The sequence below is a fragment of the Contarinia nasturtii genome, unplaced genomic scaffold (genome assembly GCF_009176525.2).
Source record: "Contarinia nasturtii isolate CC-2019 unplaced genomic scaffold, AAFC_CNas_1.1 Cnas_scaffold_78, whole genome shotgun sequence".
Classification (NCBI taxonomy): domain Eukaryota; kingdom Metazoa; phylum Arthropoda; class Insecta; order Diptera; family Cecidomyiidae; genus Contarinia; species Contarinia nasturtii.
Window position 1 is genome coordinate 4,946 of NW_022197436.1, and position 142,384 is coordinate 147,329.

At 33.4% G+C, this 142,384-nt stretch overlaps 18 protein-coding genes across 38 annotated transcripts in view; 10 read left to right on the top strand and 8 right to left on the bottom strand.

Moving 5' to 3' along the window:
- The first annotated feature begins 3,715 nt into the window (after positions 1-3,715).
- On the top strand, positions 3,716-5,222 carry LOC116337533 (probable cytochrome P450 313a4). The gene has a single exon (XM_031762182.1). The coding sequence runs from the start codon at positions 3,716-3,718 to the stop codon at positions 5,216-5,218; it is 1,503 nt and encodes a 500-aa protein (XP_031618042.1). The 3' UTR covers positions 5,219-5,222.
- Positions 5,223-6,091: 869 nt separating this feature from the next.
- Positions 6,092-7,066, top strand: LOC116337169 (DNA repair protein XRCC2-like). Its single transcript, XM_031761542.1, has one exon. It carries the CDS (start codon positions 6,142-6,144, stop codon positions 6,988-6,990), a length of 849 nt encoding a protein of 282 aa, XP_031617402.1. The 5' UTR covers positions 6,092-6,141; the 3' UTR covers positions 6,991-7,066.
- Positions 7,067-7,131: 65 nt separating this feature from the next.
- On the bottom strand, positions 7,132-10,107 carry LOC116352287 (Hermansky-Pudlak syndrome 1 protein). Of its 2 annotated transcripts, XR_004202280.1 has the most exons (11): positions 9,891-10,107; positions 9,686-9,829; positions 9,497-9,609; positions 9,356-9,434; positions 9,134-9,300; positions 8,523-9,072; positions 8,249-8,385; positions 8,031-8,148; positions 7,759-7,970; positions 7,232-7,494; positions 7,132-7,175 (listed from the first exon to the last, which is right to left on the bottom strand). XR_004202280.1 is itself a non-coding variant. In XM_031784775.1 (10 exons), the coding sequence occupies exons 1-10, from the start codon at positions 10,008-10,010 to the stop codon at positions 7,326-7,328; spliced, it is 1,809 nt and encodes a 602-aa protein (XP_031640635.1). In that variant the 5' UTR covers positions 10,011-10,107; the 3' UTR covers positions 7,142-7,325. The 2 variants fall into 2 exon arrangements, 1 of the variants encoding a protein (XP_031640635.1); XM_031784775.1 differs by having other exon boundaries at positions 7,142-7,494.
- Positions 10,108-11,176: 1,069 nt separating this feature from the next.
- LOC116337755 (pendrin-like) lies at positions 11,177-19,123 on the top strand. 16 transcript variants are annotated; one of them, XR_004200816.1, is made up of 11 exons: positions 11,747-12,041; positions 15,829-16,113; positions 16,188-16,483; positions 16,552-16,719; positions 16,791-17,037; positions 17,280-17,446; positions 17,524-17,688; positions 17,745-18,017; positions 18,456-18,747; positions 18,829-19,028; positions 19,101-19,123. XR_004200816.1 is itself a non-coding variant. In XM_031762682.1 (11 exons), exons 2-11 carry the CDS (start codon positions 13,204-13,206, stop codon positions 18,969-18,971), a joined length of 2,055 nt encoding a protein of 684 aa, XP_031618542.1. In that variant the 5' UTR covers positions 12,839-12,956; positions 13,130-13,203; the 3' UTR covers positions 18,972-19,073. The 16 variants fall into 16 exon arrangements, 15 of the variants coding, with proteins under 15 accessions (XP_031618584.1, XP_031618603.1, XP_031618574.1 ...); XM_031762682.1 differs by lacking the exons at positions 11,747-12,041; positions 19,101-19,123 and adding exons at positions 12,839-12,956; positions 13,130-13,222 and having other exon boundaries at positions 18,829-19,073; XM_031762630.1 differs by lacking the exons at positions 11,747-12,041; positions 19,101-19,123 and adding exons at positions 12,968-13,222; positions 15,362-15,516 and having other exon boundaries at positions 18,829-19,073.
- A 2,941-nt stretch (positions 19,124-22,064) lies between these two features.
- Positions 22,065-23,378, top strand: LOC116336801 (unsaturated rhamnogalacturonyl hydrolase YteR-like). The gene has a single exon (XM_031760946.1). It carries the CDS (start codon positions 22,136-22,138, stop codon positions 23,321-23,323), a length of 1,188 nt encoding a protein of 395 aa, XP_031616806.1. The 5' UTR covers positions 22,065-22,135; the 3' UTR covers positions 23,324-23,378.
- Positions 23,379-24,774: 1,396 nt separating this feature from the next.
- LOC116352546 (probable cytochrome P450 313a4) lies at positions 24,775-26,760 on the top strand. Its single transcript, XM_031785236.1, has 2 exons — positions 24,775-26,623; positions 26,714-26,760. Exon 1 carries the CDS (start codon positions 25,007-25,009, stop codon positions 26,507-26,509), a length of 1,503 nt encoding a protein of 500 aa, XP_031641096.1. The 5' UTR covers positions 24,775-25,006; the 3' UTR covers positions 26,510-26,623; positions 26,714-26,760.
- A 3,086-nt stretch (positions 26,761-29,846) lies between these two features.
- On the top strand, positions 29,847-31,416 carry LOC116337537 (probable cytochrome P450 313a4). The gene has a single exon (XM_031762196.1). The coding sequence runs from the start codon at positions 29,847-29,849 to the stop codon at positions 31,347-31,349; it is 1,503 nt and encodes a 500-aa protein (XP_031618056.1). The 3' UTR covers positions 31,350-31,416.
- An 803-nt stretch (positions 31,417-32,219) lies between these two features.
- LOC116337548 lies at positions 32,220-36,261 on the top strand. The gene is made up of 2 exons (XM_031762208.1): positions 32,220-33,784; positions 34,590-36,261. Exons 1-2 carry the CDS (start codon positions 32,285-32,287, stop codon positions 36,102-36,104), a joined length of 3,015 nt encoding a protein of 1,004 aa, XP_031618068.1. The 5' UTR covers positions 32,220-32,284; the 3' UTR covers positions 36,105-36,261.
- A 2,289-nt stretch (positions 36,262-38,550) lies between these two features.
- LOC116352489 (fatty acid synthase-like) lies at positions 38,551-47,274 on the top strand. The gene is made up of 17 exons (XM_031785140.1): positions 38,551-38,857; positions 38,929-39,248; positions 39,404-39,430; positions 39,494-39,829; positions 39,896-40,017; positions 40,094-40,993; positions 41,058-41,101; positions 41,220-41,355; positions 41,427-41,895; positions 41,966-42,198; positions 42,262-44,070; positions 44,132-44,401; positions 44,483-45,104; positions 45,165-45,555; positions 45,624-45,888; positions 46,002-46,429; positions 46,490-47,274. Exons 1-17 carry the CDS (start codon positions 38,660-38,662, stop codon positions 47,117-47,119), a joined length of 7,200 nt encoding a protein of 2,399 aa, XP_031641000.1. The 5' UTR covers positions 38,551-38,659; the 3' UTR covers positions 47,120-47,274.
- On the bottom strand, positions 47,262-51,216 carry LOC116352499 (esterase B1-like). Its single transcript, XM_031785150.1, has 12 exons — positions 50,844-51,216; positions 50,104-50,215; positions 50,011-50,040; positions 49,851-49,946; positions 49,558-49,758; positions 49,169-49,453; positions 49,007-49,107; positions 48,798-48,920; positions 48,561-48,742; positions 48,417-48,497; positions 48,234-48,359; positions 47,262-48,167 (listed from the first exon to the last, which is right to left on the bottom strand). Exons 1-12 carry the CDS (start codon positions 51,039-51,041, stop codon positions 47,915-47,917), a joined length of 1,788 nt encoding a protein of 595 aa, XP_031641010.1. The 5' UTR covers positions 51,042-51,216; the 3' UTR covers positions 47,262-47,914.
- Positions 51,217-53,657: 2,441 nt separating this feature from the next.
- Positions 53,658-55,299, bottom strand: LOC116337112. 3 transcript variants are annotated; one of them, XM_031761453.1, is made up of 4 exons: positions 54,773-55,134; positions 54,579-54,711; positions 53,994-54,512; positions 53,658-53,923 (listed from the first exon to the last, which is right to left on the bottom strand). In XM_031761453.1, exons 1-4 carry the CDS (start codon positions 54,966-54,968, stop codon positions 53,908-53,910), a joined length of 864 nt encoding a protein of 287 aa, XP_031617313.1. In that variant the 5' UTR covers positions 54,969-55,134; the 3' UTR covers positions 53,658-53,907. The 3 variants fall into 3 exon arrangements, with proteins under 3 accessions (XP_031617313.1, XP_031617303.1, XP_031617322.1); XM_031761462.1 differs by adding an exon at positions 55,155-55,299 and having other exon boundaries at positions 53,659-54,512; positions 54,773-54,961; XM_031761443.1 differs by having other exon boundaries at positions 53,658-54,512.
- A 535-nt stretch (positions 55,300-55,834) lies between these two features.
- LOC116336997 (interferon-inducible double-stranded RNA-dependent protein kinase activator A homolog A-like) lies at positions 55,835-57,330 on the bottom strand. Its single transcript, XM_031761271.1, has 3 exons — positions 56,910-57,330; positions 56,713-56,845; positions 55,835-56,646 (listed from the first exon to the last, which is right to left on the bottom strand). Exons 1-3 carry the CDS (start codon positions 57,142-57,144, stop codon positions 56,085-56,087), a joined length of 930 nt encoding a protein of 309 aa, XP_031617131.1. The 5' UTR covers positions 57,145-57,330; the 3' UTR covers positions 55,835-56,084.
- Positions 57,331-57,795: 465 nt separating this feature from the next.
- Positions 57,796-61,374, bottom strand: LOC116351484 (integrator complex subunit 4). Its single transcript, XM_031783621.1, has 8 exons — positions 61,207-61,374; positions 60,877-61,122; positions 60,318-60,814; positions 59,667-60,240; positions 59,323-59,581; positions 58,459-59,234; positions 58,136-58,376; positions 57,796-58,055 (listed from the first exon to the last, which is right to left on the bottom strand). The coding sequence occupies exons 1-8, from the start codon at positions 61,255-61,257 to the stop codon at positions 57,886-57,888; spliced, it is 2,814 nt and encodes a 937-aa protein (XP_031639481.1). The 5' UTR covers positions 61,258-61,374; the 3' UTR covers positions 57,796-57,885.
- A 629-nt stretch (positions 61,375-62,003) lies between these two features.
- Positions 62,004-69,157, bottom strand: LOC116352045 (putative fatty acyl-CoA reductase CG8306). Of its 2 annotated transcripts, none has more exons than XM_031784291.1 (6): positions 68,859-69,157; positions 64,018-64,214; positions 63,790-63,870; positions 63,209-63,716; positions 62,823-63,135; positions 62,004-62,731 (listed from the first exon to the last, which is right to left on the bottom strand). In XM_031784291.1, exons 2-6 carry the CDS (start codon positions 64,126-64,128, stop codon positions 62,215-62,217), a joined length of 1,530 nt encoding a protein of 509 aa, XP_031640151.1. In that variant the 5' UTR covers positions 64,129-64,214; positions 68,859-69,157; the 3' UTR covers positions 62,004-62,214. The 2 variants fall into 2 exon arrangements, with proteins under 2 accessions (XP_031640151.1, XP_031640160.1); XM_031784300.1 differs by lacking the exon at positions 68,859-69,157 and adding an exon at positions 66,067-66,211.
- A 1,633-nt stretch (positions 69,158-70,790) lies between these two features.
- LOC116352043 lies at positions 70,791-73,279 on the bottom strand. The gene is made up of 7 exons (XM_031784276.1): positions 72,719-73,279; positions 72,573-72,650; positions 72,439-72,507; positions 71,649-72,104; positions 71,520-71,573; positions 71,378-71,449; positions 70,791-71,320 (listed from the first exon to the last, which is right to left on the bottom strand). Exons 1-7 carry the CDS (start codon positions 73,132-73,134, stop codon positions 70,927-70,929), a joined length of 1,539 nt encoding a protein of 512 aa, XP_031640136.1. The 5' UTR covers positions 73,135-73,279; the 3' UTR covers positions 70,791-70,926.
- A 1,935-nt stretch (positions 73,280-75,214) lies between these two features.
- On the top strand, positions 75,215-76,907 carry LOC116338069. The gene is made up of 2 exons (XM_031763127.1): positions 75,215-75,344; positions 75,439-76,907. Exons 1-2 carry the CDS (start codon positions 75,231-75,233, stop codon positions 76,495-76,497), a joined length of 1,173 nt encoding a protein of 390 aa, XP_031618987.1. The 5' UTR covers positions 75,215-75,230; the 3' UTR covers positions 76,498-76,907.
- A 1,076-nt stretch (positions 76,908-77,983) lies between these two features.
- On the top strand, positions 77,984-80,989 carry LOC116336965 (dimethylaniline monooxygenase [N-oxide-forming] 3-like). 2 transcript variants are annotated; one of them, XM_031761221.1, is made up of 7 exons: positions 77,984-78,085; positions 78,162-78,465; positions 78,767-79,128; positions 79,253-79,378; positions 80,093-80,221; positions 80,281-80,444; positions 80,624-80,989. In XM_031761221.1, exons 2-7 carry the CDS (start codon positions 78,197-78,199, stop codon positions 80,909-80,911), a joined length of 1,338 nt encoding a protein of 445 aa, XP_031617081.1. In that variant the 5' UTR covers positions 77,984-78,085; positions 78,162-78,196; the 3' UTR covers positions 80,912-80,989. The 2 variants fall into 2 exon arrangements, with proteins under 2 accessions (XP_031617081.1, XP_031617072.1); XM_031761212.1 differs by having other exon boundaries at positions 78,027-78,089.
- A 14,923-nt stretch (positions 80,990-95,912) lies between these two features.
- Positions 95,913-142,384, bottom strand: part of LOC116338380 — a 64,190-nt gene continuing 17,718 nt past the window's right edge. The window contains exon 9 of the mRNA XM_031763589.1: positions 95,913-96,222. Coding sequence (XP_031619449.1) covers positions 96,107-96,222 — 116 coding nt within the window. The 3' untranslated portion in view covers positions 95,913-96,106. The remainder of the gene's footprint in view (positions 96,223-142,384) is intronic.

Genomic DNA, 142,384 nt, shown 5'->3' on the forward strand with positions numbered 1-142,384 from the left:
GCTCGCATATTCACAATAACAAAAATCCATTTAAAAAGTCTAAAAAGTACAGAAAATAATTTAAAAAAGTAACAATAAATAAATTTTAAAACGTTTTTTAATGGAAATTATTTTTCTTTGTAATTTTGTGAGATTTACTGTTCTCAATATTGAAAAATATTTAATTAGACAAATAAAATGGTTAACATAACCCTAGACATAACCTCACTTTTTTGTCACAATGATAACAAGTTGATTGCTCAAAAAATCTACAAAACACCAGAAAATATTTACAAAATAAATGTTAATATATTTTTAAATGTTAATTTAAGTGAACATTAATAACATTTTCATTTTTGTGGGATTTGAATTCAAAATATTCGAAAATAACTAAATCAAAAAGTGTGCATCATAGCCTTACTTTATTTATTTTTATTTATTTATTTCACCGTCTGACAAAAGTCAATTTCATATACTTATAGTTAACCGTAGTTAACTATGATCACAATTGAAATTTCTCAACTCAAGTTACATGAAGACGCATATAGTCACTTATAGTTAACTTTATCTGGCTGAAATATCAGCCATTTTTGTCCCAAATTAGTCAATAATTTATGGCTATGAAGTCGAAATATTTCCACATTGAAATATATCACATTGTCCAATTTTACAATATCATTTCTAAAAATTTGTCTCGATGCCGATTCTAAGAATGTTTCTCTTACTAAATTAAAAATTTTACAAGCTACGTAGAAAGGTTGATTATATGCATACTCCGATGAAAATGTTCTAACTAAAATTTACGTGACCAATTAAATCAAATCAAATAACTTACTTGATTTGAATAATTACTTCAAATTAAATGATTTGATTTTTTATTTTGATTTAAAATTCACTTTTGAGAACTGTGATTAGTCAACGTCTCATTACGGCAAGACTATGAAACAAGTTTTATCATATCGATCTGATGAAAATAAGAAAAAAATAAATCAAAATTATATTATTGAATATGGAGAATTTAAAGGGACGTATACAATGTTATTCCGTTAAGTTTTCTCTTCAAATGACACCAGAGTCACTTTTTTGATAAACAATTTCAAACTTCATTTGATAAGCTTTCCAATAAAATGATAATTCATAAGTACAAATTCATATGTGAGAAATGTGTGAAAAAGTACGATCCACTACAATATTAAAATAATATAAATTACCATTGATGAAAGGACGTGAATGCCGTGTAAACATTGAATTGTTTCTGATGTGTTTTCTGCATTCAAAGTGAACAATTTCCATTTATATAATAGGAAAATGTCAACAGTGTCTGAGATTTATTGCCTTTCAATTATCATATAAAATAAAATAAGCTAAAATTAAGATAAAAATAAATACGATTGTATATGGTACACAGAATATCATAGCCAAACCAAATATGATCATCAGTAAACCACTTTTAATGAACATCGAAACGTTATTTAAATAGATAAAATCCCGAAAGTTTTTGAACTTTCATTGTAGTTTTCTCTTTAGTTGTTAGTTCAGAGTCGTTGTTTACCGTTTGACATGTGTCTTTGGGCAGTTGAAAGGAAAAATTATTTGGATGTTCTGGTATCAACTTGTTGATGATTTCTTCGAAGACATCGAATGAACATGCTGCAGGCACATGCACACACATGCCTATTGTAATGTGGGGCCTACTCAGATCAAGTCTACATACATAAATTGAAATCCTTTTTTATTTTCATTCTTGAAATGATTCCTGCTTAAAAATCTAGGCTCGCACATTACTGTTTTGGAATGTATATTATTTTGGTTAAATGGATATAAATAGTTTTTTATGAAACTATCCAGGCAGAAGCGTAGGGTAAGTGAGAGGTAATGAATGCAAAAATGTTTTCCATACGAATTAATGTGGTGCATCGACCATTTCATACAGAGCACAAAATTATTGCGTTAAATTCACCAAAACAAAGAGGTTTTATTATTACATGATTTTTTAACTTAACGCATCTTTCGAATGAACCATATCCGGAAAGATGACATTATTTATTTTACAAAGTCAATAAAGCTTCGATGCAATTTCCTCTTCGAGATCATAGAATAAACGTCCGAAGCAATATTGTGTTTTATATCCAAACATTGTGAAAATGAACCAAAATCATGTGTCACGAGTAATTAAACCATCTTGAATCGCCTTCAATTCAATTAAACACTTTTTGCCATCAACTGAATCAGTTTCTTGTTTCGACAATTTGGAATAACTTTGAAGAAAAAGATGGTATTTAATTTGTTCGAGGTCTATGAAAAAACTCTGTCTACTTTCACATCGCACATTATTTAAAAATAACAGAAATAAACCCAAAGAAATCCGATGAAGTTTAGACATTTCATTTTAAAATCACTCGATAAGCAACTCTTTCTATACGAGACTATTACTAGAATCATGTGCATAGATGATGACGTAAAATTTTTTAGGGGGGGGGTGATGGCAAAATTCTGTAGGGGGTTTCTGGAAAAATCCATGGGGGGTCCCTGACGATGTCAACAATTTGTACGAAATAACACAAAAATCGTTTTTTTTTTTTTTTTTTTTGGAAGTCACTTTTTTGGTGAAAATCCCTAGCAAATCGAAAGAATTTTTCAACTCCAAATTCTCTAGCAAATGACGATAAAATCGTTTTTTTTTTTTTGGAAGTCACTTTTTGAGGTGAAAATCCCTAGCAAATCGAAAGAATTTCTCGACCAAAAAAAGTGAAGAGCAAAAAAAAAAAAAAGGTCCTCATTTCCAAAATTGTTGAGGGTTCCTAAAAATATTTTAGGGGGGGGGGGGGGGGCCACATCCGACACCTAGGAACCCTCGTCATCACCTATGATCATGTGATCAATTAAAAGTTTTCTAATCTAAATCATAAAAAGCGATTTTGGAAATTAATAAGGATCATCAAATGATACGGAATGATTTCATCTACTATGATTAAGAAGTGTTGTTACTAAGTGTCAAGTGATTGATTAAAATATAAAAAAACTGTTAATGGCATTAGGTTTATTAAATCATAAACATAACTCTATGTATTCTATCTTTTATACAGGACCATTCTACACCGAACGGAACAACATTTTTTTTTTTAAATTTCGTGAATTGGCTAAAATTCTGCTGATACTGAAAAAAATGGTATTGCATAGTTTCTGTGCATTTCCGGATTGAAGCAGAGGTCCTAATTATATTGGGCCAATTTTTCTGCAAAAAAGGGAAAAACTCAGTATTTCAAACCAATTTCGATCTCCAAACATGCAAACTAACATGCATGAATTCGCTTTGAAGACATTCGCGAAAACCTCAACGAATTACCGTCCGTATTTTTAAATGAATAGTTCAAAGGTAAGAAACTTGTTTTTTCGTCAAACAGGTATATGATTTGATTCATTGTTGTGGTTGAAAGTAATTAAACTACTGACCTTTAAGCGTTTTGTTATAGCGCAATCAAGCATTAGCAACCGCACGAGGGATTTTGACACCACAAAGTATTGGAGTTAAGTCTCGTATATATTTTGCAAATTTGTCATACAAAAATGTATTCTGAGGATATGAATAAGTATGTATAATAAAATCTCCGTGGTTTAAATTAGTTTTATACTTGTACCGACATCAAACCATTACAGTTTCAGTTGTTCATTCACCGTTGGATAGTTTGGATGAACATTTCAAATTTAAAATACAGCTTTTAAGATATTTATTAAAATGAGTACAGTGTTAGCAACGATTTGTATCATTTTGATCACTTTCATACTATACGGGGAAATACGAAAATGGTTTCTCAAACGAAAGATGCGAAATTTTGAATCGCCGAAACAACTGCCCATTTTGGGTGTAGCTGCTCGTATGATCGGAAAGCCAAATGAAGAATTTATAGGCATGGTGCTTGATGCATTTGATGAAGTGAAATCGACACCGATTCAAGTGTGGTTGGGTCCATTTTTAGTGATTTTAATATCGGAACCGCAAGACATTCAAACGATTTTAACGAGTGATGATTGCCTGAATAAACCATATTTTTACGAACATTTCAAGTGTAAGACATCGATCATCGCAAGCAATCGTGAAGTATGGAAGCCACATCGTCGTGCTTTGAATGCAGCATTCAATTTTAAAATGCTACAAAGCTATGTGCCGTTGTTCAATCGAAAAGCACGCATTCTAATCAAACAAATGGAGCCATTCCATCAAGAGCCGGGCAATTTATATCGGACACTATTTATTGGCATGATGGATATGATTGCAGTTACACTCATGGGAATTGAAATGAATTTACAGCTGAACGGACGTGGTGCATTTTTCTACGACATTGCCAAATTAATCATGAATAATATTCAGTATCGAATTACACGATTATGGTTGAGATGGGATTTTATGTGGAATATTTCAAAGGTTGGCCGTGACGAAGAAATTCCGTTAAAAACCGGTTACGCACTCTTTGACAAAGCTTACGATGAAAAAGTAAACGAATTACGCTTGTTGAAATCGCAAGGGATTGACTATTTAGAGGAAGCTAAAGAGAAAAATGCAACAAATTTTCTCGACAAATGTCTGATTTTGGAACGAGAAGGAGTTTTCAGTCATAAAAACCTTTTAGAACAAATATATATGGTTACGCTGGCTGGCATCGATACATCATCAATCAATGTATTTGGTACTCTATTGATGTTGGCCATCAATCAAAAGCATCAGAATTTGGTGGTGGAGGAATTGCGATCGATTTTTGATTCAGCCGATTCGGATGTGACACAAGACGATGTATCTCGAATGCAGTACTTGGAACGTGTAATTAAAGAGTCACTTCGATTACTATCACCAGTACCATTCATCGCTCGAAAACCATCCGCCGATATAGAGTTGGCCAAAGGAACTATTCCGAAAGGTGCATTTGTTGTAATTAATATCATGCATTTACATCGGAATCCAAAGATTTGGGGTGAAAACGCGCTTGAATTTGATCCAGATCGATTTTTAACCGAAAACATTGCAAAACGACCACCATTTAGTTACATCCCATTTTCAGGCGGAGCCAGAAATTGTATTGGAATGAAATACGCAATGATTTCGGCCAGAATCACTCTTGCCCATTTGCTGCGAAGATACAAATTTACTACAGATTTGAAATTTGAAGATATTCGTGTTAACACCCACCTTGTACTCGAAGTAATCAACGACAAACCACTTCGAATTGAGGAACGGAACTTTTAAAGAATTTGGCACAAAAATTCAATAAAACTCCAACATAAACAGTATATAATCAGCGATCAAACTGGCATCAAATAACTTAATAGTTCTTGGTAATGTGGTTTCATAAAAACATACAAAAAAGTATTGCTGTTCTAGTTTGGCACAAAGTCATTGAGATAGTTTGGATGTTGTAATAAAAATTGAATTTGCCAAAAGTATTTTTGTTTGAAAAAAATAATACCTCAAATACTTATATTTCAAAAAGATTTTTTATATTTCAAAAAGAAAATTCAAAAAAAAAAGTTTTTTTCATTTGAAACTATTGCTTCATTGTTTATTCATACACTGTAACATTTCTGGGTAATAAATTAAATTATGAAAGAAAATAACAGTATTTCTGCGTAATTAGCGAATTGTTTTATCTAATAATGTCGCAGTAATCGATTATTTGTTGCTGTTTTCAATTTGTCTGAGCTTTGTTGCTGTTTATCAATTGGAGCATTTAGCATTTGAGTTTTTGAGTAAAAAATTGATTTAATGTTTCTCGTCAAAAAAAAAAAAATGAAGTCAAACTTGCTATTTTCATATTTCTCATTCCACAAATGACGAATTCCAATTAAATCACAACAATTGACAATTAAATAGTTCCGATAAATCACCAAATATGAGCATTCAAAGTTAAAAATGGATGAATTAATGAAAAAACAATCAAATAAGGTGAGTTAATGGTAAACCTTTCAAACGAGACAGACGGTCAATAAGTTTAATGCCATGTCTGCCTATTTTTTATGTGATGTGTGCGTTTGAAAGGTTTGAAATTGACACAACATCAATTGTTTTGACATTTTCCGCATTCTTCAAAAATTGAAATAGTAACAACGACATACAACTAAGGTGATTCCGTTTTTTTCTTCTTCTCAATTTGTTACATTCAAACTGAAACAATGTTTGACGGTAGCGATCAGAGTAAATCAAAAGTTGACACGGAATGTGGAATAAAATTGCTGACACGTATACTATCAAAAAAGCGTCCGACACTGGTGAATCTATCGCCGGAAATATTTCCGATCGACAGTCCCAAGCCGGGTGAAATATTCGAAATAAGTGGTGATTCGGGGAGTGGAAAAACGACAAATTTAATGGAATTAATTGCGCGAACGGTCATCCCACTTGAATTTGGTGGTAAGGGTGCGTCTGTCATTGTAATTGATACAAATTCAAATTTTCATGTATCATTGCTATTGCCGGTAATAATTGAAAAGCATGTGATTTACAATCGAACATCGTCATGCCAATCGACTGATACTGAAGTTTTGGTAGATGCCACCAGTAACGTTAGTGCCATTGTTCTCGACGCTATGAAAAAAATCGTATTTTTTAAATGTTATTCGAGCACAGAATATGAACTCACATTGTTATACTGTTCAAATTACTTGTTAACCAATACAAACGTCAGTCTGATTGTGGTCGATTCAATTGCGACATTTTATTGGAGCGATTTTTCTGAACAGCAACTCATTCGAATGGACACCTATCTCAGGAGACGCGTTCAAGAATTACGCAAATTGACCGACGAATTCAAGGTGGTCATTGCATATACACGACCAATGGAATTTGGCAGCAATTCAACAGCGATGAGCTATCAACAGGCCAACTACAAAATTCAATTGAAACCAGCCAAAGCAAATGACGAGTGGCGAGAAGCACGCAATTATTATTCAAATCAACAAATCTCACGACGATTTTCAATCAACGATTTCGGCATTAAATGGATGTCATCGATTCATCAATGAATAATAAAAGAACAATATTTTGATTCGTTTTAGCTGTAGATCTCAGTACAATGTGATTCGATTGAAATGTAGAAGTATAAAAAAATAAAAAATTAAACTTCATTTCAAATGTGTATATGGAGTATAAATTTTAATCAGAAAAATTGTGTGTTTTCGAATATATTTATTTTGGTAAATTTTTTGGTTTGGGAGCTCTTCTCTGATCTTTGAAAATGCAAAAATAATAAACTTAATCAATGACTAGTTTGTGTTGTGGAAAAAAGTCTTTTTTTTCTTGTAAAATTCCATTTGCTTTGCGATTTGGAATGTATTTATATATTTGGAGTGTTTTTCGATTATCCATCAAATCCATTGAAGCCGGTCAAATTATCGCGTAGAATGGCCACCAAACGCCTATTGAAATCTAGTAAGGTATGAGCCGATGTAAGTCCCACATACATGCTGTATAATTCATAGCACTTAATTTTGCCGTTATTTTTTGGAAAACATGTCTCAATCAACCACCTGAAAGAAGAAAAAGCAATTAATGTTCTCTAGTTTTGACGCATTCGATTCATTTTATTAAATCAATAAAAAAAATATTCGAAAAAAAGGTTGCTTTGTACAGAAACCTCGAAAACTTTCAATACAACAATAGTGACACCCTCCAGTTCACATACAATATGCATTTGGCTTTCTATTTTTCAATTATAGAGAGGCAATCAGTAAAAGTTCCCAATAAAAAAATAAAATGATAAAATTGAAGTTTCCAAATTTTAATTGACTCACTGATAAAATTCTCCCGAGATAACGCCGGGTACGACGTGCGGTTTTATGGCATTGGCAGACGTTGAACTCGGAATTTCTTTCGGCTTGAGTTGTGTCCCATGAGTGTCTTCAAACCATAGGAAGTACGAATAAAAGAAGACATCGTCTTGCCAAATCAATGATAAATGACCCTTTTGCAAATATGACCGCGACATTTTTACCATATTCCATACCTATGAATATATATTTTAATGAGTTCAATTTCAGAATTAATAATTTAAAATGTTTCTTACCTGTTTTTGAATCAGCGGCGCCCGCTTATTATCCGGATCAATAATCGGCACAACAATCCGGCCGGTCGAACGATTTATATGGATGAAATGTACCAAACCATTGATATCTTTGAATACCGTATTTTAAAGTGGTTAAGAAAATTTAATAAAATTAAAAAGAATATATATTTAAAAATATGGTGTATATAAAATAAAGTTGTCTATTTGAAAAAGGATATGATCCAAGAACGATATTTTGCAGGGCTTTGACTCGAAGGAATTCCGAGATTTCGACTAATTTTTCTTCAATTTTCGTTGCAATTTCAGCCACACGTTGTACACCATATAGAAGTGTATTACACTCAATACAAATCATCTAATATTTAGAAAATTAGTGTTGAAAAATGAGAATGTTAAAAAAAATGTCAAAAGGAAAATTTTCAATTTTTAAAAATAAATTCATGTTTTGTTTCCGTATTCTGCACCAAAAAATTGTCAAAAAATGTTTCCTACCCTGAATAGATCTTTGAGTGCTTCGACGAGACTAGGAATGTTGGATTCAATGGCAAGAATTAAATCCCGGTCGCTATTTTTGAATAATTCCAGATACTTTTTCCGTAGCAATTCCCATTTGCTGGAATACTTTTTAACGGCGCCTTCAATATCGGCATTATTGTATTTAGCTTTTTTGATTGCGTCCAAACTCTGTTTAATATAATGATCTAAATTTTCATAAGCCGGTCTCAGATTGTCCATATCGTTTTGCATTTGTAGAATACGAATTTTATGCACGGCAAAAAAGACGTCAAACAATCCACTAGATACGGTCAAACTGCCGTACTCGAGTAAAATAATGAGAGTTACATCGTTTTCCATGTGACAAATGTGTAAAATGTGTGGAATACAACCAGCATGAGAGCCATTAACATTTCCCTGCAAAAACACCAGATGTGTATCAACTTTTCGCTCGGAGTCGACCTGTGTTTCGTCGATTGAAACCGATTTTCGGCAGTAAATCTGCAGAAAAATCAAATCACCGGTTGATAATTCTTGTGCTGAACGACTGAAAGATACAATTTTTTTATGAATTTACCGAAAGAACCGGAAAATTAAAAAAAAAATACCTTGAGCACATGGAAAGTAGTTTATTTTTAACGAATAAAATCGAATGACTGCGTTGTGAGTATGGATCACGTTTTAGGTTTTCTGATGCAGTTTCAAGTGCCTTCTGGGCGACTCGCTTCAAATCCAAATTGATCAGCAGATTTTCAACGCCTTCAATTAACACCGACTGTTTTAAAGGAAGTAAATCAGTGCAAATATTTACAATGGATTTTCTTATTTACCTCATCATTTCGATAAAGATATTTCCAATTTTCCAATAATTTGCCAAGTGTGGTCGCCTTCACTGGCATAGTTTTCAGTCTGAAAATTGATAGTGTCGATAAACACAGGAAGCGTTGTATTCGTACGGTTTGTTTACTCACAGATAAATGTCAGGGCCACATAGATGTTTTATGAATGCAATGCAAATGCCTACGTATCGCTGTTGATAATCCACACTCTCTGTGGCGATGCTCACGAATAAGAAGCCCAGAAACTTATAAAAACATTGAAACGTATTTAAATTGACTCAAAACGGACATTGAACCAAAAAAACAGACGCAATTTTTTACCTCTTCAAAAACGAAATTCAAGTTGTCCTCCAGCTGAATCGATGTATAGGAATTATCAAACTGACAAAACATTATGCGTTGTGACGCAATGATTGGACTAAAAAGTTGAACAACAACATTCGTATCAATTTCACCACTTTCGATCTGCAAGAAACAAAAACAATTCATCAATTTGAACATTTTTTGAATCACAACTTTTTTATACCACATCATTTGGTATTAGCTCCTGTTTTTTTGCTAATTCATACAATTTCCGGTTGATTTCGTCATTTAATTGTGTAAAAATTATATCATTTTGCTGATCAAATACAAATAAACCGTCCATTTTATTCACAATTCAAATAAAAACAATTTTATCGCAAATTGTTTAAATCCACTAAAGGTTTCACTTTATCAGATGGTTTGACAGCTCAGTTGTGTATACAAATTGAAAGTGTGAATAACATATTTAACAGCACATGTACGGATGCGCACTAACACACACACACAGAGAGAGAGATATGCAATGGAGGCGCCCAATCTTATTTCGAAGTTACACTTTTCACGATGAAAAGTTGTTTGTAGATTTGAATCTATTTAAAAAAAACTAAAAAAATTCAAAAAAAAAAAAATCCCATGGAATTTCCAACAGTTTATCTATGAATTTAACAAATTGTTTTTCCAAGTAAAATAATAATTTAAAAAAAAAACCAAGTTCCATTATTATTTGTCATTCATACAGAAATATTCTATAATTTTTTTTATGAAATCAATCTTTGCTCATGACATTGATAGTAATAATTTTTTTTTTTAGTTATTTTCTGACTCTATCTGAATCAAATATAATGTCGTGTTAATATATTATTTTAAGAATTATTTATTTTTTACTATTTACTATTCTTTGTTGTACAAAAACGTTCTTTTTTGTTTTCGCTTGGAACTTTGTCAGAAATCTCATCTCTATGAATGTGTAAGGAGAGTTAGAGAGCGGGGAGAATGTGCAAAAGCTAAAGCTATGTGGAAAAAAGTAAAAAGTAAAATGTCAAGTCAATTATCCATCAGACCTAAGAGCGACACCAGAACGAATATTTAAAAAAAAAACCGGTTGAAGATCAAAAAAATTCAAAATGAATTTTACCAAAAAAAATGATATGGAGCTCATTTTTCTACGTTGGACCCCGGACATTCGATTTCAGTTCTATATATATTGTATTGCAACAAACTTTGCAGGGGGTCGAACTATATAAAAATAAATCGAATATAAATGACCGTCTAATCGAAACATTGTGACATTGTAATAGTTTTCCTGAAATGCATTTCTTTGTAACGGCATTTAAAATGCAATTTCATTGTGTCAACCGATGCACAATTATATATGTTCGTTTTAAAGAAAATTCGCTTGAATTGCACGATTAGATTGATTGATTATTGCACATAGTTTCGAAAAAAAAGCAATCGTCATCTAAGAATTGCTTAAAAAAACATTTTCGTTTCAAATGATTGCGGGTCGCATTCGGCTGATTTGAACAGTTCCTTTTTTTCTCGAAGTAATATTATAAACAACTTATTTTTCAGAGTCATAAAAGCAGATCATTTCAATGGAATAAGTAAGTATTTTTTCGACTCAACTTTTTCACAGCGTTAGTAAATATTTTGATAATTTTTTTCGAAATGCGTTTCTTTCTTCTATTCAATATAATTCCGGTTAGTTTGCTGCATTTAGTTCGTTAATGTTTTTGATATGAAAGTGACTTGCACATTCAATTGTGTCGGTTCGTCATCAAATTTCAAAAGTACTTATTTTAAAACATTTGCGATAACAAAATCAATTTAAAATTAAATCGTCATTCGGTTATAATCGCACAGCAATAACATTCTTCTCAATCGTATGCAGTTTTATTGATTGTTTCAAAGTCGATGCCATTCTTTGTTTGATATTTTGCGAGAAAAAAAAAATTCCATCCGCGATTAAAATTCGTTGTTCGCTATTCAGTTGATATGAAAGATTTATCATCCACTGTTTTGGTTTTCGGATTAAAGCAAAAGTATTTGAGTGAAAAATGCCGTGAACTTGTGTAATATTTGAATTGATGCAAATGAGGTTGACGATTTAATTTCGCGTGCTGACCATGTTTCCAATTCGAGTTCAAATTAACGCTTTGTACGTACCAGCATAATAAACACGTATCTGTTATGTGTTTTGCAAAAAAAACGAAGAATTAATAATGCAAAAAAATGTATTTGACGCATTCAACGCAATATCGAAACGTGTTTTTCATTAAGGCAACGATTTTACGATATGTATCGATCGTACGCCCCCTCTCCCCGACGACCACAAATCACATGATCGACATAACTAGACGATTAAGTTGTAACGGTACGTTCAAGGTATATGTGGTTTTGTAAAGTATATGGGTTTTTTTTGTGATTCAATTTTGTTCTTCTTTTCTTTTGCCGTTTCATTTGTTTTTGTTGTGTTCGGTGCTATTCGATCGAGAAGCGTGAGACTAATCTGTTAGTCCCCGATAAATGCGACTGAAATATTCTGTTCAAATTTCATATACAATCAGAGTGTGCGCGTTACCAGTATGATGATTTTACGTTTGGGCGATGAAAAAAAACTTCCTCTAGTCGGTTGCTGTTGCTAAATTTTGTTGTAATCACATCATGACACGAATCACATGATCAGTGTGTCATTTAAATGCTTTTTATGTTGTTATGTTGAACGAATGAATGAGAATGAGTGACTCAGAAGACTGGCCCGTCATTTTTTCGTTTCGCGAAACTAAACACGCGAAAAAAAGAGAAGAAACAAACACCAGTTGGATGCAACAATGATACCAAATCAGACCGTCTAAAACAACATCGAACCCATTTCAATTAAGTAGTAATTCGATGAGTGTGCCTGTGTATGTGTCAAATTAATCATTGAAGAAAAATTCAAAACAAAAAATAATCGTTAAGAAAATATATGAAAGTTCATATTGTTTTCAAGTGTTTTAATTTTTATTAAGAAAAATTCCGTCCAATTTTTCTCTTTCTCTCATCCACTCGCCGCGATCGAGTCTCTCGATACATCGCAACCGCTTGGTGCAAATAAATGTGATTAAAAGTGCCTGGAAACAGCGAAAATATTCCCTTGATCAAATAAAAAATGGAGATGTTGCCAGGTGGCAACTATCGTTGATGAAAAATTAACGCGCATAAACAGTTGTTACCGAGTGCAAATATCGAACACAGACGACGACGATCGTATTTAATTCGAAAGCAAATGTTTTTCAAATTAAATTATGTATGTACGGATAAACGAAAACATTTTGTGTGAACGGTGTGAATAATACTATGTGTTTTTTTTTTGTTGCTGGGTTTGTTTTGTTCGTTCCATTTTGTACCATTGTATACATCCACCGTCAATGTGTTTAATCTAACCATCATCGTCGGCGTGCACAATTGCAAACCACTCAGCAACTGATTGCAGAAAAATCATATCTGCGCCGCATAGCCGATTCTATTCATATACACTTGACCATAAGCACCCTATGACCAACCGTATTCACCGTAATGTTTTTTCTTGTACCAATTAAAAATAAAATACACGATAAAATGATAACGATGCTAATGCACTGATTACAAAACAAAAAAGCCCCAACGCTACATCATATAGCCTACATGTAAATAGACGAAATTCGTAACAAAAATTAACGTAAACAAAATTAGATAACGATGCGAATAAGACAATAGAATCTTCATTATAAATAACTGCTGGAATCGATTCATTATTTCAGACCAACGTTGATAGGCCAATCGATGCGATAGCACATTTTGATTAATTACGAGTTTCTCGTTGAAAAAATAAATAAATCGATTTGTTAAGATTTATTGTGATTTAGCAATTTTCTATCGGAAACCGATCAAAGAATAGTGTTTTCAGACTAAAGTATCTTAATAGTTTAATAAGCAAGAAAAGTTCTCAACTCAATTTTGTTTAAATCGAAAATAAAGAGAATTCGGTAAGTTTTTTCTTCTTCAACATCGAAAAATTGGCAATAAACAGTGTTCTTTTTATATGAGTTGAATTTTTAACGAAACGAAAGTATCGCTTAGAACGAGAGATCTCACGCTCCCTCCCGCAAAAATCTCCATAAGCTGGAGCTAAGAAATCATTTTTATTCTTGGCGGTACAGATATTCAAACATTGTGAGTCCGGAAGCATACAGATTAGCTGAATTATTGATTGAAATTGATCAAATCGAAGCGTTCGAATGAAAACAAAGTCAGGAAATATCAAAGAATGCAGTTCTGTAACATGATAGATGTGCATTGGAAACCATCCGTAGTGTGCGAACTAAAAATTTTTTGCGACTTTTTCAGTTTCAACTCAATAAAATATTGCGAAATATAATCTACAGTGATGAATTATTCAAGATTTTTTTTCTTCGCGTATGCGTTGGGTGTAAAAACCAGATAGAAAAGAACAAACAACAAAAAAAAACCTGATAAGAATTTCATCTATTTCGAACGTAGCTCAAGTCGATTTCAATCTGAAATCATAATTTTTCATCATCTATTTCACGACGCCAAATAATTGGTGACATTTCAGTCACTTGAAAAAGTCCGCTCAGTAAGTGTTTGGCCGAAAAAAAAAAATCGTAGTTTGAATTTGGAATGTGCACTGTGTTCTTGTTAATTTTATAATAGCACCGCCTTTTGCTATAGATGCTTGGTTTTATGAATAAAGCTAAAATGGGTAATTCATTCGATTTTAATGCAAAACACATCATTGATCGATTATTGGGAAAAATAAAGGAGAGCATTGAACTCAAAAATGAAATATTAATCTGGATCTTCTTTATTTTTCTCTTAAAACATCTAAATTAGCCTAGAATAATTAATACGTTCAAGGAACGTGCAAAAAATCGAAACAAAATAGAAACTAAAAAAAATAGACACAAAGTTCAAAGCTGAATAAACGAACGATGTGATGTAATAAAAAAGTGAGTCGTTACCGATTCCCCGTTCATCTCGGTATGAAAGCAAAATATAGAATAATAATACGCCAGTGTTACAATTTAACATAATCACGACTTCAAGGGCGGCAATGTGTGTTCTCATTAAGCTTGAAATCGACTTGAATCGCATGCTTTCAACGATTCACACGTTCAATGAACCAATTTTTGGAAACCAAAACTCACGATTTACTTGTTATCAATTTTTGTTTTGGTTTTGTTACACGTTCATTCACAAAAGATTAAAATCGGTGAATTTGCGTGCCAAAAAAAATGTTCATTGTTATTGTTGAGTAGAATTATCACTTTTACAAAACGCACAAGCGTATGTTTTACCAAAAGCCGAACATTTATTTTTGGATACACCGTTTTGCTGAACGTCGTATGAATGTTATGAGTATTTTACGCAGTGCTATACATCTGTAGCGTAGTACGCGTGTAAACAGCGTGAAATTTCAAATGAAAAAATGATTAAAGATAAGAAAAAAGAAGGTGCACATAGTTTTGAATTGAGAGAACGAGTGGAGCGATTGTGATAAGTTTCATAGCATCCAAATTTACTACTGTTTGGTATCTCTATCTCTAATCCATATAGTTTAAGTAAAAAAAAACACATCCTCGAGCACATTTTCATCTAAAAGTGTGACTACTGCTCAAAATCTGATTATTATATCACGATGATTATCTCTAGATTTAAATCGGTATATGCTTGATAAATGCTTGCTCGGGAGCGTACCAGCAATATGGATATTTTGGAGCTAATTGAGCATGAGCAACATCAATCGCAGGAACAACCGTCTACAAATCACCACGTTCGATTCCTGCCCACAACACAACAAATCCTAGGTGCGCTCCCGCCTTACCTTTAAGTTTGTATGTGTGTGCGTGTGTGAGTTTTGTTTTCGTTTTTGTAAAATGTTTACCATTTGGATATAAATTACAGTGCACACTGCACAGTTATCACTCTAGATCAAGAAATAATAATAATAATTTCGTTATTGTATTCGACGTTATTGTAAACCGCGTCGTACACGCTCTCACACTTCATTGATGATTTTTTCACAAATCGGTTGTCAATGATCGTTCACAATTTTCTCTTTAACAAGTTTAAAAGAGAAAACATTCAAATTATAAATTTGGTTTTTTTTTCATTTCCAGAGATGACGATACAAACGAAGCGCATGACTTTGGATCCAAGGGATGTGCTAAAAGTTGAACGACCATTCTATGAACAACAACAAATCAACAATGAATTAAACTACTCGAAGCCCGATAATGATGAACGAAAAGGCTACACACAATGGTTATGCAATATTAAACCGATCAATATTTGCCTCAGCATTTTTCCAATATTCGCATGGTTGTCAACGTATAACATAAAAAATGATTTAATTGGTGATATTATAAGCGGTTGCACAGTTGCAATAATGCACATACCACAAGGTACTTTTGAGTTTTTTCATTCCCATTTTTTATTCGTTGAATTTCACAAATTATTTCGTTGGACATATATATAGGAATGGGCTATGCAATGTTGGCAAATGTACCCGCAATCAATGGAATTTATACAGCATTTTTCCCCGTTTTAGTCTATTTCATTTTTGGCACATCAAAACATAATTCAATGGGCACTTTTGCGGTGGTATCAATTATGGTTGGCAAAACAGTTTTAAAGTATTCACACGAAGTGCCCACATTTTATCCGGCCGACAATGGCACCATCACCCATACAGATGAAATGTATATGGTCGAAAACTCGTATAAACCAATGCAAGTGGTTACATCATTATGTCTGGTCATTGGTTGTATTCAAGTGAGTAATTTTCATGTACTTTTTTTGTGGAACAAGTGTAATTTCGTCCTGGTTTTTTTTTGTTGCAGATTGCAATGTATGTTTTAAGATTGGGCATAATATCAACTTTATTGTCCGAAACCCTGGTATCGGGCTTCACAACGGGCGCCGCAATTCATGTGTTCACATCACAAGTGAAAGATCTTCTTGGCATTACATTAAAAGGTGGCGGCGATGGAAACTTTAAAATAATTTTGGTATGAATTTTTGTTTTGGTAAACGTTTTAAAGAATTATCTTTATAATCTCTTGCTCTTTTCATCAAACAGAATTACATTGAAATATCGGAAAATTGGTCAAATATAAATTGGACGGCTGTGAAAATATCTGTGGTGACGATAACAATATTATATTTGAATAATGAATTGCTCAAACCGAAATTGAGTAAAATTTGCATTTTGCCGGTGCCAATCGAATTGATAGCCGTTGTGGCTGGTACACTACTATCAAATTACATGGACTTATCAACAAACTATCAAATTAAAACCATCGGTGAAATTCCGACAGGATTTCCAGGTTTTACATTTTTCATTTCTAATTTCATTCGAGAACCAAAAAGCCAGAAATTTGCTGTTCACTTAATATCCACTTAATTAACATAGAACACTTAACAAGGTGCCCACACCATATTGAATGTGCCCACACCATTCATTTCGCTTCGAATTATCAGTGGCTGCTAAGTTTTCAGCACATTCTTTGTAGCATTGAAACGAAATTATACGTATTTTCGGGGCTTAAAAATTACATTTTCTTTTCAGATTTTGAATTGCCAGACTTGAGCCTATCGAAGCAATTGCTTGTAGATGGTTTCATCATATCGATGGTGTCATACACTGTGTCCGTATCGATGGCACTGATTTTTGCACAGAAGTTAAACTATGAAATCGATTTTAATCAGGAGTTATTGGCTATGGGCGCTTCAAATGTATGAAACATTTATTTTGAATTGTAAAAACTAATCTTATTTTCAATTAATTTCAAACGACATGTTTCTTTTGAAAGGTATGTGGTTCATTTTTCTCGTGTTTACCATTTTCTGCGTCATTATCCAGATCGGTTATCCAACAATCGACGGGCGGACGAACACAAATTGCATCGATCATTTCATGTGGACTACTAACAATTGTGCTAATGTGGATCGGACCATTCTTTGAACTACTTCCAAGAGTATGTTAACCAAAAAAGCTTTTTTTTACATTTTATCAAGTTTTTTTTTATTACAGTGTGTATTGGCCAGTATTATAGTTATTGCTCTTAAAGGGATGCTTATGCAAATCAAACAATTTGTCGAATTTTGGAAAATGTCTCATTTGGATGCAGCCGTTTGGATGGTGACATTTTTAACTGTAGTCATTGTTGCTATTGATATCGGCCTTTTGGTTGGCATCATTCTTAGTTTGGCTTGTATTTTTATTCGCTCCATGAAACCATATACCTGCCTTTTAGGACACATACCAAAAACTGATCTGTATCTCGATATCACAAGATATAAGGCTGTGAGTATTGAGTATTAGCCTTGACAGAGTTTTTGAAGCGCTGTGTTGAAGCCTATCACCAAAACAATTTTTGGATTGATGCCAAAATTGATCTAATTTTAAAACTTAAAAGGTTACCTTCAATTACCATGCGATCATTTTTAGTTTTTTAATGCTCGATCGAAACCTGGATGGTTTATTGTCGAAAACTACCGAAACCGAATCGAGAAAATGTTTTGGCTCGAACTCGGATCGGGCAAGGTCATTTAGACGAGCTTCGTGCCAATTTTCTCGCCGCTTTGCGACCTCTGACATCTTTCGGGTTTGCAAACACAACTGTCTAAATTTTGGTTTATCATCAAATTGAACTCCCCAAAGCTCAGTGCTTCAGAAACTCTCTTTGTATATTGAAAAAAAAAGAACCTTTCAAATGCTAAATAACGATATTTATTTTAACAGGCAGAAGAGATCAGTGGCTTGAAAATTTTCCACTATTGTGGCAGCTTAAACTTTGCCTCACGAGCTTCATTCAAATCGGAATTGTGTACATTGATACGACTTGACCTTGCAGCGGAAATGCGAAATCATTCAACGAGCGCCCAACAACGATACGAATCAATTTATTTGAAATGCTTAATCATTGATTTCAGTGCACTAAGCTATATCGATCCATCGGGCGTTTCATCGCTGAAACAGCTTATTAATGATTTTAATAAAATTTCAATCAATGTTTATATTTCAAATGCCTCATGTAAGTTAATTGCAACGATTTTGTTTGCTTGCTATTTAGAAGAATCGGAAATGAATAAGTTTTGAACAATATTGCACACAGGTCCAGCATACGATACGATGAAGAGATGTGGCTTACACGAAAAATCAGATGGTTCATTTAATTTCTTTCCAACGATCCATGATGCTGTGCATCAGGCTATGGAAAATATGGCACCAATTAGCGTCATTACCGATACAGCTTAAGAATGAAACCTGTATATCTATTGGGCATTTGTTTCATTTTCAATACGCTTTTTAATTGTACGGATACATATATATATATATCAAATAAACAACACAAAACAATCTGACTTGATTTTTTTTTTTTTGAAGAAATGTAAGCCGCTCACAATAATTGTGCGCACATGACCTTTCGGGAGGATGTTTACGTTTCTATTGTATTCAATACTGACGCACAACAGTGACAGACAATTCATCTCAAAAAAATATCTCTTGTTTCATTAACTATGTGACAAGTATAGATAAGGGAAATAAACGTTTTGTTTGGTGTGTCTCATGTTTTGCGATGTGAATGCTTTGCGTCTCATAATTAGTAATAATAATAAGCTCATCAATGAATGTGTCAGTGTTGCCTAAATTATTACATTTCGTGCTGATGTCGGCTGTAGATTCTGAGTTTGCACTGTACAAAGTAATATCGTTTCTTCATTCATTTTGTAAAAGAAAAAAAGAGAGTGGAATTTGAGGCGAACTGCCCGAATTTTCAGCTGGAGTTTATCTCTAAACATTTTACTTTTCCGCACACACCGAGTGTGTAAGGTGTTGGAATCGGTCGAAAAATTAAGACCTCCTAAAAACATGTTTTGAGCTACTTTGGTTGATAGAGTAAAGTGTCATGCCTGAAGTGAGAAAAAGTCTATGAGAAAAATTCCATTTTTCTTCCAAAAGTCATACTTTATATCTACTTGAACATTCAAAAATATGTTTTGGGGGGGTTTTTTGGCACGAGTAAACCGAATATGACATTAGTTTTGCGATACAAATAAATTTGGACACAATTTTCATACAAAAATTTCAAGAAAATTAGATTTTTGTATGGAAGGCATGCCTGTATGATATCGTAATGATCTGAAACTTGGCACAGGTTATTCTTTTCACACAAAAATAACATTCCGAGAGTTTGACGAAATTCCAATGCATATTAAGGGTACCTCCCCCTTAAACGAACATTTTGTATGGAATTACAAAAAATCACATTTTTTTAGTAATTTTTGTATGAAAAGTAAGTCAGAAATTATTTGTATCGCAAAACTAATGTCAGATTCAGTTTTCTTGTGCATTTAAATTTACTGTAAAAGATATGTAATAAATGTATGTTGTGGATCACAGTGAGGAAAAGTTCATCTTACGAATGTAAGACATTTTATTTTTCTTCATTCTAATTAATTCCGTCTTTATTTTTCTGGCTATTCAAAATTATCGCTAGACTTTGATGATCTTTTTTCTTCGGAAAATTATATTTATTACTAAAAACAATCCGATATTGTATGCAAACATGATATTAAAGCAATGACGGAACTACACGATGATTTGTTGTAGATGCCTTCAAGATAATATTCATATGAACTGACGTACGTAAGTCGAAAATCACGAAATTTAAAACTTTTTCAAAGATAAGATACGAAATGGGTAATTGGAACAGATTTTCAACGTTTTATTCGAGCAACATTTTATGGTCGCTTATTCTACTTAATATCGAAATCTCCCCGAAAATACTTATTCTTGGTACTTTTCAAAATAAGAATACGCTAGTATTGTATGGCAACCATATCACCGTAACCACTCCGATAGAATAGAATCAATTCCGAAAGATTTGTTGATATGGTCATTTAGATTTATATACCATAGAAATGCCTGTATATTTTTAATTTATGACCTTTTATTGGGTAAAATTGTGTCGAGTTCGCCAAAACTGTATATACAAGACTACAATGTAACGTGAACCAAAGAAATTTGAAAAATACAGAACTAATTTAAGTATGAATATTCACGTCGGACTATGCACACAATCAGCCATTTTACGTAGCGTGTAGGAATTTCAATTTAATACGAGAACAATTTTTTGAATCGGCATCGAGACAAATTTTTAGAAGCAATATTGTAAAATTAGACAATTTTTTGATTTAATAATCGGTAGATCAAGTGGTTATTTAGAAATATACTAGCCGGCCTCCGCTCGCTCGGCTAGGCATGTTATTATCATTCCTATCTCTATAGATTTTGACTTTCATAAATTTTGTTCATTCAATATTAATTTCAATTTTAAGTCATGGACCATGATTTCTGACCTCATTTACCGCGTGAAATCGTGTTAGGCCATTATGAACCATCTTATCCGACCTCAATAACCATGTTAAATGATGTTAGACCATTATAACCGTGATAAAACGACGGCCGTTAAACCAACTTCAAAAGTACCTCTCCCCCTAATTTCGGGCCGAGGAATCCGAATTTGACAAATTTTAACAAATTCTGACATCCCCCATACAAATATTTAAAAAATAAAAAACGAACGTGATGGAGTTGTCCAATTTGGTCCAAAACCTCATGGTGACCTAGATCTCGGTCCAAAGTATAAGTGTGCAAAGTTTGGTTAAGATCGGTTGAAAATTGTGGGAGGAGTTAAGGACAAAAGAATGGCATTTCGTTTTTATAATATAGACAATGAACATGTTTCATTGAAAGTGTTATTATAAAATTTGTGTGCTATATTCAGTCTGTGAACAGACGGTGAAATAAATAAATAAAATAATATCTTATTATCTTATCGTTTGCTTATTCCCTGCAAACAAAGTGTTTAGATGTTTCACAGTTTTTACTTCAAATAATGACTAAACAGAAACAAATATTCGAGTACGGTTACTCGCACTTGCGGTGTTAGTAGAGCATTTACCCCTCAAAATGAGTTACGCACTCTATTTTACTCTATTTTTGGTGTTAATTTCATCCAAGTGAACACATCGTAGTGAAAGAAGAGATACATGTTTCATTGCCGCATGCGTTCAACGTACATATGACTACACATGTATCTCTATGTATCTTTCACTACGATGCGTTCACTTGGATGAAATTAACACAAAAAATTGAGTAAAATAGAGTGCGTAACTCATTTTGAGGGGTAGACTCTTTGCTAACACCGCAAATGCGAGTAACCGTACTCGAATATTTATTTCTTTGTATGCATCGATCATATATCTGAAAGGTGAAAGTAAACTTCTACTAGAGATGTTTGCGTCACCCGATTTTTTTGGAAATTTCTCGCAAATTATTAAACTGAAACGTGTAAGAACATTTCAGTTACATTTCGTCAAGCGTAATCGCTCGATATTATATTAATTGTAAAAAGAATGACAATGAAGGTGTTAATATTTGCATTTTTGTGTGTGCTTTTAGCGAAAGGGGAGATTTCTTTTCAATTACCATGGTCGCAAAGAATGATGTTGTCGGAGATTGAGCGTTTCCCTGAAGCATGGATGCTCGACTACAACAAGAAAATAAAATGGAGTTATCCAAGCGGTTTGGTGTTAAAAGGTGCAAAAGAGATCTATGAACGAACGAAAAACATAGTATTCTACGATTATATCAGCGATTTTGGTCAAACAATGGTCAATGAGGACGGCACTATTAAAACCTACGATTTGAAAAAATATAACCTTGATATGCTCAACAATGGAAATGTTTTGTTATATTTATATCCGATCGAAAAGAAGGAAAAATATCTGAAGGCTATACAGCTACTTCGATCTCAAATCCGCGAACATCCGCGAACAAGTGAAGGTGGCTTCTGGCATAAAGAAATGTATCCGAAACAAATGTGGCTGGATGGTCTGTATATGGCAGAGCCTTTTTATGCACATTATACCGAAATGTACAGCAATCGAACGGAGGCTAAAAACGCTTACAACGACATCATTCTACAATTTGATTTGGTTCAAAAACATTTGTTGGATGAAAAAACTGGCCTATTGTATCACGGATGGGAAGAAAGCAGACAAGAGGCCTGGTCTGACAACGAAACCGGACACTCACCGCATTTCTGGGGAAGAGCAATGGGCTGGTACGGAATGGCAATCGTGGATGTTCTGGATTATTTGCCATTTTATCATATCGGAAGGCAGAAATTAATATCATACTTGAACTCTTACGCCCGCGCATTGGTCAAAGTGCAAGACAAGAACACTGGACTTTGGTATCAGATTTTGGACAAAATTGGAGAAAGTGGTAACTACCTCGAAGCTACCGCCTCATCAATGTTTGTGTACACGTTTGCAAAAGCTGTACGAAAAGGTTATTTAACTGCATTCTATAAATATTATGCGAGAAAAGGATACAACGGACTTGTTAAAAATTTAATTAGCGTCGAACCCAATGGACTTGTTAATTTGAATCAGTGTTGTGCTGTGGCTGGTTTGGGCGGAAAACCGTATCGAAACGCTTCTTATGAATATTATGTGAATGAAAAAGTACGTTCCAATGACCCGAAAGGCACCGGCCCCTTTATTCTCGCCAGTTTGGAATTCGAACACGAAAACTGAAACTTTTTTGAAATGAACACCCGTTTGTTAATAAAATCAATAAGCTTTTTCTATATTTGTAATTGATTTTTGTATTTACAATTAAAATGGTTTTCATTTGTACTCTTTTTACCTGTGAAAATTGAATAAAAGACAATAAACAATTTTTTGTGAGCACATTTGATTTGGGTTTGAGAACTTCGATAAATTTGGGCTGACATTTTTTCAATAACCGTTTAACTTGATTTTTCCGAAGAAATACAAATTCCATCCAAATTTCTTTCAATCTACAAATGTGATTAGATATTCAAAAAATGTAACCATTGTTTATATAAAATGATTAATGGCTTATGAAGCGTAGAGACAATGCTTTGCACTGCAGAAATTAATGAATAATTTGCTCGTTGATTGTGTTATTGTCAATATTGCCTATTGAATAATTTCTGATAAAAGGCATTGTTAAAGCAGGTTATATCAATATATTCATGGTCACTGCTCATGGCACATTTCAATCGAATTACACGTTATCAAGTCGTGATGGAATTTACTGTAGATATTATATCCATTTAACAATTCAATTTCACTCTAATTAAAGCAACTTTTTGCATTTTTATTCAATAAAAACAAATGAACTGCCCGAGTATGACATTTGTTTACACACAATATCATTTAATTCACGCTAATGATAGGCTTGAAATTTTTTACATGACCAAAATTTCAAATAGTACACTGTCTATTGAATCATTACATTTGTATAAATTTCTTCAAAATAAATTCTTCTTTGAGAAAATTGGCGATTCACCTGAATGTTTGATTTCAGTAAGATCGACACCACTGATGCTGATTTACACATCTTCTATAAATAGTTTTTTTTTGCAGAATAATCTTTAATATGACGCACTTATGGCTGACGTAAGTTTGGCTTTTATATTTTATAAGAAGAAATAACAGTTCCAATCGGAGGCTATTGTTTTCATTCAATCCTGCAAAGTAATGAGCACAGTTTAACATATGAAACACAATATTATCTGTCTCAACTTTTTGGAAATTTATTTGACTTATCTTCGTATTGTAAACTATGAATTTTTCATTTGTGACCTACAAATACTGAAAATTTGGACAAAAATTAGTAAAACGGCTTCTGATGGAATAGAATCTCTAACTATAACACCACACGTTAAATCAAATATTGACTCGATGTCTGCGATAATTGGTACCGTACAATCCGCAATGTGGTGGTTTTCCAGTATTTCGCCGCTCATTCCAAATATACGCCATTGCTAAGTTTACTTTTAATTCTAATTTTGTACAGATTAATCTTAGTCATTAAGACTTAATGTAATGACAACAACGTGACATAATTATATGTAATTGACGTACGAAATCTTTGCGTATTACATAAAAAAGATACAATAGTTCTAATCAAGTGCTATTATTTCCTTTCAATTGTGTAAAGCAATAGCCTCAGATCAAACACAATGTGAATTCTCTCTTTGTCTGTCACGCATCAATCTTGGATTTGAGTTATCTTATGGTTAGCTGAAAGTGATAAAAGCAAATCAGTCTGACAATCACCAATCTATAGTACGGAGTGGATCGATTCCGAATCGTTTACAATTTTAATTCTGTCGCAGCAACATTATTATTTATTTATTTGTTTAAACCTTTTCATTTTAGTAAATTCATATAAAATTTGTGGAAACAATGTTTCACGTTTTAATCTCGATATTTATAATATTGTCAAGTTTCATTATTTACGGGGAAATACGAAAATGGTTTCTCAAAAGGAAGATGCGAAATATTAAATCGCCGAAGCAATTGCCCATTTTGGGTGTAGCTGGCCGGTTCATCGGAAAGTCAAATGAAGACTTTATAAATATAGTGTTTGATATATTTGACGAAGTGAAATCGACGCCGATTCAAGTGTGGTTGGGTCCATTTTTAGTAATTGGAATATCCGAGCCACAAGATATTCAAACCATATTAACGAGTCCTGACTGCCTGAACAAGCCGTATTTTTATGATCATTTGAAGTGTAAAACGTCGATCGTCGCAACCAATCGTGAAGTATGGAAGCCACATCGTCGTGCACTGAACCCAGCATTTAATTTAAAAATGTTACAAAGTTTTGTGCCTTTGTTGAACCAAAAAACACACGTTCTAATCAAACAGATGGAACCGTTTCTTCAAGAGCCTGGAAATGTATATCGAACGATCTTCATTGGTATGATTGACATGGTTACCAAAACAACAATGGGAACAGAAATGAATTTACAGCTGGACGGACGTGGTGCATTTTTCTACGACACTGTCAAATCAATCATGAATAATATTCAGTATCGACTAACAAGATTTTGGTTTCGATGGGATTTCATGTGGAATATATCGAAAGTAGGGCGTGACGAAAAGATTTCTTTAAAAAACGGTTACGACTTTATCGAAAAATTATATGAAAATAAAGTGAAGGAATTACAGTCGTTGAAATCGCAAGGAATTGACTATTTGGAGGAGGTCAAAGAGAAAAATGAAACAAATATTCTCGAAAAATGCCTGATTTTGGAACAAGAAGGAGTATTCAGTCATGAAAATGTTAGGGATCAAATGCTTGTGATTTTTTTTGCTGGCATTGATACATCATCAATCGCTGTGTTTGCAACTTTACTATTGTTAGCCATGAATCAAAAGCATCAGGATTTGGTGGTGGAGGAACTGCGATCGATTTTCGATTCAGCCGATTCGGATGTGACACAAGACGATTTATCTCGAATGCAGTACTTGGAACGTGTGATTAAAGAAACGCTTCGATTGTTACCACCAGGGCCAATCATTGGCCGAAAATCATCCACTGATATAAAATTATCAAATGGAATTATTCCGCAAGGTGCATTGATTGTAATTAATATCTTCCATTTACATCGGAATCCAAAAGTTTGGGGTGAAAACGCGCTTGAATTTGATCCAGATCGATTTTTACCCGAAAACGTCGCGAAACGACCACCATTTAGTTACATCCCATTTTCAGGAGGAGCCAGAAATTGTATTGGAATGAAATACGCAATGATATCGGCCAAAATCATTCTCGCCCATTTGCTACGAAGATACAAATTCAACACGGATTTGAAGTTTGAGGATATTCGTGTGATCACTCACCTTATACTCGAAATTTCCAATGATAAACCACTTCGAATGGAAGTACGGAACTTTTAACAAAAGTTACATTTTAGAAGATATATCAATTCAAACTTAATCTTAATGCGGCTTAAAATTCAACATTTTATTCAATTTACAATATCAATGCAAATTTTTTGAACTTTTTTCATAGTAAGTAAACTCATTTTTCTTAAATTAAGCTCGTTTTCTTGCAATATTACACAAGCATTTATTTTTAACTTTTTTATTTTTTGTTCATAGTGGAAAGCATCTGTAATCTGTGACCCATCTATAGCAATAGTCGACGCAGTAACTGCACAGAAAGAAAAAAATGTGGTATTTTTAATTCAAGTTTGGTAGATTGAATATAAAATCAATCAACAACGAATTAAATTTACCATTTTTGACATCTGTGAGGCATATTTTTCAAATGTGACTATTTGTTGAATAAGTTTTACCAATTGCTTTTTTGAAATCAATCACATTTGAAAAATATGCCTCAGAGATGTCATAGTCCCAATGTTCATCAACGGAAATTAGATTTATACTTCAATTTGAATTGTGAACTTAACTTGAATAGTAAAAATGTGAAGAAAAAAAAAATATTTTACGTTTTAATTCTCTTTCATTTTACTTGCTTATGATTTAGATGAATCTTTTTTATTGCTGTATTTGATGAGATCAATAAATTCGGACATAAAATGTAGTTTTACGTTTTTAGACAGATTACGGATAAATCAATTTCTTTCACGCAAGCATTGACGTCATCTAATAAAACGAGAAATATCAATTGCAATTAGCGCAATAAAAATCATGAATTGTCTTCGAAATTCAAAGCCGAATGCTTTAAATTGATCCAAATCGCTACCAATGATTAATGCATAAGTGTATAATCTACATATATCGGTGATTATTATGCCGTTGCAACATTGTATTTTTTTCGATATTAACACGTTTTCGATTTAAATTTTTTCTTCGATTATTTGCATCAAACCACATTCATACAATCAGTACGCAACAAAAAATTTTAGTTTCAGTTTATCATTTACTATAGCAGTTAAAAATGAGCGAGAATAAGCATAGCGGACATCGGATGAAAATGGTCAATTAGAAAATAGCGTGTGTTTCGATAGCAAGTTCATCTCTTGCATGGACGCGATCATTGACGACAAATTTCAGTTCAAAAATAACGAAGAAAAGAAATGATCGGTGAACTGTTGGTAGTTAGTTGAATCTTACGGATCTTTACATTTTTAAGGTCTCTACCTTAAGTCTACCTCAAGAATATATCATCGCTTGTGTAGCGTTTTCCTCAGTTTAGATATTCATAATATATATCACTTTAAGGTGAACGATTAATTTAAAGCTACACATAAAAAATGGATAAAATTAGAAAAGAGCAAGGTAAAAATATATTATTCTAAAGGTAGACTTTAGGTAGACTTGATTAGGACTATAAAAACGTGGAGACTAAAAATAGTTTCCGTGTTAGTGAAGCCTAGCGGCAAGTTGAATATACCGAAATATTGATCCATGAATAATTTTTTTCAGGTACACTTTTTTTGTTTTTTTGGTATCAGTGATGGTTTTGCGTTAGCCAGCGTTGTCTTAGCCTCGGTGTATACCAACATTTGGTGTACACCAATCGTTAGCCAGCTAACTGTCTACACTGTCTGTGTGACTGTGTATGATAGTATGCGTGTGAAAACGTCCAATTCTCCTGACGTGTGTTAGTGCTGGCTTACGCATTCGTTAGCCGGTGTACACAGTGATGGCAAATTAGCCAGCTAATGTGCTCATCACTGTTTGGTATACTTAAGGAGACTTTAGGTAGAGTTGAATGAGATGATTGAAAAAAAAATAATTCGACCTCGCTAGCATTTTGAATATACATCCCTAGATTTTTGTGTATATTTAATTGCAGGCATCACATATTCGCTTTATTCCATCAAATTGCAAAACAGTTCAAGGATGGTGCCACTGTAGGCAGCTGTGTGTGTTCGTCTTTTGAGTTTTGATAGTTTGTGTACATTTTCTATATTCAGTATTTCAGCGCTCAAGCCAAAACATACAAACAACGCTACCACTTATTCTGTTCTCGACGCAGCGTACCGCTGTTCCGAATGTGCACAGTTTTTGGCCAGAAAAGCCAATCTGAAGGAACACTGTTTGAGAAAGCATAAAAGAATTAACCGAGACTGAAGTTAATACAATGATTGTAAACGCCACAAAAACATTACGACCACCGAAATCTGGTTCATTCACATGCAATATTTGTGGTGACGTTCTTGCTCGCAAATCAAATCTCAATCATCATATGGCTACAAAACATGGAAACCAATCGAAGGTAAGATTTGAGTGTTTTCTTTTTGGTCAGATGCTGAAACAGAAATAACATTGATAAATTGATGTTGGCCATGAAACGTAACACAAATTTAATATTTAAAATCCATTGATTTCTTCACCGTCTGCGTCAGCATAAATTTTGTCAATGTTTGCAACGATGGCATATTCGGCCATGTCATTGACAAATTCAGTTTGGTGTAGATCAGTACATGGAAGTTCCGGTGAATGCGAAAATATGCTTGGGGGCAAATCGATACAGTTTGCTGAAGAAAATTAATCGCGAAATATTTCAGAAATTCAAACAACAAGCACCTGAACTGACGCAGGAATAGCCAGCTTTTTCTATTTTTAATGTCAAAGTTGTCGATAAATCAATGTCATTCATGTATTGCAATAAAACAATAACCTTAAAAATGGAATAAAAAATCACCGATAAAGCTGTGAATTTGTAATTTATTACTATTTGGTACTTCAATACATCATTCAACAAAAGCTACTTTTGAAATAGAGAACTTTTATCACACAATACTAAACATATTCGTTTTATTCCATCAAATTAATCTGCATTTACGTAAATCACATCTGACTCTCGATATGATCAATGCACAATAATTTCAACTTGAAGAACAAACGATTTTTACGTGAATATCTCGAAGGTTTGTTGGGTTAAATAATTATAATTGGCATTAACATTCGTCAAATAAAAATGTAATTTAGATAATTTTGTTCGATCAATTTACGAGTCTTGTCGTGCAAACAATCTTTAATAGCTCAATCAACCGTTGGCAAATACACGGAAGTTGGATTAGTAGTGGATAATGCACGAATATCTGCAAATAGTTTGATACTCTTACGTTTGTTGTTTAATTTGTACAGTTGTCATGCAACAATGTAGTTTGTCGATTTCAGAGAACCTATACGATAAAATGATTTCAATTTGTTTTCATTCAATTGTTCATTTGCTGTAGGAAAGTTGGGATGAAAATCAAGTTTTTAAATAAGAAGCTTTTCTAATCTTGAATAAACATTTGTTTGGTTTCAAGTGAAAATGAGTGCAGTGCTAGCAACGATTTTGATTATTTCGATTATTTTCATACTATATGGGGAATTACGAAAATGGTTTGTCAAAAGAAAAATACGGAATTTTGAATCACCGAGACAATTGCCCATGTTGGGTGTAGCTGCCCGGTTCATCGGAAAGCCAAATGAAGACATTATAGATATAGTATTTGATATATTTGATGAAGTAAAATCGACGCCGATCCAAGTGTGGTTGGGTCCGTTTTTAATGATTGGCATATCTGAACCGCCAGACATTGAAACCATTTTAACAAGCGATGATTGCCTGAATAAGCCGTATTTTTACGAACACGCGAAATGTAAAACTTCGCTCATCGCAACCAATCGGGAAATTTGGAAGCCACATCGTCGTGCGCTGAACACAGCATTTAATTTGAAAATGTTGCAAAGTTATGTGCCATTATTAAATCACAAATCACGCATTCTAATCGAACAAATGGAGCCGTTTCTTCAAGAGCCAGGTGATATATATCGAATGATCTACATTGGAATGATTGATATGGTTACTAAAACAACAATGGGAACAGAAATGAATTTACAGCTGAACGGACGCGGTGCATATTTATACAACATTGCAAAATTAATCATGAATAATATTCAGTACCGAATCACAAGATTTTGGTTTCGATGGGATTTCATGTGGAATATATCGAAAGTTGGCCACGACGAAAAGATTCCGTTGAAAAATGGCTACGGTTTCATTGATGAATTATATGAAAAAAGAGTGAATGAGTTGCAATCGTTGAAATTGCAAGGAATTGACTATTTAGAGGAAGTCAAAGAGAAGAATGCAACAAATTTTCTCGACAAATGCCTGATTTTGGAACAAGAAGGAGTATTCAGTCATGAAAATGTTTTGGATCAAATGCGTTTGATCGTTTTAGCTGGCATGGATACATCAGCAATAGCTGTATTTGGCACTTTACTATTGTTAGCCATGAATCAAAAGCATCAGGATTTGGTGGTGGAGGAACTGCGATCGATTTTCGATTCAGCCGATTCGGATGTGACACAAGACGATTTATCTCGAATGCAGTACTTGGAACGTGTGATTAAAGAATCACTTCGATTACTCTCACCAACACCATTCATTGTTCGTAAACCATCCGCCAATATTGAATTGGCTAAAGGAATTATTCCTCGAGGTGCATTTGTTGTAATTAATATCTTGCATTTACATCGAAATCCAAAGATTTGGGGTGAAAACGCGCTTGAATTTGATCCAGATCGATTTTTACCCGGAAACATTGCAAAACGACCACCATTTAGTTACATCCCATTTTCAGGCGGAGCCAGAAATTGTATCGCATTAAAATACGCAATGATATCGGCCAAAATCACTATCGCCCATTTGCTGCGGAGATACAAATTCATCACGAATTTGAAGTTTGAGGATATTCGTGTGAAGGCACACCTCGTGTTGGAAGTAATCAATGAAAAACCGCTTCGAATGGAAGAACGTAATTTTTAGAAGGGACACAAATTTATTGTAGTTCGTTTTCATATTCGAAGTTGTATTGCGTCTTATAAAATATATAAAAAACCCAACCAGTCATATTTAAGGTTAATATAGAATTTATAATTTATTTATAATATAAAGATGGTATGGACAAGGGCCAAATAATAAGGAATAAATCTACGTGTTCATTTCCAATCAATTTTATTGTGATTTATTTATAGTGAATTTGGATTAAAAAGAAAATCAAAAAAGCCACACCCTGATTTAAAGCCACACAGAAATTTGAGGAAAAAAACAATATTGATTATGTGTTTGATTTATTGGTCGGACAATATTTTGATGAATTTAAATTTTCTTAAATTTACTCTCTCATATTGCTTCAACTCGATTCAAAATATGTGACATTTAGATGGCTTCAGCCGCTCAAAGAAGCCGTTAAAAGTGGAGTCACCATCGTGATGGAAGAAAAGAGTGATGATTCGGGAATTCTTGGATTGATTAATTGCATCCGATATTCAGCCATCAATTTCCGTGATATGATACTAGAAGATTACCACTTGAAGTACACAACGCAAATAGATTGCAACAACAGTGCGTACTTGGATTAGAATATTCCGAAAATGCAGTTTTTTAATTAACATTTTTGGGTACCTTTACTTGTCACTTCGACTAATTTATGTGGCGAAAGTGTGTCAAGACTTTGCTTACTTTGTTGCATTTTCGAACTATTTTTGAAATGAGGTTTGGATTCTCTTTGGTATAATTGTATTGCAACAATGTATTCTGTTGATATGAAATTGTATTCAAGTTTATTTAATTTTTATTGGTATGGGCCTTAATTTGCATCAATCCATTTTCATTTATATAATCAGTATACAAGAATTCGTGTGGTTTCAGTTGTCCATTTCATCGCTCAACAAATCGGTCGTCTTCAACTTCAAGTAAAAATGAGTGCAGTGCTGGCAACGATTTTGATCATTTCGGTCATTTTTATAATCTACGGAGAAATACGAAAATGGTTTATCAAAAGAAAAATGCGGAATTTTGAATCGCCGAAACAATTGCCCATTTTGGGTGTAGCTGGCCGGGTAATCGGAAAATCAAATGAAGAATTTATAAATATAGTGTTTGATATATTTGACGAAGTGAAATCGACGCCGATTCAAGTGTGGTTTGGTCCATTTTTAGCGATTTTTATATCAGAACCACCAGACATTGAAACCATTTTAACAAGCGATGATTGCCTGAATAAGCCGTATCTTTACGAACACATGAAATGTAAAACGTCGATCATCGCAACCAATCGTGAAGTATGGAAGCCACATCGTCGTGCGCTGAACACAGCATTCAATTTGAAAATTTTACAAAGCTTTGTGTCAATATTTAATCACAAATCGTGCATTATAATCAAACAAATGGAACCGTTTCTTCAAGAACCTGGCGACTTGTATCGAACAATTTTCATTGGAATGATTGATATGATAACCAAAACAACAATGGGAACAGAAATGAACTTACAGTTGAACGGACGTGGTGTAGTTTTGTACGACATTGTAAAATCAGTCATGAATAATATTCAATACCGAATTACAAGATGTTGGCTGCGATGGGATTTCATGTGGAATATATCGAAAGTTGGCCGCGACGAAAAGATTCCATTAAAAAACGGCAACCGTTCCATTGATGAGATATATGAGAAAAAAGTGAATGAATTAAGGTTGTTAAAATCGCAGGGAATTGACTATTTAGAGGAAGCCAAAGAGAAAAATGCAACAAATATTCTCGAAAAATGCCTGATTTTGGAACAAGAAGGAGTATTCAGCCATGAAAATGTTTTGGATCAAATGCGTGTGATCATTCTAGCTGGCATTGATACATCATCAATCACTGTATTTGGCACTCTATTGATGTTGGCCATCAATGAAAAGCATCAGGATTTGGTGGTGGAGGAACTGCGATCGATTTTTGATTCAGCCGATTCGGATGTGACACAAGAAAATTTATCTCGAATGCAGTACTTGGAACGTGTGATTAAAGAAACACTTCGATTGCTGTCACCAGTACCATTTATCATTCGAAAGCCATCCGCCGATATTGAATCGGCCAAAGGAATTATTCCTCGAGGTGCATTTGTTGTAATTAATATTTTGCATTTACATCGGAATCCAAAGATTTGGGGTGAAAACGCGCTTGAATTTGATCCAGATCGATTCTTACCCGAAAACATTGCAAAACGACCACTATTTAGTTACATCCCATTTTCAGGAGGAGCCAGAAATTGTATTGGAATGAAATACGCTATGATGTCGACCAAAATAACTCTCGCCCATATGCTGCGGAGATACAAATTCATCACGAATTTGAAGTTCGAAGATATTCGTTTGAAGACACACCTTGTACTCGAAGTAATCAATGAAAAACCACTTCGAATGGAAGTTCGTAATTTTTAGAAGACACACACACACAAAAAAATTTGCGGTAAAATTTTATGCAAATGCGGTTAATGAGTAGTGTGTGGTTAAATTTAAAGGTAATGCGGTAAAATTTCATCATTTGTCTGTATTAGAATTCACCGCAATTTACCGCATTCATACAAAAATGACCGCACACGCATAAGACTGAGTGTTTGATTTTGAGTCTTATACGTGTGCGGTCATTTTCGTATGAATGCGGTAAATTGCAGTAAATTCTAATACAGAAGTATCCAAATGTCTAAATTTTAACCGCATTTGCATTAAATTTTACCGCAAATTTTTTTGTGTGGCATACTTATTATATATAGCTCATTTTCGTTTCGGTAGTTGCCTTATACAATATAAAAATTCAACCGGTTGCTTTGACACGTTTGTGTATAATTGAATGTGTATTTATGGATCCATTGCATTATTCGTTATTAATAAGGCATGAATGCATTGGTTTATTGTAGATCAAGTGTAATTTAAAAAAAAAAACAATGTGAATTTGGATTAATGTCAAATGAATAAATAATGAATTCCAACAAATATTTCTCTTCAAGTTCATTAATTCAAATACTCTATTAATGAAGAATTCGGATTACTCAACAAAACTTAAGTTAAGTTAAGTTAATTTCGCTTTATTATACTTTGTACTGTTCCATTGAATATTAGAATAATGTCAACTGTTTCCATGAAACAGTGCGGTATATTTCATATAGTGGTTTTCAATTTTTGTCATATCTTGTCTGTGCAGTCAGTAACAACAGAGCTGTGATAATCGGTGCATGTAATTTTCATTACAATCAAAATGGGCGTCGTGATAGCAATAATTTTGATAATTTCCATCATTTTTATTATTTACGGAGAAATTCGAAAATGGTTTACCAAACTAAAACTACGAAATTTCAAATCACCGAAACAATTACCCGTTTTAGGTGTAGCTGCCCGATTCATCGGAAAATCTAGTGACGAATACATAGACATTATATTTAAAGCCATTGATGAGGTAAAACAAACATCTATGAGCCTATGGTTTGGACCAATTTTGATCATTTTAGTTTGTGAACCGCAAGATATTCAAATTCTTCTATCAAGTGATGATTGCCTGAATAAGCCATATTTTTACGACCACGCAAAATGTAAAACCTCGATCATCGCAACCAATCGGGAAATTTGGAAGCCACATCGTCGTGCGCTGAACACAGCATTTAATTTGAAAATGTTGCAAAGTTATGTGCCATTATTAAATCACAAATCGCGCATTCTAGTCAAACAAATGAAACCGTTTCTTCAAGAGCCTGGCAATTTTTATCGAACGATCTTCATTGGAATGATTGATATGATTATTCGAACAACGATGGGAACGGACATGCATTTACAATCGAACGGACGCGGTGCATTTTTATATGACGTTGCTAAGTTAATTATGAATAATATTCAATACCGAATTACAAGATTTTGGCTGCGATGGGATTTCATGTGGAATATATCGAAAGTTGGCCGCGATGAAAAGATTCCATTGAAATACGGTAATCAATTCATTGATGATATATACGAAAAGAAAGTGAAGGAATTACAGTCGTTGAAACCCCAAGTTATTAATTATTTAGAGGAAGCCAAAGAGAAAAATGTAACAAATATTCTCGAAAAATGCCTGATTTTGGAACAAGAAGGAGTATTCAGCCATGAAAATGTTTTGGATCAAATGCGTGTGATCATTCTAGCTGGCATTGATACATCATCCATCACTGTATTTGGTACTCTATTGATGTTGGCCATCAATCAAAAGCACCAAGATTTGGTGGTGGAGGAACTGCGATCGATTTTTGATTCAGCCGATTCGGATGTGACACAAGAAAATTTATCTCGAATGCAGTACTTGGAACGTGTGATTAAAGAATCACTTCGTTTGTTGTCACCAGTACCATTCATTGTTCGTAAACCATCCGCCAATATAGAATTGGCTAAAGGAATTATTCCTCGAGGTGCATTTGTTGTAATTAATATTTTGCATTTACATCGGAATCCAAAGATTTGGGGTGAAAACGCACTTGAATTTGATCCAGATCGATTTTTACCCGAAAACATTGCAAAACGACCACCATTTAGTTACATCCCATTTTCAGGAGGAGCCAGAAATTGTATTGGAATGAAATACGCTATGATATCGGCCAAAATAACTCTCGCCCATTTGCTGCGGAGATACAAATTCATCACGAATTTGAAGTTTGAAGATATTCGTTTGAAGACACACCTTGTACTCGAAGTAATCAATGAAAAACCACTTCGAATGGAAGTTCGTAACTTTTAGAAGGGACATATAGCAATGTTCACAGTGGTCAATTTTCAGAGGGTGGTAAATTATTTTGCAGCAGAGGAACTAAAGTGCAGTTAAATGAATAAATATATTTAAAAATGTATAGTAAAAATGACATGAGAAGTTTTTTTTTTAATTGACAAATTTCATCTTCCCAAATAATAGAACAAATTCGTTTAAAAGTTCAATAAACCAAGCAGAAATTCAAAGATGGCAATAAAAATGATTAATTTTCGAAATTGTCAATCTAAATTTACTCTCTGTTACAAATAGCTCACTTCTGTTCGATAAATTCAGTTTAATTGAAACTGACAATTCCATTGTAACACTTGCTCCGTTAAATATTGACTAAATAAATATAAAATATAAATGTAAAAAATATAAATATAATAATCTGCCATGAATGTGAACCATCTTCCATGACTATATTGATAAACAAGATATATAGACGTATATTATGCGCTCAGTAATATTTTTCATTTCATGGCTTTCTTTTTCATAAATTTTTTCACCGATTTGACGTTTATAGCGAAAATCAACCCAATTTAATTCAAATTGAATATTTCAAATATTCTTCAAACCAACTATGTCGACTACAGTGGACATGACGATTATTTACTACTGTCACCAGTACCATTCCTCGGTAGAAAGCCATCCGCCGATATTGAATTGGTTAAGGGAAAATAAAAAACGATCCCATTTTTGGGCGGAGCCAGAAATTGTACCGCATTTAAATACGCAATGATATCGATCAAAATCACTATCGTCCATTTGTTGCGGAGTTACAAATTCATCACGGATTTGAAGTTTGAGGATATTCGTGTGAAAATACACCTTATGCTCGAAGTAATCAATGAAAAATCACTTCGAGTGTAAGAACGAAATAAAAGTCCATTCGGTCATATCTAAAGCTAATATAGAGTTGATAATTTATTTATTATATAAAGATGGTATGACCAAGGAAGGAATAAATCTACGTGTTCGTTTCCAATCAAATTCATTATAATTTATTCATTTATAATGAATTTGGATTATGTAGAATCCGGACTTGATGTCAGATTTGCAATTTTGTTTCAATTTTTAAACAAATACTTTTTTTGTGTGTGGCAGCTATGTTTCTTTGATATCCGTGAAAGGCCAGAAAGTTGTAAGTTGGTCAAAATTAAAATCAGAAGAGCCACACCCAGATCTAAACACACAAATTTGAGAAGAAAAAATAGATTTTCTTAAATTTAAATTTTCCAATTATTGAATATAAAAGAAAATCTTTACTTATTATTCTGTTGTGTTTACAGAAACAATCGTAACACAACTAATGGTATGACACTAATGGTGTCGTTTCATTTGAAATACTGAACGGGCACATGTATAATTAATCTTTATGTGCGGTTAAAATTAATGTATCCATTTGACATCTAATGTTTAATTGATTTCGTTAAATTATTATTCAAAAGTAAATTCTTAATATACATTGAATGGTGCATTTTAAAACGTATCGTAAAAAGGTAGGTGTAAGGTTGACGAACTTTTCTTTTATTTAAAATTCACATTTTGTCTTTTCTTATTCTATTTTATTTAAGATCGGATCCGCTATATGCAGGTTCAACTGCTTGCAAATATGGTTTCCATTATTTGTGAATATGTTGAAACAATTGGAAGGTTTTACTATATTACCTTAGGGGATAGACACCAATTTCTAGTATATTTAGTTTCATTTAATATGTATTGAGTTTCTTTTAGTTTCTTTTAGTATATAAACAAAAACGCAAATATTCTGCTAGTATTTCTAGTATTGAGCCAAATGAATCGCATTGCCAGTGTGAAGACATTTATACGGAGAACAATAGAAACCATTGTTCTCACTGAACGCAAATATTTTGTTTACAAAAATGTACCGTTAATCTCATCATAAGATGAAAAGTATTGGCATTGTATTTTGTATGGATCGGTCGAAGAATCAATATGAACATTTGTTCTCAAGTAGATTCTAGTATACTTTTAGTTTTCTATAGTAAAAATTTGTGTCTACCCCCTAGGTATTACTTGTAAGTTATGCAATACAATATCGATGTATCGATCACAGTATGCACCTTTTGTTTCATTTGCTTATTTCCTATACGGAACTGCATTTATAATTGTTTGAATATTATTCACTGTTATTTACAAAACAATGATAAATTAATCGAAATAATCATCAAATTGGACGATTCGAATTTATTCAAATCAAAACTTCCAATTATTAATAATTATTCGTTGACACGGTCGTATTTTGCAAAATTGTTTGTTTATCTACAATTATTTAATTATTAAAATTAAGTTTTTGTCTTTTCACATGAGTTCAAGCATTTCGCAATATGCCTACCATGATAGTCAATCGATTTGTTTTTTATTTCGGTATAAATAGAGCAAAGTTATTCTTGAAAAGCAGCTAGTCCATAACGAGCTTCAATCGTATCCGGATTTTGCAATTTTTCGTTGAACAGTTTTGGTGAATTTTTGTTGTTGTTTCAATTCGATAGTGAAAATTGAATAAGTCGGTGCTTGAAAATATGTCGTCGAACATAGATTTATCGTCAATTTCACAAAATGGCAACAATTTATACGAAAAGAATAATGTGCCGAATGGCATCAAATTGGGCCGTATATTTCCATCTTGCCCCGGAGAGGAAATTGTTATAAGTGGCGTTGCTGGACGTTATCCGAATTGTGATAATGTTGAAGAATATCGTCATCATGTGTACAACAAGGTTTTTTATTCAATGTTTGTGTTCAATAATAAACGAAACATGGTTTTGTACACAATTTACTAAACTTTTAGATTGATATGACAACCGAAGATGAATCGCGTTGGAGTAACAGCCTGAGTCATGAATTGCCAAAGCGAAAAGGCGTTTTGAAGGATATTCATAAATTTGACGCCGCATTCTTTGGTATCCACAGTAAGCTAGCCAATAATATGGATCCACAGGGTCGTATAATTATTGAAACTGCTTACGAAGCAATTCTTGATGCTGGCATACATCCAAAATCATTGCGTGACACGAAAACAGGCGTCTTTGTTGCCGTTTGTTTTTCAGAAGCCGAAAAAAATATGATATTCGATCAAATTAGTGGTGATAGCGGTTTGGCTTTGTCTGGGTAAGAATTGTAAAAGTGAAATGTAACGAACTTTCTTTTAAAATAAAATGAAAACACTACTTACGTACTTTGACGTTCACTTTTCTCTCCATTATACATGGAAACAAGAAAAAAAAAATCATTTTTCAATATTCTCTTTTTGTTTTGAAATACAGTTGTAGCCGAGCAATGATTGCAAATCGGTGAGTGTTAATCAGATGGTGAAAAATGCATGGAAATAATAATATATTTGAATATATTTTTAGGATTTCTTATTGCTTGAATCTAACTGGACCATCGTTCACCATCGATACAGCCTGTAGCAGCTCAATGTTTGCACTTGATCAGGCTTTTACGGCACTCAGAAATGGTACATGTGATAATGCCTTGGTTTGTGGCACCAATCTATTATTACACCCGTATACTACGATCAATTTCAACCGATTGGGTGTAATTTCAAAAGATGGTTTCTGCCGACCATTCGATGAAAATGGAGCGGGTTACACACGTTCCGAAGCAGTTTGTTCATTATTTTTACAAAAGTCTCGCGATGCAAAACGTATTTATGCAAAAGTCATCTATTCGGATACAAATTGTGATGGGTAAGCATAATTTCAGCCACTTAACGATTAACGCTTAACCAATTATCTTTTTACTTGTAAACACAGTTTTAAGAACGAAGGTATTCTTCATCCATCGAGTAAAATGCAATACGAATTGATCAATGACTTTTATCAACATTTAAAAATTGAACCGCAAAGGGTATGCTATATCGAGGCTCATGGAACTGGTGAATACTGTGATTTAATATTTATCTATTTGACCAATTACGAATGAGATATATTGTTTTATTTCCATTTATAAAGGAACGAAGGTCGGTGATCCACAAGAGTGCGGAACTATTGATAAAGTCTTTTGTAAAAACCGCAAAGAGCCATTGCTCATTGGTTCGGTCAAATCAAATATGGGTCACACAGAGGGTAGCTCGGGTATTTGTTCCATAACAAAGGTTATTTTAGCTTTTGAATCTGGAATTGTTGCTCCAAATTTGAATTTCGTTAGTGTGAGGAAAGATATTCCCGCCCTTGTGGAAGGTCGTTTGAAAGTGTGCTCGGAATTAACACCACTCTCCGGAAGTTTGGTGGCAGTTTCTTCATTTGGTTTTGGTGGTGCAAATGCGCACGTACTTCTGGAACGATTCGAAAAGGAAAAGGTCAACTTTGGAATGCCAAGTGATTCAGTACCACGATTAGTATTATGGGCAGCGCGGACCAAAGAAGGAGTAGAGAAACTGTTTAATAATCTTGAGACAAAACCACTGGATGCTGAATTTATATCGCTTTTACATAATATTCAAAAGTATGAACAGACTGGATTTCTATATCGAGGATATAGTATTTTAGAAATGAATGATACCAATAACAACGACACAACTGTTCGCAAAAGTTATATGATTGACCGTTACGATGCAACAAAACGACCGATTGTGTGGATGTTTACTGGCATGGGATCACAATGGACTGGAATGGCCACTTCAATGATGCAAATCGACTTGTATCGTGAAACCATTCACAGATGCCATGAAATTTTGAAACCGTACGGTTTGGATTTAATATCAATCGTCACTTCCACCGATGAATCCACATTTGACAACATCATAAATTCATTTGTTGGCATTTCCTCAATTCAAATAGCAATTGTAAACATTCTAAAAGCGCTGCAGATACCACTCGATTACTGTATTGGACACTCTGTTGGCGAACTCGGTGCGTACATAACACATGAAATTGAGTGTACAATGTTATTTATATTTTTTTATTTATAATGAAGGATGTGCCTATGCTGACGGCACCATAACTGCTGAACAAATGCTGGTATCTAATCCTTGTTTTTATTTATTTTTTTTTAAATAAAATTGAATTAAAGTTTAACCGCAAATTCTGGCACTTATAAATAAAAATAATAATTTTTTACTAAAATTAATTTTAATAGCTTTCTTCGTACGCACGTGGATTAGCTAGTGTCGAAACGAAAGTTACTTGTGGATCGATGGCCGCTGTTGGACTGAGCTACGAAGAAGTCAAAGACATGCTACCGGAAGGCATTGAAGTTGCATGTCACAACAGCTGTAATTGATTAATTTTTTTGTCAAATTTAAGACCAAAGCATTTTATCAATTTAATTTTTCAATAATTGAAGGTAATTCGGCGACGTTGTCGGGACCAAAGGAAGATGTTTCTCAGTTTGTTGCAAAACTAACTGCAGACGGTGTATTCGCCAGAGAAGTGGCCTGTTCCAATATTCCATATCATTCAAAGTACATTGCCGAAATGGGACCAAAATTGTTGGCTCATCTAAAAGAAATCATTCCGTTGCCAAAACGACGTTCGGATAAGTGGATTAGTTCGAGCGTTCCCAAAGATGAGTGGAATCAAGAGAAAAATCAATTCAGCTCCGCCGAATATCATACAAATAACTTGTTGAATCCAGTGCTATTCGAAGAGGCAGCTAAAAATTTGCCAGAAGATGCAATCACCATCGAAATTTCACCACACGGCTTACTCCAGGCCATTATCAAAAAATGTTTGCCGAATGGCGTTCATGTTCCATTAACAAATCGAGCAAATAAGGATAATCAATGCATTTTCTTTTTATCCTCGTTAGGAAAGTAAGTGCAAATAATTTGTGTTCAATATAATGAGATTACATTTCATGTATTTGCAAATTTCAACAAATAGACTCTTTATGAATGGTGTTTCAATGCATGTGGAGCATTTATATCCAGCCATAAGCTATCCGGTTTCGCGCGGAACACAAATGATATCGCCGATGATTCTATGGGATCACAGTCAAGATTGGTTTACCAGCGAATTCAATGAAAAGGCAATGAAAACATCATGTGAACGTAAAATAATTTTGAATTTAGATGATGATGATGATGTCAAATATATGACTGGCCATATTATCGATGGTAGGTTCTATCTACCACATAATGAAATATTTGCTTATGCAATGTAGTGTCATTTAATTTTAGGACGATGCCTTCTACCTGCCACTTCTTATTTACACTTTGTTCGAGAGAGTATAGTGTCAATGATGACAAGTAAAACCTTTAATAATTTGGATATTGAATTCGAGAATGTTAGGTTCCTTCGAGCTACATCGCTTGTACCAAGTACTTTAGTACACCTAACGGTTATGGTGCAGGCAGGAACCGGAAATTTTGAAATAAGCGAAGGTGATACCGCTGTTATTAGCGGTAAAGTAAAAGCCCTAACAAATGGCGAACCAATAAAGGACCTCTCTCAATTAATAAAATCAGATCATTCGATTGTTTTGGATAGCAAAGATTTCTATAAGGAGCTTCGTCTGCGTGGTTACCATTATGCCGGTATATTTAAATCTGTCACTGAAATTCGAGGCGATGGAACTCTTGGAATGATTAAGTGGAATGATAATTGGCCAGCATTCATGGATTGCATGTTGCAAGTCGGCATCCTTGCAATCGACTCACGATCGCTTTATTTACCGACGAGCATTCGTAAGATTTGTATTAACACCGCCAAGCACTTAAAAGCCGTTGAACAATTGGATCCCGAAAATCCCGTAATGGAGGTGAGAATGTGCAAGGAGCTTGGCATTGTTACATGTGGTGGAATCGAAATCGAAGGTCTTGTTTGTAGTTCAGTTAGCCGTCGTAAAGCACCGGGCACTGAAGTTTTGGAGTCATATCAATTCATCCCATTCAATAATGACTCAATTCAATACTCTACCGATGAAGCGGCCTCAATTGCAATGCAAATCGCTTTGGAAAATTTAATGCAATATAAAATTAAGATCGTTGAAGTCGATGCAAATGAACCGGAACGACAGACATTGATTCAAGCATTTGACGAAGCAATCGTTAACATTCCATTGTTGGTGGCCGATTTAACGCTATTGCGTAAAGACAAACTTGAAATTGATCATGTTAAAGTGGAAGACGGAGAACTTAAAAATGAAACCAATTGCCAATTAATTATCGGGTCAAAGTGGCTAAATAACAATGAGATGATTGCACAAGCAGAGGCCAGTTTGACTGACAAAGGGTTCTTACTTTTGCGCGAAGAAAGTACGATTCGATGGAACGAGGTTGAACGACCCGAAGGCTTCAATATGATCTCACTTATCAGAATTCCAGACGAGACTCTCATACTGCTTCAACGCAATCAACCGGAAACCAGCAAAACCATTATTAATATCGATTCAAAAGATGTGGCATTCAAATGGCTTCAACCGCTCAAAGAAGCCGTTAAAAGTGGGGTCACCATCGCGTTGGAAGAAAAGAGTGATGATTCGGGAATTCTTGGATTGATTAATTGCATTCGACGCGAACCAGGAGGGAATATGGTTCGATGTGTGTTGATCGATGACAAATCAGCACCACAATTCGATCTCAACGATCCATTGTATGGCGACCAAATGAAACTTGACTTGGCCGTCAATGTGTATAGAAATGGTCAATGGGGTGCATATCGACATCTCACACTCAAAAAAGACATCGAAGAAAAGGAACGAAATGAACACTTTTATGCCAATTTGACACGAATTGGTGACTTATCAACATTTGAATGGATGACTGGTTGGATCGATGCAAACAAATCAAAAAATCTCATTAATATCCAATATTCAGCCATCAATTTCCGTGATGTAATGCTTGCAACTGGAAGATTACCACTCGAAGTTCACAGCACAAATAGATTGCATCAACAGTGCGTACTTGGATTAGAATATTCAGGAACTAATAAGGCTGGAGAGAGGCTAATGGGTATGGTTGCAATCGGAGCTATGGCCACACAAACTGGTATGGTGTTAAAAAAAAATACGCTCTTGTGACATGTTTTGACAGAATATTATTTTTACAGAATATTTTGAAAATTTAACTTGGAAGGTTCCAGCAAAGATGTCACTGCGTGACGCGGCCACAATTCCAGTAGTATATGCAACGATTTATTATGCATTCTTCTTTTATAAACCGATCTCAGGTGGAAAGTCCATTCTCATTCATGCCGGCAGTGGTGGCATTGGCCTGGCAGCTATTCGAATTGCATTGGCATATGGAATGGAGGTGTACACCACTTGCTCGACAGAGCAAAAGAAACAATTTATACTGGATCAGTATCCACAGATTAAAGGTAAAACATTGATAGTTTCATTATTCATTTAAAATTGAATTTAGAAACACTTAGTTACAATTTTATACATAAAATTTACAGAAGAGAACATTGGAAATTCGAGAGATTGTTCATTTGAGCAGATGATAATGATTCGTACAAAGGGCAAGGGAGTTGATTACGTGTTAAACTCATTGGCTGAAGATAAGCTAGCAGCGTCGGTTCGGTGTTTGGGCAGGGCCGGAGTATTTCTGGAAATTGGAAAGTTCGACATTATGAACAACAGCAATTTAGCAATGGGAACATTTGCCAAAGAAATTCAATTTCGTGCCGTTTTCGCCGATAATTTGATCCATTACCCTAAAGAACGCGAAATTTTATTCAAAATGATTGAGAAAGATCTGGAAAGTGGTTTGATTCAACCGCTTCATTCTACCGTGTTCCAGGCGAACGAAGTTGAAAAAGCGTTCCGTTATCTCAGCACTGGCAAACATGTTGGCAAGGTTTTAATTCAAATTCGAGAAAATGAAAACTCGAAATTGTCAAGCCCAATGAGAGTATTTTCAAGAGCATACTGTGATCCTCAAATGGTTTATATAATCGCCGGTGGTTTGGGCGGTTTCGGTTTGGAATTGGCCGATTGGCTCATTTTAAGAGGTTGTAGGAAACTCGTGCTCAGCTCACGTACTGGCGTAAAAAATGGATACCAAGCTTATCGAATCAAGTATGTGTTTAATCATATTTTTTCAATTAAAAAAACAGGTCGAATGTAATTTTATTTCAGAACATGGGAGTCATACGGGTGTAAAATTATAATTAGTACGGCTGATATAACGACACATCAAGGATGTAAAAATCTCATTGTTGAATCACTCGTTCACGGTGCAGTTGGTGGTATTTTTAATTTGGCAGTGATCTTGCGTGACAGCATTTTTGAAAATCAAAGCGGTGACACGTTCTTTGAATCGTTTGGGCCAAAGGTGTTTGCCACACGATATCTGGATGAGCTATCACGAGTTTTGTGTCAACAACTGCACTACTTTGTTTTATTTTCGAGTGCATCGTGTGGGCGCGGCAATGCCGGCCAAACGAATTACGGTATGGCAAATTCGATTATGGAACGAATTATTGAGAAACGTGTTAGAGACAATTTACCTGGAAAGGCTATTCAATGGGTAATCAAAAATAAAAATGTTTTAAAATCATGAATATAAAATGAATGAATGCATCTTATAAATTTCAGGGTGCCGTTGGTGAAGTTGGGCTCGTTGCCCAGATGGCCGAGGACAAAATCGATCTTGAAATTGCCGGAACTGTACAACAACGCATCGCTGCCTGTCTCAATGTAATGGACAGACTTTTATCATCAAAGAAGCCGGTGGTTTCAAGCATGGTCGTGGCTCAAAAGCATGCTATCAGCAAAATGAACCTGATTCAAAGTGTACTACACATTATGGGAATTCAGGATATAAAGTCCGTATCAATGAATTCTACATTGGCTGAGCTTGGTAAGATACTTTTCAGCAACTCCATCATAGGTGTTGCCTCTAAAGATTTTGTAAGGGGTAAAGGATTTTCTTAAATACCAAGTTTTGAATTTTCCAAATTATTTATTTCAAAGGTATGGATAGTTTAATGGCAGTTGAAATCAAACAAGTGCTGGAACGTGAATTTGATGTTATTTTAACAGCCCAAGATTTACGAACTCTAACATTTGCAAAACTTCAAGAGTTCACTGATTCTGGAAAGAGGGGCGAACTATCAAGCATAAATAATGTGTCCACAAAAGAAACGAACATAGAAAAAAATATTTTGCTACGCAGCTTGGGCAATGAACAAACGGCCGATAAAATCATATTGCCATTGTATGAGACCGATACAACGAAGGAGAACGATGTCTATGCGCTTTTTATTCCTGGAATCGAAGGTGTTATCAGTCCAGTTTTACAATCATTATGCAAGAGCATCAAAGTACCTATTTATGCACTTCAATTGCATGCCCACTGCAAAGAGGAATCATTTTCAAATCTGATTGCGTCCATTTCAAAGGCAAGTTACGCAAATTGGAGTCTGTTTTGATTTAATTTTGAAATATTGTTTCATACACAGGATGTGCTGAATTTATTCAATGGCAAAAAGAGATTCATCCTTATCGGTCATTCGTTTGGTGGATTGGTTGCACTTTCATTGGCACGAATACTTGAACAAAGTGGATTAACTGGTGATGTCATCGTTGCAGATGGTTCGGTGTCTCTATTTAAACGATTCCTCAAGGCATTGCTACCGAACATGGATCCAAGTATCGAAATTGTTGAGAACTTTTTACAGACCCAATTGGTGTACGAAATTCTACCTGAAATCAATTCAGACGAAATTCAAAAAATAATACATGGAGAGAAAACATTTGATGGTCGAATGGATAAGTTCTTGAGCCAAATGAAAAAACACGAATATTCGACTGAATACCTCAAGAATATAGCATATGGACTTAAAAATCGCATTCGAATGGTATTGCAAGAGAATGAGGAATACGTCGGCGATAAAATCAAATCGAATATCACATTGATTTGTCCCACGGCTAAATTAGTTGTTGATATTGACAACGATTATCAACTCACTCAATACACAAACGGTCGCATGTTTGTTCATACGATCGAAGGCAGCCATTTAACTATGTTGGATAATGTGCAACTATATGAAATCATCAATGATATCTGCATGAACGAAAAACATTGTTAATTCAATCACACATAATCATAAATTTGCTAGATTTTCAATCGCGGTTATATTTGTTCTTATTAAATGGAGAGGTAAATGTAAAATTAAGTACGTGGATTTTGGTTGTAGGAATGGAAGTTATTTCTAAATAAAATCACATAAATAAATAGTCAAAATGCAGTTTTTTAATTAAGAATTTTGGGTACCTTCACTTGACACGTTGATTTGTGTAATAAAATTTGAATTTCGATAATTGTACGGGTGGGGCAATCAATTTTAATGAAATGTTCAGACAAATCTATTTGGTTTTGCGAAATTCCCAGCCATCTCTCCGATCATATATATCAGATGAGATACCCTCTATATTTTCCCCAATATTCAATCCAAATATTATTTAAACTTGTATAATTTTGTACATAGAACAAGATCTTAAGAAAAAAGAAGAAAACCTTTCAAATATTTAATAAAACAAAAATACTTTGCTATATTCATTCAACGCTTCAACACTTAAACAAAAACAAAGGAATGTTATTTACCACAAAATACCTTTTAGTTTATCTAAACAACAAAAGATCATTAAACGATAATTTTCCGATTACAATATTACTGAACGTAAAATAGAATTGGAAAATATTCAATTTGAATCATATCCATTCATTTTGATTTAAGAGTGCTGATAATTGACTTAACTTAAGAATGAACAATTGATTTGACTTAAGTGGATTCTAGCACTTTGGCTGAAATTTTAATTCATTTCTTCTTGCACATGAAACAAATATAACTATCGAATACTACGGATAGAAGCATCGATAAACTCTACCATTTACCAAGCTTGACTGCTTCGCATATCTGCTGAAGTTGTGTATCTTCTGGTGTTTCTCCATGTTCTGCAACCAAATGCTTTACTTCTTCAACAATGTTACCCAGAAACTCGGCACGATTTGCATTTGGTCCTATTCCTGCTGCTAAACCATCATTTTTCACATCCATAAAATTAAATTGGTCCGCTTTACTTGAGCGTTCAATCGGTTTAAATTGCTCAATCGGTTCACCATTATGTATAGGATTTCTGGATTTTTTCAAAACGTGAATTATACATGTAATGGAATGAAGTTCAAATTATATTTTTTATTACCCGTATTTGACAAAATTATAAAACAGTGTTTGCATATTTTTCAATGCTTTAAAGGCAATCGAAGCATTCTCGTCACTGTCTTTATTCGCATTTATTTGTTGGTAGTATTCGTTAAATTGACGACACCTTAAAAATATTTAGTTATTAGAATCAGAATGCAATAACAATACACTTCAAACTCACCGGAATAAGTAGCAATATTCGTCAGCATGAGCACCTGCCTGCAAAAGTTTATGTGGATTCAGTTTGGTGGAAAGTGAAAATCTAAATAAAACAAATACATTTCAGTCAATTTAAATTCACTTAAGTTTACAAAATGAAACTAACCGAGAGTAAAATGTATCTTTAGTAGAGACGGAAACGAGTTGCTCCATCCACTTTTCAACGAAATACACATATTTTACATCTGAGTCCAAGTGAAGTCGTTGTATGAACCGGTCATGATCATTGGTCGCATTGTCAAAATAAAATTTACGGATTTTTCTCCATACATTGTCAAGATAGTCAGGCTGAAATCGAAGAGGTATCATTAGTAGACTAATATCGTAATATTCATCAAAATACCTTTTTTAAAAGTGTTTCATTGTATCCGAAAATTGGCAAATTGGTGTAAAAGTCTTTCAAAAATGCGTCTATAACTTCTGGATTTGAATAACCATTTGTGCGATCGGTAAACCTCAGTTGTTCCTAATTAGAGTGGAAGAGAGACAGAGATAGCAAAAGATAATTGATTATGTTAGCTATGATTTAAATGTAAACCAAGTGCAACTTACATATTGAGCGGAGGTAAAATATGAGGATTTGTTGACTTCTTTTGTTTTCATCAATTTTGTTAGTGGATCTTCAAGGAGAAATGGCTGTTTCGCAGTTGATTCTAAATACCAAGGATTAGATAGTAATTAAAGTTTAGATATTAAATTGTATTATTTACTTACTTTCAATGACTGGATTCCAAGCAGTAATTACTCCATCAGGACCACCAACAGCTTCTTGATTGAAATCAAGAATGTCATTAACATCTGCATTTTCGAGGAACTCAATCAATTGCTCATCACTTGGACGGCTTGAGTTATTGTGCTTTTCGTAAAAATATTCAATCAGACATCTATGATCACCATCCAAAGTATTGATATTGTTTGCTGTTGCACTTATAGTTATTTGTTGATTGAAATATTTTGACGAATTTTCGTTGAGTAAATGCAAACCAAGAGCCTTTCCACCTTTAATTCGGAAACAGAAAATTCAACTCCTTTCAGTAATTTTGCCAAAAAAAGTAATGATCAATTAATATATTTTTCTATGAGAAATCACCCAATGAAAATACCTGATATAAAACCGATAATAGTAATCTTGTTATTGTCACCGCCGAAAGCACCAATATTTTCATGAATCCATTTCATGGCCATTTGTTGATCTTTCATTCCCATATTTCCCGACTGTTCGGGTAAGCCCAACGACATAAAACCAAATATTCCAACTCGATAGTTCAGCGTTACCAGGATTATTTCATTTTCGATGACAAAATCTGACCAAATATATGTGAGCGATACGAAAACATGAATCGTGAAAAAACATTGAAATTTGAATGGTGAAATAAAAAATTCACTATTTAAATACCTGGACCATAAAGCGCATCATCACCAGATCCGCCTGCAAATAGGCCACCGGGAAGAACGAGTAGGACTGGCAACCTTTTTGTTTCATTTGCGTTGGCTAGAATGATTAAGGAGAAGTTTTTGTTATTAGCTTATATTTTATTTATGAAAACGAATCTCACCTGGAACAAATACGTTCAAATTGAGGCAATCTGTAAAAAAGAAAAAAAAATGACGATTACATTACTTACATGAGTCTAAACAAACACTCTTACCTTCCGTTACTGCAGAAAATTGGAAACCACCTTTGTTCAATCTTTGGGCACATTTATTACCATATTCAAATGCGTCAATCTGTTTTGGCCACGATGCCACTGATTGGGGTGCCTATAAAATTAATTTTATAAATATCATACATCGTTTCTAGTGTGTTAGCTTAGATAAAACAGTTTCATAATGGGCATACAAAAAAGTCGATTCATTTTACAGTCCAAGCCGTATTGTCGTTAATTTTTGATGAATTTAAATTTTGTTGAAAGAAAAAATCTACATTCTTTCTAGTTAGTTGAATAGAAAATTTGGCATTTTAAATATCGTGTTCGAAGGATTGTCGTTCTGAGCAATAAAAAAACGAAGATCAAACTGAATTTTGATTACATCATATTTTTGTTTGAGTATATGAAGTCAAACCGCATTTGAATTCCATGAAAACCATTCCTTTTCAATATGTACTTCATAGGTCATACTCAAAATATCTGTAAAACTCACTGCACGGCTCAGCACAATTTCGCTTTTAATTAGGGCATATAGAAATGTGTCTTTTGGATTAAGCAAACACATTTTATTACAAGCACGTGATAACAAATAAGTAAAGCATTCAAATCAGTTTGGGAATGGCAAATATTTGATCTTAAAAGCACTATGGTATCTAATTACCTAGACTTATCTCGATATGTTAACAAAGACGAAATTAAAATACTAAACGATCAAACCAAATAAAATACTCAATTCATACCTTGAAGCGAAGTTTACCAATTGGTGCTTGGGCGTATGGTATTCCCTTAAAGGAATAAAATGGTGTTTCTAGCCAAATGGTTTTCTCCAGTTGACCTCTAATTAGGGTTGTTTGGGTTTTTATCGTTTTGTACGAATTTTGGCCATTCACTATTGACACAGTTATGGCAAACCAGAGAAAAATGCTTAATGGCAGCATTCTCAATGAACAAATTGATATTTATTGGCCAATGAAATGAACTATATATTTCCACCTCAATCTTTTCACTTCCACTGATGGATTTGCAGATCAAATTAACACTTTTATCTAATGAATACTGGTTTGTATTATTTTTCATTTCATTTGTCTCTAAGAAAGTTTAATATTATCTCTTCGCAATCTAGTCAATCGTCTAATTATTATGACAATCTGTGTGTCGTTCGTTATCTGTGCTGCTGTTCACATAAACTAATCTCGTAAAACAAATAAACGACATAGAAAAAATAATTTAACCTTCTAGAAGTTTCTGTAGGAATCCAGTTTCGATCAACACCACCCAAATTATTTAAATGATAAATTCAATCATAGTAGTTATTAACAAGTTTTGGTTGAAAGTTATCCAAAGTCAATCGGGTGAAACGTTTGCATTTTTGGCACTGGGTCTCCTTTCACGACGTGCAGCTGAAATCGATACAACACAAATAATTGGTTTTCGAGATAACATCGAAGAAAAAAACCGTTTCTGAGAGCAATATATTTACATAGGAACTGGAGGTGAACTGAGATTCAAAACTCCTCCTTAAAGAGAAGCAAAATATTAACAGTGAGAATAAAAACGGTTTTAATATTTTGCTTTACACTGAGGAAGAGCTCTTCTTACATCAATTGCTCTGAGAAACAGTCTATGGCCACTATCGAAAAATGTGTGGTTGTTATACGCATTCTCGTATAAGAATGTCGTTGATAGCGATCGCATTAAGTTACATACATTATTATTCAGGAAGCGGCACCTATAGACAAAATCGAATGAAACAAATTCAAATTCTTGCAAAGAAAAATTTACAATCCAAAATGAATTTCGATTTATCATTTTCAAAGTGAACGCATTGAAGACCAAAACAAATTATAATATGCGATGAATTTTAATTTTTTGGCATAAAAGATTTATAGAAGAAAAAAACTAAACTCCTTTGAAATAAAAATTTTATAAATTGTTAATTTTCCCCTTACAACAATATATTTATATAAAAACGCACGCATTTTTGTTGATGTTTTTTTGACAATTTGGTTGATTTATTCAATATTAATTGACGAAATGTGTTTTCCATGGAAATTTATTCTTCCAATCACTTGCTATCATCGGCTTTGGCATGTTTACCTCTTGGGGTGTTCATCTTGATACAAGGTGGATCTGAAATTAAAACAAACGATTTCAAGAACAAAAGAAAAGAAAATACGAAAGATTGGTTTTAAGAGAATATTCAATTAAAGATAAACTAGAATAATAATGTTAATTTACACAAATCTCGGGTTTCGGTTACACCATATTTCGTACGGATAATTCATGGTGTAACATCCATAACTGTGACATGTTTGTTTTAGCAACATAGTAATGTCATCATATTTAGAGCCACAATTGGAGCATTGATAGTATGCGTGCCAACGATCGTCCGACATAGTTTTCCTTTCTTTAATTTTCTTTGAATTGGGCTGAGCAAAAATTTATCTTGAATGCTATGAATAATGACTAATTTCGTACTGCATGAGATTTTATACACAACGATTGTGCTCAAAACTGCAAGCGTACTTATTTTGAAAAGAAATTACTTAGTGCATTTTGTCGCGAAATTTTATTTAAACGAAATATAAACAACTGGTTGAGACTGTGCCAAGTGGTATAATTGACAATTCAACAAAATTAATCTAAATAAAGATTTGCGATTGCATTCTTCTTGCCAAAAAAAGATCCATTATAAATATCTGATTTCCACTTTCGACCAATTTGCGTTCGTTTTAATCCAATTCTACGAATTTGCGCACTACAACAATTATTCTACAGTATTTGGATGGAAGAGGTAAATAGAAAAATGTGGATAAAATGAGCTGCTTATCAAATTGGTGGTTATTTGAGTAGAGCAATGATTATTATGTTAAAATGTATTGTGATTTATCATTTTAAAATTGATTGCATCTCATTTTCTGAAGACGATGACAAAATTTTTGAGCAAGCCAAGAATCAGCGATATCTTACAATCTGTCAAAGATTTGTTTGAATAAATTTCCGTCGAACAAACGTTAAACAACACACGCACTGATTATAAACATTTTAAATGACTCATTTCGTAGAATAACTGAGAAATATAAAAATTGATTTCAGAATATTCCGTAGTCACAAAAAATAAAAAATAAAAATATAGCTTTTCTTACATCACGCACTGGATAGTTGATCGTTCCACATCCAATGCATGCAACTGGCTTATTTGGTTGGCGATTCATTGGCTTGTATTTATTGCCACAACGGCATTCGTAGAATGCGTGCCAACGTTCTTTTACCACTTTTGGCATTCTTTATTTTTATTGCTGAAATTAATTGAAAAAAAATTTGAACGCTTTATATTCGACGATCGGAATGTATTGAGATTAAATAAAGTTGTTATATTGTATCGTATGCTTGTAACACCGCGTCAAATGTCTAGAGCTAAGTGATTTCCACAGAACAAACGTCAAAATCGTACAGCGTCCGTCGCTCAATCAATGTTTGAAATGTATTATGTTTATAACTAAAATAAATATTCGATGAGAATAAAAATGCTTTTGCATTCATTTTATTTTCTTTTTTCCAGAACTGTAAACATTTATAAACGATGTGTATGAAGTAACGGTGTTGACTCTATTATATATTTTCCTTGTTTAATTGTTTATTTTCTCCGTGAAGCTAAAAATGAGTTTGATATTACTGAAGTACAACTACAACAATCCATGATAGAACAAATTTTATATAAAAGAAAATATGGAGTTAACGAAGAATGAATCTAAATTGCATTTAAACTGTATTTCAATCATATTCTTCAGAGCAATATTTGCGTTACCTAAAATTTTCCCTAAAAATGTTTAAAAAAATGTTTTTAAAGATTCAGTATTGTTTTAAAATGGTCAATAATTTTATCATATAATTCATCTTCTTTGGCTGCAATAACACAGTCGTGATTGCCAAACAAGTGAAAAACCATGAAATTTTCTGGATGGTCCGGAATGCTTTTGATGCCGTATTTAAGTTTGAGTGCAGTACAGACCAATTCAACCTTCTTCATGCTTGTGATATCAGTGGAGCCCTGCAAAATCTTTTTGGCTTCATCACGATCGACTTTGGGCAATTGCAGAAAGTATTTGTGTCTATTGAAGATGTGTGGAGCCCAATACTGGAGTTTTCCATCCTTCGATTTTACGAGATCTAGAAATTTGGGCGTGGTGTCAGCATCAGAACTAGTGGCACCACCTAAAGTGCTGGCGATTTCTTTTTGTTCCTCGTTTTGTTCAAAAGTTTGAATGAGCTCGATCATTGCAACAGCGGCCTTTTGTTTTGCTTCCACTTTGCTTGAATATGTTCCAGTGCGCTTTATTGTTGACAATTGACAAATGTAAGTAAAAGACGGCGTATTTGTTGCACCACATGATTGAAACTCCTTAAATCTAAAAGAACCGATGACACAAATATGAATAACCGAATTTGATTTGGGCATTTTAAAAATCCCGTACGTTGGAAGTGGCAATTGGCGCTGCACACAAATGTCGCGCAAATGCATGACAGCATCTCTGGTGGTTACTGGTTTCTTTGCTTCTGGTATTGCTTGAACTTCGTCTTTAAATTGTTCTTTTGTTTTTAGCTTATCTGTAATCGAATGAAAATTGCCCGTATCATTCGATTTTGAAAAAAATAACGAAATACTTACCGAGTAGATTGGCGCAGGCTTCTTGCCTCGCTAATTTTTTTGACCGAGCAGAGCCTCGGGAAGTTAAATTAAATGCAGTGCAAATGCAAGAGAACATTTTTGGATCGCTTTCGTGTGGAACCATATCAAAATAAGGAGTATGAACTCCGTGCTGCGAACACAATTTATGTAATAGATCTGCCGGAGTGCCTGACATAATTTTTGATTATCTTAATGATAGTTTTTTAATTGAATTTTTTAATACTTCGAACGATTGAATAAAGTGTTCTACAATAATGCGATGACATGAAATTTTTAGCAAATTCAATGCGGAATAACAGTTTATAACCAAAAAATACGATGTATAAGCAAATTTGCAACACGTTTTACCAATGTTACTCACCGACAGAGAAACGTCAACACGAACTAATTTCAAAAACAAAACATCGGCTTTCATTATTTAAATTCACATATTCTCGCTGTATGGATGGCGACGATCAAAAACTGAGATGATAATTTAACATGTTGCAGACATCTGCAATCAAATTCTACGATATTATTGTGCGATGTCATAAGAAAATATTTTTTTTCTTTTATATTCAAGCAGTTTGGTTTTATTTTACGAACATACTTACATAAAGATGTACGGATCTGTGTGAAAATATACGAAAACAGTACACAACACAAAAGTTAACCTTTAGCTGTATGCGCGCAATGGTTTTCGTCTGTATTAACACAGTTCTGCACGACCCTGTCCATATCTACATAAGTCCGAATTTCAACCATTTTTGGGAAGACTGACTATTAAAATAAAAACAACTAATAAAATTGTAACATAAATATGGGACGCATTGGAGATATTTATAAAACAAGACTGTTTTTGCTTAGAAAAAAGAAAATTAGAGCAGCTGATTGCAGTGACATGCTTTTTATGTCCCAATGTGAATCATTTTTATTGGTTCAATTATATTTCTTTGCAAAAGTAAAAGAAATGCTTACGCTTCAATATGCAATTCCATTGTTTACTTCGGATACAAAACGCCTTTGTTCAAAAACGTCAAATAAAAAAAAAACTATGCGTAGTTCAATTTTTGATCTAGTAGCCTTTATTTCACATCATGTGGACCACATTAGCAGTTTGGTGTTTTAATATGACAGGAAATTTGTTTGAGAAACAAAATTGCATACGGCAAAAATATATAGGAAATTCTTAATATTCAAAATTTCAATAACTCTTAACGCATTTTGAAGGTGATATCCAAATATACAGAAGTTATTTCAATCACATTTGTCTAAGACAAAATTTTTTTTTTTTTTTTTTTTTTTTTCAAAATTAAAACTCGTGAAGGTTCAGCATCGTTTTGAAGTGATCAATGACTTTATTGTACAAGTCTTCTTCTTTGGCTGCAATCACACAGTCATGATCGTTAAGCAAATGAAAAGACTTGAACTGTTGTTGATGATTCGGAATGCTTGAGATGGCGTATTTGAGTTTGAGTGCAGCACATGCCAAGTCAACCCGATCTTTGGTGGTGCCATGGATAACCGTTGAATCGTCCATCAAAATTTCTTTGGCTTCATTGCGATCCTCTTCAGGCAACCGAAGAAAGAAATTGTGTCGATCGCTAATTCGTATGGCCCGTGATTGTACCGGTACTTTTTTCGCCTCGTGATAGTCACGGAATATCTTTTCGGGTGGTTCTGAAACGACGGTCTCAATTTGATTCTGTTCTTTGTTCAGATCCAGATTTTGAATGACTTCGAGCATTTCACGAGCAGCGATTTGTCTTGCACCGCTTTTTGTCGAATATATACCGATGCGTTGAATTTTTGACACTCGACAAACACAAGTGAATATCGGAGAATGAGATTCACCCGTTTTTTTTACGTCAAATCTGAAAAATAAATGAGAGTACTATGAGCATCTATTTCAAGTTTGAATTAATGTTAGTAATTCATACGTGGCAACCGGCCAATTACGCTGCACACAAGTATCAAGCAAAATTGATATTGCATCATAATCGAATACTGGACGTGGTGTTTCCGGCACCTTTTGAAGAGTCTGTCTGAATCGATCCTTACCTATTAGTTGAGCTGCATTACAAACATACGATATAATGTACCAAATATCTATTAAAAACATTTCGAAAGTTCATACCAATAAGATTTGCGCTTGCATCGTGTTTTGCTTCTTGTTTTGATTGACCTGAACCTCTGGCAACCACATCAAATGCGCTGACAAGGCAAGAGAACATTTTTCGATCGGTTTCGGCTGGAAGACATTCGTAAGTTACCACTTCATTTTCCATGGTGCACAATTCTTGCAATTGAGCCACCGGTGTTTTTTCCATTATTTCCCGTTTTCTTTTCAGCGATGCATCTATGGATGACATATTTTTTGTCTGGGAATTTCACGACAGTAATAAATTGCTTCAATAAAACTTTTGTATTCTTTGTCAATTAAATGTCGACGAACAATCCAACGTTCTTTTTCGTTGGGAGTCAACTGAATTTCACAACAAGTTGTTTATATTGTGAAATAGATACTGACTAATATTGTATATCGTATACTGTCAATGCAAAGCGAACTGTCAATGTCAGTAGTTTCTGCTGAACGTAAACCACAATCAATCACACACATTGATGCAATAACTACTTAGCAAATACATGTGAACGTTGCAACGTTTTGTATTCTTTCTTTGAATAAACAAAGAAAATTATATACGTCTTAGTTTCATGCATGTTTTTAGAATGTATTCTTACTCTTGTGTGACTGTCTAATGTGCCTCCATCCGTAATTTGAGTTTTTGTAGAGAAAATCCAAAAAATAAAGTATTGGAGCACAACAAAAAAACAAAACTGGATTGATTAATTGGGCAAGAGAGTTTTTTAATTTTAAAAACAAAAGTATTTTGAATTCTAATTATTTGAATTACACACATTTTCTTTTATCAATCATAACTTTTCCATTTTCTGTAAAAAATAGTATTTTTATTTCAAAAACAAACAAAAATATGTCGCAAAGAAAATAAATATTTACACAATTACAAAAAAAATAGAAATACCATTTATTATTTCTACAAAGTCTAAACAAGTAATTTGTGAGACATTTCAATTAATACTACAAAATAAATTTAAATTCCGCGTTTAACTGGCCGTGGTTGCAAAAGAACCTTAACAGGCTTGCAGAGTTCCAGTTCGTGTCCGGGTCTTACTGATAAACATAGCGACACATCGACTTGACATTGTTCCGTCCACACAACGTGTGACAATAGTAGGTTCGTTCGAAGGCGCCAATTATTTGCTAAATTGAAAAACAAAATCGATAAATACCAAAAGTTAATTATAATATCGAAATATTTGAAGTTTTAATTTTCTACTCACTGTTTTCGCCATTCTCAGAAATGATGCGTTTTAAATCTCGCATTCGGGGCATCATCAAGTGAACATTTTGATCTGGATATTTAACTCTCATGCGCAAATTCAAACGTTGACTATCTCGCAAATTATCAATTTCACCCAAAAATGGTACGGCTGCAATGAGGCCGGCCGACACTTTGGTGGCGGGAAGTTCACTTACGTCGGTCGATGATGGATCCAAAATACGAGCGGTACAAATTTGTATCTGTAAGAAAAAAATCCAAATCAAATCAAAATATTTCTGAAGATGAAAATTGTTGTTTATCGGTGCCACAGCGGTATCTTACATTAATATTAATTTCGGGTGATGCAACTGGAGAAGCGGTTTGAACGATTGGTAAAATTTCACGAAATACCCGGCCCGGTTTGGGATCGTTCATGCTTGATATTTGATTTAATATAGATGTGGTGAATGCATCGGCTCGCATGTTTGGATTTTCCGTTAAAAATTGATTTGTATCGGATGCAATTTGTAAAAGTAGTTGACATGGTGCCAATGCACTCTGCGATCGATCTTTCACAATCAATACCAGATGCAATGCACTGGCCCGCAAGCTAATCTGTTTCACCATTAGCAAATCGTTTGGTGTCAGCGATGAGAAAAGATTTTGTAATTTAAGGCATTTTTTCATCAATTGATTGAGAGATTCTTTGGATGGTGGTCGACTTGTTGGCATTGTCAAACACGATTGCAATTGTTCAATCAATAGTTGAGCGCCCAAAAATGTGGCCGTATAGTTTGCTGTGCCCGATAACTCTGGATCAATTGTAGCCAATCGATCTAAATTGTCTTGAGCGGCGGTGAGCAGTGCTTGACGTGCCCGCGGTGCTGAATACGATGCTCGAATATTATTCAATATAGTTTCGAGAAATTGACGAGATCCAGTCGATCCTTCGGTGAGCTTCAATTCGGTTGATGTTCCACCGATTGGCAATGCAGGCACTAAATTTGGCATCGTATCACGTAAATAGGAATAATGCTTTATTGTTATTTCTGGCAAAAGACCGAGAGCTGGCGGTAGCTTTTGTGCAGCATTAAAAATCATTATCAAAATGCACACATCTGTAAAGAAAAATGAACGAAATTCATTTGAAATTTAATTGCAGTTGCATATTAAATGTATATAAAGTCAAGAAAACAAATCACATACACGCTGGATCTTCAACATCCTTTTCGGCGCTATCGAAAAATGGATGATCTTGCAACAGTTGTGTTACCAATGACATACAAATTTCTGGATGCTTTGCACCAATTCGCTGCATACATCCAAATGCCGAAAATTTATCTTGCGGATATTTTGATAGCACGTCCAATACTTTTTGGACAACCATTAATAAACAATTTTGCGTTGATACTCGGCATACACCCAACATTACATGTAAACTTTCACGTACTTCAACTGAATAATCCTAAAAAAGGCAATTCGAAATTTTTGTTTTGAACATTAATGTTTGTTTTTGTCCGATTTTCGTTTGAATTTTCATGAAAACTTACTTCGAGTGAGCTCAACATGGTTTCCAATTGATCTTCGCGTAATGTAATGTGCTTTGAAATGGCCGTTAAACTATCGATGGCTTTAAGTCGAACACCTTCTATTTCATCATTGAACATATCAACCAAAAAGTCCAAACTCATTACGGCAAATTTTGGATTTGATAATGCCAATTTGCACAGCGAATCGACGGCCGCCGTACGCACCTCAAGAAATTCATCTTCCAAGCCATGCACAAGTGCACCACATGCTCCAGATGCCATAAGTGATACGGTTGATGCATTTATTTGCTCTTTCGGTGCATCGTCTGCCCATTTTTTACCCGACGACCACTCACCACTTTGAAATAATTCGGTATATCGTTCATGCAAACTCTTTTTGCGCCGTAAATTACTCATTAATTTTTTATCAAGTGTTTGATGCAAAAATTCATGACTAACAGCGGTCATGCCGCCAAGCAAACCGGCAGCCTGCGTCCGAACTTGCATCGATAAATCACAAATGGCTGAACAAATATGTCCAAAGGCTGCATCAGCCAAACGTAGCTTTGAATCCGAGTCGGGCACATCAACCATACTATAAATATACAAATCAATTAGTAATTTATTTTGTTTTGTCCGAGGCTCACACTCAAAAGAAAACAAATAGCTTACAATTCAGTGTGTTTGATACCAAGCTCATATACCAATCGTAATGCTTCCTTTCTCACACATTCATAGTCGTCTTTCAGCGATTCGACGGCACGAAAATAGAGACGTGGCGGTAGATATGCGCCTCGTTGTCCAAGTGTTAGAATTGAATCAAATGCCTGGGCTCGAACGCGTGAATCTTGCGAATCGGTGTATCGGCTTATCAAATCAAGTGATTCTTTTTCAGCTTCGCGCAATTGCAAAAATGCTCCAAGCAATGTTAAGGCATGCCGTTGCACATTGTGACTGGCATTTGTCAATTGTAATTTTGCAAATAAAACGATTCGAATCAGTGTCGTTAATGGCAATTGCTGTGTATCACCAATTTTGAAAAGACTATGTAAACCCTGTGAAATTACTTTGGGCGATGTTTCGCCTTTTAACAACAGAATCACTTCATCGACTAAACTTGTGCCATCGTGTAACGCTTCCGATGCCAACTCACCGAATAGAGACAATACCTGTAATTTTTTCAACACATTTCATTTTACGTCCCATTCAGTGTTTAACGAAATTTATTTACCTTCACTCGGACTGCCGACTCTTTTTCCCGTTTAAAGTGTTCGCATAGCTTTTTCAGCGATTCAACAATATCATCAGCCGTATTATTGGTCAAAGTATCCGACATTTGCGTTAGAATTTGTAATGCATCATTGCTGTTTGTCGTTTTTTCCAATAGATTTGATAGAATTTGTATTGATGGACCGGCACTACTGGTCGAACGCTTTGCAGTTATGCGTAGTTTCTTATGCGGTCGATGCTGATTCGACTGTGGATAATGGTAATCAAACGTATATCGTTTATTTAGTAGAAAATCAAAATGGTTGCAATGAAATTGTGAAATTAAACTTACCTCTACTGTTGTTATAGTCTCCGTAATTTTTCGCTTTTGTACATGCGGCATTTTTATGTTTATTTTTATTTAACAATTCAAATGATTTAATGAAATTTTGTATGTTATTCATGCATTTTACAACATGTATTTGTCAGCATTTGACACAAACATTAACTGAGCAAACCCAACCGAACGAAACGTCATTGTTGCGGTTATCATATAAATACTACTTATGACAACTTTGGCATCCCTATTGGTAAAAATGTCGTCGACTACACCTTTTGAACGTATTTTTGATTCATTTGATAAACTTTTAGATCGATGGATATTATTATTGGAATTGAAAGAATGATGAATTAAAATTGAAGTTTTTTTTTAAAATGGCAATCAATTTTTGAATTTCAAAGAAAATTTAATCTTTAAGAAATATCAGTGGATCGCTCTGAATGAATTTTATGCGGTCATGATAGCGAAAAAATGTGAAAAAATACCAAACTACACATAATTTTCTTCGGTTTCAAAAGGTCAAATAAAAATTCAGTCACAAATGTGACCAAATGTGAAAAATTCAGACCAAAATCATATACATTTACGTAGGAAATTGATTTGCATCGAAAGTTTTCTGATTGGCGCCGCAGAAGTCAAAAGAAAAAGAAAAACTGTACTTCCGTGATGCCTAAAACAGAAATTTTTGTTTCGATTTCTATTGTTTTTTCTAGTAAAAAATAAAACCAAATTTATTTATTTATTTTTTTATTGAACATTTTGATAATAGTTTTTTTTTGTTAAACAATGGTGAAATTAGTGAGATTGTAATTTATCGATTAAATTTCCTTCAGCCCAATGTTTTATTTCTTACCAAATGGAATATATTAAATTAACTCAAATGTCAATATTCACTGTTGTTTCTCTAACTTGTGTTTAAATAGAATTATTGTAACAAATATTTTTTTTTGTTCGCTAGAATATATTGTTTCATAGTCCCTTGCAATAAATTCTTTGCAATAGTAATTTAGAATTTTTTTTTTACAAGAAACTGAAGAGTATGTAGTAAAGTGGTACGACAAGTGCAACTTGGGCGGTTGTGCATCCAATTATTTTGGCGGTCAACCACCAAAGCAAACCGTACAATGACAATTGCAAGATAACATGCAATGCCAAGAGTATTTTATCTTTGCGACGTGCGGCTTCCATTGTTTTTGGATCTTCCTTGCTCAGATAACGACGAACACCATTGATCAAATTGATGAAGTACACTTCCCATTCGAGCGTTGTTAAATCGATGTTGTATAATTTTTTGTCCATTAATGATTGTGTCTTGATCACCGCTTTCGTATTACTATTATGGAATTTCCATTCGGTGAAAATGAATTTTTCAAGTAATTTCAATGAGCTCCAGACATTTTTGTGCAATCGCACAAGGATTGGACGGCCACCAGCCACCCGTGTAACACCGTCAAGTACATAGGCTGGCGCAAAATGGAAGAGAATGGCCGATATTTTGAATAAAAACAAACTTGACATAAACTTCAAGTTGGGATACCTGCGAAAAAAATCAAATCAATTAATGATAGAAAATTACAACAAATTCAATAAATTATTAACATTTTCTTTAAATATATCACATTTCTTACCAAACTGCACTTTTCAATGGGTATTTATGCAAGTAACCATTGATTTTATCTTGAACACCCTCCCATTTGAACGGCTGTGTTGTACTCGATGTACAATGGAAAATTTGCACTTCATTTTCTCGCTTTGCATTTACGTAGTAACCAGTGACGAGCACTTGATTAACAACAACATCAACCGGAATGTAATCATAAATGAGGCCGGATCCAATGGGCAAACGACGAATGACTCCCTTTGATGCGCCCATTAGAAAACCTTGAGGTCCATTCTTTGAAATCGTCCAGCCGGGAACCGGTTCCTTCCAAGCGCCAGTAACTAGAAAAAAATTAACCAATGTTAACGAAACTCTAGAGAAAAACCGAATTTGGAATTAATATGTGATACTCACTCATGCTTGGTCGAACGATACCACATGGGAATTTATCGACACATTGTGCCACTTCGTGTTCAGCTAAATGTTTTGTAAATGTATAGGTGTTTGGATGTTCACCCAAAATACTATCTTGTTTTGATTTCAATTCATCCTCACTGAGTGTATTGATCATTTCGATGATTGTTTCGGCTTTGGCCGGTGCTGGATACAAATTCTCTTCACACTCAACCAAATATGAGTTAACATACGCACTTGAAACATGCACAAATGCAGCCAAATTTCGGATTTCTTTCGCCAATTGTGTGACACGACGTGTTCCAAGCAAATTAATGTTGACTGTTGGCTTCAATGGCTCATGAAAATCCAATGTGGCCGCTGAATGGATGATTACATTCACATTGTTGACGAGTACTTGACGATCGGCAGCCGAAATGCCCAAATTTTCCAATCCAACATCACCCTGCACCGGAACCAACTTCTTGAAAATATCCTTCGATTGCTCTTTCAGCAAAACTTCAAACACCTTAATTCGCAATAAAAGAAGAGAAATCACGAAATTAGCCAAGTTTTTTATGATTTTAGAATAATTGATTTACCTCATTTTTTATTAGATCTTGCAAACGTTGCTCCACTGTCTTTCCACGCTTTTCTCTCATCAACAAATAAATTTTTGTAACCTAAAAACAAAATAAACAAATAAATACTTTTTTTGATCGATTTTGCGGCGAGTATTGTCTGAGGTCGAACTACATGCCAATTGAATGAAGAAAAAAAAAATGTTCAAAAATAGAACATGCCATTTGGGAAAAAAAATAGTTAATTACCTCGGGTGTGGTTCGCAATAATTTTTCAATCAATGCAATCCCCAAAAATCCAGTACCACCGGTGATGAATATGCTTTTGTTTTTATAAAATTCTGCCGTCTCTGACGCCATAATCGTTGTTGAATTTTTTTTTATTTATTGCGGTGAATTGGAAATTAAATGTTGAACAGAAGACTCAAATTCCAAAAGTCTCTAGCCTAAAAATAGAACGAAAACATATTCATTTTGAGTTAAAAACATACTTCGAGTTAAGAGTTAAGACAAAGAATGAAAGAAATTAACAAAGAAAAAAAAACAATTGAGGAACTCTCATTAAGTGATTTTGATTCTTGCGAAATATGTTCACAATTTGAACAATGACGATATTAGTTGATCTTTATCAAATGGATTGACGTACTGTTTGCTATACCAATCATTACTGTATGTGAAGCATTTTAATACTCGAATCGCTCATGCTCACTTTTTTGTCATCAGATTGTTAATCGCATTACAAGAAATTTAATTAGCCGCTAATCATCCTTTGGGTGAAAGGGCTCAACTTTAATTTTCAAAGACGCAAAAAAGTGGTGAAACATTGCATCATTTTCTGTATTTGTCCAATTGCTGCGCTTTCGCAAATCGTTTTTTCTCATTTTATTGGGACAGGGTACGCATCACACACCAATATGGTAATATTGCATGCAAACCATGATAATAAAAAACAGAAGAATATGATTGTGAATATCAACAACGCATTACACTAGCGTAAAGTTGATTTGCGATCAACGTTTTCTAATTTATGGGCGAGTCATTCAAAAACTCTCTATACACTGATGATTTTGCTCAGCTTTGAATTGATTTGCAATATACAAGTAGCCAAAGTTTAAATGATCACAAGAAGAAAAAGAAGCGGATGAACACACAAAAAATTGGTTTTGATTTGTATACTAACTAGTATGCGAAGTTATTTTAATCACTTCAACTTTTGATTACTTCACGAACTGCAGCAAAACAAAAAGAAAAAGGAACCGAAACAATTTATGAGCTTGTTTCATTTTTTGTTATTATGCAAATTTACAAACGAGATATGAACCAAAAATAGAAAATGAGATTGGTAAAATATCAAGGGTATATAAAAATCATCACAAGCTTAGGTCTTTTGTTTTATTTTGTTTTTTATTCTAGTTACATTAAACGGAGGTGCAAAGATTACAATGTTAAAATTGCTCAATGATTCAATAATAATAATAATAATAGTATTTTTGTTGATTTGTTCACAATCACAGTTGCACGGCGCTCAGGTGATCTGACTACTCACATCTCTTTTCATCATTATCTTCTTAATGATGATATTTCAAGCCGTATATTTGATTGCGCTATAGATATACATATTGGAATATTTGTTTTGCCTTTCCAATGAATAAAAATATAAAACTTGCTATATAATTGATGTAATAGTACTACTGGTCAACATACGTCAATATATTGCAGCTGAATCGATGTTGAAAGTATGTGTGCGTGTATGTGTGTGTATTTTTTTAACATAAATTTGATATGAAATTGCAGTACGTTATGCGTGATATGTGTTATATCAGTGTACACTTATACAAGGTAATTCTTTTTTTGTTTTTATTCGCATAACATTGCGCACGCAACTCACAGCATGAGAAGAAATTCTTTGCAAAAACAAACAACCAACCGAATCGCAGCACAAAACTATGCTAAAATGTGCTTACATTTATGATATAGCAAACAATGAACTGTTGACATTATTTGTGACGTGTCCGTTGTTTAGTAGTGCGTAGTTACTTATCTACCTGCGCTCATGTGTATTGTCTGATTTACATGTTTCTCTCATTCAACAAATGCAATTACAGAGATGAAATCTCCACACACTTACTGTACAAAGTTACTGAAAAAGGTCTATTTCGTCTCTATAAATGATAAATCTCTCGAATTTACTTGACTATTTCGATATATTATCATCGCACGATGACGACAAACATTTTTTTTTTTTGAACAACAAACAATGCTACTGAATTAAATAAAATAAGAAACAAAAAATATTACCAATGACTTGGTTTTTTTTAAATATTCGTCTTTTGTAGCTTTTCTTTTGAATGATTACGCAATATTTTCACCGAGATCAAAATAGTGCTCGATTATTAATTGAAGGAATATAATGACGTGAAAAAGTAGGAATAAAATGCAAAACACAAAAACACCACCAAAGCACATCATCGACGTGAAGCGACTGATCGCTGAACGCAAAAACTTAGCCAGATACAACTATGGATATGTTAGAATTTCAACTCAACTTTGCATGTTTTCAGACAACGACTGGCCGGTGACAAAATATGAAAAATCAGGTGACGCATTTTATGGTAAAAAAGAAAACAATTAAGCAGTGGATTTGGAAAATGAATTACACTTCTGTGGCATTGATATTTAATTTGTCTGCTGTCACTGTGACTGGCGATTGTCAAAAGGAAGTCTTACAGCAATAACCATAAGAATACCTAATTAACGAGACTTATATCTTGTACAAGTTACCTTTTAATTTGCAACAGTCCTAATCTATATAATAAATTTTGGAAGTGCAACATTGAAATCATTAAGAACTGAATGCAGTCGTCTGCAATGCGAATAACGACTTTTTCTCTAATGTCAATTGGAACATAGTTTTTTTTAACCAATTAACTGATATTCGATTCTAATTCATATAATTCCATATTTCGATTGGATTGGGAACAATTTTGTGCTTGTGTGTGTGTCTTTTTCGATATTGGGCTACGTGATCAAAATTCAAGTGACAATCACTTTCTTAAGACATTGGCTGTTTTTTGTTTCTTTATTTAATTCATTCACGGTAGCATATGTGCTGCCCATAATTTCCATATAACCATGTGTGCGTGGTTCAAAGTTTGTTCATTTTCGGGCAAAAGAAATGAGAGTGATGTAAATCATAGTAGCAATAAAATGACTCTGGTCGCGATTAGAAAGTTGTTAACGACTATAAAAAAATATACGAAAATTTCTATATATATACATTCAAAGAAGGGGACGTTTCAAAATTAACGCTTAGATGTGAATGAGATGAAAGTGTGGCCAAAAATGTCGATTTTTTTTGTTGTTGTTTTTTCTTTCGTCGCTACATAAATAAAGCATATGCTAAATATATTTGGTCATTTGAAAGAGCGAAGAAGAAAGGGTTACGCATGTATTTGTGACAGTTTGTGAGAGAAAAAATCGATAAAGAGTGCTAACAGCTAAAATTTCGTTATAATAGTGCGCGCAAATGATTAACATGCTTAGAAGTGTAATTACTGAACAAAATCGATTGGCAAAAAGATCAGAAACCTAAAAATAAATGTAATAGTAAAATGACCTTTGGTCATGATCAATTCTGATCATGTCATTTTATTCTTTGGCCAAAGAAGGCAACAACTACAAAAACAACACGAAAGATGTCCGTGCACATAATGGACAAGATGTTGTCATGCCAGCTATGTCCGACTACGTTTTTTTTCTGAATTGGATTAACAATACTGGAATTCTACGTGTGTTGCTGTTGTTTCAAGAACATGTTAAACACACTAATACATAGTCGTTGCTTTTTTGCGTGTATCAAAAACGATCGCATTTATCGACATTCAGGAATTAAGATCTACGTAGATAAGACGATCGACAATGCTTGAATTGATCTAACGAACTACTATGGTGAGTTGTGACATCTTATTCCAATAACGAATTTAAGCGCTAATTGTACAAAATTACATACGGCGTATTACAATCATGAGAAATTCAAACGATGCTTTTTTGTGTTTCAATGAAAAATAAACATCTCAAAGCAATAAAGAACCTTTTCAAATATTGTTTGTGATTTGAATGTTTACTTTGATTATGCTGCAGTTTATATTTATTTACGCAATAAATAGAAATTTTCTCTTCTCATTGCTATAAATGACATGCGCATTTGGCAAACCAAATAAAGATTGAAAATTGAATGGAAATACTTTACAAACCAAATTACTGTTTGCATGTCAAGAATTTTGTTGCAAGAAAATGGAACGGAGTGAAGAAAGGGAGAGAGCGGGAATAATGAGAGAAACGACTCAATAGTTATGACAAACAATGACTTAATTTGCGTACATGCATTCAAATCAATTCAACAACAGGAGCGACGCAAATTGCATTTCGGCGTTAAAATGTTGTGGCGACAAAATTTATGACTCATGTGAAATTGCGTATGATGTTTTTTCGCATCATTTTTTTCGCAAATAATGAGAATTACGTGATATAAAATATATAAGCCGTTTTATCAACAAAAAAAAAACTCGCTCCGACAATTGTCCATTCACTAGTTCTTCATGCAACGCCTGATATTACCTAATTGTGAATGCATTTCACCTGTTATTTCACTTCGTTTGTGATGCGAACGGTTATCCAAGTATTAAACAATTAAACTTGAAAAATACCACGAGGTTGTGAAGTTGTTGTTTTTTTTTTATTTCTTTGTACTGTTAATTATTGGCTTGATGAATTTCATTTCGTTGTATGCCAAATCCGGTTCCATCTTTCGGCATTCGAAAATCGTTTTGAACCAATCTGCCAGAACTACTTTCACGCTGTACGATAATTTGCAACTTCTTCTTCTCAAATAAATGCTACTCTAGCACATTGAATGAGCAAAGATTTTATCATGTGTCACGTCAGCACAACATTTTTCGCTCGTGATCAATGAAAAACAAGAAAAACTCTTATCATGTAAAACAAAAGATCTTCAAAAATCAAAAAATATCGTCAAATATAGAAATTGGCGGATGATAAACAACAATTTGTTAAAAAAAAAAAATACAAACCTGTGGGATCGAAACCGAATTCGAATGAATGAAATTAAATCCAAATTATGTGACAAACAATAAAGGTGTGTACAAACACGAACTGGATAAATAATATTTAAAAACAAATTGCACAATGGTTTTTTATATTTTCTTTCGAAAATGATAAATACAGTGTATTTTCCGTCGTCTCAAAATGAATCTGTAAGCAGATAGATCACGCCTCAAACCGAATGACGAAAAAAAAATGTAAAAAAAATTGTTTGTATGATTTTTGTGTTGTTGTCGCAAGACCGATTTCACACGACTGACAGACAATTTCAAATGTACCACGGTGATTGTGTTGTTGAAACGATGTTTTATTCAAACATCGATGTCGCTTTGGCGTACAAAGAAACGAAAGAGAAAGATATACAAAAACAGTATACGAATCGTGCTGGTAAACTTTTGTTCATTTTCAAGCATACACACGCACAACTACACACTGGCAGCCGCATACACGTCATCTTCCAAACGTTGATTTTGTGTTGTGTTCACTGGTTGAACACGTTGTGTGAGCGCCGTTTACATGGCTAACGAGTTGTATTCGTGTGGATGTGCGCGTATGTATTAATTTGGTCCAATGATTTAGTATGGAATTGGGTGATTATTTCTGTGTATTAAATCTATGTACGTATGTATCGTCATCTCGTGTATTTGACACACGCATTTTAAAATTGTTTAAATTTTTGCCATTGCATCTCATGATAGAAATGTGTAAATGTTGATTTTATTTCCCTTTTCGCCACAATCTTCTACTTTCACTTTTAAACACACATATTATTGACCTAGTATGACGAATTTTTTGCTATTTACACAAACTAAAACTACTGACGACATTCGAATAAAACAAATATCATCATCGTCGTTCATTTGCGACACCGTCCAACTCTAAAGCCCAGAAAACGATATAGTCCAATGAACGAACATTATACGTTATAATTAAACGACGATTGATTATGATTATGCTTAAGATCAAGGTACTGCAAATTACGTTCATATTTTTTGCCTCTCATTCGATATTTTAGTTTTTCGTTCCTTTAATTAAAAAAAAAGAAAAAAAAAATAATAATAATGCATCCGAAGCAAGACTAATTTTTAAACTTGATCAAAATTAAGGCCGTAGCAATGACATTATGGACATATAGCAAAAGATCTGCACATCTCGACCATGCACCAAGAAGTGTTATTTATTTTATATTTCAATCAATTTATGAAACAATCAATTGTATGGAAAATGATTGTAATTGAAATATAGTTCATGGAACGTTTACCAAATAGATAGAGTTTATGTACAATGTACAAAGTGCTACAACAGGTTGTACGGAAAATTTTCTTCAAATCGAATTTACAAACAAGTAGTAGTAGTTTTATTCCCAAAAAATACCGCACGCTCTCGCACTTTCGAGAATCGACGCCAACGTGAGTGGTAAATGTTTTGACTAAAAGTTTTAATTTGCGTCATAATCCAAATTAATTAGACTTTAAGTGATTGCAATCAACCCAGAGGCATGCATATAAATAAAGTTGTGCACTCACCTGTTAAGAAAATTAACTAATCAACACATCGGCACGTACAACTTGGGAACTTTTCTATGGAAACTACCGCCAAATTTCGTGTAATTTTTTTTAAATAGAATAATAAAACAGGTTTATAACCGCACTTTAACATCGAGCTGATTCATTCGCGGTTTTTTTAGCTCTTCGTTATTGACAGACATTGAAATAAATGCATCAAAATGCTTCCGTTTAATTTATTGTTCGCAAATGAAGATCAAAATGATTTTTACACGTCAATCTTTCACATTGTATGATACAAATTGTATCTGGTGTACATTTAATCTCCCATTAAAATTGAAGTGCATAAAAAGTTGATCAATTTCGGGATTTTTCATCAAATTACAAACAAAATTATTATGATTTCCGTTGATTGGTGAATTTTATTTCAAATAAAATTGACAATTTCCAAAAATGTGAATTATACATTCTTGACTCCTATGGAGAAACAATATTGCACGGGCTTTTGATATATTTTTTTAAAATATTATTATCAAAAGTCCCACTGCCAGTTTTGATCCCAAAATAATGGTTCCTTGAGATCCTCACGATCGCTTTGACTTTGACTCGCCGATACTTTGGCTAAATTTTTGGTATTGGATTCGTCCGCAATCAAATCTATTTTGGCACCATCTAAAGCATTGAAAAGAATCGATTCGCTTGGATTGAAAGCGGTTATTACTCGTTTATTGGTTGGTCCAATTAATTTAGTGATGAATTTTGTGTCTGGCAATAAATCTTTTGCTTCATTTTCCGCATTGTACAATCCAATTAATTCGGGCGTGACACGATTTCTCTCCATCTCAATGGTATCCGATTGCAATTCTTTGATAGCTTCGGCCAATTGATCTTCAACGTTGCTGATTTGCTCTTTGGTTGCGCTTGATCTATGAACAGTTTTTATGCGAATTAAGAGTGACATGGCATAAATTGAATGGGTTTACCTCTTTTTTTGTTTCAACAATCGCGTATAATGGAACACCTTTCGAGTGCCATCTCGAACCTTGAGCTCATAGCTGTTTTGAATATAATTATGTTATCAATTCCCGAAATAAGCCAAAAATAAAAAATAAAAAATTTGCTTACAATTTGAAAACATAGTAAATGATGATTTGTTGAATTTCTTCATTGGTTGAGTACCTATACAGAGTACGGAAGAGATGATGACGATTTTGTCTATAATTATCACCGGAAAATTGTGAAAAAAAAAATTACGTGTGCTGTTGTAAAACATTGCTATTGAATTGGTCGGTGGTTGATGATTTTTTAATTTGAATATCAGTGTCTGGATGATTGTATTCCATAATTAAATTTGCACCATTCACCGTTTCAGCATCATTGCCATCTCGGCTATTGATATATTCTTTTGGCAATGGTATAAACTCTTTTCGGTCTGTATCGTTCATCGGCTGACGGCTCATGCGAAGTTCTTTTGTTTTTTCAACGTAATGCATGCGACATTTTAGCTTTGGCGTGAATAGTTGTTGGATAATTGTCTCCAAATTATGGATATCATACCACAGTTTGGGCACACGTTTTGGTTGTGCGAAGAATGATGAGAACGTTTGCATGTATGGATTCAATGTCGTTGTAATTTGTTCACGATACCGTTCGGCCCGGCTACACACTTGATGCATTTTATTTTGTGCGGCTTCAATCGCTGTTTTTTTCCTAATCGCCGAATAAAAATAGACTTTTTTGTTTAAATAGAATTGGCAGACATTTGCATAAACATCGAATTGTTTGGCCATCGAAATTATATGGAAAAAAACGAAATAAACAAACAAACACAGACATTTTACCAAATTTAAATATATTTTGCAAGCACATGTTGCTCAAGATAAATTTCAAATCAATATATACTACAGAAAATGAAATTTCTACACACAAAATGAAATTTCTACACACAAAATGTCTGTATTTACGTTGATGGACTTTATGAGAGAACAAAAACATCGATAAATTGGAATTCAAACTAAGAATATTGTAACTGATGTGTACTTACTCTTGCGATTGCTGAATGATTTCTTGTTTTCTTTTATCTGTATACGAAAGATACTGAATCTCTTGATTCCTATGAAAATACAAATTATTTGATTTGCAAAAGGAAACAAACAATGTATATGCTTTGAAACCCACTTTTCATAGTTATAATTGTTGAAATCTCGAATGGCATGGTAGCAATCAAGAATTTTACTTTCGCAATAATCTTCGAATCTTGAATTAAACATGAAATTATCCATAAAAAAAAAAACCAACATTGAAATTAAACAATTCACAATTACCTTTGTAAATCTAAAATTGCTGAATCAGGTAATCGATGAACAATATGAATTGGAACGGTGAATGATGCTTTTGCATGAGGACGGTCAACGCTTCGTGAATTTTCTTCAAACGTTTTTGAGCTCGGTATCATTGGTGGCGTTGGACGTTCGATCACAGACGGTGGATATGGCATTGCACAGTCAAAATCATATGGCACCAGTGCGGTTGTCTCTTCATACATTTTTTTATTGTTCCCATCGATAATTTGCACATCATCTTGGTGTTGAATCTCAATGGCCGGTGTTGATGATGAACTTATAGACGTCGATTCAGTTGATGCATCAAAACTGTTCAAGTGATTGGAAATTGGAGGATGGTCTGATTTCGGATTGAACATGAAAAGCATCATTGCTTTTAGAACACTAGCTAACTCCATTCTTTAGAATGCGATAATTTCAAATTTTCATTAAACTAAAATAAAACAATGAGATAAAATGTTGTTGTTTTTTGCTACGACTCTACGACTTTGGAATGCACTGTGCTTAGGAATAAATCAACTTGATAAATGAAATAAATTCGTGGCCACATTCAGTATATTGAAACCTATACTTATCGATGAACAAATGAATAACATTAAATGTAAACACTCATCAACCGAAAACATCTGTTGAATAAACCAACGAATGAATGCTTCAATTTACAGAATGCGAAAACGACGATAATTGAGAATATGTATAATTTTGTTTTGTTTTGCCAAACAAGAAGAGTACAAAAATTGAACGCACTGCACAAAATATTGCGTATCAAACACACGTTTTCATTTGTCAAATGAAGAAAACCAAAATTATATAGGAAGAAAGAAAACGAATGAAAAAATTGTAGGCTGCGAGGGCATGGATCAATCACAATGGATCTTTTGTTAAAGAAAACTAGTTGCTCACGTGAAATCGCTTCAATATGAATGAATTTCATTACTTATTTCAATTATTACATGTTTGCAATAAAGTTCGACAAGATTCGATTTTACAAAATGAATAATCATTATTCCAGAGAAACGCTACAACGTTTGCAATTTTGTTCCATTTGAACGACATTCAACCATATTTTTCCGACCCTTTCATTATATCATGGTTATTGTTGCGATTTTATGAGTCTTCTGCCAAATGATTTTGAAATTTATATTTTTAAGCTTTGACATATTATCTCCTAGATGTCGCTAAGAAGGTCAAACGGTATTTAAAACTTTTTAAGTCAAGTCTACTAGAAATACATGATGTTCGATATTGTTAGAAAATCTATAGGAACCGGTATGATCATTAAAAAATGTTGAAAAATGTTAGAACTTTTGGATTTTTGCATATCTTACATTTTTTTTAATTGACCAACAGCGGCTTCTGACCACGGGATCTGCTGAAGACTTTTTAGGAAAACTTGAAAATTCCATCAATTTGCTATAAAGAAGAAGAAGAAGAAGAAAGAATAGAAGTCATTACCCCTCCCTTTTCGCTTAAAGAACTCCGGAGTCTAGAGTCATGATATAATGTTTTTTATTGTTTCTAACCGCTGACGAATTTTGAAATTGTGACGTATTTACGCAATCATCTTTCAAATATTTATACATGTAAATAATTTGGAAAACAACTCGAAAACTTCGACTTTGGACTGGAGGTGTCAACGCACACACACGATCATGCGAATAACGGCATTTTTATACAAATATTTGCAAAGTTGTTTTTCCAAAAAATGTCCACATTGGATGAAAAAAACTAACATTTTTTTGACGGACAGAAAAAATATTTTTAAGACAAAAATTAAACTATAGAATATAGTAAGAATTGGATCATATAAAATCTTCATACAAAACGGTTAATGTTACTTAGAATAAGTTACAAAAAAACCCCACAATTTCCAGAATTTTTATTTTTACAATGTTGATGATCTTTTCATCTCTTGTTCGTTAAATGATCGAAAACAATTAAAGAGCGGCAATTTCGATGATATTTCAAAAATGTCGATGGTATATCTCATTTTAAGCAATATCATTTAAATACCACCGTTCCCCCTCTATACACCGACATGAGTGTGTATGTATGTGTATGTATTATATGTTAATAATTTGATCCCATGCATCTCGCTTCCGCATTCGTTCCCTTCATGCGCAAACATAATAGAACCGGCAATTCATTCTTTTCTAATTCATAGCGCATACACATACACATGCACACATCGACAATAGAAAACCATGTATGTGTTAACACTACTATACGCTGTATCTTGATGTCTATTGATTCATCCATCGGTTTTTGTTTACAAGAGTTTTTGTTTTTGTTTATCTTCAGTGACAGGAATATTTTTTCGGATTGATTCGGATAGAAAAAAGTTAATTTACCATACAATTCATTAATGAATATTTTAGTGATTATTTCAGGAATAATCCATTAAAATTGATATTCGATTATTTGATATTATATTTAGAACGTTGTGTATACATTTTGTTCATCAGGGAGGTCATTGACATCGGTTATTTTTAAAATGAGTCTTTTCGTTTGGAACGACAAATCATGGATGTTTGTGGAAAACCCTTTAGAATACGATATGAGAAACTTTGTTATCGTTCGAAAACTCTTCATTAAATGGAAAAAATCGGTAGGTAAATTTAATATGAACACCCATTTGGCTTTACGAATTAAGTTCGTATTAGAAAATGTAAAATAAGAAAATTGTACGTGTTTATTCACAGAATGACAAACCGTTCTCGACCGACGAAATCAAACGTGGTTTGCGATTGTTTGGGCCAATTGAATCGATTCAAATATTAAATGAATTGAAGACCAGTCTTGAAGTCTATGTGCTGTATGAAAAATGTCAAAGTGCATTTGAAGCATTTTATGCAAATCGAAGTGGTATTTTGTCAACACCAAATTTACTCCAAATTGTACCAGCCGACACATGGCACCAACCAGACTCACATTCGATATGGAACACAATCGATCCAGAGAAATGCTCCATTTTGAATTTAAATGACGACTGTTTGCTGCACATCTGTACATTTCTCGATTTCGATACGTTGATTAAAATGGCGTATGTTTGTACGAGATTTAAGAATCTATTGGATGAATTCTATTTTCCAAAGAGAAAAATTCACAGCATTCTCGTTTTTCATGCATCATTAAACTCAATACGTTTAGCGATGAAATGTATTGGACCACACTTGGAACATTTGACTCTGCGATACAGTAACCATTGCGTCAAAACAAAAAATTACCTGCAATCAGAGCACGAAGAACGAGCAACGTACAAAATATTACAGTACTGTGGTGAAAATTTGAAAAAATTATCGATTCACAAGCCGGAAGGACGAAAACCATTGGATAAACTGTGCGACTTATTGATGCCTGCACTACGAAAAATTGTATGCTTAGAGTGGAACACCGATTTTGATTGTAGTACTATTGAAAAACTACACGAACTTTCACCACATTTGGAAACGCTCATTTTGAAAAAACGAACGTTCAGCTGTGAATGTAAGCACATCACGTCACACTTACATTGGCCAACGTTGAAGAGTCTTTCAACTTTTCAACATATGTTCGCTTTAAATACACCTTGTCAACAATATTTCGAACGGTTCATCTACTTGAATCCCCAATTAAAGCGACTTAAACTCACCAATGTCAATGGGGAACTGTTTAATGTGATTACTGAACATTGCGAAAATCTCGAATATTTGGAAATGCTACAAAATTCCGATCAATGTAACATTCACTCTGAAACAACAATACATTTACTGAAAAAATAAAAAAAACTTAAAACATTTGTGTTGCGGATCAAAAGGACCGAATTTCTGTCGGATGTTGAAAATCAAATAAAATCATTAAGTCAAGTAAAACAACTCGAATTGATTGTTTTGTTGCGAAACTATTCACTTCCAGTGTGGCCGCCGGAACATTTTCCATACACACATCATTCTTCAAAAATTTCGATAGATAATAACAGATTAAGTCTACAAATTTGCGAAAATTCAACATGCATCGAGTATCCGAAGGGAAAAACCACTTTGGTCAATATTATCAATTCAAATAATCCGAACGAATCGTCAAATTCAAGACTGGAACAAGATATTCAACTTACACTCGATTCATCAAAACAATATTTTCCAGAATGTCAAGAAATTATGAAATTCAAAACTGTCCATTGCTATCAATACATTCGGGCTAGCAACAGTTTATGAATGTTCGAATGTCAACAAAATGCTATCAATAAATATAATGAAAATAAAAAAATCAGTTCTTTATTTTATATCTTCGAATATCTTCGGCAATATATAGCGATACTTTTTATATTGTGAAAAACTTAAAAAAAAAATACTTTACATTTCATACACATCAGATATGCGCGCTGGGGTTTGACCCCCACCTGAGGCAAATTTTTCAAAATTCAAAGGTTTGACCCCTCTCTGAGAATTTTTTTCTTAGATTTGCAATATAATTGTATAGACAATAGCAAAAATACACTGATTTTGAAGTCAAACTTGCAAAATTTCGGCTCGCTTCCCTCGCCAACAACCATTTTTACTTGTTTCTCTTATGCAAAGTTGCTATTTTAGTTTTCTATATAAATACCCCCTCCCCCTCGAGACCAAAGTCAATTTGACTCCCCCTGATAAAAAAAACCGTGCGCATGTGTGATACACATTCACCAAATTCAATTGTATTAGCGCCTTTTTCGTGGGTAAATGAACTTGAATGGTCAATTTTGATGCAATGCCATTTTTGGAGAAAAAAATGGGCGCTTAATAATCCATCATCGGTAAACATGTCGATTCCATTGGTGTCGATAGTTATTCGAAATTTCAAAGTAGCACCATTGAATAATCTGTGTGATTACCGGAAGTTTTTTTCTATCGTCCGGAATCATATCAAAATTGCCTTTCGGTGATCAACCGCCATCGTTTCAAATAAAATACATTGTTTTTTTAAGAAGTCTTCCTGCCGTTTACTCGAAAATACAATTCAAATGCGTCATTGTTTTTAGTTTTTTATGACTTTATTGTAATAGATCGAATATTCACACTAATTCAGACGAGAGGATTTGTATGCATATATAGCTATAGCTTATTTGGAATTTTTTTGTGTTTTTTGCTGTTGTGTTTGCGTCAATTATTTGGTATTTATTTTTTGATGAATGTTTCTGGGTTAAGAATTTTTATTCAGCCTAGACTTACGTCAATACGTCTACTAGTAGTAACTTATTACTCGATTTCATATGTTTTTACATTCAAGTAAAATATTCTCTACTACCTTTAAACACGTGTCAGTCAAAATTTGTTTAAATTCACTCTAGGTATAAAAGCAATTAACGTAAGATCGTGTTGTTCTGTTGTCGAGGCAGGTACCAAATTTTTCAATCTCATTTCAATATTGAACTTTGCCACAAGAATAAAGTTTTCTTTGTCATTTTTAGGAGTTTTTATCCGCGAAGAAGTGAAACTAATCAGAATGAAAGATATTATTTTGGTTTTTATATTTGGATTATTCGCAGTTGGCATAGATATCTCTATTGCTAAACGATTGACGCCCTTAAAAATTGCTGTTATTGGCGCCGGGGCATCGGGGCTTGCAAGTGCAAAAAATGCCCTTGATAAAAAATATAATGTAGACATCTTCGAGAAGAGCGAAGCACTTGGTGGAATATGGTATTATACAGATAATATTGGAAAAGACAAATTTGGTGTTGATATTCACACTCCAATGTATAAACTTCTTAGGTATGTTCAAATATTCTTTGGCACATACGATAGCAATTCGATACGATACCATAAAACTATCATGATACAATATTATACAATTAGAATAATGTATTTTTTATAACATCAGTACTTAATGAGACGATTAATCGTTTTGTAAAAATACGATTTGAAACTGTCTAGGATTAAGATACATAGCAATTTTTGTTCTGAGACTTTTCAATTTGGTTGGTCTCTGAAAGTCATATTTTTGCCTTTCTTCATAAAGTCAATGAGTCGACCTGTTTGATATTAAACAATACTTTCTTTAAAATTTAAATAGAACTAATACACCGTATCAGACGATGGAGTTTCCCGGTTTATCCTTTCCAAACGGCACACAATCTTATCCAACCCACAATGCCGTATGGAGGTACTTGGATCATTATGCCACAAAATATAAAATAAAAAAACGTATAAAATATCACCATTTGGTTGAACATGTTAGTTTATTCGAAAATGATAAGTGGAAAATAATCGTCAGAGACGTGAGTAAAAATAAAACTGACGTTAGTATATATGACGCAGTTTTTGTTTGCACGAATATATTTTCTTCGCCGCGTGTACCCAAGTTTGAAGGTGTCGAAGGATTTAAAGGAAAAATTATGCATAGCCGTGATTATCGTAAACCTGAAACATTTCGCAGTATGTTAGAAATCATATTCAGATAAATTCAAAGAGTTTCACGACCTAAATTAACTTTTCCATTCAAAATTTCACCCTTATCTAAAAAATCGATCTGATTTTTTTGTGTTTTTCGTTCAATTAGGAAAAGATGTCTTAATTATCGGTAGTGGCCCAAGTGGCAGTGACATAGCACTTCAAATAGAAGATTATGCTAGTCGGCTAACAATAAGCCGTCATATATATAGATCAAACCAATCTGCAAATAAAGGTATGAACGCAGTGTTGCATTTTAATAAAATCTCAGGAGAAGTCTCACATTCATTCTCGGACATTCATTTCTTCTCCTTTAATCAGAAATAGTATATTTTTTATTTCAATTATAATAACGACAGCTTCAGTGAATCACTTTCATACCGCGATTAGCCAAATATTCTCATATTCTCAAAGTGCGGATTGAATCACCCCGTATAGCTGAGAATTAAAATGATCTTACGCTCAGCGGATATATATCCAGAGTATTGCTCAGCGCTGCTGCCATCCATAGCATATTAAAATATCTTGCTGAGAATGCGTCGTCCGTCGCATGCGAATGTACGTAGCAGTTTATACATCACAGCGAACAAGAATGAATGCATTGTTCTCTTCACGATTATGTCACTCAAAACATTCAAACGATTGTATAGAGAACAATGCAATGTATTGTTGTTCGCGGTGATGTAAAAACTGCTACGTACCTTCGCATGCGACGGACGACGCATTCTCAGCAAGATATTTTAATATACTGTGGATGGCAGCAGCGCTGAGCAGTACTCTGTATATGTCACCCGCTTAGCGACGGATGTATTAAGAATTATTCACGGATACAAATCCCACGGACATACAATTCATCCGTACTTGCAAGCTTAGTTTAACGGATACGGATGAAGTTGTCATCCGTGGGAGTAATGATAGTGAGCCTTAAAATACCTTAAAAAAATTATAGATAAAGCTGGAGGTTCAGTCGAGAATGACGACGCATTTAAAGGTGATGTAAAAAGATTTATTGGGACGAATCAAGTTGAATTTGAAGATGGAACGTGTCTAAATTTTACAGATGTTATCTATGCTACAGGTAAAATTGAATGAATTATCAATTTTGTTCCTATCGAAATGTGTTTATCTGTTTGTCAGGTTATAAATATTCGTATCCATTCTTGGATGAGAATGTTGGTATTCATGTTGAAGACAATTATGTGAAGCCGCTGTATAAGCAAATTTTAAATATTGAATATCCAACGATGGCTTTCATCGGTATACCTTACAGTGGGGCGCATAATAAAATGTGTGATTTGCAGGTGAATATGACTTTTTTCGAAATTGCAATCAAATAAGATAAAATAAAGTGTTAATTTTTCAGTATTTTTGATTTTAAAAAATCCACCTTTAAAAAAAACATATCAAATTATCAAGCCATTTTTTGTAGAAATTATTTCAAAGATTTTCTGAGGTTAATATTTATTTCTGAAAAAAATAGGCACGTTTTGCGCTAACATTCATCTCTCGAGCCAAACAAGTGCCATCACATACCGAAATGTTGATCGATATGGAAAGTCAACCTAAGAATGAACCTCATTTCCTTGGAGTGAGACAAATAAACTATTATAAACAACTCGCTGACACTGCAGGCATTGAAAATATACCAGAAGTCTACGCAAATATAATTGCGGATTCACAAGGAAATTCAACAAGTTCATCGGATTTCCGTAACAATGTTTACATTATAAGTGCAAATATGAAGACATTCAGAAAAGTGGAGATGTAAAAAAACATTCATGTATATTATTAAATGTCCGAAAATAATAATAATAAAAATTTTTCGTTGGGCAAGCTTATTCATTAATGGCATTGTTTTTTTAACATAATTTTTTTTGCCTTGTTTACTATTTAAGTTTGGTAATAAATAAACGATAAAAATCTCAGTTCAGAATATTTTTACAATCAACTGTCGTTTTTTCATCCGTCCACGTACGTGTCGCTATTAGTTATATCGCACGCATTATCAATTTCATAAATTGAGTATCTATGGCGAGTTTTGGTTATATATATAAATACCTGACGAGTTATAAAAGCGACTTCAATCGTGCTTCAATTCTAGTGAATTAAACCAAATTAGAGTGAAGTAAATAAACTTTGAAATAAAGGTATTTTGTTGTATTTTGCATTGAAAATTCGGCGAAATTTCAACATATTGAATTCATTAATTAAAAATTCCAACATATAATCAAGTTATTCAATTTCGTGTGTTACTGTTTAGTTTTTTACCGTTTTTAAATAATTTCATTGGGACAATGCCCGGTGGAAAATTGAGATCTATTGTAGTTATAGGACATAATACATGTTTAAAGGCATTTCAAAAACCGTGCCAATTCCGAATATAATTTAAATCTGACCATCCATGATAAAAAATCCAAGTTGGATGAGGCGATTGTAGTACGTATTTCGATAGAAGATGAAGATGAAGATGAATATAAAGAAAATGGCTATAAAATTCAACGTTACGTTGAAATAAAACCAAATGAAAACGTAGTCGTTTCATTTGATATCGGTGAACTACCGCTAGAATCTGATTACATACTTACTATAAAAGAAATTTCTGGCATTACATTGGACACTAAAGTTCAACTTGATCTTCTAAATAAACATATAATCTTCATTCAAACTGATAAAGACATTTATAAACCAAACGATTGCGTTAAATTTCGAGTATTGGTTTTGGACTCAGAATTAAGACCAGCTTCAATTGACCGAAATCTTTGAATAATAATTTCAATTGGATACATTTACGTGATTTGATTAGGACGGCTGCCGTAACACAGTGAAAAAATGGAATGGTGTCAACACAACTAACGGTGTTTTTTCAGAGGAATATCAATTGTCGGATGTGCCGAATTTCGGTGATTGGTCCATTTCAGCAAGTATTGACGATGTGGTAATTTCAAATTTGTTTCTTTTTTGATATACTTATTACGATTTAAAGGGGATTATCCGGGCTTACACCCCTCTATGCCGATGTATGATATGTGCACTTACCACATTATTCCGTATTTGAAAATCTGACTTTATTATGTGATTATGTATGGCAAGGAATAGAGTTGATTAGCGACATGGTCGGTGCAAAATTTTTGATACCAAAATGACAACCAATTAGAAACATTTACTTATTTATTTTAAAAATTGCTTTTTTTCTCATCCATTAACGTGAAGTATTATTATTTTTTTTAAGTTGAAGTTATTTTTTTTTTTTTCAATTTTTGCTGTATCTTTCGATTTATAAATAATTTTGTGATCTGTACATGTTCCGCGTGTGTTTCGCTTTTTAAAAATAAATAAAATGCGCCAAAGAGAAATCAATTTCGTTGTAAGCATTTGCGTTTGTTTTCATAGAAGATTAGTAACCATACTTTCAGTTAATTCTCAAAATTTCGGCTGATATTTTGTCTTATGCTTATGCGTGTTACAAACAAACAAACAACAAAAAAAAACGAAAACAATTTTAAACTTTTATGATACAAAAAAATCGCAATATTTTGTTATCTTCACATTTCCTAGGTGTTCGTCACTAGTGTGAATCAAATAGTGTAAATCATAATATATAATATATAATAATTATTCACCGCCAAAACTGGCTGAATCTTTTGAGTTCGTACCTTTTTGTTTGCGTTGAAAATAGTTCGTGGACCTTATTTGACATTTTGCACATTTGGTTGATTGGTACTGATGGATTGATTTTGAAGTTCATTAAAAAGATTGACTGGCAACCAAAATTGGAACATGTTGCTCTTGAATATTTTTTTCGTTCTTCCAGCTTTATCGCCAGATTCTTATTGCAGTTCACATGCACATTCCAACTGATATAGAAAAATGTTCGCATCTTCACTTTCCCAGCTTTACCATAAATCATTAATAGCTCGATTCAAATAAATGGAAAACAATTAATGCGAATACACAAATTTTCGAAAGTCCATTATACATTTTTTATATGAAACGATTTCTTTTGTGATTTTATCACCTATTTTGGTCGAGTTTAGAGTATGTAAGAAAACCTACCATGCTTTGCAAATATTTTATTCGATTGAAACTGTTTATTGCTATAAAGATACATTTTTTCTGTTTATCATCATTTTTTTTTTTAGGTAAACGTTGCCGAAATTGAGGTTTCCGGGTATGTTCTTCCCAAATTCGAGGCGTTAATCGAGTCGCCGGAAGATGGAAAAATTCAAGCAGTATTTCGTGCCAAATACACAAACGGTAAACTATTGAAAGGTTTGGCAACTGTTTCGGTCGCCAATTGTAGTTACTCGAATCTTGTAATCGGAGAAAATCATGATTTGGCAAAAAATTCTTTCAATATCGATGGCACTGAAACGGTTGAATTTGATATAAAAACGATACTAGAGAAAAATCGTTTGCATAACACAGACATTTTGACTGGATATAGTGGAATAAAGTATTGGAAAATAAAAGTTGATGTCACTGAAAGTCTAACGGGTTTGATACAATCAACCGAAAAAAACATTAAAATTCATGAACATTCATATATAATCAGCGCCGATTTAGGATATCGAAATCAACCAATACGTGGAACTCCATGTCAAAGTTCTAAACCACTGGTGATTTGAAGAATTCAAGTACTTGATAATAAAATGTTGGAATGTAACAAATTCAGATGTTATCTCAATATATACATACAAGGGATCAGTCGAAAAGTTAATGACCCGTTGAAGAGAGCAAGCGAAATCTTCCATCTCCTACGATAAAAGAATGTTCACGACAGATTTCAGGGCAGTAAGGGAGAAGTTTACACTTCCTGTGTAACCAATCCAGTTTCATATCCAAAAAAATTTGATCAACATATTTTTTATCCAAGCTCAGATCCAAGCTTTCTATAGTACATTACTCACTAGATGTCACCAAGAATGCGAAAAGTTATTTCAAACTATGGTCAACTATAAGTAGTCATGTGGACAATGTTTAGCATATTTAAAAGGGTTTTTTTTAGTGTGTGCGAAGTCGAACGATTTTTAAACATGATATGCATCACTGCGTTTCGAGAAAAAAATTCGGTCATTTCAATTCGATAACTTCTTTTTCAAATACAACTATTTTCTAAAACAATAATCAAATGAGATATTTTGTTATAATTATAAGTACAAAACATAAAAATAACTTCGCATTCATATGAAAACTACAAACTAAACTATAAAAAAAACTTTTGAAAGTGAAAAATTCGCTTCTATTTCTAGTTTTTTCCAGTTGCGACATTTCGATGAATTTCGTGAATGGGATATTTTTTTTTCATAAGTTTATAAACAAAACGATATATAAAAAAAACGTCGTCAGAAAAATTGTTTCATAAAAAGTGAAATTTTAGCGGAGGATCATTTTAAATGGTCACTAGACAAATTGAATCACTTTAAATGAAAAATTCCACTTACCTTAATTTAATTCTATGATTTTTTTTTCACATCATAGTGCTACATAGGATTTTATTCTCGCGAATTTGTACGAAAATACGAATGTTTAAAATATCGTTGGTGTTATTACATTTTCTCCGATAACTTAATCATTTTCAATGAGAGTAACTGTCAAGTACAGTTGTCAACGAATAATGAAAGTCCAGTTGAAAAAGTGCGTTCATTTGTTTCACATTTGAGCGAACATGGTTATCTGGGCGAGAGAATTCACAGTTATATGATCAACTTTGGCTGACACACATAAACGATGTGCATGAGCGTTCATGAATATTTCCATTGATTCGAAGCTTGTGTGTTATTGTGAATTCTTCAGATTCATCCGTTTTGACAAATGAAAGGGGGCCTTTGAGAATATTGCATTCTTAAAAAAATAGTTGAAAAAAAGAGCAGTATTTTTTTTTTAATAACATTAATAATAATCAATATATTTCATTTCTGTTGTTAAACATAGCTTTTTTCTACCAAATAGTTTTTTGTTATTATATTGTTCTTGTTAACATTTTTTTTATTTTTAATTCTGTTATTCGTTAGTATATAATTTGCAATGGCGATTTTCATAGCCATAAATAATCTGTTGATTCGGTAAAAGGAGTTTTTGTTTGTTATTGTTGTTCTGCATAACAGTTTCGTGGTTATTTGTTGTTATTATTTTTAGCATGTGAATTTTATAAATCCTTATTTTCAAGTGTTGTTGTTTTGTTACACAATTATTATTTATTATAAATGTGGTCAATTAATGCTATTTTACTATTATTATTGAGTGTCTAGTTGTTCAATTTGGCCAGATGCTTACTCGGGAAAATTGTGAAAAAATATGCTGTACGTATGATAAAAAACAAATCGAAAATTCATTTAATCAATTATATGTTCTTTATTTTCTCTGCAGCCATTTGGAAAACAGAATGAATTGATTCTCTCTTTTTCTCTCTATCGCTCAAATGGGGCATATTCAGTATTTATGTTTGTTTTAAATTGATTTCGACTGGTTTGTGTGATAATAAGGCTACAGTATACACCTCTTGATGATCGGGTTCATTTTCGACAATATCAGCAATTTCGTTTGAAATTGGTCTGTGCTTTGGAGTAACTCGAACAATTTTTTTTATTTACTTCGAACGCAAATAAAAAAAATAGATTGATTTTCAACCCATTTTTACATTCGAAGCGAAATAATAATAATAATAATAATAGCTCGATGGATGTGTTTATAATTTTGTTGTTGTTGTTGATTATTTACTCTCTGCTCCTTTCTACGCAATATTAAACAACAAATCACACATGATTTCGAATCTTCACCAGCAAATTTTATCGCAATTTTTACTGCAATAGCAAATGGAAATCACCCGAGGCGACCGATTTTCCGTCGCGTTTATATTCTATTTGCTTGTTAAAGCACATTTGTCCCCACACACATATAAGTGTATATATATTGAATTCCTCGTCTACGTTTAAGATTTATTTGTATTAGTTTTTTTTTCTTCTTTGCTTTATTTTTCAAGTAAAATGGTTTCGATGTCTGTCATTTCAGACATGAACACATAGTTCATGCGAAGTAGTGTATGGCAATAAATATGAGTACAAACTGTAATTGAACAATGGATGAATGTAATACTAGGGCCTCGGTTATACTGTGCCAAATGTTGGATAGAATAAAAAAAAGGGTATGTGTATGTGTTCAAAACAGAAACTGGCACCGAGCATCCTGCATCCGAGTATGGTTGAGCTTCAACTTGTCGTCTACTAGTCATTTCAACACTCGCATTACAATAGATATTTTGTCCAAACATTTGGCGAATATATTCACCAAAAGCACTGTTGATGGTAACATTTTATGTTGATTGCACGCATATTTCAATCGCCCGTAAGAGCGACTGTACTTTTGAGCATTCGAGAATTCGTTGCAAAATTCCAAATAGAGAACAAAACATTTTCAAAAGGACCATGGAACAAAATAATTTGATCATGAATTCGAACTCTCAACAAATACACATATGATCTCTTCAACATCGATCAATCAACATTATTTTCATTATACACTAAACATACTTTCGCAAGTTCAACAATTGAAGGATAATTGCGATGAGGTAATTTGATAAAACGAAAAGAGCTCATTGAAAAATTAAAGAGAGGTCTGTAACTTCGGTTGAAATTCTTCAAAATATGTTTTATAGATATTGATTCATTTAGGAATTCAATGAATTCAATTTTAAGGGAATATAAGCGACAGAATCCAATGGTTGCGAATGTATTTAAATAACTTGTGGCACACAATTTATTTTCAATTCAGAGAGAAAATAACCAAGTCTAACCAAACATATAACGCTTAATCTGTTGCCGATTAGGCGCGAATCGGATTTGACTGTAAATTGAAACATCGATTCACGCTTGAAATTGGCTTGACAAAATACTGATTGAATGAAATTCTATTCAGTGATTTCAACCAACATAGTAATCCAATTCGACATAAATAGCATATTTTTCGTCGGAAAATGTTTGTATGCATGCAATTTTCTCATGATATAGCATGAATCAAGTGTATCGTTTTCTAGGGGCTTTCATCATTCGTTCATACAAATTTATACACAATATTCACGTCCTATTCATCATATATACGATTAAAATTTCTCGCCTATACCAGTGAATAAGATGTATTTCAAACTTCAGTGTACACACACACACAGTATTGCTACACAGAATCGAAGAAGATCCGCACAAAAGAGAACAAAAAAACATGCCATAGACGAAATATATACGAAATATACACGAAATATACACCAAATATATGCAGTTATGCACATTTATTTGCGCGTATTACAGATGATTTTGCAATATAGTTCACTATTTAGAGTATAAATCGTATACATTTGAAGATAAAAGCCCCTAGATCGTTTTGCACATTAAAGTCATGATTTTTAGATTCGAGTGCGAATCCCAACACACACATACACATAATGAAATAAAAGATGGGGGCAAAATGCCTGGAGGTAGTGAAACAGACATAAATATACGCACAAAAGGAGGGAGCACAGCACTTGAGAGGAGGATAAAGTCACGCATTCCAATTGGAACAGCACATTTTTGAAGCAACATGCTTAAATACGCTCAGTGAGAAGAAGCTGCACTTTTCATAGCTCGATAAAGCCCGGCATTTCTCCGTTTGAAATGAGTGGAATTTTTCAACGATCAAACGGCAAAAGCGTTTTGTATGTATATGTGTGTGTATTTGTGTACTGTACATGGTCACACAAAACATTAATTAAAATTTATAACATAGAGAATGAGGTACATAAATTTAAATCAATAAATTCATGTTGCTACCACAAATATTGACTTTTTTTTACAACAAAAACATGTGCTAACCCAGTTTAACGATGTGACACTGCCCCTAAAACAGAATGCACATGCACACATAGGACATTCCAACTATTAAGCAAAGTTACTTCATAACTGTAACGATACAATCTCGCGTACCGAATAAATATTATGAAAAATCGTTTGCAGAAGTGCCATAAATTTTGCAAAATGTACTGGATGTCTATTCCCCTCACGAACACACAATCAATTTGGAATTTACGCGAAATGAGAACACACTCGATTTTTCTTGTCACAAAACAGTTGTTACATTGGGCGGCCCTATACGATTTTTCGCTTTCTTTTGATCGAATAATACCGCTTGAAATGAAAATTATATGCAACAGATTTATCAGATAATTCGAGAAAAAAAATCATTTACATCTGTTGGACAAAAGCTCACTGAAACCATAACCAGAACTAAAAGCCATCGAAAAATTATATTTTATTAATAAAATTGTTTCCGAAAATGCACAAAATTATCGGAATTTGTTAATTCTCATTTCAATAAACCACCATTAATATTGTGGTAGGAATGCTGTTTTGCCTTATGATCAACATTGAAGCATTTTGAACGTGCAATGAATTGAATTTATTGAATGAGATTTGAATCGTGCAACCACATCGCAGCTAAATTGTTTGTTGATTGTTGATGATAATGGACCATTTCTGTTTTTATGTGAAAACGCAATCAGACTTAATGATGTTTCTACCATTAAGACTAAAAACGGCCGGCCATTTCATTACTTATGAAAAAAAAAAAAAAAAAAAAAAAAAAAAAACAAATCATGATCGTAATGAAAGTGACGTATAAAATGGGATATTGATGTTAAAATTGAAAAAAAAGCACAATAAAATCAAGCTGAATGGAATTTATATCGCGGGTGAAATACTGTTTTCTACAAGTAGTGTAGAATTATTTTACTCTGTGGTGAACGCATGCCAATGCACGATTGCTGCAACATTTCTTTCATTCTTGTCACAAAATATTTAATCCGTCAACCAAGGCTCGCTAACGTTGATGTAAGTGAGTGCGTTGTGGAAGAGTACGTTCATTGTTATACATTCTAGCGCCTTCATATAAGCGAGTCTTGCAGTGAACGTTTATCAAATCACAATTTTTTTTAAATGAATAAAGCAAAAAAAAAAAACTGAATTAAATTTAATAAACGTTCGTATGGCAGCATAAATATTTGAATAATGATGTTTCATCATTGATGATGGTGATGTTGCTTGGTCAATCAGAATTTATCAATCAAATTTCACATAAATTCATTGAACTCATGCAATATAAAACTATTTGCGTGGAATTTTAATCGACTAATTGTATTTTGGCCATTTCATTCATCCAATTGATGTGCAGCATTATGGTTTGGAATTCGAAAATGAAATAATCGTATTTCGTGTTCGTATCAATGGCCACATGGTTCACCTATAATGTTGATACGTAATTGGCTATGGTTAATAATATTTCCGACAATGGTACAAAACGATTTGCGGTTTCTCTTGTCGTTCATTTGCAAACAACTGATTCTATATCCCATATGAAACTTCAACGATATGCGCGTCAAATCGACGCTATTCGACGCTATTCCATGTGTATATAGAATTGTACATTATGTTTTACAGTGCTGTGCAAACGCAAGCATGCGGCCACATATACAGTGTATATTATACACCAATACACAGTAACAACGAACTCCGTTTATGTGCGCGCTATACTTAGTTGCCTGTTATGTTTTGTGTATTGATTTGAATTGCAACTCAATCACAGTAGACGACGCATGCACAGCACTGTGAAAGTTAATGTACAATTCTATATATACATGGAATAGCGTCAAATAACGTCGATTTGACGCGCATAGCGTTAATTTTTCATATGGGATTAAACAATGATTCGGTTTTCTTATATATTTTTTTGTTCTTATTGTTGTTCCACATTTTCTATCGACGAAATTAGATTCGAAGAAGCTTAACATGCATTTATCTTATTTTATTTCCATTATTTGTCAGCCAAGCATTCATATTGTTCAATGTTCATATAGTAAGAATAGTACGTGCCAAATCCGCTTTGTGTGGAACCATTTTCATTTTTATCTCCCCGATTAAAACGTGCATTTGTTTGATTTGATTTTGTTTCTTTGGCGCATGAGTCGACGAAAATGTGTTCACGTTACAAAGTGGCGGCTTTTCAGTCATTCAGATGAATTGAGCTTATTTTTGAATAAAAACAAAATTGGAGCAAAGAAATTGATTGTGTTTTTGTTGGTGGTGGTTTTGCACATATAATACATATATATATATATATGTATTTTTGTTTCTTAACTGTATGTTTTAATCTATTCAAGCGCTTTTGAATCCGTTCGTGTATTTCAATGAATCAATTATGAATTTGAATATGAATTTTACGAATATACGAATGTGTGAGTGTATAACTCCGTTTTTTTATTCATATTTTTGTTTTGTTTTTGTTTTGAAACCTGTACACGACTTCTGCTATTTACATAATTCAATAATAATACACAGTTTTTAAAGACACAACTTAATTAAGAACACAGATAGAACTTATGTGCCCCGTATATCAGAGTTTGTTGAATAAACATGTGTATGTGTTTTTTTTTTGTCTTACTTTTCTTTCACTTTTTCTACATAATAATTATATAATCTCTTTTGTATTCTATAATTGAATCAAGTTACTTTCGATAAAATATATTTACCATTTGACGTGTGAGTGAATTGAGCACTTCGTCTTTCGTGTGTTTAGTTACTTATGTGTGTATTTCGTTAAAATTCTGTTAAGTTTTCAATCATTCTTATTCCAATAATCAACTGTTATTCTGTCAACTATGCGCTTTGAACGCCACTTATGTTCCATAAATTTTCTCTTGCAATTTACGTTTGCTCTAATTACGAATTAGATTTTCATGCATCTACAATATCGGATCGAAATGGACCGTTTTGTATTTGTTGTTCTTAGCTTTATCTTCTCTTTAGTCATTTTTTTCTTCATCGTGCAGTTTTTTCCAAGCTTTTTTTGGTGAATATTTCAAGATTCTCGGATTATATCTTTTTTTTAACAATTTTCAAATGTGCGCCTTTAATTTGAAAAAAAAAAGAAGAGTTATGTAATATGCTCAACGGGTCTCTTTGAATCCAAACATTGCTTGATTATTATCATTAAGCCAAGCAAAATGTTCCATTTAGTATTTGTTATATTTGCATTCGTAATTCGTATAACATTTACTATATAGTAAAAGAGATCTACTATATAGTAGATATCTTCTTTTATTTATTAATGAATAGAATGAAAAGATTGAATCCAAATAGCCAGCATACATGTTTGTTTTTTTTTGTTAAAATTCCATTTTGCAAACGGTTACGACAAACGATGTACGACCAAGTAATGTATCGGTGTTTGTGTTGGTAAGTAACTGAGTTGCATCGTACATCTCTTGTCTGCATTTTAGCATATTTTCATTGGATTATGTGTGAAAGAACTTTACCGATAGACAGAAAGAACGTATTCACTTCGTTACGTAAACATCCTTTCTTCGTTCCCATATCAATTGTATAGACATCGACAAACCGTTACAAACATATAACATATTTCTCTCTATTGTTCTGCACAAAACTTGCATCGAAATATTTTAACACAGCTGTGTTTAACACCAGTGGTGAAAACGGAAATAATCCACTGACACGCGACGGATAACAATGCTATTTGAATATAAAGTCGTGCGAAAATATTTTGAACCAACTAAATAGTCGACCAATTTGAAAAGAAGAATTCAGCCAGCCAAATGTGCAAACAACAAAGTTGACTCACACCGATTATGATCGCCCATTAACAACACGTATTTTGATTACGAATTATAATGGAATAAGCGTTAGATATTTTCTCTTGCGATGAGAGTTTTACCTATAACAAAGTTTACTATGAAAATGTAAACAAGGGATTTAAGTGAAATCAGACTGCAAAATCACAGCTGACAGCTCTACATATTTGACTTTTAGACATTTTTGGTTACAAGTTATATGTCATACGAATAATCGCATTAGAAGATTATAAATGCGAGAAAATTCTATATCGAATTCTATATGGTGCACATTTTTTAGGGTGCAATTATGGAAATATGAAGTGAAATGAAGTTTTACAGCAAAATATTTTTTTTTTTCAAGTCACATATTGCAAGGATTTATTTATGTCACGATTTACATATTTGCCTTCCAATTTCATTTGAAAATTGAAGCCTGTTCAATTGAAGTTTCGTTTTAATCCTAGACTAGGGGCTTAATACAAAATTTTCAACGACTGAATTCTATAATAATATCTAAATTAACTGAATTTTTCAGCAAACGAATGAATTCCAGTGAATTCTACGGCGATTTCATTCAAATATGTGAGATAGTGGTGAATAGTTTCTGCTGGCAATTACCGCAATATTTATATTTTGTGTAACGAAATTGTAAATGTTTTTTATATTTTTTTTATAAAAATTAATTTTATTTTCAATTTTGAGCGATTTTCTATCGAAAACAATCGGAAATATTGAAAAAACAATAAATTAAAAAATATTGCGGTTATCATAACCTCACTTTATTATTTTGACACATTTCATTCTATTCACACGAATTCACCGAACTCATCAATAACCACTCGATTCAAAAGTGTGAATTTACGTGAATTCCTGTGAATTGTTTTGCCGTATTAAGCCCCTAGATCCTAGATGTTCTCATTAATCTAATTAAGTCATTAATTATTTCTCGAAAAAGGAAACTTGACTCAAAACCTTCAATGTCGCAAGAGCACCCGAAAAAGTTGCTTCATTAACGAATTTTTTATACGTATTTTCGCGTACAATAAAATTGAAAACAAAACAATTGTATACACTTTTTGTGTTCACCTTATTGATACGTGGCGTCGCCGGTGATTGGTTATGGATTTTTGTCAATTTTTGAACATTTATATGAACTTATTTACATCTTTCCTTCAATTTTATCTAGTGTGAACTGGTTCTTAGAGGGAGACGGTTTATATACAGTATATTATACACTATGTGTACGTGAACAGCGATGCTTTGGAGTGTACAATATCGTGCTTCGCACTAAAAACTATTTTCAAAATGCTCTGCTTGCCCCGGTTTGTTCACCAAGTGGATCCGAAAAAATGGTTCGGTTTGTATCGCGGGTATTTACTATTCTAAAACGCCAACATATTTCTTGACCCTTTCTTGGAGCAAAATCAAAGAGTTAGTTTGAAAAAAGGGGAAATTATCAAATTAGTAAAGCAGATTCAGTTTTCAAACTTAGCAAAGATCTGATTTAATCTTATGGCCACCGTATCGTGTGAATAGAGTGACAAGTAAATTCGATGTTGTGCAATTAAGATTATATCTTAATTTTGTTCAACTGACATGGGTATTTGGTCACAACATAGAAAATAGCATATGCTAACGATTCGTATCCAATCTTTTCAAACACAGCCTTTCGATATAAGTATAAAGCGCAAACATCATAGCGCTGTAACATTAATAAACTCTGACATTTGTGTGTAATTGTTTCTTTTTCTGTAATGCAAGTTAATCTTTAATTTTTACTACAATCAACAACATCAATAATTACGTTTTTTTTTTTGTTAATCCAATATGTGTTTCGCATCTATATTTTTTGCTCCTATACGTTCATAGTATTTTTTATTTTATTTTGGTATCTCTATTTGTTCAATTTGCGCACAAAATATTCCATTTGAATCGATTGAGAGAAAAAAAAACGCAACGGAAAAGCAACGAATTTAACCCGAACGCATTAGCAAATGTAGTGCTTCACAATTCGGTAAACTTTTATTGAACAAAATGCACCGTAAAATGCCAATTCAATTTGTTCATAGGATTAGTCAAGCATGCCAATTTCCACCTAAGAGCGAACGCGAGAAAAAGAAGGCAAAAAATGCATATGGATCTGGCTTTTATTGTGCATTTGTTCATTTTATTTTCGGTTCAATTTCATGCAAGCTAAAAAAAGAGAGCAAACAAATGGTATTAATGGTTTAAGGACAGCGCATATGAATGTCCAAACGATTTTAACTGTCTGTCGATTTTATTTTGTGCGCATAATTGTGAATCTCTCGCTAAATATTTTAACAACAATAAAAACATACACTTAATCACATTTATAACAATAATGTCGGGCGTTTCTACCTTTTTATAACGTTTCTTTTTATTTTACTATTTTAAAAATGTTTTGTTGTTCCATTTGTAAATGCCCGTATTCACACACACACAAAACATACTTTTACACACGATTTACAGATGCTTTTCCAATTTGTTAAACTGTAGTTATACAAGGAATACAAATGTATTCTAAATTAGAATTTCTTAGATCTTCTGCCATATAATTTTAAATATTTGCCCAATCTTATTAAGAAACACCAGACCCCCATCCTCCCAAAAAAAAGTGAACTATTAACAACAAGAATCCATCCATTTCGCAGCTACTCTATGACTATGAAATGCAAAACTTAGTGCCATCAACACTTATTTAATTAACTAATGACGCAAGTAGTTGCACACAATTTTCGGAATTTAGTGCACGTACATACTGGGAATCTAATACGCAAATATTGTTTAAAAGTGAAATATAGAGATAGAGACAGACACATACACAGAGAGTGATACAGAGTGGCTTGAAAACTTAACCAAAAACACGCTCCCACACCAAATTAATGCATTCAAGCAAATATAGACATAATAAACTAAATCAATATTTGGGAAAAACACTTGGGTGAAAAAAGTACTATATTAAACACACACACACACACCTAGAGATACAGAGGTACACATGGTATGTGGTCTAAACATGACATTATCATTTCACATTTCGAGTGTTCACTTCAAAATATTGTATGTGTGTTTTTGTGCAATAAGATGCATACGAAAATCCATTTCGCACCTGTCTCTCTCACTCTCCAAAGTAATGACAACGAAAGAAATTGCAGTGAGCAAACTATTTGAATGGGGCATTTGACAATGGGAAAACTGAGCAGGCAACAGACATACACACACACATTTAACTTTGAAGATATATACCATAATAATGTACTATTGAATTGTCAGGCCCTTATTTTTAGCAAGCAAATAATTTTCATTCTATCTTCTGCTACATTTTGTCTCTTGTTTTTTTGATATCCCATCAGCTCTACTCTCTTCATTTAAAATGTTGTGTAATTCAATTGCATATGTGCAGTGTGCACGCACCCACAACGATGACTATAATGCCGTTTCAATTTTATCGTTGTCTACGCTTTTTACTGTAAAATAAATTGAAAGTGTTTCCTCTGATCATCGTTTTTATTTTGTCATACATAGTGTTCGCGTGCTCTAACCCAAAAAAGTTCCCGCTTTTTTTACAATCGCTCGAAGGATCGTGTACGTGATGCGAACAGTTAAAAAACCGATTTATATGCTACTCTTTTCATTCACTTCAACAATGTTAAAAGTTCGATGAGAGAATTCTTCATTATTTTCGCATCGAAAACTTAAGCAATCTATCGCCTTTTTTATGTCTGCCATAATCATCTGATCACTCTACGCGTGGACGTACACAGACAGTTAAATACTCGATATTCTTTTTACATTTCAATTAATTTCTCTTTTTTGTCATCTAGATTTTTGTTTCTTGTTTTCCATTTCGTGTAAATCAACAATACTATTATCGCTACCAATTAGTACAATACATTTAAAGATTTGTATACCCCACTGACAACACATACCATTTACATAATATTTTACGTTCACATACAAGACAATGCATATTTAATTTGTGCAAGTGCTTAAGGTCTTTGGTTTAGAATAAATTCGATGAAATAAAAAAAAAGTCTTCGTAAAATGATTTTTGTTTTTGTCATTTTTTTTTTTTTTTGGAAAATGTGTAATTGATCGTGTGTGTATGTGGTTGAATTTGTTTGCTTTGGTTTAATACTAAAAAATCATTGCATCTATTTTATGCATTTCAAATTTGTTGGTTTTTTTTATTTATGTGATATTTTTTCAAATATTTTTGTGTTGATTTTCTTTGAATTTTTGAAATTAAAACAATTTATCGCCTACAACTTCCGTAAAAATCATAAAATATTGTTATGGATGCTGTGATTGTTGTTGGTATTGTTGTCCGATGAATGCACCGTGCGTCATGTTTCTCCCAAATTTACCACGATTTATAGATTCCTGTATGCGTTCGTTCTCTTGTCGCACTATATAGAAAAATGAAAGAGAGAGAGAGAGTGAAAATATTTGAATGCCATTATCATGATATTTCTACAAGCTACAAATCTCTGAGTTCGATAAAAACTTTAAAATCTACCAAATGTTGAGCAGAAATATTCAACAATACATCCGCTCACTGTTCAAAAAGTTTACACTTTTTTTTTCAAATGAATTTTTTTTCGCATCTGCATTTCTTTCCGCTTTGCAATTATGAAAATGGTCTAAATTCAAGTGAAGGAACTGAATAAATTTTCCTCCTTTACAAAGCACATTGTATGTTGGAATTCATGTGAAAAGTAATAGAGTTTCTTAATTCATTTTTTTACTTCAACAAAGTTGGAACACATTTTCCGTATTATCATTTATTTGGCCACGTTCAAATCGAAAATATTGCTTTTTACACGTTTAAAATGTGAGAATGACAAATACAACCATTCCACATTTTTGGTGTCACCTATTTTTTTTTTTAAATACATCGACATTAAAGTCGCATAGAGAGGTTCGTTGGACATGCAATTCAAACAGAAACAGTTTAAAAGCTGCCTGCATAAGTGTTTGGTAAACAAACAAACAAATAACACACCAATTTGTGTTTGTTGAACACAGACACAAACACTGTTATTTCTATATAGAAAGCAGCCAGCCAGCTGGCCATCCAACCAAACCGACCAACAACAACAAAAAATGGAGATGAAAGGGCTCAAAACTCACAATTTTTAGTCGTAACATTCGATAACAGACAGAGTGCATACAAAATGTAAATAAACAAAATGTCTGGTTACTGTTCTGAGTGAATAAAACCACTATACGTGTTACCGCTGTTGAACATTTCTTTACCAAAATATTTCTCCATATTTTTCCATTCAACATTTTGCACATAATTTCATTATCATTCCACTGACATCCCATGCCATCAAACCAACATCGCTCAGTTGGTCGCTTACGAACAAATCGATTCGAAAAATATGAACGCTAAACTCTGAATATTTTCAGAACTGTATGTGTGCGTGTGTTCGCTCTTGTGTTGATGTATGAATATATTGCGCTTTTTGGCTTCATGTCGTTATTTGTATTCATTCTCTCTCTTTCTTTCTTTCTTTTTTTCTCATGTTCTATCTGTGATCGCTGTTTGATTCTTGTTCATTCGCTTACTCCCTTGCACGCAATATTTTTCGTTTTTTTTTATTTAATGAAAGATGTAAATGGATGTTTATTGATATTACCTTGGATATGTGTGTGCGTGTGAGAGACAGAGAGAGAGAGAGAGAGTAAGAGAGAGAGAGCGAACAAGAGCAAGAGAAACAGTTCAAGAGATGGTGTTGATTGCCATACATAACGAATTTCCGTTGAAACATTTCGGTAAAAATTCAATTAAATTAAATCTGTTGAAGTTTATTTGGAAAATTATTTATTTTGACTATGAGCGAAACGAAAAACCCAACTGATATATGTATAAAAAATGAATGATGCAATGTGGTATACTTTTTTGGCTTGTTTTTCAGCGGCTTACTCTTTCAATTTTTACACAATTTTCAAAAGCAAAAATCTGAGTTCAAACTTATTTCATATATGGTATACTAGTAGTAAAATCGACCACAAGCCGAATTGTCCTTTTTTTGTTTAATACGTAAAAAAGTTTCGAGCACATGCACAAACAATTTTTTTATTCGACATTTTATTGTTGTAAAACGATTTTTGAAAATCGTAAAAACTTACACCATATTATTATTAAGCAACAAAATAAAACGATGAAAGTTTATTCAATTTTGTATTAAGACTCAAAATTAACGCAAACTTTTGTTTCATTTCATGAAATAAAAACCATCGTCATTCCGTGGCTATATGCACTTCCGTGCTCGACGACTACAAATTTGGCAGTTTACGATTCTTGAATGCTCAACACACTTTGTTAAGCCATCGCGAAACGTTTTTCGTTCGCGTCCTTTTTCATTCGAAAAAATAAAATAAAACGAATCCACCAGCGAGCAAAACAAATATAGCATACATTGTTTCATTCGCAAAAGTACTCTGGGTTGTTGTTGGTTAGTATTAACATTAACATTTCCGTAGACGGTATTGCATGCATTTTAGTTGTTCAAATGTATGAGAAAGAGCGACACAGAGAAAATGAATAAAAGCATAGAAAAGCTTGTTTATCAACCGTTCTTATGTATTACTTTAAGATCTCTAAGTGATTGCACTAAAACACAAATAAAGTGCAATGAGTATGCGACGATATGAGTGGCGGGATGAGAGGAGGAAGAAGAAGAATAGACACTTTGCATGCCAAATTTTTTTTTTTACAAAATTCGACGTATTTTCAGCGATTTTTTTTATTGTTGTTCGCTCTTGTCAAGTCACAACTACCGAACGTGAGTTTGATTGAACAAAATGGGACGCGCGGAGTTAAACTTTTTTTCGACCGTCGTTTTTTTTTTGCTGTTTTCAATTTTAGTTTGGTATCCTTTATTAAGAGAGAATTATGATAAAATTTCTAAAGCATCACCGCAAAAGAACAAATAGATGTTTTCTCTTTGATGAAAAGCACATAGAAGTTCAGAAGAGTGGATGGGGGTCGACAAATAGTACAAAAAAAACGAACAAAGCAACGTGCAAAAGAAGTGAGACTTTCAAATCTGTTTCAAGTATTCCCTGTTTTTGCCTTTTTTCTCTCGCGCGCACCTTCTTTCGTGCAATTTTTTTTTGTTAAGTGTGTTAGCTTGAACGCGATGCGATCAATGAAATGACAGTATTTGTCGAATAAATGGTACACATTTGCATTGCGAAGCAGGTCCATGTGCATACCACATATTATTATGTGTTTGGCATGAAAACACTTCATCTCATTTATGCCTCACTTAGGATATGCAATCCATTTGCATCAAACAACAAAAGACATAAGATGAGATGTGAAAATGAATTGCGAGAGTTGGAGAGAGAGAGAGAGAGATTGGTGTGATTCAGTGGCTGGTGCCGCTGATGGAACTGAAGAAAAAAACTTGCTAAACAACAGAAAAAAAATTGAAATTGAAACTAGCGAAAAACTTTCGAAAAAAATGTGCATATCAATGGAGCTCAATATCGAACTCTGAAATGAAAATTCTTTAATAAGTTTCAAATTCAATGAGATTTTAGAGATTCCATCAGTGATGCTCACAGTCTCTGCATACTTTTTTTTCTCTGTCTCTCTCTTTTATTTACTGAACGAAGCGATACCTGATATATGCTTTTCAGTTTGTGTTCCCAACCGTCTTAACATTTCACGCGAGCAATTTTCTTTATTATAATTTTACAAAGGCAATGAACACATTGCACACAAAGAAACTCACCCCCCCCCCCTTCACTATCCATTTCTCGTTTTATCGATCTAGTTTTCTATGATAGCTGCATATTTGCTATTTCGAGTTGAAACCCCGCATCTTCAATGTCCCTTACGAAAGCTTTTGTCTTGAGCTCGTTATTGAAGAACCATAGTGAAACTTTGCGCATCATATACATATATTTTCTTTGTTATTCACTGTTTAAGCTGATGTTTTTTTCGTGATTCGGATGAGCGACATTTTTGTGTCATTCAAATTTGCTGTAAGATCATCGTTTTCATTTGATTTTTTTTAATCTTCTGCCGCGTGCATTTCCTTTGCCAGAAATGAGTGCAACGATTCGATTGTATTTGCCATCTTTATTATGCTCAATTTATAAATTACAATCGGTAGTTTTTGGAACGTGTTATTGTGTTATTGTGGAAATTTTTGGCATAACGTACACATTATTACTATTATTGTTTTGGCATTGACAGTGTCATTGCAAAGCGGTGGATCGTTTGTGAAAATATTCCTTTTCACCTATCCGATTACCACAATTCAAATGCTGTCAAAAGCATTTATTTTCATGTCGTTGCAAAAATTGAACATCGTATGATCATCGCTTTTGCACTCACAATAAATACTCAAAACAAAATCCACAACTCTCCGGTGCAACCATCTATAGAAACTCCAAAAGAAATGACAAAAGTAGGAAATATGTAAATGTATCGTAGAGTGCAAACAATTTATTTTACGTATTGATTGCAACAACATTCGGTTATCGTATGACAAGCGAACTATGATTGGTTGCACACATTCGAATATGCGATGTGAATTCATTCGAAAGCGTTCCCATTTTCAAGAATTCCAATCGTGGTCTTCGATTTAAAAACACGAAGAACCATGTCGGTTTTTTTTCTATTTTTGTATTTCTAACTTATTGTTTTGATTAACGAGCACGATTCAACAATCAAATCTCGAAACTTATTTGATTGCCTTAGGCACTTCGACCAATTTGCATACGTGTGCAGATTTTGCAGATAGAGAAAATGCAGCTAATCCTAAAGCATAGTTTGTAATTTATTGCGTCAAGTGTTTTGAGTGTCGCATTCTCACATTGTGAGCGCATACATAGCGATTTTTAAATATAACTGCAAGTCATTTACGATGTATATTTTATGTTATGAAAACGAACTAAATACTCGAATATGTGAGATTGATTAAAATTCCGTATACACATTCTGATTGCTCATGACCTGGATGGGACAACGTGCGCGAACAAATCATTTGATTATGTAAAAATCAAGAGGGAATACAAAAAGCACTTTAAAAATACGACCGGAGTTTTGATGGTGACAGTGATTATGGTGTGGTGATGGTAGATATGACAATATTTTCCAAAAACTATTTTGTCTTTTCATCTTGCATTCCATGCAATCGGTGAATCAACGAACGCGCGGCCATCATGCAAGGAATGTTCAGCTTTTTTATGAGTGTCTGGGCTTGTCGGATTTCGTTACTCTCTGGAGAATTTTTTTATCCAATGCAAAATATCGAAAAATTTCAATACCATAATTTAAAATTTTTGTGGATTTTCACTTGAAAAACTCAAATTATGGACACAGACACACCAGCAGGAACACTAAATATTTTTAAATTATGGTAATCCACACTGTATCCATAATTTGAGTTTTTGAAGTGAAAATGAACAAAAATTTGAAATAATGACATTTAAAATTTAATGTTATGGTATTGGATAAAAAAAAATCCCCAGAGACAAATGAAATGCGACAAGCCTAGTTGGCAAAACTTGCAAACATATGAATATAAATAAAATCGCCAGGCTATATATGGTTCAAAAATGTGACGACGATGAATTGGCACACAGTCGAACTGCCACCACCATCACCAGCAGCAGCAGCAGTCATCACCTCCCCGTACACCGACAAACAAACAAAAATGGTGAAGATTAACATGTCATAGGCAAAAATGACATTTTCAATTACATGGAAATTGTTTTGCAGATATTTTGACTGAACAGCACGATGCCGCAGCAACAATATTACAGTCGAATATATAATGTGACATGCGGACACAACGCAAGAAGAGAGAGCCAATACTAAGTGATGATCTATTTAGCGAAATTTATTGATTGAGCTATGTGGAATCGAATGTCATTTGGTGCAATGAATTTGAAACGATCGCCAATCGTCATTCGTCACTGGATACTGGAAATGTCGTCAATTTTACTGTGTTGAATTTCAACGTCAAACAATTTCCATATATAGCAATAGCAAAATAGATGCAATTTTTCGTTCGCCCCTTCATTTGTTTGTTCATTTAACTTGTTCACTTCACAACCATAGGTGGGATATTCCCATTGGGATTTGGGAAGAGGGAGTTTCCATATTTTGCCCCCTTTGTCACACACGTGAATGGAATTTGTCTCGGTTTACAAATCGAAAGGAACTTTTCAAATCTTTCGATTCGCTGGAGTTTTTTGCTGGTCAACCTATCTTCCCCCCATGGTACATGCCATTTGCCCCTCTGCAGAAAAAAGGTGCCCACCTATGGTTTGCAACCCACTGTTTACCCCGTTTTTTTAAAACTTCTGCCAGTCATGTTCAAGTTGTATACATCACTTTATTTATATTTTTTCAATGTCGCTGGCTTTTTTTTTTTGTTTATTTTGATTCGTTCCTTCACTTCAAATGACAAAATATTCAGTATTGCAATCTTATTCACTGCCAATTTTACGGAAAATGCCAACTCTTCGGAGTAAGCGGCTTTTTTGGATTTTCCTGTGGTGTATTTTGTGCGCTGTCGCTCGTTTACATTCATTCGTTTTCGCTCTTCCTCTATTTCGCCGTTCAGTGAGTGGGGCGCAACTATAAAAAAACACTTTGTGGGACATAAAAATGTAAATGGATGCAAACAAATTTTACGACATTCGATGAGAATATTGAAATGAACGAAATGAGCGCAAATTTGAGTATTCGTAGTTGAAATTGGAATTGGTTAGGAGTGAAAATGATGTACACATACTGAACATTCGAAATCGAATAAGTACGATATGCTATATTGTTGCGAACTGTATATATATATGTGTGTGTGTGTGTTCAGCTCTATTACGCGATACAGTACTTTTGGATACAATTTCTTTCATGCAGTAATGTCTTTTGCGATAACATGTCATCATTTCAAATAATGGAGAAAGCAAAATAGCCGCTTAAACCATACCATCATCCGATTATTGCTGGTTTTGTGTGCAGACTATTCTAATTTTAACGTCTGGAAATTACTTTACCCCCAAGTGAAACACATTGATCCCTTTAATTACCGTTTTTTTTTTCAATGTCTTTTTTCGCCGCTGATTAAATGCGTATTTAACGAACAACAGCCTGAAACAATGTATTTTTTCTGTTTCTTGTCGACGAATAAAATAACCATTGCACGCATTAACAGCTTTATCTCAAAGCGTTTTCCAGCAGGCGAAACAACATAGAAGAAGACGAAGAGCAAAAAAAAATCGATTGAATATGTACACTTATCGAAGCATTTGTCAGACTTTATGCTACAAAAACCAAAAGAACAAAGTTCATGAGACGGAATTTGTCGCGACATCATTTGTTTTCGATCTTATTTGAAAGCAGACATTCTGATCATTTGCCAAACGATATCTGATTATTATGGTTCAAATGACGTGTATGCAAAGAGTGGAAAAAGCAACGCATTAGATATATTTTATTGTATAAATATATATGTTAATAAAATCCGACAACTGTAAATGAGAATGAGAGATTTTACAATGGACCTTGAGACGTGCTAAAAACAACAAAGGAATTCCTTTTTCTGCACAGTCATGCCGAGCACTTAGCGTAACCAGAGCATTGCATGGATAAATCCTTTCGGAACGGGGGCTGCAATTTCAAGCAAATTTAACAGATTTTCAATGTACCGAACAAGTGATGTTAAAATTCAATGGGCAACGATTCAGTTGGCAAACATCGCCCGCACATCGTATTGTATGCAATGTACCACCATCCCGATGCATATTTTACTTAAGCCATTGCTTTCAATGGTCACTTCGCAACGATTCACATTCAAAATTGATTCAATTGTTTATAATGTATGCTCACATCTTCAATTATCTCTCAGTGCAATTTACAGCCAAGCATATCCAAGCATATATCGGATGGTGTTGTAAATGGCATAAATTGACAATGACATTTTGTCGGTTTCATCAGTGTTACTATCTTGATTCTTTTAAAAGCTTTTGCATACGGCCTCCACAAAAAAGACAATTCAGTTATGAAGATCAAGTCTTGGGATTTTCTTGAAAAGAAAATCATATTATATGATATTTTATTGATTTCCACATTACTCGGTTCAAAGAAACATGGTCTGCATATTCGTCTTTCTCTCTCTCTCTCTCTCTCTCTCTCTCTCTTTCTCAAACAAAATACATGCAGCAATTCAAAGAAAACTCCTTTCCCTGTTTAACTGTTTGTCACTGTTTCACACTTCGTACTGCGAATCATGCAACAAAAAAGCACTGTTCATCGTTTTATTATCTCTGTCACTTCGAAAGATGTATATATGTACATTTAACTCGTTTGATTTTTATATGCTCGCTATTGTCGCTCTCAATTTTTCTGCTCCATTGACAATTTTTTCACAGTTTCATAAGTACAATTTTTTTGCCGTCGAGATGCGAGATGCTTTAGCACAAAGTTCAATTTATTATCAGAGAATGAATTTGGTTTTCACGCTTTATAAAGGATGGTTTTAGGTGGGAATACGAAGAGAGAAAGAGAGTGAGGAGGAAGGGGGGGGGCCGGGCGAGAGGAGAAGAGCACAAATAAAAATGCAAAAAAGAGGAAGAAACGCACGTGAATGACATAAATGTTGAATGGTGTTAGATATTGATGGAGTCTGTTTATGTTTTTTATATCTGTTTGTAGCTTTTCAGGTCAGGTTTTCCGTATCCTTTTTTTATGTTCAAATTCATTTATGCCGATATATTTCAGTTCGTTGCTCGTTTTTTTCATTTGCATTTGTCATTTGTTATGTGACGGTTTGATAGCCTCAAAATAATCCCCATATCATAACCATACCATTAGAGAGAAAACAATACATTGTACATACCTTTGGAATTTTGTCAATGTATAAATGGTAATTAAATCTGTGGAATTTGGGCTGATGTCGACTTTAGTACTTTGATGGCCTCATTTCAATTTTTATTCATTTCCATCACAATCATCATCATCACATTTTCTCTTCTGTTTTTGGTTTGTAAATCATTCTTTTTTCTTGCTGAAGAAGAAAAAAAACACTATATTTCAAAGAGAACAATGGATAAATGAAAATATGTACATGCTCAGATATAACAAAGAGCAAAAAATGAGATGACGAAGAAATAGAAGACGAAAAAAGAAAACAACAAAACGAAAACAACGAAAAAATGAGGAAAATTGGTCTATTGTACTACTTTCAACGTCCCCGCCCCCTCTCTCTTTCTCTTTTTTTCCCACTTGTACATTCATTTGTGCTTTATGATATTGAGATTAGAGATATCATTATCAAAAAAGACTATCTAATTCAATTCAAACATTTTAAAAATGTCTATTTAAATGAAAAAGCTTGCATATACACACACCTGTATATGCACTTTTGCGTTTATTAGTACACGGTATGCGATACTCATGCAATAAAAATGAATAAAAGACTAAAACCTCAGCTTAACATAATATAGGGCGAATGTAAATAGAATGACGGCATCATAAGCGGCAAACGGTGTATGTATGTATTTCGATCAGATAAATAAAATGACTAAAAGACCGCCAGACAAATGAGCAACAAAACTGAAGCGAGCCACGCACACAGACATGTACAGGGAGAGGGGGGAGGGGAGATCACTAAAAGGGCTTGATTTCATTTCTTACAATATGCGGCAAAGGTTTCATATGTAATTCATAAAACCGTTTTGGCTTTTATTCTCGAGCCATTTTCAAAATGAGTCAAAAACAAAAGGAAAATATATTGAAAAATGGGAAAGAGAGACGAACGGACCGAGTAAAAATTGTGGAAAATAGATGATTTCGATAATTCCATTTTTCGGTAGGTGCACAGTTTAGCGCATAGTCAACGTGTACATAACTTTTTTACACAAAAAGCGAAAATCTCATTTTAATTGTCAAATACAGCGGGCCACATAGAAAAACACTACGTTAGTTATTATAGTGTTCATCATGATTTTGCTATCCACTTTAAATGCTTTTATGTTCTTTAATATATTTACTTAAAAATCTTTTATAAACTTATTCAGCTTGAGTCAGCAACAAAACGAAAACGAATACTTTGCCTTTCTTTATCATCGTCGTCATTCTTCTTTCGTTCACACTGAATCACGACAGCTTGTGCAAGAGAGTTCGCTATCTCTTTTGTGTGAGAATCAGAAGATTCGATATGAAAGCGCTTCACAACGAGTAAACACACCATTTTCCCGAGAAATGAAGGCACCGTTTATTTATGAAGAAAATTCAAGAAATGACTAGCTTGGAATTTTTTCGCAAGATCAAATAACGTGTAATAAAATTAAGCTCGCTCACAACACAACCAACCAAAATATGTAAATAATGATATTTTACCGAGATTTTTTTGAGAATTACACATAATTCTATAATAATGGAACTATTAAATAAGAAGTTGTGGCGCTATTATAAATCTATGTGATATATATTATAAAAATGAAATGAAACATTAAAAAAAAATAAAATAAATGATAAATCAATTATATTTACCACCGCCATGGTGAATTGAATGTATGGGCATATCTCGACTTCCGGGTTGTGGATTAAATTTATTTTTTTCTGATACCTGAGTCATTGATGAATAAGTTAATGTAAATACTACAACAAATACGCCCGCAAATACTAAGCTCAAGAACAAAGACACAAATATGCAAACAATACGTTTTCGCTTGCGCGTCGACTCAGTTTCGTCATCTTCTGTATCGGCTTCATCGATGCCCATTTCATTGCCATCCATGGATTTCTTTTTCGATGATGATTTTTTCTTAACACCGCCAGCCGATAGAATGGAGCTTTTGCGACGATTTTGTCGATATGCATGCATTACAACGTCATAGTCTAAATCGTTTCCATCATAATTTGATGCTTTTTGATCGTACGTACTAGATGATAAGCGTGGACTTTTTTTTATATCGCTAATGCTTTCACGTCGACGTGGCGATAGTTCATAATCAGCTGTACCACCAATAAATGGATCGGCAATGAAGCTTTTCGATTTTTTCGCTTCAGTAACAACATCACGAAATGATTTTGTGCGCATACTTGCACTGTGCACTCGTTTTGCTGCCGACCAACCAGACGAACCATGCATTGATCGCTGCATACGCATCTCTTCGGCTTGTGCTGGACTTAAATAAAAACTTTGTGTTGCCCGTGCTATTCGTCGAAAACTGTGATGTGGTTTATCTAAACTCTGTAAGCTATGTTTGTGTACGCTACCCGATCCAATCACTTTTTTTGTCGTTGACTGTGTTGTTGGCGATGTAGCATTTTCAATCGCATCCATTGCTTCGATGGATGAATTGCTTTCGATTTTATTTCGGCTGCTACTTCGTGAATGTGTAAATACCTCATTATCTAATGACGATTCGGCCGAATTAAATTTTGGACTGAGACGACGACTCTTGTTACATACACCAACAATTAGATTTTCATCGGCACCATCTTCGCCAAGCGAATGACATTTTACTGCGTCCACAATTTTCTCCTTTTTTATCTCGTGCTGTCGGCTACGATCATGGAATGATTTATGCATACGACAATTTCGACGACTATTGCTGCCAGTTTCGGTGACAATTGGTGGAGCTGGTGGCGGTAATGCACCGATATCGTCCAATTCGTATGGAAAACCAGATGCTTGGCTATGACGCATACTATTTGTTCGTCTGGACATTAGCATTTCATCGGTGGTCATGTCATTTGCATTGAACGAATTGGCCTTTCGCATTTCGTATACACCGTATACATCCAGTGTATCGGAACGACGAATGTTTGGTTTGCGTGACATTTGATGGGTGTGCGGATGCGTAAAATCGGGATAGTTGTTCAACGAATGATTACTTCCTTCATAAAATATGTTTGATTTTCTAAATTCCTGTATGGGTGATGATACGACGTGCGATAACGACGGCGGTGGTATAATTAGATTATTATCAATAAACAAATTCGGATCAATTGTTACACCAGACGCTATATTACTTTGTTGCTGATGCGATGATGTGCCCGGCGAATAATTGTCAACAGCTAGTGATAGAGTTCGATCGCCGGTTTTCAATTTGGGCGCTTTTTTCTTAAACGATTGCACTGCTCCTAGGATTGCTCGTGTTTCTGGATCCATTTCCCTCACAACAATCGAAACGTTTAGTTAGTTTGTCCAAAATAAATCGGGCTGATTGAAAACCAAATTCAAATTTTCTCTGGAAGACGTTTTAGTTATTTTTTGTTTTGTTTCTTTATTTTGTTGTTTTACACTTGTGTTACATTTATTTTTGCTTCATTTTGATTTAAATTTCTCGCTCACTCGATTTCATTAACCTTTCGCCTTTATGCATCGATGAAAAACACACATCCCCGTCTGAGATCGTGTATCAATAATACTCATTTGATTTATCTAAATTGAAAATGTTAAAATATTCAGTAAAATGGATTTTGGGAAATAGATGTTGCCATTTTTGATCTATACGTGTATCCAAAGTTGAGGCTAAATAATCGTTGGTCTGACAGTTTTGATTGACAAACGCTAACCCAACATCACAAACAATGTTGCTCACCACTTAACTCTTAGTTTATCATATATTTTTTTCGTGCTAGAAATCTCGTCTTCTATTCTAATTTGAATGCTTGAGAAAGAAAATAAAACGAAACACACAAAATTCGGAATGTCTGAATGGTTCTTTTTTGGTTCGCTTTGCGACGGGTTCATGTACGCATGTCATCACAACTAATGATTTCAAATACAAATAACCATAGTGAAAAGTGACATTTTACACATTTACAATCAACTTTGCTGAATAATTTGTGTTGTCGACGCACGACGACAAAAATAAACGTAAATTGAAAACGCATATTTGTACAAATAAAGCGATTTATTTATTCTCGGTCGGTGCTGTGCTTTTATCGAATATAATATATACATTGTATTTTGCATACTTCGTTATTCATCGTCAGCATGGCACCATGTCAAGAATTTTGTTATAAATTCCGATTGAATAAGTATATGTATGGCAAACCGAAATCAATAAATCATCTTGTTTTCATTTGCTACACAGGATACGCCTCACCAATTCAAAGAAATAGAAAGAGAAAAAAAGGGGCACGCGCCACACACGACTTTTCGGATAAAAAAAAGGTTCACAGAACGAGAACAATGAAATTCAAATTAACCTCAGTTACCATTTGTGATGGTGAAATGAATACGTTATAATTTCGAATGAATTTTCACAAATCATTCATCTTTATTTTTATTTAAAAAAAAAACGAATCCAAATCATCGTCATTAGGACTGTCTAATGTCTATGCCCATAAAAAAGCGAAACGAAAATTGATCTGACTCATTTCATTCAAAAGCCAACAATATCTCGGCCTTTTTTCGCTGAAAACATCTATGGTAACCACAACTGTTGACCCTTTTTTAATGCTCTACATAAACGGATACACACGTATGCTGCATGTAAAAATATTTACTTGCGTAGAAATAAAAAAATATATAATTAAATCCAAACTTTTTAGCAGGTAAACGAGAAAAAAGCAACTAATTTAAAGTTTTAAATGATTTTTTCTTCTTTTTTTTAAATCTGACTAAATCTATTAGAACTTTCTCTCGGCGTAATGTGTTTCTACACTTTAAGTGAGATAAAAATCGCCTTGTTGAAAATGACCCAAATTATTTTTTTTTGTAATTTTGACACTGCTAAGCTATATTCTGGAAGACACTGTACTGTGTCTATCTCGTTCGTTTCTCTCTCTCGTCTTATTTACATTTCCGATAAAACGCGATCTCTTTCTGTGTGGTGTGCATTAGCACAAATCAAGTGAAATGCTGAAATGATGCGCATTTTCTAACCAGATTATAGCTGAACAAACTTGGGCACACAACATATTTCGTAATTCAAATTGTAAAAAGGCGATAGAACATGGTAAATTTTACGCTCCGCCACTATATAAAAACCACGCAGCGAAAACTGACGAGATGTTTAAGCGTTGAGCTTTCTAAGTGTGTGTATGTGTGTTTTTGTGAATTTTTATCTTTTGTTTCAAACACACGCTATAGTGTCGTCAATCGCTGCTCTACACGCTCTTTATACTGCAACTTTTACAAACATATTTATCTTTTCTTCCGTACCGTCGTGATGTGCAAACACAAATTTCAAAGGTGCAAAATTGTTTCGGCATATATGAAACACTAAGAATAAATGTTTGAATTAGTCAAACTATCAACGAAATTGGGATAAAAACAACGTCGAGTAATAGATATCACACAGAAATGATGGTGGTGCGTAAACGAATCTCTTTTTTTTCTTGTACGCAATCAAACATTCATTCTGAACGATTCATATGTGTTGAGTAACGTTGGTTTTGGCTTTCAACAGCATGATAATCATTTTTGAGTTTATTTACTTAGTTTCGGTTTCAGAACTCAACAACTCATATATGAATATCACCGAATAAGTAGATTTCGGATGAAATGCACTCAATCGCCACACAGGATCCATTTTCACCAAAATGTATGGAATTTCCACAGCCAATAATGGTGTGTTACTATAATTAACAGTGCTTTTACATTTGTTCACTGAACGACAGCACGCATAATTGATGGAATAGATGATGGAAAATTGAATGTGTGTTCAATGGCTATTAAAATACGGGTATTTTACTCATTGTATTACTCTCTATCTCTCTGTCTTTTCTCTACATCCCTACACCCTTTCCTGTATGAAAATGAGTGACACAGATACCTTTTTGTGTGTTAAAATTAGCTAATCAGCTAAAATATTTAAAAAAAACTCGCTTCCATTTAGATTATTTGTGACACACATTGAATTCACCACTATTTAGAGAGCTATTTTACTGTATTCAATCGGAATATCGTCATTATGCTTTTGTTGCGAGCCTAATAACTTATACCAAACCAAAATGTGGCCAGCTTTTGTGAGCTATTTTGACGGAATATGAAGCTAGACTCATTATTTGTGTTGAATCACATGTTAATCGCCAATAATATGGATCAATGTAGCAAGGCATCACCAGCTCAAACAAAACTGACTATATATTATCGTCATCATCATCGTAATAAAAAATCATTTGAAACGACAAAAAAAAAGACTTATATCCCTATAGAAAATCATATTGTTAGCAGAGACAGAGTCAGTAAATATTTCAATATTATCTGGCATTTATTTTATGTGCGTGAATTCATTTTTTTTTTTATTTAAGTTTTGTGATCTCTTTCGAGCAAAATGATATTATGAATCCATAAACGCATCGAATATTTGCAAACAAAACCATGCTTTTTATGCATTGAATGTTTGTGTGCCACAAACATTTCATTTGATGTGAATATGGCAAATAACAGACTGAGTTTGAGAGAATATTCACCAGCGTTCTCAACGGCGGCCATTTTTCGATTCCGACGCCGATCCGACGCCGAGGATATTCAATCCGAGGCCGACCGATCTCCGAATATCTCGGATCGGATCGGATCGGTGGTCGGTCGTGGTCGGTGCTCGGAGTTCGGAAAAATTTAATGAAAATAATTCAAGACAATTGCTCTTCACCACCTATAACACAGAACGATGCGAGTCAAGAAATTGAAGATTACATCAACCTTGGCGTTCCAAATGCATTGAATATTAATGTTATTGACTGGTGGGAGGTCAATCATTCACGGTTCCCACGACTGTTCACTGAATTGTATAAATGACTATGATAAATAATGTATGAGTTATTAAAGTTGTTTACAGTTTATGTTCTTGTGTTTCTGTAAAACTTTTTGTCATTTTACGCTATTGTGTTAACGGCTTTTATCCAGTAAATTCCAATTTTTGGACCATAAACTCACACTCGAATGACATCCAAATTCATTTCTCATTTGATTATATTACAATATAGTTTGTATACTGTTGTCTGCCCGTCTGTTCTGGCAACATCAGAATATAAAAGACAAAGAGGCTGAAATTGTGGGTTTGTTCTTGTGTGCCGACATAGATAGGTGGCTTTGATCAAAATATGTACGTCTGAATTGTTTTTTAGTTTGATTTTGAAAATTGGTTACTCAACGATGGGTTCACAACTATTCGAGCTCAATGTCTGTAATTACTGATTTTTTTTTTGGGGGGGATATCTACCCAAGGTCATGTTTAATAATATATTTCGACACAATATTGTTTTTCAAATAAAATTTATTAATAATAAATAGTTTATGGCTGGGAAGAAGTGAAAAAAGAGAGTTTTATTTTTATTCTCACTATAGTTCGTATATTATTGAAAACCGTGAGGTGTGGAAAGGGATGATGGGTTCCGTGTTTTGCCTTCTATGCGATACACACATCCGGGATTTGCTCAGATTTTGCTGGTCTGATACGTCTTGACCTATCCGCGTGGGATACATACCACTTCCCCCACCGACATCAAGAGACCTCTGATAAAAAGCGAAAAATGGAGATTGTCATACAAATGAGACTAGATTTGTATCTTCAATTTTATTGATGACATTTTGTCCCACATTTTCTGTTTTTTTTTTTTACCCCCCGATACACATGATTCTGGCGTTAAAATTACTACAAGATCATGTACATTCTTCATCTTACTTGAATTTATATTGGATTGCCTTGCAAATTGGATTTCTGATCGTTTTAAAAGTGCTTGTTTTACAATGATTTCGTGAGCATTTGTGCACACTTTTTTTTCTTCATTTAAACAGAACACTCTAAATGGCGAATCAAATAGACAATTCATCGATTCTTGACACTTTTCTCCATCATTGAATTGTTTTGTTTCTCTCTCTATCTCTCTTTCCCAATCGCTCCCTTTATACAGTTCGGCTATGCAAGAAACAAATGGAAAAATATCTCGTTGTAATTTTGAATGAAAATCAAATCCCATTCACAAGCAAATTGGATTACGTGTTTCGCTGAACTCAAAGTAATTTTTAATGCTGTGTGTTTTTTTATGTTTCGTCTCATTTTGTGTTTTCTTTTATTATTGTTGTTGCAAAGTCGACCAATCGATTTGTTCACTATTATTTATTTCAATCTTTAGCAAAAAGTCTTATGCAATCGACTGAAATCCGCTTGTAACAAATGACTGTGACTGTGCGCGCGATTATGACAAAGTCGTTCGTGTGCAATTTCAAAACCTAATAGAAGCATCACTGCGAAAATTTGAACGAATTTCACTTTTTTTTCGGACGATAACAGTAAACATTTAGTATTGAACCGTTGTTGGAATATAAAATATCCCTCTATTTACGATGAGCATTGTGCTTTTTTCACTCTTGAAATGGTATTTGAATGTTTGTGTGTTCTCGTAGGTCGTTATTTTATGGGGAACAGAAAGCGAAGAGAGAAAAATAAAAAAAAGTCAGCATGCGTACGATTTTGTATGCAAGTAAAGCATATTCAGTTCAACAACAAAACATTTAATTTCCAAGTTTAAGCAAATATAACAAATGTCATCATAAATCATTTAACAAAATGACCGTGCAACATGCTGGGTACATGGAAAAGAGAATCGATGAAATCACCATCAAATAGCATCAACAGCAGCAACCATATCATAGTCGAACCAAAAGTACGTTGAATAAATATTCATTTTGCAACAGAATTGCGTTTCTGGCTTCTATTTGGCCACACTTAAAAGCTCTTCTTCGCACCGAAAACACTACGGTTGGAAATTAATGCGAAACGTATCGAATTTGTTTGTACACAGGGGCTACTTTCACTTTTTACTAATATGACAAATATGCGGTGATGTTTGTATTCAAATCTGGTTATCACAGATTGATAAGTATCAATACTCCTGGACACACTGAGTCAAAAAAGACTCACCAGTTAAAAATGTGAGTTTCACAAAAAAATAAACAAAGTGAAAAAAAAATCGGAGCCTCCCCAATCGGAGCCACAACGTGTATTTAAACCAATTAATCTCGTTCTGGACACTAAATATTAAGCAAATCATCGGTAGTTTGGTGAATGTCTGTGGTTACAAATGCGCTAATTACGAAATGACCGGCAGGCGTTTGTGTAAATGAAACCCCTAGGTTTGTGCTATTTGCAATTGTACATTATCGCGTGCCGAAATTGAAATCAATCGTTTGGAAATGGGCTGATTACGTGTGTTTGTGTGCATATGTGTATTGATCTGAGAGGAGGAATAAAAGAGTCGTGAGCGTAAACATTTTCGCTCTAATTCCAAATTAAAATTTACTATGTAAAATGTTCGCAAATAATATACAATTCCACCATTTTAAGTATATGTTACAATGCACAATGAATATAGAACATATATCCGACCGTTTACGCATCAATATATCCAAGTCCAATGCCATACATATGAATGTTGGAGTTTTGTAGTTTTTTTTGGCATTATTACAAACATGCATAATAATGCCATGATGTATATCAATTTATCTCTCGCATTCCAGTTACCACATATTTATCGGCTGATGATGAAAAGCCATTTTATTCTATTTTATTCCCATGCTCATCAATTAATATTCACCTATTTGACATTGGGTTGCATTTCATTTTCATTTGCAGCACTCCTGGAAATTAAATGATGTTTGATCAAATAATTGAAATACAATTCAAGCTGATTGTTTATTGTATTGTCAATTGTTGTTGTTGATTTTGTTATTTAATTTCATTTTTTTTTGTGTATGTATGTGTGTGGTGTTTTTCTTTTTAATTTATAGATTTTTGTTTTATTTAGTCGCATTTTAATGGGAAAACTTTTTCAAATAAACGTAAATAAAATTCAATATTCTGACTAATATATGGTGATTCGAAGTCGCTTTGTTTGCATTTCATCGTATTGCGTAAAGTAAGTTTGTTTGTCGTACAAATTTGCTCACACAGAGTTCAAATAATGTTATAAGCTTAACACATATTACGTCTCAAACAACTTAAAGTCTTCAATCATGATAAAGTTTATACGTTTGCCTTTCTGCATGACAAAATTGCGCACTTTGACGATATTTGGTTTGTATTCTGCATGTAAATTCTCATCTCATTTGTTTGATGTGCAATTTTCACTGCTTTGTAAATAGATATCTTTTGAATTGATTTGCATTCTCATCAAATAAATTACAAATCGTACAAAACCGAATCGAACGCTTTCATGTTATGCACATAATAATTTAAATGTTTTGCATGAATCTAATCATCCATAATGCACAATCTCTCTTAATTAAAGGTTGTACAATTGTTTCATTTCACACTACCCGTTTTTTTTATTCCGTCCATCAAATTCGTCCATATATCGTACTACTCGCGTTGGTCTTATTATCACGTCAACAATAATTGTATGTACCTATTTCAGTATTCCACATAACACGGGATCAATTTGTATCATTCATGCCTGGACACCTTATATGCAATAAATCATCCGCAAATTGAGTGTGAAGGCTCGAAACATAGTGGATTTAGCCTCTAAATTGCCAACTTCAGAATGTTATTGTCAACCGTTCGTTCGCGGTCGTTTACGTCGAATGAATATATTCATTTGGCTCACACAGTCTGCTAGCCTTCAGCGAACAAACATTGTTTCCGGGCCAAATGAATATGTATGCTCGATGTACGTTTGAATTTGTAACAAAGGAACAATGATGATTTCATATTTTCTTTTTTAAAATTAAACGTGAAATGTGGCTAAAATATATTATTTTGAAGAATAGATCAAATGGATGACGTCCAAGTGGATCCGACAAATTGGAATGTTAATTCGTTACTACCCATATAATTCATTTGCGGAGTAATTTTGACGGTGGTGGGACTGTGTGGAGTTTGGCGGAGATGACATACAAACTCTGTGTGTACGAGGGTAACAGCACTTCTATGTGTATCATTCTTACGCAGATGATTAGTAACTTAGCTGTGTGTACGGCTACTAAGATGTACGATTGGACAAAATAAATCTATGAACAGCAAAGAACACTGTTGCACTCGTACACACAGCATTTGCATGCTATCTCCGCTGAACTCCGCACAGTCCCGTCATCGATAAAATTACTCCGCAAATGAGTTATATGGGTATGTATCGCTGTGTAATGAAAATAAATTCAATTTTCGATTTTCTGGAACTAATTTAATGACTCTTTAACAAATGCATCAACATTCGTTATGATTCCATTGAACCAAATCAAATATAACCGAGTTTGAAATTTGATTGAAATATTTTTGGTCGTTGGCATCTGGGGGATAGACACTTCACCAATCTTTGTTAATCAAATCTCTCTCAATGAATTGCACTAGGGGGTAGACACAGTAGAGAATGAATGAATACCAATGAATTGTCATAATGACCATCTATTTTCAAATACGACAATTACTTACTTATTTGAAGATTACTTGTACTAAAAATGTGAATACCGTAATTATCAAATGTCAAATTGATATCGGTAATGAAGATTTCAAGTTTTTTCCATTTCGTTTTAACATTCACCATTTCGAAATTTATTTTAATTTTTTCTGTTTTCTTTCTGTCATTTTTATCAAAATTGTTTTTGCATTTATTAAACCAATTGAAATAATACACTTAATAGCGTTGAAAAAGTTCATGTATGCACATTGTGAGACGTTGCTGAATGCATTGACATTTCGTCTAAAACTGAGAATACCAAGAATACCTTCAATTTCGGTGAATATCTCAAGTAATATTCCATGTGTCTACCCTCTAGGAATTGCAATCATATCTCATTTTACCGATCTTCACCAATCTTAAACATTTTTTATCAATCTTTATTCATATTTTCATAAACAAATCTTTTCAAGTTACAAATCTAGTGTCTACCCCCTAGGTTGGCATTCACTTTTCAAATAAGCCAGTTCAGCAAAGTAAGATGAGTTTATAATTGAGTGACACTGTTTTTGTGACCATTTGAAAAAATAAAGTCTGCCGCCCCAAACTAAATTTTCAACCATTCGAAACTGTTTAGTCTATAGTTTCTTTTTATTTTTCTTCATTTCTGATGGATAGATGCGGTTTTCTTCCTATGGTATGCCATTTTACATTTATTATCAACAGCAGTAATGCAATAAAAATGATGAATTTCAGTGTGAATATATTTAAAACGTTTATAAGAGTGAAGATTGTGACAGTGTGACCTGTTGTCGCAAATTATTTCACAAATTTCACTTAATTCGTCATAAATCATATTTGACGCGAGCGAATTCAAAAAAATGTTGGCTAAGTTTCGAATGTAAATTTGCGGACCGTCATGGTGGTATGCAATTTAGCATTTGCCATTGTTTCATCATTGTTCATTACTCATTTTTCGGCTAATGCAGTAGCAAACCAACTCATGTTCGCTCCTAATGAAAATTGTTCAATCGGTTTTTGTGGTATTAAATTGCTTTTTATGCATACTAAAATTGAATTCTTGCACTAAATAAATGCACAATATACATTTATAACGCAATGTTATGCGCTATGCACGCATACACACATATATATATATATATATATGTGGATATTTGGTTGGTTAAAAATTTCAGTTGTAATGTTTCAGCCATCAGAGTGAATTTTAGCAGAAGATATTTTATGCAATATTATTATTTACTTTAATTGGAATTGCAGATTCTATTCGTATGAACTGAGAATCTGTGAATGCTCGAAAATACTGATATTTGCATTGAAAATGCGCAAGATGTATACACATACAAAAAGCGTGCAATCACTTAAAATGAAAGTGGCTCAGGTGGAAACAAGACCAGCGAATGAATTTTGGTACAACAGAGAGCGAACAATTTCAACTGAAATTCACGTTTAGAACATATATACATTTTTGGGCATCGCATTGGTTCGCATGCAAATGAAAAAAAAAAGCGTCTGAAACTTTTTTCTTTCCAAGACTGACGTAATAAAAAAAAACTATTAATTCAGATATATATTCGAACAGCATGTAACTTAGATATATCCGAATTATTATTATATACCAGTTTCAAACGGGGAGAACGTATATTAGAAGTTGTGAGCACACGATTTGAAAATGTGTATGGGATTTTATTATAAAAATATGCATGAAAATGGACAAGAAATCCAATTCTCGGAAATTCCGCAAAAATTGTTGTCATGTCATAAAAATCCCGGCACAGATTCTAAAATGTTATCGCCGACGAGAAAGGCAAAAGCAGAGAGCCGGGGAGAGAGAGAGAGTGGGAAAAAATTCAATACACTCTATTTTTGTTCGGTTGAGCTTTTCATCATCGTCGTCATTCGGCGATCGATCCGTATTTTATTGTGTCGTATCCAAGCATCCGGGTATATGCTAAACCGATTTCTTGTGTTAAAACATTTGTGTCGATATAAAGTTTTGTTTGTCTCTTCAGATTTCAAAAGCATTCGTTTGTTTTCATTTTTTTTTGTACATTACAATCGATGAATGGATTCAGTTTATGCTGCATAAAAGCGCCCATAGTAGAAGAAATAACGAACGTAACGGAAAAGGCGAAGTGAGAGTGTGAGAGAAATCGAAAGAGACAGCACAATGGGAGAGTGAAAGAGTTATGTGAATGAGAACAAGTACAATATTTGTGTCAATTTCGAGGAAGAAAAATGAAGTAACATTCAGGTCGTTGATTTTGACGTCAATTTACAAATGATTCGATTTCTGTTTTTTTTTTTCGTTGTTGTTGTTATTGCTGCTTTTAGTTCATTTTGCGTATGGTTGTTGTTGTTTTGGTGTAGATGACACTGTATTAGTGAGTATGAGTGGAGATAGTCTCTCTCTTAAATCAGACAAGCTCTGGTAAAATGCAGAAAACATATCTTTGTTGATAGACGATAATGGCATCTCATAATATATTCAACTTCAACTCTCAAATACATTTGGAAAAGAACAAAGACGAGTGAATGGAATCGCACAATTCGTTCAATTCCGGGAAAAAAAAGAGGCATCAAATTATTTTCTATTCGAGCATCAAATCGGATAATGATAGTAATCGACAGAGGCAAGAACATTTTTTTTAGTTGGAAACATTGAAATCCATACGATATAATCCAGTGTAATACAATGAAATGGGCGTCGGCGCACAATACGATAAGGATAATGGGTGTATGTCAGCCGTGTTAAGGTGTTATGTTAACTAAGCTAGACCGCAAAATGTGTGATTGCATATTTGGCGAATGCGATAAACATCGAAACAGTGACATTGGGATAATTCGTATGCGAAAATTCGATAGATTAAGGTCAAAGCTATTGAGCGAAATGACTTAGGTCAATAGTCTGATTCGATTCGTCAATGAAAATAGTATGCATTTTTTAAAGGACATTTCAATAATATATTCATGTCAATTGATATTTACGTACACATCTATTTTTAAAAGTTTCAATCAATTTTAAGTTACTTTTTGAACATGTTTTATTTCAAACTTTCAAAAATTCATATTAGTTTGAATGAAGCAAACAACCGAAGATTGAGTATGTAGCTTTTTTCCGTCGTCTTTTATTAGGTTACATATAAAACTTATAAGTTTCAATGTTTCCATGAAGCTATCGTTATTTCGATTATGTGTGTGTTGTAGCCAAGAGAGATGGAGACCAAATGGAAAGTTTATTTTCGAATCCAAATTTAACACACCAAAAATTGGTAAAATTTCAAATTTTACACTAAATACGTATAAATTTTAATTGTTAAAAACTCCCCCCCACACTTGTGATATCAGCATACCACTCATGTAAACTTTCTTTATTTGAATATGGTAAAACTTCAGCTCACCAAACATAATTGTTTTTGAATTTACAACGTTTGTTGGTTTTTGTTTTTACAATAATGCCCATTTGTTTTTACAAGTTCTATCGAATAAAAAATTGATGATCTAGTCAGACTGGTATTTTTGACCATTTAAATGTCTTGAACGAAAAAGATGATTTTAGTCATGATTCTAGGAGGACTTCGTCTCATATTTGAAACCTAAATTTTTATATTATCAAAGGACATATACTCCTAAGTTCTGTTTGTATTTATTTCGACTGTTCAGCTATTCTTTAATTTTTGGCAAAAAAAAAAAAACAGGAAGTGACATATGTTTAAAGTAATCGAAATAATGGTTTCAAACTATATTGGGATTTCAATTTTCCAAATGCATTTTTGGAATGCACTGAATCTGTTTAAATCATATTTGTTAAGAAAAGAATGTAATTGATAGAAAAAGTGAAAGAAAAGAGTTAAGTGTCACTTTCATACCATTGCCGAACCAAAAATAAAAATAACAATTCTAGGCTGAACAATAGGGCATACTGTTAGATAACATTATCAGCAATAAATAAATCCATCAGAATAGTTAATACGATAAATTTCGGACATCGGTACATGTCTGGAAAGAAAAGATTTTACGAAATCGTGTAGGTGCATCGTTTCAAAATCGACCACATGCCGAATGGTATTAAGCGCTTTTGAATGTTTGTTGTTGGTACATGTCGATGTTGTGACAATTAATGATTAAATTATTCTAATAGATTTATTTATTAGTGATAACGTCATCAGACGCTATGCTCTGTTGTATAGAGTGTTAGGTGTCATTTCTTAAAGCATCCAAATTATCGAGTATGATCCATACCAATTTACGAAAAAGAAAAATCGTTTTGTTATTTCTTCATAAAATCTTCCATTTATATAATCAGTCGTCGACATTAATAGATCCAGAAATATCGATAGCATCGAATAAAGAATGCGTTTCAAATTACAAAAAGTTTGTTTGACATTTTTGGAAAACTGGGTCGAAGATATTCTTAACGAAGCTCTTTCAACTTTCTTGAATTGTTTATTTATTAATTAATTTCAGAAAGAAAAACGATGAATATAATTTTATTTTAAATAGATTGTCTTTATAGATGTGCTTGCCCATATTGCTATAAAAGTATTTTATCTGGACGATGTTTAATGATTAAAATCATTAAAATCAAATATTTGCACTTTTATGCAAGATAGTATGAAGCATTTCGTAATCGCATAATCACTTGAGATGAACTCTGAATTGGTGTCCAGTGGTGAAAAGGTCCCTGATTTTGCATAAATGAACATATGGAAGAGTGATACTTATGCAGATGCACTATATGGGTTCAATGCAATGGTTATACAAATAATGGAATGGTGCAAATGTGGCAATGGCCATAGTTGTATTGAATGGCGATAGAAACTTGAATGAAAAAGTTATGGTGGTTAAATCTATGTCGTGTATTGGCACGTAAGAGGCGTTGAAGAAAAAACCAATTCTATACGTAATAGATTTAATAAAAAACGTAATCGGACGCAATAAAATCGGCTTGATAGAACATGAGCAATATGCTCACCGAAATGTTGAAAAATGCAATCATAAGAGTTAAAGAAAAAAAAAGATTATACCACTCAGAGAAGTGTTGCAAGATAACCGCAACAGTTATTGCGAAACGTTTGCGTTCAGTTCTTTTTGCACTGCAGAAAATTAACTTCGTCTTTCCCTTAAGTGGTTAAAATAAATTTAAGCGCGTTCGACTCTGACCAATGATGAAATGACGCTACAAAAAACAAATAATATTATTGTTTGTATATGGTGCTTAACTACCAAGAATTATACAGCAATATATTAAGTAAGCAAAAAAAATGATGAAGCAAAAAGCGCTTCATTTTTTGTCCATTAAAATGAATGTATTCTCATGCGCGATGGTGCTTGAAATGGGGACAAAAAAATGCAGATAAAGGAACATCATAATAGAATTTATATATGCAACGAAAAAAAGAACAGTGTCTCCAGCCCCTATTTTCCACACACAGAGGGAGAGAACCTTGAATGTGCCGGCATGTGTGAATATGATACTTTTTCTACTTTAAAAAGCCTTTTTCTTTTTTGATATGATACATTTGTGAACATTTTGTACTTCTAAAACGAATTAAAGAGATATAAATTTCATTTAAATGAACCAACAATGGCATGATTATAAGAAAAACTACTATTCAAAGAGGTAACAAAAACTTCTGAAGAAAAATGCATTCGCTTTACTGCAATATGAATTATCGCGGTTTATTTGGGAAAAAAACAGCACAAACATATTCCATTTTCCAAGTGTGATTTGCATCTTCAAACAAAATAAATAAATGCTTTTTTCGCATATTTCCCAATGGTGCATGCTTCATGGCATTTTGTGAAATAGTGCTTCTTTCATTTTTGTTTTTCATTGACGAAGAAAATTTCGTGTATCTGTATTTTGTCATAAAAAATAATTAAAGTTGGTTTTGGTTTACTCCGTAATGACATTTTATACTTTCTACTGAAACTGACATCCAAAATTTCGGAGTACAGGTGATTTTTGGTATGAAGCATAAAAAAAACGGCTGGCGTTTCCCAAAATATCAAAAAAAATTCACATGTATTCCTTAAGACATGTCTGGTGTTACATATAACTTTTGTATTCGACGGCTCGTTCAAGTCATGCTTAAATTTTGACCAAAAATGACCAACGCCGGCAAAATTCTCGATTCAAAATATTCATTAGGACCAGACAATATGTTTGGATTTTGTCATCTGGATATTTCAGCTCATCTGGATAACGTTCGGCGATGATACGGAGTGAAAACAATAGAAGTGATTGTTATAGGTATAAAAATACTACCATGACTAAAAATGACAAAATCCAAATATATTATCTGATTAGGACAGAGTTTCCATATTTAGAACTGAATTGGAGTTGAGTAATACAAAAAACCATAAAAAATACAATTTATAGGTGGTTCCAAACTTTCTGTCGGCACTGTATGGTAGCACTACATTTTTGATACGAAATTTAAATAACAGACCTATTTAGAATTTACAAACTTCAAAAGGAAACTTTTAAATTTCCATTATATTAAAAAAAAAATAAGCCGTATACGTGCACAAGTGCAGGTGTTTTTATTTTTATATTATTTTGAGCAATAGAGGAATTTCATCAAAAGATTCCACTCCCTTCCGCTTTTCCATTCTGTATCTTTATATTGTGCCAACTTACTCTTATCTCTTCGGCTAAAATGCATTCTCAATTAATTTGCTAAACTGGTGAGCTTTGGCTAATATGTCGCCGAAAGGAATTTAGTTTTTTTTTTTCGTGCATATGATAAAAAGAAAATATTTCTTAGGTCAAAAAAAGAGAAATTGACTCTGTTTAAAATGTGTGGCAAAATGGCACTCAAAGGGTTCTATTAAACTAAAATCGAATGAATAAGTTTTTGTTAGGTTATCACAATTTGAAATATTTGAAAGGAAGCGTAATGCAAACAATAAATGTGTGTTGAGTAAAATTTGTTGATTGAATAGAAGAGTTTCCTTTTAAATATATTTGCTTTCATCACCCTTATGATATGAATCGGAACTTCCGATTCGGAAGAAAGATTCATATAGGGAAGGAAACGAAAAACCATGGAAAACGCATCTTTTATACTGCACAGTTTTTCATGTAATAAATTGTTAGTTTGTTCAACTCAAATTTAACAAAATTTTTACATAGGGCTGTTCAAAAGTCGGTAAAAACGGTCGAGTCAAAAGTTTTATAAATGCCATGATAGAGCTCAACACGTTCACAGAATTGATTTTCTTTTTCTATGAAATCAAATAATCATTTTTATTGCGACGTACTCCCGAGCTTAGACTTAACCCTCTAATGCATTAATTTTTTTTCAACATGAGACTTATTTTTCTATGATTGTTTTGGTTTATAATTCCTTAAAAAAATAATCGAAATTCAAAAAATCGCATGGTTTTCTCAAAAAATGCTATTGACAAAATTCGAGAACAATCAAAACCATTGTTTAAACTGCAGTAAAACTGCTATAAACAAAGAAAATGATAATTTTTTTGTCAAATTTCTGTTTTCGAGCACAACCGTGTTTATAATTAAACAACCGACTTACATCCAGTTGTCAAATGACCGGAAAATGAAAGCCTGAACCCTACTGAATGTATTTTAATTCATAAATAAAATCTTTTTTTTTTAAATTATATATTTTAGACAATAATTTATACACCATGCCTAAAGGCAGGGCTATGCACTAGAGGGTTAAATAACATAATTTATAAGATGTTTCAATTTTGCTTTGCTCAAATAATTCTAAGGTGGAGTGCATCCTAAGTGCAATAGGTTACCGAACTTTGAACAAATGAAATAAATTTTCATATTTAGATTCAAAATCAAAATCTTTCGAAAATCTTACTTTATCTCAAATTATCTTCATCGCATAAGAAAATTTATGAAAAGTTTCATATTATAAATATTTCGTAATTTTTCGATCGCTACAATTATAATTAAGCCCCACGAAATGTACAAATTATATTCACGGAGTTTTCACACTGTGCGGTTCACCTCAGTTTTTGGGCCAGCCCTACAACAGAGATTTTCTTATACGTGTGAGATTTTTTTCAAACTCAATAATTTCTTCATCCGTTAAAAATGGAGAATGCAGAGTGTTAAATGTACAGTGTACATCTCTGTGCACACAATTGATTTTCTGCATTTTTCACAAATTATTGTGTTACATTTACATTTGATATGGTATATGTTCATGGAATTTTTCATACAAATGATTCGTTACAGAAAGAATCTTATAAAATATGCGAATGTGGTTTTTTCCATTTCATAATGATATCCATTTCATCGAAAAATAAAGATCAGTATCATTAGCAAAAAACGCCACCATATAATACTTTGTCACAACTTTATAATTCTCATCACGAAAAAGGTTCTCAGCGATTTTTTTTTCCGAATTTATAACAAGTGGGAATTTATTTCATATTTGAACCATTTCGTCTATTTCTGAATCTCATTGTAATACAACAGAGAACGGTTTCTTGATAAATTCCATTCTTGAATGTTGCTAGATAGTGTGTAAATGAGAGAAAGTTCATAAATTGCATAGTTATGAATACATTTGAAAATGCTCTCTCTGTACTCTGGTTTAGTCGCAAAATACTTCAGTTTCCATTTGAACTCACTTGTATCCGGAATATTCATTTCCGCATTACTTATATAATGCTAAGGTTGAGAGTATAAATTGAAAATGGTAGAGAGAGAGAGAGAGAGAGAGAGGGAGAGAGGAAGTAAATAAAGAAAGAAGCATGAGAAATATGTAAATATATCGAGTCACATATGATATGTACAACTGAACATGCATATGTCTTCAAATGTGCTATGCGTACGTGCTTTTGTGATGTGCAATTGCATCACAAGCAATTGATTCTCTAGTGATTCTATTGTCTTGTATAAAAATGTCAAATAGTTTTTATGTTATGTGTATGTGTATAATCCCAATTTTATTTCAATGGTGAAAGGCCATGTTAGGAAAAAACTAGCGTCGACCACTTAACACAAAACCATTTTTTTATATGCTAAAGTGCATTCCATGATGATGAAGTCCCTTGCGACCATACACAGAGACAATGGTGTCCAAATTTTTAGAGTCATATAATGATAAAAGGTCGATTCTATCTAGTGTGAACTTCCGTCTCAGAAAAATTGTTGAAGAAGTTTTTGATTCCACTCGCTTCAAATTTGATGGGCGGAAAGAGAGTTTTCGCCAAAATCAACCCGGCAAATCGAAAGAATTTGTCTCATAAAAAAACCCAGGAAAATTGAACAAATTTTCCAAATTTTTTAAAAAAGGGTCATTGGTACCCTCTGAAAGTTGGGCCCACCAATGTCCAATAATATTCTGAGTTTCATGAACGAATAATAATAAATCATCCTCGGAAAAAATATCATTGAAATCATTCGAAAAAAGCACGTTCATTGTATCTTGTTCGAAGAACATAAAACCATGATATTTATTTGGTGTTTCGCTTGTCTATCGTTCTACGTGAAAAAAAATTATGCGAATTTCGAGGGAGTTTTAAATGAGTTGGGTTTTAATGCAACAGAGTTGATCAAATGTTCTATTGAAATTTCAAACAACAGCAACCCGTTTCATACTTTTTGAGTGCCTTTCAAAGCGAACCGAAAGTATTTTTCCGACTATTTTCGAACGGAATTTTATGCTACTGAGAGACTGGCTTATGTCTGCTTTAAAAAAAAACAAGACACAGAGAATGTGTTACATCTTATTGTTTTGTGAATTCTGCCAACAATTTCCGATGGTCGGTGAAAATGAAATCAGATCGAGGTAGATACACATGCCAAAGTACATGCACATGCACATGCCCAACTTTTCGACAAAAAAATGCTCTGTTGACTACTTTGTTCTTTGTGTATGATATGCTTATGGATGTGAAATTCTTTAAAATATAGGTTTTCGATTTCAGAACAAAATTTAACAATGGTCTGAAACAATTCAACCAAAAAGCATTCTATATGAAACAAATTAGATCAATTCATCGGCGCTATTTTGTTTCATACACTAAACTCACTACTCGATTTTTAATGGAATAGAAAAAGGAACCATACCATTTTTACGCATTCATTACTCGATATATTGAAGAAGCTCGGCTTGTAATTTACGTAAAATTCTATTCTTTGTGCCTTTTGAATGTGCACACAGTTTTGAACTCAAGGGGGAAATCACTCAAAAAATTTGATCGAAAAAGCAGGGATTGTTCCTCTGATGAGGAGGAGGAGAGCGAGGAAGAATTTTTTTTTTTGCTCAAAGGGCTATTTTTATCACAAACATGTCATTTTTAGCTAAAAACATTTTCCTCCTCACTTGAGGAGGAGGATTCTCCTCGCTCTCCTCCTCCTCCTCCTCATTTTCCTCCTCACCATTCTTCCTCCTCAGAGGAACAAACCCTACGAAAAAGTCTAAATAATTTCATTTTTTGACAAGAAATTACTTTTGCCTTACAATTACTTTGAAATTGTTTTAAAATTATGACTTTTAAGTGGTTTTCCCCTTGGTTGAACTTAATGCTAGCATAGAGAAAAACAAACACAATCTCATTGATTTCAAATGTTTAACTTTTAGTTTCTTTGAATTCGTTGAAATTAAAATTAAAATTTTGACTTGAAATTTAATCGAATATATGAACAAATGAATTTTATGAATATAACACATTTACATGTATTCGTCTAATTTCGACAAGAACCCATTCTCCTATTGAACGATCGGTTATAGATTTTGACAATAATGGTTGTAGAACCAAAAATACTTTGCTATTGTTTATTCATTTCATAATTACAGTAAAGAGCACAGCACTGATACCCGTTGACTATCATCATCGTTCACGCCCTTTTAATCCCTCTTCGTTGTTTGTAGCCCAAAAATAGAGAATTAAATTGAATATCATGAACAAACCGTTCTGATTTTGTTTTACTTTCCGAATCATGTTTCAAAATGTTGTTCATTTCGTTTTGTGAATTCTGTACGCCTTTCGTATTCCAGATTGAAATGAACGTTTCGTTATCCAATCATTGTGTGTGCTATTTTTAATTGTTTTAATTTTGATTTTATTGCCACTAGCTGTATATACATGTGACTCATAAAATATTCAACTAACTTAAAAGTTCACCTTATAATAGAACACTCCAAAAATTAAAGAAATAATGAGTTTCTATATTAAAGCTGCCAGATTGCCCGGATTTTCGAGACAAACCCTGTTCGCCCGGATTTCGCCGGGATTTCTTACATTTTTCATATTTTTTTCCAAATAACTTCTTGTCAAAAATATTAGTTTTTTAATATTTTTGATATTGTCAAGTTCGACTTTTTCAAAAACTATGAAAACATACATTGAAAATCAAGTGATTTTTCAGAAGAGCACAATATTTATGCTTTGGTTGAAAAACAAAATGAATTTCGCTCAGATTCTCAGTTGACAATTTTCAACCGGATTCTGAATTTCGGCCGGATTTAGAGCACATCTGGTCGGAATCCGGATCGACATAAAATAAAATCTGGCACCGTTCTTCTATACATTTATTGCACTTTAATATCGCATACACACACTTTTCACATAATCAAGTCGTTTTCAATGAGTTCCATTTTGTTATTCCTTCGAAAAGACCATTGTATCTCAATGGCAAACACATTCGAGTGCAATAATAAAGGCCAAGCGTTAAATTCATCGAATATAATGCTGAGAAAAAGATTGAACATATGAAAGAAATGACGAGAGAAAATATGGTATAAATAATCATCAATGATTCATCATCATTTCGAACAGCACTGTTGAAATAACTTCACTCCGTCTCACTTTCTCATTGTGTTTTTTTTTTTTTTTTCATTCGATACGTTGCACTTAGTAGCCATAATCTGATCGGTTATCGCATACATAGTAAACAGGCGTTGTTTCCTTAATCGGATCGAAAAGTGCATGACTTGAAACGAAATTTTCGAACCGTTTTTCTCTCTTGCTCATTCTTCTGTCCTTCAATATCAAGAATTCTATCATCATAGCACAATGGTAAGCAACTTTGTTGAAACCATAAGATTATAACTTCAGTGCACTGCCTTTTTCGTTCACTCTAGCTTGCTCAGCCAATGCTATGGAGTATAATACTTGACTCTGAAGAGACTGAGTGAATCAAGCACACTTGCATAATAACGTGGTGGTTATGAAAAATATGCCATACGTTGAAGAGAGAGAAAGAAAGAAAAAAAACGACGAATAATCAGTTTCTGCGGGTATACATTATAATTCTTTCTTGATGGAAAAGTTTTCTCTGTACACTCTTTCTTTCCTATCGCCCTCTTTACGATACTAGATGCAATGGCCGACAATATGTTCACTGTCGCAATCTGTTCACTAGACTCAATTCTCTCTCTCGCTCGCTGTGTATATGTGATGTTTAGATTTTTTTCTCACTTCTTGCATTAATAAACAGATAACCGTTCGTTTCAGTTGGTTTTGCTAAACTTTTTGTATTCCATTTTCAAATCACAATTCGGGATAAGAGAACTGATTTTGGTACCTGCTGTGCATTTTCAAATTGATACCAAGATCCAACTCAATATGACTTCTACAGCACAATATTCGCTTTTATTTCTTATTTGTTTCAATTTTTCTCTCACTCTCTCTCGCTCATTCTCTCGCTCTCTGTCTATCTATGCAAAATAAATCAAATTAAGCGTAAAACTTTATCAATTTGAGCCGATGCCGAAATGAACATGAACTGCGTGAGTTTAAAACGGAAACGCTGTAAGTTGAAAATTTAACAAATTTATATGAATATTGGCAAAACACCATTAAAAATGCAACAACATTAAGTGAATAACCATTAAAATTGGCTAAATGGTATTATTTCAGTAAAATAATTGGAAAAGACACTCTCGGCTCTTTTTCAATTTTCGCCAAAGTTTTTGAATTGGTGGCATTTAGTTAATTAGACCAAAAGATTGAGAATGAGAAAAATCGCGCGCGAGAGGGAGAGAGAGAGGGAGAGAGAGGGAGAGAGAGAGAGGGAGAGAGAGAGGAGGATATAAAGAGTAAAATCTCGAAAAACGAGGAAATCGTCCAAATAGCAGATGGATACAGCAAAAATTCAATCTATTTAAGTCAATCGAAATACCAGAACAAATGTACATTGTACATATCGCTCTTGATTTAGATATATTGTGTTCATCTTTGTTTTTAGTTGGCTCGCCAATCGCCGAAAATCGATCTTGGAATAAAAGCATCCAACATTTAATTGTTATAAAGAATTTGTAAAAAGCTCAAACTTGGACTCATTTTAAATGGATTGATACAACGACGAAATGAGCCAACTCATTCATTGCTTCAATTTCGATATTATTTGAAAATGGAAAGCAATTACTTTTTATGCGTTTCCGCATTCGATTGAACGGAAGACGGGTTTTAAAATTAAACGAAAAAACTGTTCAAACAGTTATTCCAACGATCAGAAATTATTTTTAAACTTAAAACAGCACAAACACACATGATTTGAGAGAAAAAAGAAATTTCTCCCTTGAATGTATTGAATCAGTTTGTTTCATTGAAAATGTACAAAAGTTATTGATAGTGAAACTTAAATGCAGCCAATCTCAACATAACAGCACCATAATTGAAACGACAATATGGCAAATTTCCGCTAGACGACGTTAAGTTGCCTCAAACAAAATTGGTTTAGTTTTTTTTAATGTTGACAAAATAATAGACTCTTATATATTGAAATGGCTTCTAACTTTATGCATTGAAAATAAGAGCGACTCATTGAACTGTTTCTGATTCGCTTGATTTTGGCTTTTCAAATCATGTAAACCACTGAAACTGAATGCAAAATGGAAAATCAACATGGGAAATTATTGTAAGTTGAAATGTACTGTGTGAATAGCATGCACGTAAACAATACGGTTAGCGCTATCAATGCTTTTTTTCTCTCTTTCTCTGTCATACTATACATAGATATATACAGATTTATAGTACTCGTATATTTGAATCGAAGCATCAACATCATGTGTATGTTGGACAATTCCAGGACTTTGTCATTTTACTTATCAAATACAATTTAACTGGCATTTTACTCAACATATTTTGTGCCGTTTTTGATTTGGAATTTTTGAATGTTTGGAAAGATGCCTTTATGATTAGTCTTCCGTGAAATGTTTTACATTTTTTTGTTCTGCCGCTATCTCCCTCATTTTTTCCTATCATTTCGATTTGATATTACATCATATTGTGCATGCTATGCCATTGCTGGTTTTGTGTATTTACATGATATATATACACAATGCAGTGTGACGGCAAACAAAATGCAAACAATTTTTCATTAAATCCCATTCTATAAATCCGTTTCGATGACTCAATCAATAAACGACCGTTCCTGTTATGTGAAAATAGTAGAGAAAAGGTGTGTGTGTGTGTGTGACACACACAGAGACAGAGAGGGGGGAGGGCAAAAGAGAAAGAGGAAAATTGAGAATGAAACTATAGCCAAAATGAAATTCTTTGGCAGGTATGGAATTCAGTGTGTCAGTTCAAAAATACATACTAGGGTGACTCTTAAAACCAATATACACGGAAACTTCTTTTGTCAAAGAAAATTTACATCATAATCTGGGCTTGTGACACAAAAACTATCAGTAAATGCGAGTATCACTTACGTTGTATATTGACAATGTATTTGAACGCGACTCGATTTAAGAAGCGCCATCTCTGTCACGCCAGGTTCTCATATATTTTTTCTTGCAAATAAAATTGCAAAATTGTATAAATTGAATAAGTTTTGCAATAATAATAACGAAAATAATTAATAGAATTTATAATAAATAAAAAAAAATGAAAAAACACACAAATATTTTATATTATATGATATGTAGCTTTGCCTTGTAGACCATGTAGAGATGGTTACGTGGAGAAAATATGTATTTGTCAAACATTCATACCTGTCAAAAGAAACAACGTAAACAACGCGAAGTGAAGCTATTCTGGTGAATCATATAATATAAAATATTTGTGTGTTTTTTCAATTTTTTTTATTTATTATAAATTCTATTAATTATTTTCGTTATTATTATTGCAAAACTTATTCAATTTATACAATTTTGCAATTTTATTTGCAAGAAAAAAATATATGAAAACCTGGCGTGAAATAGATGGCGCTTCTTGAATCGAGTCGCGTTGAAAGCCGACTATAAGTGATACTCGAGTAAATGCGGGTAAATGGAGACTCTTGATTATTTCAATTTGCTCAGGATTTTCGAGTCAAAGTTCCACTCTCTCCATAATCTTTTTTTTTTTCTTTTTTGCTAGAGGTTGCTGACATTAGATGAAACTGACTCTTGTGAGGAATCCCTATGAAATGTTGCCATCATCCGCGCACTTAAAAATGCCCCTCCCCGCCTATGGCCACCCTAATACACATTTATTTGTGCCATAAATAGAGCTAGTAAGCATTCACATTAAATTTGATCAATTTTGTGTGCCTTGTCGAATTATGTGTGCATAACGAACTGCACATAGTTTTGACACTTATTATACGAATATATTGCCCAAACGAATGCTGTGCAGAACTTGAAGTTGAAACATATGTATGTTTGATATAATTTGAATGAATAATTCGACAGAAGCTTTTAAAATGCGTCAGAAAATAGAAATGAAATTGTTATACAACCGCAATTCAAGTGAAATGTATTCATTGTGAGTAATACAAAATATATGCCATACATTGACTTATTATATACACACACCGATTGAATTCACCGACAGATTTCCAAATGTTTCAATTCGAATGAGTGTAAACGATACACGCAAAAATATACACTCACGCACAGACAAACGCATGCTAATTTTGGATATTGACGCACGGTTTAGTTTACGAGCTTTTTTTATTTGCTGTATGAAAATCAGAAATTGACCAAAACATGTGCCAGTGATGTATTCCTAGTTTGGATTATTAGATGTTTTCTTTTGTTACGGCCTACAACCCAACTCAGTTGAAGAATACAATTTCTCTCTCTCTATTTTTGTTCCTCGGCCGATGAAAGTATGAAATGCAAAAATTCGGCAAGAAGAAATGGTGACATTGTCGAAAACGTTTGAATGACGAGAAAATAAAATGAAGGAATAATGACTATCAGTATTATTCCATGTGGTCGGTTGTTTTGTGTCCTACATCCAAAGAAATCGTCTATTGTTGTATTCATAAAAAAAAGACAACCATAACAATTGGAAGCGCACCGGAAATATTGAATTGTTATTTCGTGAAATAAAAACATAGTCGGCATTTGTGTGTGCATACTATATACATGTTATCTGGTGAATATGTGTAGGTCGTAGAGATGTTTTATTCTGTAAGGCCAAGCTTATTTAATTCATTATTTGGATAAAGAAGTGAATACTGAACTTAATAAACAGAACACTAAATTTTGGACGTGACTCGACCAATCGACTTGGAATATCAAGTGACCGTGACATTAGCGCAAAGAAGAAAAAGGCATTTCTATCCAACCATATGCCACTGTTAATCTTGATACGAACATCAATTGTGAATGCGATGTAACCAAGTGCACGCATACACAAAAAAAAATTATATGTATGCGAAACCCCTTTTTCACGTTTCATTTCGTTCAGTTTTGGTGTTTTTGCTTTACGCATCATATTTGTCCCACATCAGTCATCACACCGTTGTTATCGACACGCAGTGTTTGTTGAAATGTGAACCCGTAACGGAAAGGGATTGAAGAAAATTTCACGAAGAAACAACTTTCCTATATTGAACATTCAATTCAAATTCACTTCGAACAGGTGCAAAAGCACATATGCTACCAAATCATATCATATTTTGAAGTCAAAGTGCAAACAAATCAGAGGTCATAGGCTGATTAGAATGACAACTGTCGCTCTTGCTCTCTCTCTCTCTCTCTCTCAAAAATTCAAATAAGACAAAAAACCAAAACGAAATGAAACCAAAGCAATTCTTCTTCAGCATGAAATTAGTCAGCGCAATTGTATTCTGGGTTATATGTCTTTATTACCCGATGGTAATACCTATAGATCATGACATCGCCTTACATAAGATGATATTGAGATTTCCCACATATTTGGAATTTATGCGTTTCTCTGTGTAGATACGTTAATTTTCCATCAAAAAGGATAATAATTACACACGTTGCAAGCCATGAATTATGGTTAAAATACGACATCTTATAATGTGCATTCAAATATCTCATAGTTGAAAATATCATTAAAACCAAATTAAAAGTCGTCAAATGTGCTGCAATTATTTATCTTCTTTAATCATTGATATATCTGTCTCTGTCTCTTCCTCTCTTCTTTTATGTGCTTTTTTCATTCGTTGGATCTGTTATAATAAAAGCTTTTTCGTGTAAGATTTGAAAGACAGTCACAACATCGTTCCTTCAACACTGTGAGTAAAATTTACTCTGAAATCGTCGTTGACAGTTGTTGTGTGAGCTTTTGGTAGTTAATTTCTATGACTTTCTGTTTCAATTTTGGTTTATTTCATTCAACCGCATGTCATTCGCATCGAATGTTCCTATCAAAAGAGTTTGCATGAATTTCATTAAATTTTACCATTATTTAAACGTTCATGCTCAGTCTACTCTGTCACTCTCTCATTCTTCCTGCTGCCAACAAGAAAATTGAGTACACAGTACTTTTAGGTCAGAGGTTTGGTTTTCTGAAGAGAGTTACTGATCAAAATCAAGAAAATCTACACTTCAAAATTCGGTTAAAAAGCGTAATAAAATGTTTCCGCTTTTGATTAATTTTCTCTCGTTGCTCGCGCCTTTTGCCAGCTGCACAGTATATTTGAAGTTCAAATTTTCAACTCAACTAGAAGCTACAAAACCAAAATCTCATTTCAAATGTATGAAAATAGTGCACAGAAAAGGCAAATAAAACCAAAAGAGAGAGAGAGAGAGAGAGATGGCAGAAATTATCGGAAAATTGAAGTGTGACCAGTAAGAAAGAAAAACATGCACAATTTCTCCATTATTATTCTTCACGGCACATTTTTGGATTATATAAATCTTGTTAATGGTCAGCTTTTAAATCACACACGTAGTTGCGAATAGTTTATTGCAAGTTTGCTCATTTTTCGATGATTGCATTTATTAAAACATAACATTTCATTTAAAAATATACATATATTTGTGTCACATCGGATAGTAACGGCTGATCCCAAATATCGGAGAAAACATTAACATATTATGACAAATTTGAAGTTAAACGAAAAAAAAAGTTTCTTTTTTATTAAAGAATCTCAGTAGCGACAAAATTGGAACAAAATTGCTTATTGCGTATTTTTTTCTAGTTATAATATCTTGTTGCTGTAAAATTATCGTAACGCTATTTTGAATTTCTTGAGAAGTAGACGAAGATGAAGGCATGCAGCATTTTCTATTAGATTGCTTTTTAGCGTCGTTTTTTTTCCTTGTTCTATTATTTCAATTTCTACTTTAACCGAATTTCGGAACCAACTCTCATCACAATAAATGCATCTTTTCATATTTTGAAGATATTTTTTGCAGTGACACAATTTTTGTTCTCGAAAAAAAAAAACAGCAATTTTAAGATGAATTCTGCAGTATTTTTTTTACCTATAGCCGAGAATTGACGCGACGCGAACTTCAGTTTTACGCTTGCAAAAATGCGCTTATCTCATCATTCCATCATTCTAGTTTATGATGAGAAAAAAAGATAGATAATGATCTTAAATCATTTCGGAATAAAACTATGAATGACAACATTCGACGGGAAAATATTTGAAAATGGATCAATCGTTTTCATTTCTATTTTACAATTTTCGCTCGATTCTAATTAACTTTCTTCGAAAATCGAGGGGGATTACATTAAGTCATTACGTACAGTGCCATTAATTTGTGCAGATTTGTTAAGATCAATAAAAGACATTTCGATAATTTATTTTGTCTCTACTTCGCTTTCATAAGTAAAGAGCTACCAAAGTATAGAAGGAATGGAACATTCCACAGAGAGATAAATAGAAGATAAAGTGAGAGTTAATGCCTTTACAATGAATTTTGTGCATACTTTTTTAAGTTCGCGTTTTATGGAGGAGATGGAGTTATTTCAGAAAACCGTGAGGAGGGAACTCGAGAAAAATTGAAGCGTCATTTGGAAATTTAAATGGTCTTCATCTTTGGTGGGGGTATTCCATAGGGACAAAGTGACAGAACATTACTATTGGCGCCATGTAATCCGGTGGCAAAATGTATAAGCGTTGCTGGTTGTAAACATCAAATTGTATTAGTTTCACAAATAGCGCTTTGATTGTTTACACATTTCTGCACCATAAAGTATATGGCGCTGATAGTCACATTTTTTCGTTGCTTCTGTTAGTTCGTGGCTATGGGGTATTCTTAGTAGTAATAGGGAACTAATCCAATCCCCCCATCCGGTCCGTGGTCTTAAAGTACGGTTATCAGTTATGATTATAGTTAAAGTTGATGTATCCAAATTAGGGTCAGAGCGTTTCCTTCAGACTATGCACATAATCAACCATTTTACGTGGCTTGTAGAAATTTTAACTTAGTAAGAGAACAATTTTTGGCATCAGCATCAAGACAAATTTTTAGAAATAGTATTGTCAAATTGGAAAATGTGATTTTTATTGATAGGTGAAAAATGTAACTTTTATGTAGTAATAAACAGTAATTAACAGTGAACACAATCGATATCTGCTACTCCGAAGTCGAAAAGGCTGGTAGCTGGGTATCGATCGGGTAGTGTTTCATTGTAAACGATATTGTACAAATTTTGAGATAAATTCAGTCTGTGATCAGACGGTGAATAAATAAAATAAATAAAAATAAATAAAATATTTCGTACACCAAAAACCGATAACGAAAATGCTAATTTTTTCGATCACGGCCACATATATTTATTGTTACTTTTACGTCAATGTGTGACGTTCTCTTTCGAATTTCGGTGAAAGTTCAGCGTTAAAAGAATGTTTGAAAATATAATAGTTACCTCAACGTTCATAAAAAATCGCTGTCATACGCTTGAAATCACCGTTGATAAAAGTTGACCATTTTCAACTCAATACTTGAATCATCGACAATAACATAACATCGAATTTTCGATGTCGAAAGACCGAACAGGCATTTCACCAATGCCTAGGGGCAAATTGCGATGTATATAAGTGCAATTTATTTGTAATTATTTGTCAAACATTGGTTCATATTCGAATGTACAATTTTTTACAAATATTACACCAATATTTAAATTTAAAAAACTTGGAAAACAATTTATATTATAAAATCCAATATTTTAAATATATATCGTAGTTATTATATAGAGTATTTTAAATTTGAAACAAATAACTAATAGTCAAATTATATTCGTCTATATTTGTAAATATTCATTTGCGAAGTTGTTTCGCAATTTTCCCGTAGACCAATGCAAATGGCCAATATTATTTCATAGGTCTTCTTTTAAATTGTGGTTCAATATTCAAGAAAACTATTCAAAAGGTATAAAATCATACGAATTTCTATCGGAAAAAAATTGCAGTAAAATTGTGGTTTCAGTGTTTTTCTTAAATTGAATTATGTGGTTGATTGTTCAATTCATAACAGAGCCACATCGCTGCCGATGAAAAACGTAAAGAAGAGAGAGATTCTTGATTGTTTAATTTTTTTCAAACTCAGACAGGCTTTTTGCTACACCACATCATGGATTCAGAGATTTAGTCAGCATACACTGGTTGCAATTACATCGAAAATATTCTTAGCATTAGATTTATTTTTCAATTTAAGCAAACATGAGTATATGTTCAAAAGAACTGGGTCAAATGAACCTACTTAATCGTGGCATTTTGTGCTTTTTCTATCTTTTTCTCATGGCACATGCATCATCAGTGTTTATATCCAGTATCGCACAGATGCTGCTGCATACAGAACACAGAATAGTGAATCCATGTCAAAGTGAATGTAGCAATTCCCATGCACAAATCCGAACTTTACTTTCTAGCCGAGCCATTTAATAGCGAACGCACAGTTTCAGGTTCAAATTGCATTGTGCGTTGTTTTATAATAATGAAAATGGTTCTCATAGAGTCATATCGAAAAAGAGCGAGAATGAGAAGAGAAACAGAGCGGGAGATGTATGCTGAAATTAAATTCCACTCAAAATAACATCAAATAAATATTTGCAATGCAATCATAAATTATTCCAGGGTGATAACGTGTTTAACATCATATTAAGGTATGTATCGACCAAGTGTGGCTGTTGGTTTGAGTTAACAAGCGAAAAAAATAGATAAATAAACAATTAACGATAAGTATGTTTAGTTGAGAAAAAGTAAAATGGAATCTCAAATTATCATCAGTGTTTTTCAAAGAAAAAACATTTAACATTTCCGGTTAAAGCTTTCTATATCAAGTGGATGTGCTTATCAAATATATATCAAATTGGCATGATTTAAATGAGATAAATTCATATGTACGTGACTTCTATATCGCAATTATTATTATTATTTATTATTCTATGTATAGAATAATTGATAAAATTTCAAGAATTTAATCTGCATGCACTCATCAGATAGAAATTCAAAAACAATTACCAAACGAATTCAACGAACCCTCAATGCATCTGGCATTCATTTGAAAATGAATTCAACATATATGATATATATGTATCATGTATAAATGTTTTAATCAGTGATATTAACAAAAGCCACTCAATTTGTAGTGATGAAAGAAAAAAAAATTATATAAAATGTGTACATTTTTGTGATTTATGTTAAGCTTTTTTTCCGTATAACGACCATCTGATTCATCCTATTTGGTGGGCATATGTTTTAGATACCGTCCGTTTTATTCGCGTTTAGATACATTGAAGCACGTCCAAATCCACATATTTATGAACATTAATTCAACATTCATTCGATTAAAAACCAGATAGAATTACGTAAAAATGTCAAATGTCGTGTACGTGTACGGATATCTAACATGAGCGCACATTTTCAATATTCACATTTCGTTCGCTTTATTGAATAAAATACGCATTTTTCTGTATTGTAAATATATCTAGAATGGTTCCATTTCAAACATATGCGTACCAGTCAGAAGACAGTTTTTTCTTCTTGCAATCTTATATGGCTAGAGCAAACACTGACAGACTCAGTTGGCCGATGTATCAGAAGAGAAATGCATCTATATGCGAAATATGTTAATGGGTAAATGTAACATTTTCTTTGTTTTAATACACCTGCCTGTATGAAAACGCGCGCGCGGATGACATGACAGAGAGAGAGAGAGAGAGAGAGAGAGATCGTACGGTGACATGTGACATGTGAGTCACGTAGCCTGATAAAAATTCGTGAGATATACCCACGGCCCAATGCACTGTACTTCTTTTTTTATATTGTTTTTCTTTCAATAAAACATTTTCCAATCATCAATGACAACATACCAATGTACTAGCAGTTCATTGATTCTGCCAGTCTAACCACGTGTATATCCATTACTCTCCTTAGTATAACTCACTGCCTACACATTCATGTGTAGAAATCATCTAGCAAAATAACTTCAACGCATACATTCTACAAATAATAACATAGGGATCAATCACTGTAAGAACGCATCATGTTTGATTGAAAAAGCTGTTTCCATTACAAGGAAAATTTTGTATCGGAATTTACTAATTAGTTTCGTTTTTATTGTCATAGATTTTATGGCATTTCGCTTTCTGATCGATGGAAAGCAGCTAGTATATGCGTAAAAAGAAAAAAACTGAGCAAAAGTGACTGACACAGAATGAAACAGAGAATGAGAGAGATAGATAGAAGGGAAATGAGCGAAGATGGGATAAAGGAGTCAGGAAAATGTGGGATATGGTTTTAAGCCATTTTAAACTTATACGTATCGTTCAGTGTTAGAATTTAGTTCAAATCCAACACACGATAACATAAGAAACGGTAAATGCTTGAATTGATTGAATTACCTTATCAGTTTACATGCGATTACACAACTCACATTGCTTTGCTACACTCATTTACTCATTCGCATTCACATGCTCACTTTACAATCCGTTTCAATATATATTTGGAATCATTCATGATATTGCACATTAAATGGCGAATATATTTCTCATTTCAATTGGCAATAAATAGCATTTGGCATTCGGTTATCGTAAGCGCTAAATGATTGTGGATACGCAACACTGAATATGCGTGTTCATGTGCAAATGCATAACACAAATCACCGAAATAAAAAATAACAACAACAACATTGACCATACTATAATGTGCATAACTAATGTAATCAATACTGTTCATTTGACCAATGTAGTTATGTCAATCTAGGTAACAATCGGAAATTGGAATATTATTTCGTTTAAATGAAAATGTGCAATACCCTCGATTGATGCACCTGTCTATATCGAATGATTCGTGTTGTCATCAGTTCTCCATGCAATACGGAACTATATTTCAGTTTCAAACTTTAATCTACCACCACTGTCGGATTCATTTTTTTTTTTTTTTTTATTTTAAGTGTTCAATGATTTTGTCTTTTTCTTCTCATTTTACTTCTAAATTGTACATTTTGTGTTCATGTTTATTTTCAATCTGATTGCAATCCATTCAAGAGAATGTACTGTCCGAAACGTACACCGTTTCAAAAATGTTAAAATGCCTCTGTTTACACAGAGCCGAACGGGTAATCAATGAAAAAGAATTCGAAAATTGAAAGCGATTCAAGGGAATAAATCGAATGACGGTGCTAAGAATGATGCTCTTCTGCTTATCTACCAACCTATGGCTATTCTAGATATCGGAATTGCAAAAGGAAAATTGATTTCTGCATTTCCTGTCAACATTTCAATGTTCCGATTTTCACCCGAAAAAATATACGAGCAAAAAGAATGGTATAGGGTATGTGTATTTTTTGTGTCAAGTTGTTTACTGAAACGGAAAAAAGCGATTCATTTGATGTTTGGCATTCTATGTCTTGGGACCGATAAAACGATGTGTCAAAAAACGAAATAAACGTAATTAAACCAATCGTGCAAATGAGGAATCCGTTTTGAAGGTGAAAAATGAACAGATGAACAGAAGCAAACAATAAAATAAAAATTGCTTTGTCACCAATGTAAGCTTGTGACGAAACGCAAAAAAAAAACATTTTTTTCCAAACTGATGGGTAACGTGATAGAATCAGTGAGCCGAACTTGGTTGAAAGCTCTGGGTGATTGATTGATTGCACTTGTGAACTTTGGCTGTTGAGAAAACGATGAGATGGAGGCACTTGACGACAGAAAATTTCAACCATTCGTACCGAGATTTAATTGAACAGAAACAATCCATATTGATTGTTCAAAGAAAAAGTTCCGTCGTCAACGAGCTAATAAGATTCTTTCATCCAACAGAAACTTTCGAATTATTCTGGATTTTTTTTTGTTCATTTCATTTTGGATATATTACTTTCAATACATTCAATATGGATTTTTCGGTAGCCGATAGATCACATCATCAACAAACAACCAAAACCCCGTCGCCATCAAAGGTGATTAATGAATATTTGCTGTGACATATTGACTATTGCGCACAAATCAAATAAACTGGATAACTGGATGTAGCACATTTTCCTGGTTATATATTCAATAAAATAATAATAATAATAACAAAATCAAAAGCATAAAATTTAATTAATCGATGATGATTGACAGGGTCAATGTGCACTTCTTTCGGTAAAACCATTCAATCAATTTGTTTGAATTATGTGTGAAGGCGAATTTATCGCCAGACTATTAATAATTAAGTTATTGCTGATAGTGGAAATATATACGAACCATATAGTCATCTTCAGACAAATTTGATTCGATGACAAAAAAAAGGTTCTCGAAAATTCATTTTATCTAAATTCAATCGCTGACAAAATGATTCTGAAAACAGATAAATACGGCCAAGGTGGGGAGTCTGTTTAAACAGGCATTTGAGGTCGGGGTTTAACCCTATCTCTATAGCGCTGTATACCATAGAATATATGCAGCCAAAATTTATCAAAAAATGTTGAAAAAGAATGAAGTATATTGACGAAACTAATATTTTGGGACACGGAAGTAGTGTAGTATATCCATGCATGGTGGAATGGTTTTTTTAAAAGTCAAGTTTTTTGTTTTTCAATGTTTAATTTTTCTTTCTATATATGGTTTCTTTCTTCTTTGGTTTTCGTCCTTAAGAGGGAATGAAAACAAAAATTGATGACCCAGCCGCATTCACAATCACTCACACGCTCGAAAGGAGCAAAAATGACATAACAGCCAAGTTTAGAAAAATAAAATATATGAAGCTGATATGAAAGTACAGCGTTTCATCAAAGAAGCAACAGCAGTAAACTGCCGATGGCGATTCGAGGAAAAATTCATATTCGAATAGAAAAAAATTCAAAATCTATGCGTATATTTGTTCGTTAATAAGAAAGAGGTCGAAGCGATCGAGAGAAAGAGAAAAAAAGAAATTGTGAATTGAGTGAGGATTCCTTGAAAATTAGTGTACATTTTTCCAACGAAAATATCCAGAAAAAAAATAGCGCATTTTATCAAAAGGCGCAAGTTTTTTTTCACATTCAAAGTAAATGATGAACGCCGTTCTTTGTTCTGTCTCTTTGCCACATTTTGCTTCCAATCCCCCTTGTGACACTTACTATTCATTTGTTTTTTTTTTCACTTTCTGTTTGTTTTTTCTCCCGTCCCTTTCTATCTGGTAATATCTTAGCATTTGAAATCATTATACGCACATAGAAGAGGGGAAAAAGTGCCTTTTAGTCTGCCGGACTGGCTTTATGCGATTTTTAATTATTCCTTGTTAGGTTTAATCTTTGTGTTTGGAGCTTGAAAAAAGGGAGGCGAACGAGAGGGAGAGAGAAAAGATTAGTAATTTTCATCTTGCATGTGCTTGACCGCACGTACATATGCTCATTCGTGTGTTTACAACTCCTTTGATTTGACTTGTTAACGCTGGACACCAGAAACTATGCAACTACTATTCAATTTGTACACACACGTTTGTGGTCTACTTTCTTTACTGATAGATGACTGACATCTTGTACTTCTTTTTATTTACCCGAATATGTATGTCTGCTTGGTGTGTCGTTTCGAAAAAGTTTTGGCCGTTTTTACGTGCAATCCCAATTGATTTGAAACTGTCAATGCGACCAACCAGCACCAATGCAATTCAA

What these genes read in the sequence shown, in the direction of transcription:
- LOC116337533 (XM_031762182.1), top strand. Translation starts at nt 3,716, where the DNA reads ATGAGTACAGTGTTAGCAACGATTTGTATCATTTTGATCACTTTCATA.
- LOC116337169 (XM_031761542.1), top strand. Translation starts at nt 6,142, where the DNA reads ATGTTTGACGGTAGCGATCAGAGTAAATCAAAAGTTGACACGGAATGT.
- LOC116352287 (XM_031784775.1), bottom strand. Translation starts at nt 10,010, where the DNA reads ATGGACGGTTTATTTGTATTTGATCAGCAAAATGATATAATTTTTACA. An exon ending in TGAATTTCGTTTTTGAAGAG is followed by an intron (nt 9,610 to 9,685) that starts GTAAAAAATTGC and finishes TGTTTTTATAAG; the next exon opens with TTTCTGGGCTTCTTATTCGT. An exon ending in CACTCAAAGATCTATTCAGG is followed by an intron (nt 8,386 to 8,522) that starts GTAGGAAACATT and finishes TCTAAATATTAG; the next exon opens with ATGATTTGTATTGAGTGTAA.
- LOC116337755 (XM_031762620.1), top strand. Translation starts at nt 11,900, where the DNA reads ATGTATTTGACGCATTCAACGCAATATCGAAACGTGTTTTTCATTAAG. An exon ending in TGGCTATGGGCGCTTCAAAT is followed by an intron (nt 17,447 to 17,523) that starts GTATGAAACATT and finishes TTCTTTTGAAAG; the next exon opens with GTATGTGGTTCATTTTTCTC. An exon ending in ATATCACAAGATATAAGGCT is followed by an intron (nt 18,018 to 18,455) that starts GTGAGTATTGAG and finishes TTATTTTAACAG; the next exon opens with GCAGAAGAGATCAGTGGCTT.
- LOC116336801 (XM_031760946.1), top strand. Translation starts at nt 22,136, where the DNA reads ATGACAATGAAGGTGTTAATATTTGCATTTTTGTGTGTGCTTTTAGCG.
- LOC116352546 (XM_031785236.1), top strand. Translation starts at nt 25,007, where the DNA reads ATGTTTCACGTTTTAATCTCGATATTTATAATATTGTCAAGTTTCATT.
- LOC116337537 (XM_031762196.1), top strand. Translation starts at nt 29,847, where the DNA reads ATGAGTGCAGTGCTAGCAACGATTTTGATTATTTCGATTATTTTCATA.
- LOC116337548 (XM_031762208.1), top strand. Translation starts at nt 32,285, where the DNA reads ATGAGTGCAGTGCTGGCAACGATTTTGATCATTTCGGTCATTTTTATA. An exon ending in GAATGGAAGTTCGTAATTTT is followed by an intron (nt 33,785 to 34,589) that starts TAGAAGACACAC and finishes CATGTAATTTTC; the next exon opens with ATTACAATCAAAATGGGCGT.
- LOC116352489 (XM_031785140.1), top strand. Translation starts at nt 38,660, where the DNA reads ATGTCGTCGAACATAGATTTATCGTCAATTTCACAAAATGGCAACAAT. An exon ending in CTGGAAAGGCTATTCAATGG is followed by an intron (nt 45,556 to 45,623) that starts GTAATCAAAAAT and finishes TATAAATTTCAG; the next exon opens with GGTGCCGTTGGTGAAGTTGG. An exon ending in TGATTGCGTCCATTTCAAAG is followed by an intron (nt 46,430 to 46,489) that starts GCAAGTTACGCA and finishes TTTCATACACAG; the next exon opens with GATGTGCTGAATTTATTCAA.
- LOC116352499 (XM_031785150.1), bottom strand. Translation starts at nt 51,041, where the DNA reads ATGCTGCCATTAAGCATTTTTCTCTGGTTTGCCATAACTGTGTCAATA. An exon ending in TTGGAATCCAGTCATTGAAA is followed by an intron (nt 49,108 to 49,168) that starts GTAAGTAAATAA and finishes CTTGGTATTTAG; the next exon opens with AATCAACTGCGAAACAGCCA. An exon ending in ATGAAACACTTTTAAAAAAG is followed by an intron (nt 48,743 to 48,797) that starts GTATTTTGATGA and finishes CTTCGATTTCAG; the next exon opens with CCTGACTATCTTGACAATGT.
- LOC116337112 (XM_031761443.1), bottom strand. Translation starts at nt 54,968, where the DNA reads ATGTCAGGCACTCCGGCAGATCTATTACATAAATTGTGTTCGCAGCAC. An exon ending in AGCCTGCGCCAATCTACTCG is followed by an intron (nt 54,712 to 54,772) that starts GTAAGTATTTCG and finishes ATTCGATTACAG; the next exon opens with ATAAGCTAAAAACAAAAGAA. An exon ending in CGCCAATTGCCACTTCCAAC is followed by an intron (nt 54,513 to 54,578) that starts GTACGGGATTTT and finishes CGGTTCTTTTAG; the next exon opens with ATTTAAGGAGTTTCAATCAT.
- LOC116336997 (XM_031761271.1), bottom strand. Translation starts at nt 57,144, where the DNA reads ATGTCATCCATAGATGCATCGCTGAAAAGAAAACGGGAAATAATGGAA. An exon ending in TGCAAGCGCAAATCTTATTG is followed by an intron (nt 56,846 to 56,909) that starts GTATGAACTTTC and finishes TTTGTAATGCAG; the next exon opens with CTCAACTAATAGGTAAGGAT. An exon ending in CGTAATTGGCCGGTTGCCAC is followed by an intron (nt 56,647 to 56,712) that starts GTATGAATTACT and finishes TTTATTTTTCAG; the next exon opens with ATTTGACGTAAAAAAAACGG.
- LOC116351484 (XM_031783621.1), bottom strand. Translation starts at nt 61,257, where the DNA reads ATGCCGCATGTACAAAAGCGAAAAATTACGGAGACTATAACAACAGTA. An exon ending in GGATGTTGAAGATCCAGCGT is followed by an intron (nt 59,235 to 59,322) that starts GTATGTGATTTG and finishes TTTTCTTTACAG; the next exon opens with ATGTGTGCATTTTGATAATG. An exon ending in TTCTGAGAATGGCGAAAACA is followed by an intron (nt 58,056 to 58,135) that starts GTGAGTAGAAAA and finishes TTTTCAATTTAG; the next exon opens with CAAATAATTGGCGCCTTCGA.
- LOC116352045 (XM_031784291.1), bottom strand. Translation starts at nt 64,128, where the DNA reads ATGGCGTCAGAGACGGCAGAATTTTATAAAAACAAAAGCATATTCATC. An exon ending in TATTGCGAACCACACCCGAG is followed by an intron (nt 63,871 to 64,017) that starts GTAATTAACTAT and finishes TTTTGTTTTTAG; the next exon opens with GTTACAAAAATTTATTTGTT. An exon ending in AAGATCTAATAAAAAATGAG is followed by an intron (nt 63,717 to 63,789) that starts GTAAATCAATTA and finishes TTGCGAATTAAG; the next exon opens with GTGTTTGAAGTTTTGCTGAA.
- LOC116352043 (XM_031784276.1), bottom strand. Translation starts at nt 73,134, where the DNA reads ATGGAGTTAGCTAGTGTTCTAAAAGCAATGATGCTTTTCATGTTCAAT. An exon ending in GCAATTTTAGATTTACAAAG is followed by an intron (nt 72,651 to 72,718) that starts GTAATTGTGAAT and finishes GTTTAATTCAAG; the next exon opens with ATTCGAAGATTATTGCGAAA. An exon ending in ATTTACTATGTTTTCAAATT is followed by an intron (nt 71,450 to 71,519) that starts GTAAGCAAATTT and finishes TATTCAAAACAG; the next exon opens with CTATGAGCTCAAGGTTCGAG.
- LOC116338069 (XM_031763127.1), top strand. Translation starts at nt 75,231, where the DNA reads ATGAGTCTTTTCGTTTGGAACGACAAATCATGGATGTTTGTGGAAAAC. An exon ending in TCATTAAATGGAAAAAATCG is followed by an intron (nt 75,345 to 75,438) that starts GTAGGTAAATTT and finishes GTTTATTCACAG; the next exon opens with AATGACAAACCGTTCTCGAC.
- LOC116336965 (XM_031761221.1), top strand. Translation starts at nt 78,197, where the DNA reads ATGAAAGATATTATTTTGGTTTTTATATTTGGATTATTCGCAGTTGGC. An exon ending in CCAATGTATAAACTTCTTAG is followed by an intron (nt 78,466 to 78,766) that starts GTATGTTCAAAT and finishes AAATTTAAATAG; the next exon opens with AACTAATACACCGTATCAGA. An exon ending in TAAACCTGAAACATTTCGCA is followed by an intron (nt 79,129 to 79,252) that starts GTATGTTAGAAA and finishes TCGTTCAATTAG; the next exon opens with GAAAAGATGTCTTAATTATC.